The following is a 144179-nucleotide window of genomic DNA, read 5'->3' on the forward strand; positions in this document are numbered from 1 at the left end:
TGCTTTGTCTATTTCTATATGGTAGGTAACTGTAGTCAGCAGTTTTACACAAAGCCCTGGTCCCTGAAGTTTATACACCCTAAACCACTCTCTCTGCATGCTTAAGAAATTCCTTAAGGCCCGTCTCTTAGATCAGGGTATTTTTTTTTGTCACTTGTCCTGGTATCTCCTTGTTTTAGCTCAGTGTTGATTTCTGTTTGGTAGCACTCCAATGAAAAACCTAGGGATGTTCTATTAAATTGCAGGTGCTATACAAGTTGCTGTGTTAGTCTTTCACTTGAACATCCAAAGGAATGGAGGCAAAGTAAGAGAAAAAAAAATCCACAATTAGCTAGCTTTTGGAATGCACTACCTGAAAGAGTTTTGAAAATGGGTCAATAATAAGTTTCAAAAAGGAATTGTATGAATACATACAAGACAAAAAAAGAAAGTATATGGGAAAGGAATAAAAGCATGAAAAAGATTGTTAAAAATCACACAACACCAGGTATAGTCCAACAGGTTGAATTGGAAGCACACTTGCTTTCGGAGCGACGCTCCTTCATCAGGTAATTGTGTCCTGATGAAGGAGTGTCGCTCCGAAAGCTAGTGTGCTTCCAATTAAACCTGTTGGACTATAACCTGGTGTTGTGTGATTTTTAACTTTGTACACCCCAGTCCAACACCGGCATCTCCAAACCATGAAAAAGATTAGATTGTTCCTTAAAAGGGCTCGACAGTCTACTTGGTCGAAATGACTTTGTTCTGGGCTGTACTATTCTATGACAGCAATGAGATGAAATAGTAGTTAAGGTATTTTTTTGTTAGCACCATTGATCAAACAATCAGCACTATCCAGTGAACTTGCATTTCTTCTTAGAATAGTGGAGAAAGTGAGGTCTGCAGATGCTGGAGATCAGAGCTGAAAATGTGTTGCTGGAAAAGCGCAGCAGGTCAGGCAGCATCCAAGGAACAGGAGAATCGACGTTTCGGGCATAAGCCCTTCTTCAGGAATGAGGAAAGTGTGTCCAGCAGGCTAAGATAAAAGGTAGGGAGGAGGGACTTGGAGGGGCGTCGGAAATGCGATAGGTGGGAAGAGGTCAAGGTGAGGGTGATAGGTCAGACTGGGGTGGGGGCGGAGAGGTCAGGAAGAAGATTGCAGGTTAGGAAGGCAGTGCTGAGTTCGATGGATTTGACTGAGACAAGGTGGGGGGAGGGGATTTCCTAGTCTGACCTATCACCCTCACCTTGACCTCTTTCCACCTATCGCATTTCCGACATCCCTCCCCCAAGTCCCTCCTCCCTACATTTTATCTTAGCCTGCTGGACACACTTTCCTCATTCTTGAAGAAGGGCTTATGCCCGAAACGTCGATTCTCCTGTTCCCTGGATGCTGCCTGACCTGCTGCGCTTTTCCAGCAACACGTTTTCAGCTTCTTAGAATAGTGCTCTATCTACTTAAGTATCAGAAAAATCAGATGGGATGTGGTTTAACATTTCAGCAGAAGAATGACATTTCTAATAATGTATTCCTTCAGAATTGCGTTGAAGGTTCAGTATAAGTTATAATTAAGACCAGAAGATATAAGAATTGTATAGCACAGTGGTTAGCACTGCTGCCTCACAGCGCCAGAGACCCGGGTTCAATTCCCGACTCAGGCGACTGACTGTGTGGAGTTTGCACGTTCTCCCCGTGTCTGCGTGGGTTTCCTCCGGGTGCTCCGGTTTCCTCCCACAGTCCAAAGATGTGCAGGGTCAGGTGAATTGGCCACGCTAAATTGCCCATAGTGTTAGGTTAAAGGGGTAAATGTCGGGGTAGGGGTAGGGGTATGGGTGGGTTGCGCTTCGGCGGGTCAGTGTGGACTTGTTGGGCCGAAGGGCCTGTTTCCACACTGTAAGTAATCTAATCAAGTAATCTAATCTAATCTAATCAAGTAATCTAATCTAATCAAGAACAGAATCTGGCCATTCAGCCCACCAAGTCTGCTCTGCCATTCAATGATGGCCGATATGTTTCTCAATCCCATTCTCCTGTCGTCTTCCCATCTTGTTCCTCTCACTAATCAAGAAAATATCTATCACTGTCTTAAATTCTGGGAGACATCTTGAACCAACAACCATATGATTACAACAGACACAAATTGGTGAAGTCCAATCTACCCTGTATATTTTGCCTTCACGTGCAGTTTGAATGCTTTTTTGCAGTCATTATTTTTACAATCATTACTTTCATCTGATCTAATTGTTTCATGTTATTTCCTACTGAAGTGTAACACGAGGGGAATAATGTAGCATAATGATTCAGATATGTTGCTAATCAATTACAATCTAGGATATAATGTAATATGGAATCTAAATTAGAAATCAAAGCACCTTATTTCATACTCTATTTTGCTTCCAAATTTTATTTGCTTAATTTACCAGTCCAGTGGTCAAAATGAGTTTTGTCAGGATTTAGGGAAGGGGGAACAATGTTAGGGGAATCATTTTTACTGATGTATAAATCTTGGTGCATATTATTTTATAGTACTTTATTGAACCAAAAAAGTACAGTAAAAATGTTTACTTGAAAATTAAGTTTAATTTACTCTATGTTGTATCAAATACTCAGAACATTTGTATTAAATAGAACAGTCCACTTTTGAATTTTCTCCTAAATTTTCGCAAAGTACACCCAGTAGACATGTAATTTTATCTACTAGGTACAGTAGATCCACCCCCCCCCCCCCCGTACCTACCTGTGGGGGATATGTTTGAAGATCTATCATGGAAGCCTGAAACCGCAGATAGGAGGGAACCCATTCATTTAAATGGGAAATTTACCTTCCTTGCAGCTCCCTGGTTCCTGTTTCTGGAAGGTTCCCTATAATATGTTCAAGTCGTGCTAAACCGCATGTAATTGAAACCATGAAAAACGATTCCACAGATATGGGGTCGCCCTGTACTTGATGCACAACAGTTCAAGTGAAAATTAAAACTTTGCAAAAGTCTATTTCCTAACTTCGCACAAATTTCTCCCGTTTAAAGCTGACATGAAATATTTGAGAAAATTGTTATTTGCTCCATGTTTCTGAGTAGGTGTAAGAAAACCTGGAAACCTTGGGCTCGAGACTGTCAACTATCCAGTGAAATGTTGGTATTATCAGCTTTTTGTTGAACCTTATTTGATCAAGCAAAAGTGCATAAAGAAGCTGCAATCAACAGTTGCAGAAAAGCAATTTTGAATTGTGCTTTCAGTAGAATTTTGATGTCTGTGGATCCTTCCACATTTCAGTCAGCTCATCAGGAATTCAAAACTGAAACATAGTGCTTGCTGATGCTGTCTTTTACTACACATCTGCATGTGTCAAGTGCAACAGGAGTTCTAGCTAGAGAATGTTCCCAATTGTTTCTTTGTGGCCTTCCTAGAATACAAGATTTCACTGATTGTATTCATTATCATTCATTCACATGTGGGTAGCACTATCCATTTTCTTAATAGTAAGGGTTAGTGTTCCTTGAACATGCAGATCATATGCATTTATTGACAAAATTGATTTAAGTATATGTACATTTTTCATGCAGGATAAAAATTTCACCAATAATTTGATGGAGAAAATAGATATCATAATTGATTTTGACTTTTTGCCTAAAATGTGACACATGATACTCCTCTAGAAGCTCATGCCAAGCAGGATATTTTTGTGGCAGAATTGTATTGGAGCAGATCTACATTGCAATGGTTTCATTACTATAGGAATTCTGGCCATGGCACAGTATTATCATATTGGCTGACATTATTACAGACATAAGTATACCTGCTGAAGATCCTCCACAGTGAGCTAGAGAAAAGACCTGGTCTATTTACCCCGAGTGGGCCTATTCTTTCCCTAGCTACTCTCCTGATGCTAATGTATGTATAAAATGTGTTGCGATTCTCCTTAACCCTGCTGGCAAAGGACATTTCATAGTCCTGTTTTAGCCCTCCTGACACTCCATTTGAGCTTCTTCCTACTTTCACAATATTCTTCAAGAACTTCATCTGTTTTTAGTTGCCTAGACCTGAGGCATGCTTCCTCTTCTTTTGAATAAGCTGATAATTTCCCCTGTCATTCAAGGTTCCCGAATCCTGCCGTTCCTGTCCTTCATTTTCATAGGAATATACTTGTCCTGCACTCTAATCAATTGGTCTTTTAAAGACTTCCACATGTCAGATGTGGATTTATCCCCGAACAGCTGCTCCCAATCCACTTTCTTGCCTAATTCAGTTAAAGTTGGCTTTCCCCTAATTTAACATCTTTATCCAAGGTCCACTCGTGTCCTTATCCATAAGTGTCTGAAAACTTACCGAACTATGATCACAATTCCCAAAAATGCTCCCCCACTAAAAGTTTGATCACCTGGCCGTCCTCATTTCCGAATACTAGGACCAGTATGGCCCCCTCCTTCATTGGACTATCCACATACTTTTTCAAAAACTCTCCTGGACATACCTACCAGATTGCTGTCCATCCAAACCCCCAGCACTGAGGGAGTCCCAGTCACTCGATTGAATATGAGGTAAGTTCAAATCACCCACCACAACAACTCTGTTATTTTGACATCTTTTCACAATATGGCTACATATCTCTTCCTCTATATCCAACTGGAAGCTGGGAGGTCTGTAGTAAGATCCCAGCATTGTGATTGCACCCTTCCTAGTCCTTAGTTTTACCCATAATGTCATGCTGCAAGATCCCTCCAGGGTGTCTTCCCTCAACACAGCTTAAGATGTGCTCCCTAAATCAGTAATGCAACTCACACATCTCTTTTGCTTTCTTCTCTGTGTCCTCAAAAATATCTCTATTCCGGAAAATTAAGCTGCCAATTTCTGTCCACTTTCAACCATGTCTCTGAAATAGCAATATATAATTGCTTGCATTAATCCAGGCTCTAAGTTCATCCATCTCATCTGTTGTACTTCTTGCATTGAAGCAAATACAGTGATAGCCTGCAGTTCCACAGAGCTCAGCAACGTCTCCCTGATTACTCTTTCTCTTAACTGTATTTGCCTTCGTTTCAAACTCTTCCCTAATCTCTATACTTTCTGACTTGCTGCTTCATTTGCATCCCCCTCCCCACCCCCAACACACTAGTGTAAGCCCTCCCAAGTGGCATTTTTTGAATCTCCCTGCCAGGGTATTGGTGCCCCTCCAGTTGAGGTGCAACCCATCCTTCTTGTACAGGTTTCAGCTTTTCTGGAAGATATGCTAATAATCTATATATCTGAAACCCTTCCGGGACACCGGTTCATTGGTCACATGTCCAGTTGCAGTCTGCCTCTGTTCCTAGCCCCAGTAGCACATGGCACAGGGAGGCATCCCTGAGATTACTACCCTAGACTTCCTGCTTTTTAGTTTACCATCTAACTCACTGAATTGTCATTGCAGGACCTTGTCACTCTTCCTACCTGTGTCATTTGTGCCAATATGGACAATGATTTCTGTCTGTTTATCCTCCTGTTTCAGAATATCCTGTGTCCACTCAGAAACATGTATGATCCTGGCACCAAGGAGGCAACATACCCTCCTGGAGCCTCTCTCTCATGGCCACAGACATGCCTATCTCTGTCCGTAAGTATCTAATCTCCAATTGCTATTGCTCTGCTATGTTTTGCCCGTCCTGTCTGTATAGCAAGGCCAGCTGTGGTGCCACTGTTGTGACTGTTGTTGCTGTGGTCACCTGATTGGCCATCTCCCTCATCATTATCCAAATTGGAATACTTCTTTGACAGAGGAACAGCTGTAGGGGAGTCCTGCAGTCACCCATCTATCCTCCTGTATCTTGGGTGAGACCACATCTCTATAACTTCGATATTTGATGCTCGCCACCATTTGTGTGCTCCCTAGTGTTTCCAACTGCTGCTCAAGCCAATTCATTCATTCAGTGAACAGCTGAAGCTGGATACACTTTCTGCAGATGTAATTATCACGGATGTTCTCATCATCCATGATTGACCATGTATGTGTACCTTACTGCAGTAGTGTCATTAGTGGGAGTATCCTTGAGTTGCAAAAGCATTTTCCATGCACCGGTGTTCCTCGTGTATATATTACCTATACTATTGATGGAGCTTTATGATGCTTAATCATAGTTGACAGAACAGAAATTTATTTTGTCATACTACTGGTAGAATTTGAAATCCCAGTCATATTGAGAAAAAGTTTTTTGTTGATCCCTGTTCATTAACTATCTTTCACATCATCACAATTATTTCAGAATAACCAAGCAATTCAGCAGGACCCATGACTATATGGGAAATATATTTAGTAATGGCCACCATCACATCCCTGCCTTCTTAAACTTAACACTTTCTGGGGTTCTTTCTGGGAAATGTTGCCTCCAGTGATATTAATAGCACAAGAGCTGTGATAAACTGATTGGAGCAATTCTTGCAGACTTTGCTGTGAATATGAGAAAAAAAAATTGTCAGAGGATGAGCTATGTGCATTGTTGTGTACTTCGCTGTTTTGTGAAAGAATACGAATACTGCTTTTAAACTGTTTGTTACAAAAGGATACTTCCAGCATTATTCAGGGCATGTATAGTGTCCAACTCCATGATCTGTACTCTAACTTTGCCATAGAAGATTTGTTTGAAATATTCATACTCTTGGCCCATTATGCAGATCATGCGCTTTGGATTTACATTTCAGTAAATTGAGTAATTCATCATTTATTTGTGCAAATACGTTGTATACTGCAGGAATAGCCTTTTGGAATTTCAGCACAAAGCTAATATCTCAAAACTGACTAACATAATAAACAACAGCACCTCACAATTGTATGATCCACTCTGCCAACTACTTTAGTTAGTTGTGTGTTATCTGACTGATGACATGAAATTATATAAGGGAATTATTTATGTCAAATGATAATTACTATGTATCTAAAACAGCATACTTTGTAATAGTATAACTGGGGTTTCACTCGAACATTAGTTAATATGTAATACATTAAACTGCAGTTGTCCCTTCACATGATATAGAAATTATATTCATTTACAAAGTAAGCTGTAAGCAACTTCTCCACCATCAGTAGTTTCTGTTAGCAATGTAACTTTCCAAAAGAATTGTTATGCAGTCTATTACATTTACAATGAAGAGAGTGAGCAAGAGTTTGAAGTCAACTGATGCGTTTTTGAATACTGTAAGTATTCACCAGTATAGATGGAAACCTCTTTTTATTCATTCAAGGGATGTGGGCATCTTTGGCTAGGGCAACATTTGTTGCCTTTCTTTAAATGCCCCAGGGCATTTAAGAGTCATGAATGAGAGGTTACATATAGGTCAGACCAGGTAAGTAAGATAGATTTTGCTCCCTAAAGGACATTAGTAACTTAGATGGATCTGTAATAACAGTAGTTACGTGGTCACCATAAAGATAGCTTTTCAGTCCAGATTTTTTATGCTGTGTGCTTGGTAGCAAGATATAATTGCAAGATTGCAGAGGATACCACAGATGATCACACATTGTTTGATTATTGCAAAGTTTTCCAAAGCAGTCCAGGGTAAAAAGTTAAAAAATAATGGTAAGCTTGTTAAAAAAAGATACCATAGTCATGGTGGGAGATTTTAATCTTTATGTAGATTGAACCAACTAAATTTCAAAACTAGCCTGAAGCATGAATTCTGAGAGTATATTTGGGATTGTTTCTTAGAACAATATATTCTAGAAACAAGCAGGGAACACACGATCGTCGACCTGGTAATGTGTAAAGAAACAAGATTAATTAATGACCTCATAGTAAAGAATAATACATAAGAGTGATGATGACATGGTAGAATTTATTGTAAGTGATGTGGTGCATAGGTTTCAGTGCTGGTGTGATGCCAGGTATGTAAGATTTCTAATGGACTGATGGGCAATATCAAACAACACATCCCTTTGACTATGTAGCAGGTAGCATGCAGACCATCCTCAACCAGCTTATATTTATAAAACTCAGAACATAATCTTTAACACTACTTATGATTATGTGGTTGAAAAGCATTTATTAAATATTCCTGACTATGCTTAGAATTACACTGAGAAACCACATTAAGATTATTGGTTGGGTCTGCAATGTGATTCATTTTCCTGTGCCAGACGTGACATTCTTTTTGCCCTGTACAGAGGAACAAAGCACTATTTCGTTCGGATAATTGATTATTCGGTTAATTGATTCAATGCCTCCCCTCTCGAGCTCAGATTTTTCATGAAGTTTCCTTTTTTTCCGCTCTGCCTGCCTTGCTCCCTCTCTCTGTCTCAGGATTTGTTTCTGAGCAGACACACACTTGTGTGTAATTACCATCTGCACCCCTGCCCCTCCATCTGATCATCTGATGTGGCTGCCTTGCTCCCGTCAACCCCACATCTGCCTCCGCCCCCCTGTTTGACTCCCACCCCCCTCTCTGGGGCAGCCGGATTGGACACCAACAGTAAGACTGCTGCTGCCTTTGGGGGGGGGGGTGAGTCTGAAAATAGCGTGCGTGCACACGTGCACACACACAACTTTTTACTGCAAATTTTTGATAGGTTCATCCTTTGCCTGTACGGGACAATGTTGGAGAGATTATCAGGGGAAGAGGGGTTTAGGGTACACTCCTGTGTAGAATTCCAGGGGAAGTGTGGGGAGAGAGAGAGTGCAGGCGGTTAGTCATTTGGAGATGGTGCCTGGGCTCTCATCAATGTCCAGGACTGTTCTCTGCAGCATTTCAGTAAGCCAGGTTCATTTTTAATCATTGTAAACAAAAGATGCGATCGGTGTTGAAACAACTCTTTGATGTAATGTTTCCGTCGGAACCTTGAGATCTTCTTTGGATAATCCAAAATTCGGATGATTGATATTCGGATAGTCGAGGTTCCTCTGTGTATGAATAAATATCTCCACATTTTGTAATCTTTTAATTGAATAAAGAATTGTGGAGTAAGCCAATTCCTGCTGCATTCCGATAACAATACTCTGAACAATGAGAATTAATCTGCCTTGTCTGAATTTAATCAGTTAATTCAAACAGCATTTACAGACTAGGCCGTTTAATGTAGAATCGTTGATTCTCCTGCTCCTCGGATGCTGCCTGACCTGCTGTGCTTTTTCAGTGCCACACTTTTTGACACTGATTCTCCAGCCTCTGCAATCCTCACTTTCTCCTATTTTAATTTCAGTGGCAGGGAAACTTCTAGAGAATTAGTAGTCACATGGGTAGAGGTAGGTTGATTTGGAAGAGTCACCGTGGATTTCTAAAAGGAAAATTGTATTGGACTAATTTGCAGACTTTTTTGAAGAGGTAAAGGTTCAGTGAGAATAACGCTGTTGATGTGGGGTTGTTGTACCCAGACTTTCCAAAAGTGTTTCATACAGTGTCACACACAGACTTGTGAGGAAAGACTTAGGTCACGGGATAAAGGGTCAATATCAACATGCGTACAAAATTTGCTCAGTAATTGGAAACAGGCTTTTTCAGGCTCAAAGAAGGTTTTTAATAGAGTTAAGCAGGAGTGAATACTGGGACCCTTGCTCTTCCTGAGAAATGTTAATGATCTAATAATATATTAATATCTAGATCTTGGAGTGTAGGGGATAATTTCAAAGTTTGCAGATGACATTAAACTACTATAAACTGTGAGGAAAGTAGGGTAAAAGTCCACAAGGAAATAGACTGTTGTCGGAGTGTGAGTTAAGTGCCAGATGAGTTTCAATGCCGAGAAGTGTGATGCATTTTGGTAGGAAGAACATTGGAAGACAACACAAAATAAGGGGTACAAGCCTAAATGAGGGTGTAGCAGCAGAGGAACCAAGGTGTACATGTGCAATGATCATTAAAGGTGATAGGGCAGATGGGAGAGGAGTCAGTAATGCATACAGTATCCTCTGCTTTATTAATAAAGGGATAGAGTACAAGAGCTAACTCTTAGAAGACACTCATTAGATCTCACCTGGAGTATTGTGTTAAGGTCTGGGCATCACATTATTGGAAGGATGTGAATTTACTAGAGAGAATGTAGAAGCAGTTTACAGGAATGTATCCAGGATTGAAGTACTTCAGTCATGAAGGTCGATTGCAGATGTTGAAACTGTTCTCATTGGAGAGAAGGCGACTAAGGGGAGATTTGATAGAGGTTTTCAAAATCATGAATGAGCTGGATAGAATAGATGTGTTTTTACTTGTACAAGGAAAAGATTGAGAGAATATAGATTTAAAGTGATTAAACTTTTAGATTGGGAAGGTGGTGCCACAGTGGCAATGTTGCTGGACTAGTATTCCAGAAAACCAAGCTATGCTCTGGGGACATGAGTTCAAATCGCACCATTGGAGATGGTAAATTGTGAATTCAGTAAAAGTCTGGGGTTTAAAAAATAGCTAGCCTATTGGTGATAATAACTATTGTCAATTGTCATAAAACCCATTCTGGTTCCTTAATGTCCTTCAGGGCAGGAAATCTTCAATCATAACGTGTCTGGCCAAATATGACTCCAGATCCACAGCAATGTGTTTGAGTTGTAACTGCCCTCTGGGTAACTAGATATGGGCAATAACTGCTAGCCTAACCAGTAGTGCCCACATCCATGAACAAGTATAAAGAACTTTGCAAAAACAGCTAATATGTTATGAGAAGTAGTTTCTTCATTCAGTGAGTAGTTAGGGCATGGTGGACGGAAGTTCAGTTCAGACATTTAAGAGGACCTTGAATGATTATTTAGATAGAAATAATGTGCAAGTATATGGGGAAAGCTAGGAGATTAGCACCAGGTCGTGATGCTCATTTAATGAGCTGGTCCAGGCACGATGGGCTATATGGTCTCTTAACACTCATATCAGTCACAATATAAGAATATGGGGTAGGCCATTTAGAACTGAGATGAGGAAAAGTTTTCTTCACCCAGACAGTGATGGGCTTGTGGGACTTTTTGTCACAGAAATGGTTGAAGCCAAAATATTGAATATTTTCAGGAAAATGATGGATTTAGTTCTTAGGGCTAAAGCATATGGGGAAAATGTGGGAACAGTATTCTGAGTTGGATGATCAGCCATGATCATGTTGAATAACAGTGCAGACTCAAAGGGCTGAATGGCCTACTCCTATTTTCTGTGTTGCTATGTAAGATGTCTGTGACCTCTCTGAATTTAACAATCAGTTTGAGGATGAAAACTTGGGTCTGAAATCAAGTGTTAAAGGCATCAGAAGGCTAAAAAGGTTAATTTGTCTCAAATGAAATAGGAAAATAGATTGGAAGGGAAGACTGAAGAGACATTTAACATATTTCATAATTCTCAACGAAGATATATTTGTTGAGAAGGATGAAATTAGAAGTGTGCAATATCCATAGCTAACCCAAAAAGTTAAAAATGGTATTAAATTGAAAGAAAAGGTGTATAATGCTGCAAAAGACGAATGGTAGCCCAGACAACTTGGAGCATTTTAGAAACTAGCAGAAAATTATTCAAAGAAAAGAGAGATTTTAAAGAATGAAGGAAAATCAGTACCAAATACCAAAAAAAACAGTGATAGCTTCTGAGCATATAGAAAGGGAGTAAAGTAAATTTTGGTCCCTCAGAGGGTGAGTCCGAGGAATTAACAATGAACAGATGTGGCTGCAGGGATAGTGAATGCATGGTTGTAATCATCCAAAATTCCCTAGATTCTGCAGTAGGTCTCAGTGGATTTTGTGAAAAGAAAATCATATTTAATACATTTGTTGTATATTTTTAAGATGTAACAGTAAAAAAGAAGCAAAAGATATATAATGTATTTTTGTTGTTCCAAAGGTATTCATGAAGGTTCCCCACACGTTTCTGATCCAATCCCCACCAGTTCCAATGAGTCACTATAGTAAAACTCCAGGTTGCCATTTCCAAAATGATTATTTCATTTTTTCACTGACCCAACACCCAATTTCAAGAAGAGAACTCTTTTAACAGTTATTGCTTTAATAATTAATTGGACAATATGTTTCATTTTAGCATAATTGTGTTCTGGGTTGAGTTATCAATTGGACATGCCCATATCTATAAGTACATCTTGACAGATAGAATGCCATGAATTATTTTGTACTCTGTTGCTCTGTCAAGACTGCTGAGTAAACCTATTCTTTTCTCTTTCCAATCCATTGCATATCAAACTTTGCTTTCTGTTGTTGAAATGTTTTCATTGTGTACCAAGTTAACTTGAATATGAATGTATCTGCTCTCAGTACTCAAAATTAAATCAACAACAAAATGAAATATTTATTCAGGCCACGAATTCTATTTCTTTAGAATTTTTACTTTTGTCTTTTTCTTTATTTGCAATTGCTAGGTTCGTCATTTTATATATATTTCCCCTTTTATGTCATATTATTATTTAACCAAGAGGGAAGGCACCTTTTTATGTCTTGGTCACATTGTCAACTGACTCATCCAATCTAGTGCTGCCAGTCAAGCATTTCTTAAAACCTCAATCACTTGGTGATTTACCTGACCTCCGTTCTTATCATAATCTGTTATTTTCTTGGTTTGTTATGGTTTTGTGTTGCTTAACAATATGTAAACTGTTTAAATTGTAATCTCAAAAAGTCACATATCATTCTTGAACATTATTAGTCATTAACTCTAATATCTAGAAATAATCTTAAAATAAACATTGAGATGCCAGGCATTCTCCAAAAGCTTTGCAATTCAATTATGCCATGCCGATACAAAAGCCCATAGACGATCAGATAAGATTAACCAGTTATTCAAATATATTGCTTTCTGATTAATAATCTAAAAATTGCATATCTCATTGAGTCAGCCTCAAGAGTCAGAAGTTCATAGGTTCAAGTCCCACCACAGAGACATGAGTACAAAGTCTAGGCTAACACTCCAGTGCAGTTCTGAGGGAGTACTTCACCATGACAGGTCTTTCAAATACTCTCTCAGGTAAATGTCATTGGCACTATTTTAAGGAGAAGGGAGTTCTACCTGATGATTACACTTCACTGTCAAGCACTTTGAGAATTTGAAATGTTGTGAAAGATACTTAACTCTTATTTGCAATTCTCAACTGAAACACACTCCAACTACATTATAAAAAGAATTGCGACCACTTGAGTTTTTTGCCTTTTGTTTACTTTCTGCAGACAATTTCACCTAAACATTTTGAGCTAAATGCTTGTCAAGTTTTCAGCAGTGCAGGGTTAAAGTTAAATTTGAGCAGAGGCAGGCAGCATTGTGCGTAGAGATAGAGGAAGTCTTTTGATGGATAAGAGACGTGAATGCTGTCATTTGTCTTACGAGGAAGGTTTGGGCAGGTCAGACTATATTGGAAATTTTAAAAATGTGAGCAACAGAAATATATTTCTTATTGAAACATAAGATTCTGAAAGGTCTGACAGGGTTGCTCTGTGACTCTGTACAGGCACCTGAATAGGACATAAGATTCTGTTGGGTAAGATAGAATAGAAACTGCTCTATGACTCTACAGGTACGCGAATAGGACTAGTTTAGAGGGATATGGGCCAAATGCAGGCATAGGGGTCTAGTTTATTTTGGGAAATTTGGTTGACATGCACAAGTTGGACCAAAGGGTCTGTTTCCATGCTGAATGACTCTATGCAAGAATGTTTCCTCTATTGGAGGGAACCCAGAACTATGCAGCACAGTTTAAAAATGGGAATATCCCATCAAAGACAGACATAAGGAAGAATTTAATCTCTCAGGATCATTAGTCTTTCGAATTCTCTTTCATGGAGAGCAGTGAAGATGGGTAATTAAATTTATTTACAATTCAGCTAGAAAGAGTTTTGGTTGATGAGGGACTGAACTGTAATGGAGATCCGGTAGAAACGTGGAATTAAGGCCACAGCTGCCAATTTCTTATTGAATAGTGGAGTAGGCTTAATGGGTTAAATTACCTGCTCCTCCTATTCTTTAACTTTAACTTGGCAGGGAGAATTTCACAAATCCTGCTCTTTCTGCAGCCTCAATTATTCTTCTGACACAGAAACACTGCAATTGTAAATTCCATACCTACTGAAGGCTCTGTCTGGACAGTTTACTAGAACCCCTACCCTTCATTTAAAGATTGAGTAAAATTTCCCACCAAATCCAAGATCACTCAATAATGCCTCCAACAATATTCCATAGTACTTTGCAATTGCAGAAATTCATGAAATTAAGTTTGCATGCCTGGCCCTTTAAATAACAAACACTTCTTTCAGCTGAATGGTTAATCTTTGAGACAATAGTCTCCACGGTCCAAATTTGGCCATTGTCTGCCAGTAGTGCTGTATCAGTTTCCAGCAGTTCTAGCACTCCCAGGAGATAAGGCATCTTTTTAAGATTCGCACAGCTAGCTGCGTTAGGAGTAGCTGCTGATGCAACACAAAACCCAGTAAGAGAACCAACTTGTGCAATGCTGCTCCAAATTCATGGCACTCATCGAGGTTGGGTGAAACTGAGCTACATAACTAGATATTGTAGTCACCCCCCACCCTCTCAAGTGCAGTTAGGGATGGCAATAAATGCTGGCTGAGCCAGTCATCCACACTAATGATTTTTTAAAAATGAATATCTAAGTATGGGAATGAAATTGATCACCAGCTGATGCTGAAACGGATTGATTCTCAGCTTTGCAAAAAGGCCTGTGCAAGTTTTGGATTGGACTTCTCCATGCTCCTTGACAGTAGCCGTCGGGTTCTGTTAGACTTGTAAATGGATTAACCATTTCTACCTGCATACCCATCATGCCCTTTTTCTGTACTCAAGCATCCTGTTGTACCTCTGAAACAGAAGTCACTTGCAGTCTTGTCCTTTGGTGAGTTGACACCCGTATTGTTCCTTCACGCTTGCGTGGCTGCAAACCACTCTGCCTTGGAACTTCACTGTGCAAATTCCACCTCTAAATTGGTCTTCAATGCTTAGGCTTATATGATTTCCTGCCAGTTGGTTTGAAGGTATGGGAGCAGGGGCGGTGCAATGCAAATTCCAGCAGACTGCTAGTATACCAACTACCTGCTGGCCCCACTGCAGTTTTACCACTGTAAACTATTTGAGACCTTTAAGTGGGAAATTAATTAATACTGCCTACAGGACCCTTTTCTGCCAACACTGGTTGGAAATTTTCTTGGCAAGTACCAATCCTGGCAGGTTTCCTGTGTCGACTGATTATGGAGAATAGAAAGTCCCTCCTTAACCAGCCGCCTGGTTATTGGATGTTAACTAAATGGTCCCCCTTGTCCTATGACTTCACTAGCCTCAGACCCACCATCTTTGTAGGGGCTTAGTAGTTTGGCCTTGCAAGGGCGATCCCTGACTCCTTGATGAGCTGGATCCAGCAGAGCTTGCCATGTCAAAATCTGACCGATTTATCAGCATTGGATGCTGCCCCTTATGGTGCTACCAGTAATGGATTGCTGCCAATCTCTGCTTGGCCCAGTGGTTGTCTGAGGAGGGACACCCTGATGGGTAGAAATTTTGTCCTCAGCCTCTTAGCTACCAATAAATGGCTGTGGAGCAGCCAGTGTTCCCTGTAGTGGGCTCTGCTACTCCCTGTGCCCCTAATCTTTTAGCCTGGAGACGGAGACTCTGGCACCTCATACAGTTCTGTCATCAATGTCATCAGAGCTGATAGCTAAGAACATGAGAGTGACTGATGATGTTTTCTTCATCATCAGTTCCTACTACTTCCACATCCTGCTTTGACACTAGTACCCAGCCAGGTGGCAATTCTCAGGTAGCTGCCAGGTGAATGTTTTAAGATGGCATTATGGAGAGGTTAAAATGGGAAGAGAAACCAGGAGACTCAATTTAAGACCTGCAATTTGTTTATGAGAAGAGATCCTACAATGATGGTCAGCACTGATAGCTCCATAGGGCAAAGACATGCGGTAATGCTTGTTCCCTGCTAGTTTGATGTGGCTGTTCTCAATTGTGCATCACCTTGTCCAACAAGATAGCTGCAAATTTGTCAGAGAGCATTGTGCACTCTGTGGTTGAGAAACTGAATTATAGAGTGTAGATCTGAAGCTTGCAGCATGACAGTGTGAGATGAAGATATGAATATAAAGTATGAGTCATGGCTGAAGGGAAACTTGACTGGTAAGTGAGGGAGTACATTAAGCAATGTGTGAGGCTAACGATTCAGTTGTAAGGATGCGTCAACTGAACATGCCATCAGAACTAGATTAACTGGCATTGACTGCAATGACTACATGCCCTTACTGTCTCCTCAATGTCTGTTTGGAGGGACTCCTAACCACTTCCTACACCTATACAATGTCAGCAAACCTTGGACCCCATTTTCTGCCTTATTATTGTAATCCCATCTCTCTGCCAGAATAAACTCACTACCGTATTCAAAAGATGCAGACTAGTTTGAAATTGTGATAATCTTGCAGTTTTGAACAATCTGCACAGGGGATTCAGCCATTCAACATTGTGTTTGGTGTTAATTTCATGCTGCAATCATGTAAATGAGCAGGAAGCACTAAGTTTATGGCTGCCCCATTAATTTCCCATCACAATACCTGCTTATTTTCAAACATTCTGGAATTTCACTGCTCATAGTACAAGAGGGGAAATAGCTTTTTAATGAATGCAAACATTTGAATAGCCATATCCGCAAACTGGTGTTTTGTGAAATAGCTTTCTTCAAATACAATTTAACAGTGCTGGTGCAGATGATATATGTGTCACTGAATTTTAAGTATCATAATTAGGCAATGGCATGTTGAAAAGTTCCTGCTTAATTGGTAATGCGTTAAGATTTAAATCAAACTTAGAGACATTATGTAAAATAAATTTTAGCAAAGTTTATTATTGAATACCAATTATGCATCAAAATACAACATGGGTATATAAATAGAAGGGGCTTAAAAGGAATATGGGACAAGTGCTGGCAAATGACACCAGATTAATTTAGGATATCTGGTCGGCATGGACATGTCGGTTCGAAGGGTCTGTAGCCGTGCTGTACATCTCTAATACTCTATACAGGACATCAGATAAATAAAGAGCAACAAAATGAGAAATTAACGTTCAAATGAAAACAAAATAATGCAAATACTGGAAATCTGAAAGAAAGACAGAAAATGGTGGAGAAACTTAGTAGATGTGGCATCATCTATGGAGAGAAAACTGTTAACACTTCAAATCTGACATGACTCTTCTTCAGGCAAAATACTTCACATGGTAGAAATTTGGGGAAAAGTTAGCAATTGCTGGAAAGATTTAGCAGGACAGGAAGCATTTAGACAGATAACCTGTTAACATTTTCAAATGTTAGCTGTATGTTGTTTTTACAGATGCTGACTGATTTGCCAAGTGTTTTCAGCATTTTCTATTTTAACTAATTTTATTTTTCTACTGTGCACATCTGGCATCAGAATCAAATATATTCAACTCACCACCACCTTCTCAAGAGCAGTTAACGATGGACAATCAATGCTGACCTAGCCAAAGACACTGAAATCCTGTGACCAAATTTAAAAATTATTCTTAATATCCTTTAAAACTTCATACGTAGAAACTCTGGTGTTCCTATTCTGTTATGAAGCTGTGGGTGTACTGTACCTTTAAGAAAGTTAAAAGCTAGCAGAACTATCTGACAGCACCAAGTGTTCTGAACAAGGTATGATGTAACCTTATGGTCCAGCAGCTCATGCAGCTGGTTGCCTGGAGACAAAAACAAATTTGAAATAGGCCAATCAGTTTCAATTATATCCCCCAAAAAAATCAAGCTCCAATCAAGTTTGAATTTAGTATATTGGAAATATTAAAAGCCAATGACACAATCTGATACTTTGGGGGTATAAGACCGGGAAAAATCGAACAGTTGGGAAAGAACTGCCAGAAGACCAACAGATGTAGGCTGCTCGTCAAAAACTGTGAGAGGTACCTGTCTAGAGAAGGAGTTCGCACAGAGAAAACATCAACACCGACCTGGAGAGCAAATCTATAGAGGAAGATATAAAGAGAAGATTTGACAGCTGGCTGGGGGTTTTAACATTTGAATTTTTTAGTAAATCTTAATTGGGGGCCTTTATCGGACTAGTGTTATAGAAGGGAAAGTAAAAGATAGGTTAGAGGAATGAATTGTAAATAGTTGTTAGTTAATTATTCTCTGTTATATTTTTAAGAAATAAAGTTGTTAATTTTTACTTTAAATAGTTCTTAGTCTCTCGAATTTTCACAGATTACTGCATGGGATAAATCTTTTCTGTGTTGCTGGTTCAAATTCAGCAGGAGAGATTACCTATGTTGTAACAATTCTGCCTCAATAAGTGTGCCACAGTTGATCCTGTCCTAAAACACAGAAACAAACCATTTTCTTAGTACTCACTGCTATTCATCTCTGCAGCACTGCTGGAGAAAAAAAAATCCTGCAAATGTTCAAAAATACTGGGATGAAAACCTTTCTGTGGAAGGAAGGCCATCACAAATCAATTAAGCAAAAGATAATATGGTTGACATTTGTATAAATTAGTTACACCTCAATTTAATTTCCTTGTACAACATTCATCAGCTGGAATTTCACACAGGAAGAAGTGATATTTGTGAACTCATTGACCCAGCACAACATAATCCAATCTCAGAAGTTCACTTGCCAACGACAGTGTATATATGCTCCATAGAACTCTTGTGTGGCAGCAATGATGTTTCTATCCCTGAGCCAGAAGACCAAGGTTCACGTCCCACCTGCTCCAAACATGTATAATAACCTCTCTGAACATGTTAACTAGACAATATCTATGTGTCCCACTGCAGAGTATACTTACATCTGAGATAGATCAGTTTTGATCTCTCAGAGAATCAAAGGATGTTGACAGCAGGCAGGAAAATGGAAATAAAACCAAAGATCATCCATGATCATGTTGAATGGTGGAAAAGGCTTGAGGGGCTATATGGTCTACTCTTGCTGTTATTTCTTATATTCTTATGAAGTATTAGTTGACCTAATTCTGAAGTGGAGCAAGTAAGTGATGGATAGATCAGGGATTACCTTGGGAAACAGTGAGCACAATATAATTAGTTTTAGTTTAATAATAGACAAAGCAAAAGTTCTGGATAAAAATATTTAACTGGATCAAGGCATCCTATAGTGAGTTTAAAAAAAAACTAACTCAGATCAAATGAAAGGAAAAGATGACCAACAATGAAAAATATTTAACCTATAAATTAAAAAAAAATTAAATATATCCTAATAATGGTACAAAGGCATTTTAATAGTTCTTTCAATATATATGAAAAATTCTAAAGCAATTCATGGAGGTGTAAAGAATTTTTTTAAAAATCAAATCAAAAATAATATTAAGCAAGTTGCTGAAAACTTTCTCACAGAAGTTTAGTTCAATGAACATCTTAAAGGAGAGGATGCAGACGCTGGCCAAGGAGTTTCTGGAGAGAATTTCAAAATGTGGGCATAGATGTGAAAGCATGACCATCAAAGGTGCAGTAAAGAAAGAAAGAATGCAGAAAAGGCTAGAACCAATGAAACACAGCTTTCAGGAGAGATTATGAAAATAGAGAGCAGTTAATCATCAAGATCCTTACACTCCAGAATCAGAAATTTAAGTTTGAGGCGTTGAGGGATCAGGAGCCAGAATAGTTCAGTCTGAACAATGGTGATGAGTGGATAAAACTTGGTGCAGGGTAAGTTCTGCATGATGAAATTGTAGATGAATGTATGCTTATGGATGTTCAAGAACATTAGACCATTCAAGAAATTATAGAGTTGATAGGCGACATGGTTTTGTGCGGGGGAGATCGTGCCTTACCTACTTAATAGAGTTCTTTGAGGAAGTGACCAAGTTGATAGATGAAGGAAGGGCTGTTGATGTCATATACATGGACTTTAGTAAGGTGTTTGATAAGGTTCCCCATGGTAGACTAATGGAGAAAGTGAAGTCACATGGTGTGCAGGGTGTTCTAGCTAGGTGGATAAATAACTGGTTGAGCAATAGGAGACAGAGCGTAGTAGTTGAAGGGAGTTTCTCGAAATGGAGAAGTGGTATTTCTCGGGGTCAGTGTTGGGGGCCACTGTTGTCTGTAATATGGATAAATGATCTGGAAGAAGGCACTGTTGGTATGATCAGCAAGTTTGCAGATGACACGAAGATTGGTGGAGTAGCAGAAAGCACAAGGGGCTGTCAAAGAATACAGGAGGATATAGATAGACTGGAGAGTTGGGGGGAAAAGTGGCAGATGGATTTCAATCCAGACAAATGTGAGATGATGCATTTAGGCAAGACTAATTCTAGAGCGAGTTATACAATGAACGGAAGAGCCTTGGGAAAAGTTGATGGGCAGAGAGATCTGGGAGTTCAGGTCCATTGTATCCTGAAGGTTGCTGCACAGGTGGATAGAGTGGTCAAGAAGGCATATAGTATGCTTGCCTTCTTTGGACGGGGTATTGAGTATAAGAGCTGGCAAGTCATGTTAAAATTGTGCAGGATGTTGGTTCGGCTGCATTTGGAATACTGTGTACAGTTCTGGTCACCACATTACCAAAAGGATGTGGACGCTTTGGAGAGGGTTCAGAGAAGGTTTGCGAGGATGATGCCTGGTATGGAAGGTGCTAGCTATGAAGAAAGGTTGAGTAGTTTAGGTTTATTTTAATTAGAAAAAAGGAGATTGAGGGGGGAACTGATTGAGGTTTACATATCATGAAGGATATAGATAGGGTGGATAGAGACAAGCTTTTTCCCAGGGTGAAGGATTCCATTAACAAGAGGTCATGCTTTCAAGGTGAGAGGTGGAAAGTTTAAGGGGGATACACCGGCAAGTACTTCACAGAGAGGGTGATGGTCGTTTGTAATGCGTTGCCAGCAGAGGTGGTAGAGGCAGGCACAGTAGATGCATTTAAAATGCGTCTGGACAAATGCATGAGTAGGTGGGGAGAAGAGGGATACAGAGCTTAGGAATTGACCAACAGGTTTAGATAGTACATTTGGATCGGCTCAGGCTTGGAGGGCCGAAGGGCCTGTTCCTGGGCTGTAAACTTTCTTTGTTCTTTGTTCCAGTTAATCATGTCTGGAGGTGATCAAACCATGGACAAGGGTTTCATCACCTGATGGCTTAAGGTGTGGTTGAAGTCACACAGAAGTGAAACTTTGCAGCCTTTGTGGAGTTACATGGAATCAGAAACCTTCGGATTGAAGAGGACTCTGGATGTAAATTATCTGCTTCAGCTCTTGATGACATACAGGAAAGGGTATAGAGTTGATAGTAAGGGCAAGGAGTTTATTGCAGGACCTTTAGTCTTCCCAAAAATGACCCAGAAAAGTTTATAATTCATTCAATACTGAATGTCAGGCAAATAATTTGACAGCACAGTGGCCATGGGTTTAAATAAATTTGAAATTAATGAACCATTTTGTGCTGTTCTACAAACAAAAAATGCTAGAAATTTGTGACTGATCAGGTAGTGGTTGTGGAGAGGAACACACAGAGTTAATGTTTTAGGTTGATGAACTTGCACCAAGCATTTATATGTGTAGGAGGGCAAACAATAAAAGTAAAAGAACATTAAGATAGAAAGCTAGATCAATGATAATTAGAAAAGTTAAGGTAAGAAATAAAATAAAATTAGCACAAACATAGAAATCAGTGGAAAAGTTTTCTAAATGCTTCTTAATCATAATTTCATTAAGAATAGTAAATAAGTACTTTGTTATAGTTGTCAATGAAGAGTTGTATAACTGGTGAAGCATCAAAGATAAATGTACAACTTGAATTGTTTTTCAAGAAGAGTTGATACAGAAGACATTAATCAAACCTTAAGGTAAACAGCCTAATGTGTCATGGTGTTCTATTTCTAAGGATTCTGTGGGAATCTCTCAAGGTAATTTTAAAAATGTGGACATAAGAGATGTTTTTAAAGAGATGCTAGAGAACATGTGAGCGAAAAGGAAAAGGAATTAGAAACTAACTGATGCTAATCTTCATTTAAGTGAAGAGCAATGGCAGTTACTGCACATAATTCTACTTAAGAATAACTGTTTCAGAGGACTGAAGAACCTTAACTCTTTTAATAAAAAGCAGAAAACTAACAAAGTCCTATCGAATTAGTCTCACTTACATTGATGGCAGATTATGAAGGCAAGATGATTCACTAGGTTAGATAATTTGCACTGTTAGTTTTTTACCTGTCTGACGTCTCTCTGACTGACCCTGATGTATTTTCTGAGGTCACCCTCATTAGCTTAATGTTAGATGCTGAGAGGGTTGGTGTAAGATAAACGGGGGACAAGAAAATGGCTGTCGCAAAACCCGAAGATCTGGAGCAGTATAATGCTGAAAACTTACTAACATGAGCTTACTTTGCAGTCAGTTGAACTCTATTTGAGGCCTTTTGGATTTTAATTTCCTTCTCATCTGCGAAAGTAATCTGGATACCAAGAACATGTAGGTGTTGTTAAATTTCAAGACTGTTGTGTAGTATCACCAGAGATTGCAATGTTTAAAACAATTCCGCCATGATTGTGTAAATCTAAGAATGGATATGTTGGCCCAAATATGGGCAAATTTAGTGGGAGTTGTTATCATTAGAGTACAATCCTGGGAAAGACAGTAGTGGTAGATTAATGATGAGTTAGACCAATGTTCAATTTTCTTCCTTATCTGCAGTTGATCTGCCAGAAGTTTAACAATACCAGTATAAAATCTTGCCTATAGAAAATCATCTAGCCATGGGATGAAATTGTAAGGTACTTGGAGAATCTACATTAATCAGTGTTATTCAGAATGGATTTAGAAGCAGAAAACACTAATACAGGGATGTAATGTCAGACTTCTACAAGATCTTAGGTCTGCTGGGTTAATGTGCACACCCATGGGAACTCCATTATAGAAAGATATAAAAACAATGGAAAGCACACACTCATTCAGCTGTTACCAAAGCTAAAGAGTTACACTCACAAATAATGACATGAGAAGTGAGGACTTTGTTTTCACTGGAACTAAAAAGGTTTAGCAAGTTATAAAGGAGTACAGCTGTTGAAAATCTGAAACAAAAACAGGAAATGCTGGAAACACTCTGTAGGTCAGGCAACATCTGTGGAGAGAACACTACACAAATTGACATTTCATGAGAACTGCATCAGCACATTAAAGGGTGACCTGATAGGGGTTTTCAGATAAAGAATGCTTCTCAGAAAGTAACTAGCAATTGATTGTTTCCACTGTTTAGCAAGATGGTAACAGAAAGGCACAAATTTAAGCTGGAAGCATCTAGAAAAGAATCTTTATATAGTTAGGAATTAAAATTTACAATAAACTGTTGTTGAACAAGAATCCATAAATGTTTTGTATCAATTAAATGGATCTTTGTTTTAGAAAGATGATTATCAAAGACTTTGAAGAACAAATTGAAAAGAGGGATTAACTAAGTGGTGGTAGAGAAAAGCATTGGCACTGACTCGATGGACCAGATGTGTCCCTGTGTTGTAACATATCAAGCAAATATGTGGCATTTCTCATTTCTTCAAAAGCTTTACTGTGCTGCCTGAGTGAGATTGTCAACTGTGCCAATTTTGGTTCAATGCCCACTAGAAACTGGTCTGTGCTTGCCCAACCTCTTCTATAGAAGAACATATGCAGCCAGCTAATGGACCTTTGTTGAAAATTTCAGACAACTTGTCATCACAATGATGATGTAAATTTGCATTTCTGCTTTCGTTTGAGTTCATTTGAATTTTTCTGAACAAAACCAGCTGTAATATACCATTGAACAACTGTTAGCTGACTAATTAATATCCTGTGGCATGGCTTATGGACAGAATTTTTCTTTTAAAATGTCCAAAGTTTTATCTCCTACTCTCCCCTCTTTTCCGTTTTCTCACTGTTGGATCTGATTTGTGGAAGGACATATATTCACCAACATTTTGGTAAATGGTACTATCTCCATGTAAGTATGGATTTTTAATAAATTTCTTGGATAAATGTTAGCAGTTGACAGCATGTCCTGAACAGAGTCATGTTAAGTTTGCCAGTTGTCAGACGTATGTTTCTGTGGCAGTAGTCAGCATTCACTGCTCTTAAATAAGAATACTTCATTGTTTGTACAGAATTTCAACTCCTGATGTCTTATGTGTTACAAGCCAGATTATTATCTATTTTGGCATGGAACAAACTCCAAACATTAACACATTTTGCTTTTTTTTATTGTTACCTTACTCCTGCTGAAGATGTATAGTATTTACAAAAATAAGACAATTAATTCAAAAGTTACCCCAGAGTTGCAGTTTTCCATTCCCTGTTAAATCTATATCCTAGTTGCCAATGTTTTTCTACTGAATGTTAACAAAGCATAAACACAGATTAGGCAGGCATAGCTCTGTAAATTTGAAACCCCCACCCCCCCCTTCAGAAAAGAAAAATGCTTAATTTATTTGCGCCTCATTGTTAAACTTCAGCCATCCTTCCTGCTAACCTACATCCTGTCTTTTACAGCCTTACTTCCTTTTTAAGTCCAGGGTGTATATGAAAACAGTAAACTTGTCATGTGTATTTCAACTGCATTTTTGGTTATTAGTAAGTGTAATGTTTTGTTTCTTGGTTATTTGTAATTTAACTACATGGGATAATTAATGGAATGTGAAAATTCATCTCTTTAGGAGCAAGCATCTTTATAAATTCATATCATTAAGACTCTGTAAAACTACGTTATGATCTTCACACTATTTCTTTGTTTTTCTGACAGCACACCTGCTAACGTGGCAATGGCATTGCACCAAAAATATTTTAAGGCCACTTAACAAGAAAGAAAAAAGAGATCTTCCATCCATTTCAAACTATTAAAAGAAAAATTAACCCATAATGTCCCTTCTTTCCAGCACAGTAATAATTGCCCTGAATTTCTGGAGAAGTATTAACAGTACCTGCCATTATTGGATTGCAAATATTGTATTAATCTATGGTGAGGAAAAACTATATAATGAATTGCAATTCTGTACAAATTGCTGGATGGTTTGCATAGTGAGCTTTGACAAGATAGGGATCTATCTTGCATAAGCATCCTCATTCAAATAAATTCCACATCGTGAAATTGCTGGATTGGTGCCATAAGTGTAAATTAATTTTGTTGCTGCCTTTTGGGAATGGTAATTTATGTTGTCAGGACGCTGTCAATGAGTTGATTTATAGTTCTGACATTAACCTTAGTTTGCAGGACCAGAACAGGAACCATGAGTCTCATTCCAATAGGCAACAAACCAATAGGAACCAAGAAGGTTCGCAAATTGTTTGGAAATTTACATTGGCAGTGTTTGTGTGCTAGTCTTGCCATCCACATTGCCATCAGTTCAGCAAGACAATAACTTTCAGGGTGTGTACCTGTTTTGCTACTTAAAAGTATGTAAATTTGTTTAATTTACATAAAATAATTTTAGCATACAGCATATGATTACAAATAGGCAAAAGTGAGGACTGCAAATGCTGGAGATCAGAGTCTAGATTAGACTGGTGCTGAAAAGACCTTCCTGATGAAGGGCTTCTGCCTGAACATTGATTTTCTTGCTCCTCTGATGCTGCCTGACTTGCTGTGCTTTTCCAACACCAGTCTAATCTAGACATACGATTACAAATGGATATATTCATCTGCCCTGTCAGGAATTACTGCCATAAAAAATCTGATGTGGAGGTGCCAGAATTGGACTATGGTGGACAAAGTTAAAAATCACACAACACCAAGTTATAGTCCAACAGATTTATTTGGAAGCACTAGCTTTCACAGCGCTGATCCTTACTTTGAACCTCTTAAGGCACTAGTGCTTAAACAGGTCAGGAGAGTTTATCCTTTATATATAGGCACTGTGTTGATGTTCTTGCCTCCTTAGAGCTGTATCACTATGCCCACCCTCCCTGCCCAATGGGGTAGAAGGGTTCTGATAATGCCACAGCCTTTGGTGTAGCTGCTCCTCTTGTTCCACCTCACAGATGCCATGTGGAGTTGCATAAGTTGCTGCTATGTGATGATGCAGCCTGGCAATAGGAAAGTGCAGATGAAGATGAGTGGTGTGCAAAATGAATGAACTGATGTCCAAAAAGTTGGCAATTACCTGTCAATCATTGGAAACAATTCAGAAGTGCTGTGGATCACAAGCTTTCACCTGTCCATGGCTTTGGCTCATTAGATTTATTGATCTATGGCTTCCCTGCCTATCCTTTCAATTAAGAAGCATTCCATGCTATACACATGTTTTGATGTCTCTGGCAAGTTGCTGGCAATTTAGGAGATAGATAGGCCTACTTACTGATAAAGCCAAAATAGTTGATTAGAGAGTATTTGATGACCTTTTTGAATTACTTAATCAACAACTGCAAAGAGATTCCCCACTAGGCTGCAATGCATTCAGATGACATCTAGAGGTGGCTATAAAGAAGTTGAGTTTACAAATTGCCATCATGTTTAGGAGATCGAACTTCACATTGGCACCAAAATCAAATACATTGTACACTGTAATTACATGGGGATAGATTTAAGGCTGTGAATCTGGTATCAAACCTCACTTAAAAGGAGTTCAACAAAAAAAGTCTGCAACTGCTGCTTTGCATAGCAATCCTTCACACTGTGAGTGAAGATTTGCAACTTTGCCCTCAGTATTTCAAGCCACCCATGCATTAGCTATCTCACTATTCCCTTGTACCTTTGGACCTGATAGCCTGCAATCTAGGGTTATAAAAGAAGTGGCTGCAGAGATATGGATGCGCTAGTTGCAAATATCCAAATTCCATAGATTCTGCAAAGGTCTCATGGATTGAAAATGTGTAAATGTATCAACACTTTTAAAAGAAAGAGGGGGAACTGAAACCAAACAATGAGTCAGTTAGTTGAAACTCTTGGGGAAGTACTGAAATCTGTTCTTGAGGTAGTAACAGGACATTTTGAAAATTAAGATACAATCATGCAGGGTCAACTTGGTTTTGTGAAAGGAAATTCACGTTTGATAAATTTATTAGTGTTCTATGAGGAAGCAATAAACAATAGATAAAAGGAAACCAGGTGTTTCATATTTGTATTGTCAAAAGGCACCCAAAGTAAGGTGCCACACAAATGGTTACCACACAAAATAAGAACTCATGGTGTTGGGGATGATATATTAACATGGAAAGATGATAAATTAACTAACAGGAAATGAGAGTCGCAGTAATGGGTCATTTTCAGATTAGCAACTGAAATTAGTGGTATATTGCAGGAATCAGTGCTAGGGCTGAAACTATACATATTAATGACTTGGATGATGGAATAGATTGTACTGTAACCAAATTTGTTGACAATACAAAGATAGTTAGGAAAGCAAGTTATAATGCGGATACAAAGAGTCTACAAAGGGGCAAATAAATAATGTTAAGTGACTAGTCAAAAAAATTGAAGACACGGTATATTATAGGAAAATGTGAGTGTGTCCACTTTGGCAGGAAGAATAGAAAAGCTAATTATTATTTAAATGGAAAATGAACTGCAGTACAGAGAATCTGGGTGTCCTCAAAAAGCTTAGCATCCAGATACCAGATAACTAGGAAAGTAATTGGCATGTTGAACTAATACTGAAAGGGGCATGAAGTCTTACTACAACTGTGAGACTACAAATGACATATTGTATGCAGTATTGGTTTCCTTGCATTTCACGAGGCTCACTTAAGTGTCGAAGGGATTGCCTTATGAAAGAAGGTTCTGCAGGTTAGATCTGTATCTTTAGGTGTGTTGATTTTATAGAATTATGATTCTGAGGAGGCTTGTTGTGGTTCATGCTGGAAGGGTGTTTTCAAACATGGGGAAGCCTAGAGCTTGGTGGACACAGTTTAAAATCAATAATCAGCTGGGAGGAATTACATCTCCGAGGGTCATCACACTTTGGAATTCTCTTCGCAAAAAGCAATGAAGACTGAATTAGAGAGATTTTTGATCAGTGAGGACCTTGAGGATGATGGTGATTGGAGAATATTTCAAAGACATTCTGAAGCTTTCCTTGAAGCGCCGCAATATTGGTCATAAAAACATGTAAGACCTGTGTCAGGCTTGGATTCATAATGTCTTGATGATGAGAAAAAGCAGGAGCAGGAGAGGAAAGGCAGTAAATTCTCCACTTTCAGATCCCATCTTATCTCGTGTTCATTGTTCACATGAAGGCAAACATTGCAGAAATTTGTGACCTTGATTGGATGTTTTTCTCATATCAAGGGAGTGTGCGAATGGAAAATTTTGTTATATTAAAGCTCTTCTTCTGAAGTTGAAGTTAAATTGCATTGACATTGTAACATTCTGGCATGACGTTGCCCAATATTGGCACAATGTCATTTGTGGAAAATAATTTTTCACATTTCTATTAACAATAAACAATGATAACTGCAGCTGATTTTTATTCAGCAAATTTCTAGTTTGGGTCTAGATTTTCTGAGGAGTGGCAATCTCTGACAAATCATCACTCATTTTTTACATCACAAAAGAACTCTACATTTCTGACAGGAGATTGGAATACACTGATTCTGACAGATCCCCCCTCATAGTGCAGAATTGTTGAGGAAAATGAAATTGCACCCCTTCTTTAAAGCAGCCAGCTGACATATTCTGTAATCTAAAGATCAAGTAACTTGAAAGCTACTATCAAAAGGTAAGTGGTGGGTGTCAGGTGGGTAGAGGGTAAGGTTTTAGGTGAGTATGGTGTCAGTTGGGTCTGCAGTATGGTGAGTTTGGATCAGGGGAGGCATTAGTTAATCTGGTGAGTGTGGCAGATTAGGCAGCCATGTGAAAAAAAGTGGGTCACGGTCAGGGCGGTCAAGTTTGGACCACAGCGGGCCAGCCTGGTCTGGAGTATGGGACAGGGAGACAGATGAGCCTGAGACAGGGGAAGGGGAGGGATGGATCCAGACTTGGGAAAGCTGTAGAGTCAGACTTGGAGTGGGGAAAGAGGGAGTGGGTGGGTGTCAGGCCAGTTTCTTAGAGAGGGATTGTCAGGTCACAAGATGACAGGAGGTGTAAGATCAGGGGATACAGCAGTGTAAGGGATATGGTGATATTTTTGGGTATGTGTGAGGTAAATTGAGGAGTCAGTTTACTAGTCACAGGGGAGTTAAACTAAGGCTAACTTTTCCTGAGTAGTTATTATTTAACTTCAACAAAACCCTCTGAATTTTCCAATTTTACAAGTGTTGAGGAATTGCCCAGTGGAATCTTAATTTCCCAGGTATTTCTTCGGAGTGTGCTATGATAGGGATCTTGCATGGTGCCACGTACAACTCTCATCTGTGCTTCTGAAACAATTGCTTGGCCTCTGAAAAACTGGATTTAGCTTTCATCAATATAAATGTTGTCTGCTAAGAAAGCCAAAACCTTCCAACTAAAAGCACATAAATTACGAAATGGATTGAATTTGAAATGTACTTGTTGTATATTGTTTCTTTATTAAGATATAAGAGAGATGTTACAAAGTATAATGTGAAAAGTGCAGTTGAACAGAATTTAAGCAGGCAAAACTCAAGTGAAAACATCTCCAAACAAAGCAAATCATTAACAGTTAAAAGTTTGGATTCTGAATAAGTAAACTGGTTATCATTGATTTAGTAGTTTACTAAAGAAATGCTGTTACAGACTAATTGTTAAGCCTTAATTTCAGAGGGGCTGGTTGAATATCTATGAATTATTATAATCAGTGATCAACACTGTAGTCAGTAAGTGTATATGCATGGTTACTATTAAAAAATGCTTTGTATATAATCTTTTGCCATTTTCATATAATAAAATGTAAACATGTCCATCATTACATATAATACTGCTATTGGACAGTATTTATTAAATAATCTGGACCAGCACTAAAATTATACTGGAATTCAATTTATTTTATCAGACAAGTTGCCATGTGATGAATTTGGATGTGATAGAAGCTACATATGTTAGCAAGGCTCTGTTTTATGTCAGCAAAAGGGACCTGTCCATATGTTGCATTTTTATTATTGGAGACAAAAAGAGTTAGGGAGACCGCCAATTTCTGCTGCACTCACATGGCAACATCTTGACCATTCAGGGTCTACCCACCTGGTCTGAGAATGAAGATCGACAATTAACTATTCCTGTTGTGTTTTCACGCTGACAGAGCCTAAACAACAACACCTTTTTTTTAACGCTGTTATAAATTGAGTTGGCTGTTTTGTTGTCTGTTTCTGATGTCATAAATTTGAGTGTAAGATGAACATCTATAATTTGTTTCTTTTTAGTAATGCTTAAAATGATAGTTTACACAAAGTTTTATGAGCATAATGCAATTATATATAATGTATTGCTTTCCAGGGCCCTTAGGTGATTAGAGTCTTAGTAAAATGGATATATTCCTTGTATTTTGCTCAAAACATGAATGATAAGCATCTTCAAAGTTTGTGACATAGCTCTGGTAAACTCTAAAATAATTCTTAAAAAAGCTCAGCATGCTCATGGTTTCTACACCACACAAATGAAACCATAAGAAAATACGCACAAAGTTATAGGTCTTCAGAGAGAAAAAAACTTGCAGATAATGCATGTGTTTTTAAAGTGTTTTGTGTGACTTAAATATTTATGTGAGCATGTTTAAATGGATACAAAAATTACTACATTTGTCAGTGATTATTTGAGTGCTGAGTCTTATGAAATATTGAGTTAAACAGCTCTTTAAACTTTTAGCTTTTGAAATAACAATCTGTACAGCTCTCTCTGTCAGATACCATTTTTCCAGGTGTATTGACTTTCCCATTATCAATTTGTCTGACCATAATATTTTGCAACAATCATTAGGGGACTCATTCAATGGAACTAAAGGTATTGGAAAAAAACATTGGATTCTGCAGTGACAACTGAGGCAAATTATTATTTGCCTATCCAAATGATTGTTGCATGCAGATGATAAAAATGACAATAGTGTAGAGAGCAAAACCAAATCAAACAATTAAATAACAGATAATGTATTTGATAAATTTTGTTCATATAAAAAGCTTACATACACTGTGGTTTATATCTGATTCCATGCAACAATTTCTATTCTACCCTCTTTAGATTTGATCCTGAAAAGAGAACCTTTTATGGTAAAATTCTTATCGGCAATAACAGTTTCGGTGATTACAGCAAATCCAGGATGATTAACTTGTTGAGTGGCTACACTGGATAGGAGCAAAAATAACACCATACTCTACTCTTCCCTCTGATCCAATTTAACACCCTTTGGAGGAAGTAGGAACCAATCTGTGTGTGACGTTATATTTAAAATGATGCAATTTAGATGAAATATTGTGGATTATTGATAGACAATCAATTGTTATTTTTTCACTTTAATTAAACAATGCACAATAGAAGCACATCTATTCTCTACATTAACATCTACATAGCACTTTGTTCAGCTATTTAATGGTTGTCTAGTTTCCTGTTCCACAGAGTTTAAGCAAAGTATTCTTGTAATCTCCAGAAGTTTCATCCTAAAACAAGAAACAAATAGGCAATAAATTATCATTTAAGTAAACAATTAAAGGCACACCTAAAATAATCAAAGAATGTTCACCAGAACATATTATTGATCAAATACAAAACTAATATACTCCCCTCAAACTTTTCCTTTTCTACTTTTGTTGTGTAAGAAGGAATTCCCTTCTTTCTAAATCTCGATTCCATTTATTTTGTTCAGAGTTAACACTAAGTCACGAGCACCAGTTCAGGCTGGATTAGAAAATGTAGATGACAACAGCAAGGTTATGAGGGATGAATGGAACTGGAGGTGAACATTTGGAATGTGTGATAAAAGGTAAGAAGAAAGAGCTAGAAAGTAAGGCGAGCACCAAAGTAGTGGCTTGTGTGGGACTGATGTGAAGTACACTGAAATTTTCCTGAAGTAAAGTTACAGCTTGTGAAACTCAAGGCATCTCTCCATGAACATGTTAGAAGTGGAACTGCAGATTTGTATAGATAATTTTACTATAGTTTTATTCCTTACAGCAAATGACAACACTCATCACAAACTAGAACATTTAACTATCATTAAAACGTCTCCTGTCAATATAAACTAGAATGACAACTGTGTCTCAAGTAAAGTTTATTAATCTGCACAAAATCTGGTTTCAAAATGTCTGGACAGTAACTAGGGAGAAACTTGAAATGAGTTGGAAAGTCAACACTGGTTCATAACTCAATAGGTTCAAGCCAATATCTAGCTTCAATGATATCCATATTGAGGATTTATTAATAAATAATTATTTATTGTTATTTTGAAACAATTTATAGCTGATTAGCAGCAAATTAATGATAAGTAATGGTAATATGTAAATAAATATATTAAAAATGCTCTTTCCTGATTAATGTGCCCAGTTTTATGTCAAATTATTTAATATCATCCTATGCTTGAATTTCTTACATTTCTGTGATAATAAATAGATAAATTACATGTTTCTCAATAGACAGCTGGGTGAAAGTTAATATCAGTAACAGTAAGAGAGAAGGTGGTGTCGCAGTAATGTCACTGGATCAGTAATAAAGAGATCAAGCCTAAAGTTTCTGGGGTATGTGTTCAAATCCAAATAATCAATCTGAAATTTAAAGCTAGTCTTGGTAATGGTGAAACTATTACTGATCATTGTAAAGATTTGGTTTGCTAATGCTTTTTTTGGAAAGAAATCTCTCCCTGCCTGGTCTGGTTTACAATGTGGTTACTTTTGAAGTGCCTTGTAAAATGGTTCAGCAAGCTATTTATTTGAAGGATAACAAGGGATGGGCAACAAATGTCAGTGACTCCCATGAGAGAATAGAGAAAATGAAAGCTCTTATATACTGCTTTTTGTGTAACAAATCAATAATCCTTAGAATTGCTCTGTTAAAGTAAGCAGTAGCATGTACTCTCAATACTTGTTTTTCCCTAATGAAGTGGGAAGATTCTAAGATAAAAAGTACTTCCTAGTGAAAACTATGCATATTTTCCTATCTACTCCTCTTAACAATTCTATCGTTATCTCCGGTCTCCGTGGCTTTTGACACCAACACGGGCTCTTAAATGAGCAGTTCTCTAGGATCATGGGATTTTCATGGAATTAATCATTTTTCAGCTCCAAATGCTATTTTTAACTGCAAAAATTTTCTATAAAGGTGTGAAAATGGAAACAGCAGGTCTCTAAGAACTGGAAAGAGACGTTGGAAATTGTAATTACTTAGTAGATTTTCTTTGCTACGATGTTTAATTGAGGGAAGACGTTTATACTAAAAGTAATTCCCCACACACAACAAACAATTTTTTTGAATCTTCCAAGATCATGGGAAAACCAAGAGACTTGGAAGAACAACATATGAGAATAAAGAAAGGAGAAAAACAGGGAATAGGTATAATAAAGCTGAAAGCCAGGCTAAAAGCAATTAAGGAAAGAATGATTTTAAAAAACCTATCTGAAGGACATTAATGCTTGAAGTACATTTTTTTAAACTCTGCCTAATGCTCTCTTACATTCCTAATTGAACCAAATTTAATCACCCAACTTGATGATAATGAAATTGAACCAAAGTTGATCCCCCAGCTTGATGGCAATGACGTAGTGATGGACATCCAGGAAGTGTGGTACAAAGTGTAATTGAATACATTTCTCTTCCTGCTAGTAACCCATAATGCTTTGCAGATGCCCAGCTTTGAGTTGTTAGATCTATTTGAATGCTATTGCACAGTGATAATGCCACACAACATGATAGAAAGTATCCTCAATCAGAAGACAGGACTTTGACTCCACAATGATTGTGCAGTGGTCATTCCTATCAATATTGTCCTCGACAGATGCATCTATGATAGGAAGATTGGTGAAGACAAGGCCAATTATATTCTTTTTTCCCTCATGTCGGTTCTCTTGTCATCTGGTTGTGGGAAAAGTCTAGCAGCTATGTCTTTAGGACACAGCCAACTCAGTCTTTAGTGTACTACTAAGCCACTTTTGGTAATGGACATTGAAATCACACAACCAGAGTACATCCTATGTCCTGGATCTTCAGTGTTTGTTCCAACTGATGTTCAGCATGGAGGAGTACTAACCAAAAAAACTGAGGGGGAGAGGGGTAAGTAGTTTCAGCAGAAAGTTTCCTGATCCACATTTGACCTGATGCCATAAGACTCATGGGATGGTCCACAGTCAATGTGACTCAATTCCCATCCATCTGTACACCACCAGACAGTCACTTCTGGCCATATTTCACCACTGGTTCGATAGGAATATAATGGTGGGTGGTAGTGTCTGTGAGAAACAATTCTACGAGTACAGATAGTTCTACTATAATGCAGTGGTTGCAGGATCAACAGGACTGGGTTTGTGCCAAGATCATTGCCGTGTGATCAGTGTAGTCCATTCCTTTATTTTAACTTTGTAGCATATTGGTGTAATTGAGAGCATCTTAGACCTCTTCAAAGGGCAGTTAACCATGAAGCACAACACTGTTTGTCTGCAGTCACATCAATGCTATTTTGCTTCCCTAAAGACTATTTTTATGACAATTGACAAAATACACAGTCACCATTAAAGGAACAAGCAACAAATTCCAGATTTTCTTTATTAATTGATTTTCAATCCTAGCAGCAGGATTTGAACTCATGTCCCTGGTGCATTTGTTCTAGAAATTCTTTTGATTAACAATTACTAATATACCACCACACCCCTGTTCAGATAGCTACAGTACTGGCAACAACCTGCTCAATGAAGTTCAGTTTGGATTCCTGCAGGTTCACTCATCTCCTGATTTAAAATCAGCCTCAGTCCAAACACAGACTAAAGATTAAAGAATGGCAGGTAGAGACAAAGAGGAAAAACCTAAGACTACACCAACAGTTAGGTCCAGATGTTAGGAAGATAACAAAAGGACAAAACTAATGGCTCTGTATCAGAATGGGTATGGCATTAATAACAAATAAATTGATAGTACATTTTAATGTACATAAACATGATCTGAGAGCCATTACATAGACATGTCTGAAGATGACAAGGATTGGGTCCTGAATATTGATGAATGTATAACCCTCAAGAGAACAGGAAGTTGGATAATGGTGGAGGGCTAGTACTATTAAGGTGGCAAAGATAATATCTTTTACAGTAGTTGGAGTTGACCTTATATCAGGATGTAGAATAGATTTGAGTGATAAGGAATAATAAGGGGAAAAAAGTCAATATTGGGAGTGGCCTACAGGCCCTCTTAACAGTAACCACAATGTAGAATGAGTTTAACAAGAAACAATATTAGGTGCTTGTGGTAAGGGGATAGCAGTAATCATGTGTCAATTTAATTTTCACATATATTGGAAAAATAAGATTGGCAGTGGTAGCTTGGATGAGGAGTTTGTAGGGTGCTTTCAGAATAGTTCCTTAGAACAACTTGCTCCGGAACCAGAAAGCAGGTTATAATAAATTTGGCACTGTGTAATGTTACAGGATTAATTAATTAACTCAGAGAAAAGTCATCTTTAAGAAGGATGGCGGCGGGGTGGCACAGTGGTTAGCACTGCTGCCTCACAGCGCCTGAGACCCGGGTTCAATTCCCGCCTCAGGCGACTGACTGTGTGGAGTTTGCACGTTCTCCCCGTGTCTGCGTGGGTTTCCTCCGGGTGCTCCGGTTTCCTCCCACTGTCCAAAGATGTGCAGGTCAGGTGAATTGGCCATGCTAAATTGCCCGTAGTGTTAGGTGAAGGGGTAAATGTAGGGGCATGAGGGGGTTGCGCTTCGGCGAGTCGGTGTGGACTTGTTGGGCCGAAGGGCCTGGTTCCACACTGTAATGTAATCAAAAGGAGAAACCATAATATGATTGAATTTTGCATTCAGTTTGAGAGAGGAATGATGCGTTTAAAGCTAGTACAATATTTTAAAAGTAAGGGCACATAAGCTGTGCTAGCTGAAGTGAATTGCAACACTAGGTTGGGTGATATTATTAATAGAGAAGTAGTGGCAACCATTTAAGGATATATTTTAAAATGTTCAGAATAAAGAAAATTACAAGAGGAGGTCTCAAAATCCTAGGTTAACCGAAGAAGATAAGGAAGGCGTTAAACTTAAAGCAAAACACACAATTACACAATGATGAATGGCAGATCAGATGATTGGGCAGAATATAAAGAACAGTACGAAATGACCAAAAAGTTAATCAGGATGAATATATGAAAATATGAGAGGAAGTTAGTTAGAAATATAAAAAGAGGTGGGAAGAGTTTCCAGAGGCATCTGTAAAGGAATAGAGCAAATAAATTAAGTACTGGTCTTCTAGAGAGTGAGAATAGGAAGTTAATATTACATATAAGGAAATGGTGGATGAGGTTAACAATTACTTTGCTTCTGTCTTCACAACGAAGGATTCCAAATAATATACCTGTAATAAATAAATTAGGAGACAGAAGAAAGAGAGTAATACTTACAATCACCAGGAAAGGGGTACTGAATAAACAATTGAAATTGCAGATTGACAGGTCCCAGATTTCATCCTGGGATATTAAGTAAGGTGGCTAATGAGGTAGTAGATGTGTTAGTGCTGATTTTTAATAATTTATTAGATTCTGGAAATTGGGCTAATGTACTCAGATGTACTAATTTGAGTTTAAGTATTAGTGTTCTGTGCAGGTGAAACAACTATCCACAAGTCACCTCTGTGTTGCAGGTATAAGAGACTCTCTCACTCTGAATGCTGGCAAAAAGAAATAGGACAACACAGAACTGCGTGTAATCATGGTTAGAATCATAGAACTCTTACATGCAGAAATAAGTCATTTGGCCCATCACGTCTACACTGACGGTTCTGTAAACCATCCCACCCATACCCGGCTTGACCCACATTTACAATGACTAATCCACCTAGACTGCATATATCCCAAGACTCAATGGGGCAATTTAGCACTGTCAGTCCATCTAACCTGCATATCTTTGGATTGTGGGAGGAAAATGGAGCACCCAGTAGAAAACCATGCTGACATGGGGAGAACATGAAAACTCTAAGACTAGAATTGAACCCAGGTCCCCGGCACTGTAAGGCAGCTGTGCTAACCACTGAGCCAATGTGCTGCCCTCTGGTTGAAAAAAATCAGAACAGAATCTCAAACAACCTGTCAAAGCAGGAATCTTGAAATCGACTTTACAGTTTCCAGGGTCAAAGCTAATAGTAACCTCTTCTGCAATAGTAACAACGTTCAACTCTCCACTCTTCATGAACAATTTAGAAACTGATCCATATATTCTCTTCTAAAACGTACACCAGTTTGGACTCAATTCTTCTTTCTACTCTGTGCTATGTATTTTTGTGTCAAGTAATAGATAAACTCACTCTGTAATTTTAAGAAAGTCTGGTTAAATGGGTTCCTTTTAAGTTAATTTGAGTCTGGGAGAAAAATATTTCCAAGGGAAGGGATCCATTGTAAAATTAATTTTATTGTGACCAACAAAGTGGCTGGGTGAATAAAGGCAAATCACTTCATCACTTCTCCCCCAGGAGTTAATGATTATGAATGGCATTATGGGAATCGGTTGGATAAAAGGCAATGAATTGTTCAATCAGTCATGATTGTACTGAATGGAGAAGCTGATTCGACAAGTTTAATGGCCTGTAACTGTTCCTTTGTTGCCATCAGGAATTATAACAAATTGGGGAAATTCATCTGGGTCTGGGAATAACAGCTAATGAAATTAGATTAGATGAGCTTAGATTACTTACAGTGTGGAAACAGGCCCTTCGGCCCAACAAGTCCACACCGACCCGCCGAAGCGCAACCCACCCATTCCCCTACATTTACTCCTTTACCTAACACTTCGGGCAATTTAGCATGGCCAATTCACCTGACCTGCACATCTTAGTGTTAGGTAAAGGAGTAAATGCTATCCTTTTATTAAAATAAGAATTTAACAGAAAAGTGAGGCTGTTATTAGTAGCATTGGTGTGACCACATCTCAAATACTGTGTGCAGTTTTGGTTTCCTTATTTAAAGAAGAAAGTAAATGTGTTGGAGGAAATTCAGAGGAGATGTGTTGTATTTATGCCTGGAGTGAGTGGGTTGTCTTCTAATGATAGGTTTGAATTCTGGGCTTGTTACTACTGGAGTTGAGAGAGTGAAGAATTGACTTGATTCAAGTATTTAAGATATTGAATGGTCTAGATAAGGTACACATGAAAATTATGTTTCCTTTTGTGAATAAGTCCAGACCTAGATGTACAGTTTTAAAATTAGGGGTCGCCCTTTTTGGCAGAAATCAGGAGCAATGATGTCCCTCAGAGACTTGTGTAGCTTTGGAGTTCTCTGTCTCTGAAGGGGAGGAAGCATGGTTATTGAATATTTTTGAGACCGAGATGAATAGACTTTTGTCAGGCAAAGGAATGAAAGGTTATAAAGGGTAGATGGGAATGTGGACTTCAGAGCACAAACAGATTAGCCATGATCCTGTTAGATGTCTGAGCAGGCCTGAGAGGCCAAACCACCATTTCTGCTCCTAAAGCATATGTTTACATGTTCCTAAGAAATGTGCTGAGAGTGACTGTCTATGACATTTAAGGAACTTTTAACTTGGACTTTAGAAGACAGAGTTCCATTTTCAGTTAGGTCAGGGCTTTAAAAAAGGACTTTTATACAAATTTTGTGCAATGCTGCTAAATAGATCAAAGAAGAAACTGAGGCTCAGAAGCAGACAGGGATCTTTAATATCGGGTCTAATATCGGGCTCTCAATTAAGTAGCTGTGTGTTCATTGTCCAAGTGCGTTGTTCACATGCATCCACTAAAGAGGACTAATAAAATAACCCATACCATTTTCCTACATCAGCTCTTTTTTTATTTCCCCAATACTATGAGGTACTTGAGTACTTATTTGAATAGATTTTCTTCTTCACCCAATAACTTAATTTCAATTCTAATAGTGTAATCTGCATCCCAATTATAAAACCAACCTGAGTTTCACCTGAAAAGTGCAAATTTACTCAATTGTATCTTCCTCAGTACTTCCCCTTTTTGAAAATCTACAATACTTACCTAAGCTAGTGCTTCAACCGAAGTAATTTCCTTGTGGAAGAAGTTTTTTTAAACTGTACTTTTGAGTGATGGACACATGTAATTGTAAGAAAGGTAAACCTAACTTTGTAATAATTCCTTGATTTGCACCTTACAAACAGTAGTCTCAAAAGTTTCTGAATTGCTGTAGTTCCTTTTGTTGTCATTCTGAACTGCTATTAGCTAATGTGCAGCACAGCATTAATTGTGAATAGCAACCCTTTGATTTCTACAAGCTTACCAAATATGAAATACATACACTCAATGCATCTTCTTATTCAACCACATTAAATCTGCAATATGCCTTCAATACATTGCAAACCCTTACAAGGTTTTTCTATGTCATCTCTAACCCAGCTTCTGTTTTGTATACAAAGTGCCTTATATCCTACTGGCATGATGTGAGGATCGTATAGTCAGTTTCTATGTGAATGTACCAATCATTGAAAACTTTTTAAAACTTACTCAAAATCATGATAGGAAGTGTAATTCTCAGTAAACTAAGAAACAGCCTTGACTCTGAAGTAAGTTAGTCTGGCATACACTTTTATCAGTTTAGACTATCTCTAAATCATTCATTGTGAACTTAGAGTCAATGCTCACTTACAATTTAAACAGAAAGAACCAACATTGTAACATATTTACTTTCTGGTCCCAGAATTATTGTGAACAATAATGAATTTATTCGGATGTTTAATCTGTTTCATTTGTTGCTGATCTTAGAGAATTCTGAAGCGCCATTGTATGAGCTGAAGTATATTGAAATGAGTCAAGAGGATTCAGTGACAGCTTGAGAAAGAAAACAGTTGAGAGAAGCACTGTTTACCAACAAGATTGCAGACCTACCTTGATAGTAGCGTACAAGGATCTGCCATACAGCTTCAAATACTCATCTTGTATATCCAGGAGATCAATTTCTGACCTGCTGACCATGATTCTTGAAAGAGTGTTCTCATCAGTACCGAGGCCCTGCAAAAGAATCCCATACGCTTACTTTATCAGCGCCACGGACTATTATGTTATAAATGTCAGTTGGTTAACTGTTATCTGCAAGATATCTTCATGAATTGCTTTTATACATTGGCACATTCATTATCTTATGTTTATTATGACTTATCTGGTCTGATTAGTGTAATTTGCAATTCTACATTCATCATAAAGAAATCTTTTTATTTTCATATCCTTGTATTGTGTATTAAGTCAGATAAATTCCTTGGGGAAGATCTTGAGTCATTCTATATAGTATGAATGATGATGTGATGTTAGAAAATGATTAGGGATTGACTTATTGCTCCATTTCCACTGACTACTTAGGCATCCATTACTTCTCTAGATTCCACCCAAGATGGCCAGAGCACCTTAGGTACAGGTAGCTCCCCTATAACGTGCAGCTGCTTTCCAGCGAAACCTCACTTTGAAGAATATTGATTAATAGAGATAATGGGGCCTATGGGAAAAGTGAGGTTAGGGGCAGACCAGCAACAAATACCACTTACAATCGCTTAAAAATCAGCCAAACGTCTAACACAAAGTAAAGCACAGTCTGAGTGAAGGTTGAAATCATATTTATTAATGAAGCAAAAGTAAATTTAACACAATACGTTTAAAAAATGTAAGAAAAACTCTACTCTCAGGTCAGTACCTCTCAGAAAACTGCTCTGTCAGCAGCTGATATTGGTGCATGTGCAAAATGGCACGAAGACTGACACCAGCGCCACGCATGGGCTGAATGGCACAGACACTGATACAAGTGCAGGATGGCACAGACATCGGCACATGTGCAGTACAAAATATACAAAACAATGCCTGCTAGAATCGCATTATTCAAACAGAGGTAAGCATTCTCAAAAATACCGTTCTCTAATTCTTCAGTGACATTATAGCCAAATCGTGCTGCTGAAACATGCATTATCCCAGAACTACCTATATGTAAATATTCAAACTGATATGTTACAAGGGTAATAAGGCTGCTAATACTAGCTTAGGTCAGTATTGATGTACTGCTCAGTATCAAACGCAGTCCAGCTGAGAGAGAGCTTAGTAGATGTTAAAATGTACTTGTTTTCTGATGCTGGAAGAGCAGGAATACTCCTCCAGGCTACATAAAGCAATTGTACCACAAGATCTGTCCTTTCATAAGGATGTAGTCCACTCCCACCTCCTTTCCTACTGACCCAAATCAGCCTGCAGACCACTTGATTGTTGCACATAATGCACTAGTTGAATGGCAATGAGGCCTGCCCTCAAAATGGACAATGCCTTCTACTAGGAATAGTATCAGTCTCTGTTCCTGTATTACTGGAAAAGACTTTTTATCTTGCAGTGGCACAAGATAAACTGTAGAATTGTAGTTGGATTTGCATTAGTTAGACATTTTGTGGAAGAAGTGAACTTGATCAGATCTCAAGTTATATATATTATGAAGCCAATTTTTAAAAAAAAACTTTAATACTGAAACATCTTTAGTCTTCGGCATGTGTAAATACCTGCTTTCAAATTTTACTCTTCTCTTCTTCAGAGTTGAAATTAGTCTTGAGCTTTAATGTGAAATGAATGCTGGTAAATCAGACTTTACACTCTGCTGAGATTTGTTCCTTTCTTATATGGAAGGATGCTAGTTTGCCTACATCCATTCTGTACAATTTTCAGGGACAAATTGTATTTCCTTATTTTTAGAATTTTTGAATATGTAGTAATAATTACAACATATCCATATAAAAGAAAACAAAAATTGAAATAAATTAAACTAAATTATGAAAAGATTAAGAGGACACTATATTAATGGCAACAAGTACTGTACATTTGGGTGCACACACACTGCACTATATTCAAATGGTTACATAATGAAAATTGATGTTAACATGTTTCTGCCTGGACATTTATTGGGCTGCTGTCAAATTCCTTTCTCCTTAACTAAATGGAGGTAATAATCCATTTTAAACAAACCGATTAATATCTTTGTTCAATTGTGGAAAGATGAATTTTATATGTTCATGTTAACATTCATGAGATAACATTGCCAACTGCAATTTCCCAGCTCATATATTTAGCAAAGTAGTTGTAATGTAAGAGTAATAAATTGTGTGTGCTTGCCATTCAAATGTTTGAAGTTTGATTAAAGACAAAAATAACTGCAGATACTGGAATCCAAAGTAGACAAGCAGGAGGCTGGAAGTACACAGCAAGCCAGGCAGCATCAGGAGGTGGAGAAGTCAATGTTTCAGGTATAATCCTTCAGGACTAGGGGTGGGTATGAAGAGAGCTGCAAATAAAGGGAGGCGGTGGAGCGTTTTAGGTGGGGAGAGGGGCAGAATGGTGAGGTTGGGCTAGATGGACACAGGTAGAGAGTATGACCTGGTTGGTCAAAGGGAGGAATGAATCCAGCTGGTGGCTGGAAGGAAGGTTCAGTAAGTGAAATGTAAGGGCATTGGGGGCTGGAAAGGGAGTCTGGGAATGGGAAGGAAGTTTTATTTGAAATTGGAGAACTCAATGTTGTGTCCTCCAGGCTGTAGGCTGCCCAGGCGGAAGGAGGTGCTGTTCCTCCAATTTGTGGTCTGACTCACTGTGACCATGAACCAGGCTGAGGATGGTAATGTTGCAGAGGGGATGGGAAGAGGAATTAAAATGGATGGTGACTGGGAGGTCAGGTCAGCCCTTGCTGTATCCAGTGCTCCTTAGGTGGTTTTCTCTACGTCAGTGAGACTAAATGTAAACTCAGGGCACATTTCGTCAAACATCTCAGCCTGCTCTGCAGGGGCCAACTTGACCTCATCTTCTGCCTGGACAGCCTACAGCCTGAAGGATCCAACAGTGAGTTCTCAGATTTCAAATAATCTCCCTTCCCATCCCCCAACTCCCTTTCCAGCCTTTCTCCCTCCCTTCCATTCCTCTCATCGACCCTTCCTTCCAGTCACCAATTGGATACATTACTCCCATCGACCAACCGGGCTGTATCCTCCATCCATGTTCACCTATCCCGACCTCAGTGTTCTGCCCCTCACCCCACCCAAAACCCTCCCCCACTCCTCCTTTATCTGCAGCTCCCCTCACCTCTACCCCCCGACCTGAAGAAGGGTTACACCTGAAACGTCGACTTCTCCACTGGCTGATGCTGCCTAGTTTGCTGTGTTCTTCCAGCCTCCTGCCTGTCTACTGAAGTTTGATTAAGCCAATCAATACAAACATTAAAAATCATTTAAGCTAAGCAGAAGGCATTGATTTGAGATTCTGAACAAGGTCAAGAGTTTTAAAAGTTCTAATATGGATTTGTTTTCCAAGAGTAAGGCAAAACATCAAGTCTTTCAATTTACACAAGGAAAAGATAATTTCAAAAAAAACATAAACCAACATTTTGGGATGGACAATGAATACTGGACAAGCAGGGAGCAAGGGAAAGGGGTCAAGTGTACATAATTGAGAGACTGGCTCAAATATTAGAATGTGTAAATATTCAGTATAAGTTGGACTAATCAAATGGCACAAATAGACATAAGTTGTTTAGATTTAACCACCAGTCAGAGAGGTGGTGACATGGTGATCAAGGTGAGAAAATAAATATTGCAGGATTTCAGAAAGACAGAGTAAGAAATAAGAATAATCCTAATAGTAAAAGATGACAAAGACTATATTAAGGAGGTCCCTTGGCTCCAAGAAGCATGAAATAGAATTGTTTTGAATGAAGATTAAGAACAAAGATCAGATCACTAGGTCATAGGTCCCCGGAAGTTGGTGAGAACAATGAGCAAGAAATAATTGTTGCTTGTAAGAGGGAAATGAAATAATTTGAGCAATTTTAATATCCTTGCAGAATCTTTTAAAAGTCAGCAAATGTCGTCCTGAAAACGAATTTATTCAAACCTTTTGTCACATTTTGCTGGAAAAAAACCTTGTGGACCCAACCAGCAATGTAAACTTATTCTATTAAAATACAAAATCTCATCAAGAAGTATCTATCTGTCCTTGGATTAATAGGTAAATTAAGTATTGCATTATATTAATGCAAGAGGCAAGAATGGTTGGAATGTTTAGGAACCAGCAATAGGTTCTAATAAGTTGATAAAAAGAGAGGAAATACAATAAAGAAGTAAATTTCAGCTTAAGTAAATATGGGTCCCTTTGAGGCAGAAGATAGAAGAAATTATTGGAGAGAAAGGGATGATGACAAAGGTATTTTACAAGAATTGAATACTTGTTTTATGCCTAATCGGAGATGAATATGTGTGAAGAACTTAAGGCAATTAATATCAGCAGAGAAAAGATATTAGACAAATGTAAAGGATTTAAAAGCAATATAAAGGAATTGATGGGCAATGACCTTAGGTTCTAAGTTAGGTTGCTGCAGAGATGATAGATGATTCTTCAAGATTCCTTAGATTCTAGAATTGTTCCATTAGATTTGACATTAGCAATGTAGTATCACTGTAATATAGAAAGATAAAAAGAAAATAGGAAGTAAGAGGCCCTAAAGCATAACATCAGTCATTAGTCTCATGCTGGAATCTATCATTAAACATGTCCTAGGAAATCGTAGTGACATCACTTGAAATGAGCATAGAAATTATGTCTGGAAAATTGTGCCAATGTGCCTTTGAGAATAGAAACATATATTAGATGGTCCCTTGGGTTTCTGTAGGATCTGATTAATGATAAAGCACCTGGCTTACAGCAAGTTATATGACCAGGTTACTTGGGAGTTAAAAAATTAAGAGAAAAGTCAATATATGTTATTAAGAACTGGTCTGGGTTCAAGCCATTTAGTTGTTAGGCTTTGGAAGAAGAGAAAATATCTCTGAGACAAAGTTAATTTAAATGTTGCGTGTTAGATTTAAGTATTTAAACATTTTATTCATTAAAGGGCTGCCAATGCAAGATGGTGAGTTGTCTTATAAACAAAAAGCAACAGCAAGATGCAAAGATCCAGAGCTAAACACCATTAGAACTGGGAGAGTTCAGATCCGAGGGGACCACACTAATTTGCTCAAATTGCCTCTGTTAAATGTGGAGTTTCTTACTATAAGCCATTGAAGGAGCTTGAAGGAACAAACCTTTTGAAAGTAAGCAGCAGGCCCCAAAAAATCTCCATTGTTATACAAATCTTCAAAGACCAATCAGTTAGTTTTCCAATTTTTAGCAAGTATCTGAATTGAGTTTATTGGGGGTGTGGAAGAAAAGTGGATTTAAGAAATTCAATTTAAATTACAAGTAACGCAGCCAGTAGATGTAATACTTCTACATGCTATTCAATAAGGTGTTACATAAAAACTGAATATGCAAGAAAAGAGTTAATAGGATTTGGCAATAATATATTAACATGGGTGGACAATTGATAAATTACAGGAAGCAGAGATTGAGAAGTAAATGAGCCATTTTCAAATTGGTAGACTCTAATATGTGGAGTGCCACAAGGATCAGTGTTGGGGTCTCAGATATTTACAATGTATATTCATGACTTAAGAAAAGACAAAGGATTATCCATCAGGCTTGTTGATGATACAATGTTCATTGAGAATCTAAGCTGTGAGAGAAGAAACTGCAAGGAGATACAGGCAAGTTTAGTGAATGGGTAATAATATGGCGGGGAAATATTTGTGTGGAAGTATGAGGTATTCATTTTGGTAGGAGGAATAGAAAAGGAGAATATTTTTTCAAAGGCATAAAACTTTTAAATGCCCAAGAATATTTTGCTGTACTCATAGAAAAAACACACAGTTAGCACACTATTGCAGCAACCAATTAGGAAGGTAAATGTCATGTTGACCTTTATTGCAAGGTAGTTGAACTACAATATAAAGCTTAGCTACAATTGTATAAGGTTTTTGTGAGACCGCATCTGCAGCAGTCTTGCTCTACATATTTGAGCAAGGATATATTTGCATTGCAATAAAGTGAAGGCTTACTAAATTGGTTCCTGGGATGACAGGACTATCCAATTGATAGGCTGAGTAAATTAGGTCTTTATTCTCTGGGGTGTGGAAGAATGAGAGTTCATCATATTCAAAAAAAATATACTAAATAATGCAGAGGCTTGACAGGGTAGCCACTAAGCCATTATATATTCCATCTGGAGAATTAAAAATGGACGACACAGCCTCAGGATAAGAGGTCAATGATTATAACTGATATGAAATGTTTCTTTGTTCGGGAAGTTAAATTTTCTGTCCAGAAGAACAGTGGAGCAAAACATCAGAGGAACAGTCCATTTGCCTCAATATTACATTAGGGGACAGCTCCAAGTGGTAATTATCTTGGCCATTTCTGCAAGGGTGTCACGTTGCTTCTTAACTTTAATTAGTAGTGAATGTGATTTTAAAAGACTATATAGTTACTTACTTATTCATATTGGAGATTGATAATTTAACCCATTATCCAAACATGCCTTATGAGGCAACTTAATCTTTAGTTTACAATTCTGAAAACATTTTTCTCTTCTATGTCCTCTCAAATGTTTTCATTATTGTGAGGCAGATGTTAAATGACTTGAAGAAAATTCAGTGCAAAATTTAGGTTAGCAGGCAAAGGGATGATGGGTAAACTTGCTGCAAGTTTGAATCCAGGCAACAGGGTTCTGTAGAATCTAAAAATTATGCAGGGTCTAATAACACAACATACCTTTACACTTTTGTGGATCCTTTCAGCAAAATAGACAGATGTGGACTTTGAACAATTAACTAAAACAAAGCATACAAAAATAATCATTTAAGAGAATACCAAAATTCTATTTGTTTACCTCCTCCTCCCGCCATACTTTGGTTCATTTATCAACTCAGCAAAAATCTAATAAACTATTGCATATTCGGCTCTTCTCGTGAATAAATATAACCTAGAGTTCCACCTCTTGGAGAAGAGTTTGATAATTAAAGATTTAAACCTTGACCTACATCCTTGGCACAGAATTATTATTGTAGTCAAAGCAGGTTGCTTGTACCTGTAAGAAGACACAAAAGATGACCACATAACAGCAGTATAGAAAATGCACTTCATAATGTCATGCCACTTATAAAAGAAAGGAAAATTACATTAAAGGGCTTTAACAAAATTAAAGTGATTGTAACCTATCAGGAAAAGGTTAAGGCTTTTATCCTCTATAAGAAACTAAGGCCGAGGTGTGCCCTAAAATAAGTATTTAAAATTATGAATGGTTTGGATAGGTTAGGTGTAGCAAAAAGGTTTCCTGCCAGGGATCAATCTCGAACTAAGGGTCATAAAACAAAGTTAGTCATGAATAAATTGAATAGAGAATTCAAGAAATCTCATTTTCCTAAGGGAGTTGTTAGAATTTGGAACTCAGTATCAGAAGAAGGAGTTGAAGCGAACAGCAAAAATGCATTTAAGAGAAAGCTCATTTGCATGAGGAAAAAAGAAGAGAAAAGGTATGATGATCAAATTGGATGAACTGAAAACATAGAAAATAGAAGCACAGAATAGGAGTAAGATGTTCAGCCCTTTAAGCCTGATTGGAATTCAATAAGATTATGGCTGATCATCCAACCTAATAGCCTGTTCCTGCTTTCACTCATATCCTTTGATTCCTTTAACCTTAAGAACTATATCTATGTCCATCTTGAAAATATTCAGTGTTTCAGTTGATTTCTGTGGTAGAGAATTCCTCAGACTTATAACTTTCTGGGTGAAGAAATCTTTCCTCATCTCAGTCCTAAGTGGTCTACCCTGTATCCTTAGTCTGTGACCCCTGGTTACTGGTACTGAATTATAGATTTCTATAAAGGTCCTGCCTCATTCTTCTAAACTCCAGTTAATAATAATATGAACTAATCCGGCCTGTCTTCATACATCAGTCCTACCATCCCATGAATAAGTCTGGTAGAACTTTATTTTGTTCCCTCCAAAGCCAGAACATCCTTCCTCAGATAAGGGGACTAAAACTGCACACAGTATTCCAGGTGTGGTCTCACTAAAGTCTTGAAATTGCAGCAAGACATCCCTGCTTCTGTGCTGAAATCCTCTCACTGTGAAGTTTCGGATATCATTTCTCTTTTTCTCTGCCTGCTGTACCTGCATGCTTACTTTCAGTGACTGGCATACAAAGACACCCCTTTCTCAATCTAATGTAATTCAGATAACAGCCTGCTTTCCTGTTTTTGCTAGTAAAGAGGATAACCTCAATTTATTCATGTTATACTTCATCTAAATCACACTGAAGCATATCTGCATCCTCTTCATAGATCTCACCCACCCACCTTTGCATTATCTGAAAGCGTGGAAATATTACATTTAATTGCCTCAGCCAAATCATTCATAAATATTATGAATAGCTAGGATCCAAGCATTCAAAATGATGACAAGCAGGTTCAGTACCAACTTACAAATCTTTCCAAAACATACCCATGACAGACAGTTATACCAGAGGAGATTCCTGGTCAGAATGTCAGAGCCTCTATCATCGCTATCCAAGTTCCAGACAACAATATACATATAAAAAGTGCATCCTGTTACAGCAACCTGAACCTCTGGAGTGGACTGTAACATACCATTAACTAACATTCAAATTTTTGTACGTCTCATTTGACTTACCCATTGTCAACATCAAATCCTTCAGATCTCCAGACATTTCGCTCTTAATGCTGTCTTCTATGGTCTTGTTGGTAATTGCTTTGTACTCATCAAATGCTAAAAAAAAATTTTAAAAAACATTTTTTTTTGTTCCATTTTGGAGGGAAATATAAACCATTTCAGATAATTGTCTTACTTGTTAGTAGTTGTGCAGGGCTCCTTAAGCACAAGACTTCGATAAATTTAGCTTCATCTGTCCCCAGTCTCTTCTCACCGGCCTTATAAAGAGCCTATAGGATACCATAGGACAATTACATGAACAACTCAGTTCAGTAGCAACTGTGTTGGTTACGAGTCAAACCCCTGTGCAAATTTTATATTTTGGAAGGAGGTGTCAAGGGAACAACAAAGTTACCTTTTTGGATTGCACACGAAGGATAAATTAGACTTCTGATGAAAAATGATATTATAGAATTTATTTATACAATTGATTTGTTAATTGATGTATAGGAAGATATGGGGTTTGAAGCATATAATTTCAGAGAGGAAAATTGCCTTCAGTTATTAATTAGAGAGAAACACACACCTAGTATCTATGTACATTAGTATATCTTACCTACTACATAATTTGTCAGCAAAATATAAAGTCAAATACATTGAAGTGGTTGCAAAGATGTGAATTGATCTGTACAGCAGGACTGAAGCAGAATTTGTACATTTTAGATTTTGTGTGATTGCTTTTACAATATTGCTGTCACCCATACTAACTCAGTTTGCGCACTCTGCTGAAATACTGTTTTACTTGCTTGGGAATCAGATGGAAAAGAAATGGTTCATGTTCGCTTTGATAAACTCAGGATGATTAACTCAGGATTTTGAATAATAGTCAGTGAAGCTAATTGACATGAGGATTCCCTGCAGTTGCCGTCATTATATCATAAGAGTGCAAAACACATTCACCCTCTGTTTCTTAATTCCATACTACATTAAACTTTTGAACTGAAGCAATTTATGCATTCTTGGAGTTTGGTAAATATAACATCCAATATCTTCATATTTCATGGAACTCAGCATTTAATGTAATGTTAGAGGAAGATAATCAAAGGATGATTTGAAATCAGTGTCAGGAGTAATACAAGCTGGTCTACTATACAAAAAACTGATCCCAGATATATGTTTTGGTCTTAGGTAATTACTGTATTACCAAAACTGGTACCAAGTTTATTGCTATTTCTATGGCCAATGATTTATGATCCCATTTATAAATAAATCACAAATCAGGTTTTAAGGAAAGCTAAATTAAAATCCTAAGTCCAGTAAATGACTTGTTATAATTGCAATGATTCACAGTTCCAATCTTAGTTTAAATGAACACCATTAACTTCGGTACAATTTTTCCACAAATAGTTTTTCTGATTTCGTCTTTACATGATTATGTACAGTCATTAAATCTGGAAAAAGTCTAATTTGTGTATAGTAGAAATATAGCATGTGTAACCACATTTCAGAACAGAACAGACTGCTGGGAAACTTGGTGTGTCTATGTATTAGTTTTGAAGAATGTAACAATTCACCTTGTGTTGTTATGGCTCCAGGGAACATTCTGGCAACATTTGTAATTATAATTGCCCATTACCAAATCAAACTTCTTAATTTAAAAATACCATACCTGAGCATCACTCTTAAAAAGTCTTTCATCCACAATCTGGCAATTTTCATCCCTCCTAGCCTGGTAGTAAACAAAATTAAAATGTCATAGAATATGTGCATAAAGCTGAAGGCTAAACATTACAGTTCGCATTGCTTGTACCAAATTCCTTTCATAGCTATCTTAAATGCATGGTTTAACTCTCTTATTCTATACTTAAGTCCTATAAAATGTTTTGAATATCCTCTGATTCTTACCAGGGTGCTAATCCAAAAATAAAACCTACCTTTTTTCAGAACTGATGGACAGGCCTCCAGTCTGAAAAGCAACCCTCCACCACCACCCTCTGTCTTCTACCTTTGAGCCAATTCTGTATCCAAATGGCTAGTTCTCCCTGTATTCCATGAGATCTAACCTTGCTAACCAGTCTCCCATGGGGAACCTTGTTGAACGCCTTACTGAAGTCCATATAGATTACGTCTACTGCTCTGTCCTCATCAATCCTCTTTGTTACTTCTTCAAAAACCTCAATCATGTTTGAGACATGATTTCCCACGCACAAAGCCATGTTGACTATCCCTAATCGGTCCTTGTCTTTCCAGATACATGTACATCCTATCCCTCAGGATTCCCTCCAACAACTTGCAAATCTTAGCAGGACTTATACGCTTAATGGTAAGGTCCTAGGGAGTGTTGCTGAACAAAGAGACCTTGGCGTGCAGGTTTATAGCTCCTTGAGAATGGAGTCACAGATGGATAGGATAGTGAAGAAGGCGTTTGGTATACTTTCCTTTATTGGTCAGAGTATTGAGTACAGGAGTTGGGAGGTCATGTTACGGCTGGACAGGACATTGGTTAGGCCACTGTTGGAATATTGTGTGCAATTCTGGTCTCCATTCTATCGGAAAGATGTTGTGAAACTTGAAAGGGTTCAGAAAATATTTACAAGGATGTTGCCAGGGTTGGAGGATTTGAGCTATAGGGAGAGGCTGAACAGGCTGGGGCTGTTTTTTCTGGAGCATCGGCTGAGGGGTGAACTTATAGACGTTTACAAAATTATGAGGGGCATGGATAGGATAAATAGACATTTTCCTGGGTTCAGGGTGTCCAGAACTAGAGGGAATAGGATTAGGGTGTGAGGGGAAAGATATAAAAGAGACGTAAGGGGCAACTTTTTCACACAGAGGGGGATACGTGTATGGAATGAGCTGCTAGAAGAAGTGGTGGAGGCTGGTACAACTGCAACATTTAAAAAGCATTTGGATGGGTATATGAATAGGAAGGGTTCGGAGGGATATGGGCCAAGTGCTGACAGGTGAGACTAGATTGGGTTGGGATATCTGGTCGGCATGGACGGGTTGGACCGAAGGGTCTGTTTCCATGCTGTACATCTCTATGACAGTGTATTTTTCTAAGATTATTTCAGTTTTTACTTTAGGAGTTAATGATCTAGAAAAGGTTATTTAATCTAAAGTACCTGAAGAAAGTTTAGGTTTTGACATCAGATTTCCTCATCCACGCCATAAAAATTGGACGAGCAAGTTCTGCTCTTTCAAGTAGTAAAATGTGACTGTGCGATATCCTCAGGAGAGCACAACACTTCAAAGTTATCCAAAATTGTGAACTACTTTGAACATCCGAAGGACATACTGAAATGCTAGACAAATGCATTTATTTGTTCCAATTTGTTCCAATTTCACAGAATCATGGCATTGTTATATTGGAAGAAGAGGCTATAAATTGGCACATGTTCTCCAATGAGCATTATGATTTAGTATCATTCATCAGTCGTTTACCTATACTTTTGAACATTACATCTGCTTACATCCAATGTCCTCTGGAATGTCTCAACTGACTCCAACACACACTTTGAGGCAGTACATTCTAGACCAGAACCACTTTTTGTGTTAAAAAGGTTATTTTGTTTTCACCTCGCACTTTGCTTCTTTTGTAAATCATTTTAAATCTGTGGCCTCTCTTCACTGATCCTTTCTTCAATGGGAATGGTTTCTCCTTATCTATTCTATTCAGATCTTTCAGGATTCAGAAAGTTCACACCTTCTCTCAGCCTTCCCAACTACAAGTACAGCAGGCCCAATCTCCAATTTATTTTCATAATAGACATTTTCTTTCCCTGGAACCAATGTTGTAGATCTCTTCTGCACTGTTTCAAATGTGTTCAATCCTTTCTGAAGTGTGGCGCCCAGAACTGTACATAATACCAAAGGTGAAGTCTAATAAGCATCTTATATAAATTCAGCATAACTTTCCTGCTCTTATAATTTATGCCCCTATTGAAAAGGTCAGGGTTGCAAATGTTTTATTTACAGTTCCTACCACCTTCAGTGACCTATGCACATATACGCCAGCTTCTTCTGCTTGTGCACCTCCTTAATTATTGTATCCCCTATTTTGCTCTTTTTGTTAGTCACTTTAAATTGTCTCCTTATGTTCTTCCAACCAAATTACCTCACCTCACACTTTTCTGCATTAAATTTCATCTGCCACCTATCTGCCGACTTCACCAATTTGTCAAACTATTTTTGGAGTGCTGCCCTATCGTCCTAATAATTCTGCACTATCCTCCTCATACTTCAGAATACTTCTAAATTTTGTATCACCTGCAATCTTTGAAATTATCCCCTGCACACCAATACCTAGATAATTAATATATATCAGGAAAAGCAAGGGCTCATTACTGATCCTGGGGAACTTCACTACAAATCTCCCTCCAGCCTGAAAAATGTTAATTAGCTATTAATCTCCATTTCATATTACTTAGGCAAATTTGAAACCACATTACCAATAACCCTTTTATTCTGTCAGCTATACTTTTCTCAAAAGTTTGTCATGTGACACTACATAATGCCCTTTCAAAAACCATGTATACCACTTAAATAGCATTATCCTCATTGACCATTTCTGTTAAGTCTTCACGAAGTTCCAGCAAGTTAGACAAACATGATTTCCCTTTTAAAAACCTATGCTGGCTTTCCGAAACAACCCATCTTTCCCATTTGAATACTAAGTCTATCCCAAATAATTGTTTCTAGAAACTTCCCTAAATCTGAAGTTAAACTGACTAGTCTAAAATTGCTGGGTTTATTCTTAGAACCATTTTTTGAACAACAGTATTATGTATGCAATTCTCAGTTTCTCCAAGATTGAAAGATTATGGTCAGTGCCCTGGCAATTTCCATTCTAATTTCCTTCAGATGCATCTCATCTGGTCTTGGTGCCCTTGTCAACTTTAAGTTTCAATAGAATATCAAACAATTCCTCCTTATCAATTTAGGGCAGGCTTCCTTCTCCACTACCTTGAGCTGGGTAGCATCTACCTCCTGAGTAATGTCAGATGCAATGTATTCATTTAACACCTCAATTGTGATTCTTGCCTTGCAAATCCCCCTTTTGGTCTCTAATATCCCCTCTTCCTCCTTTTACTGCCCTTTTACTATTGATGTGCCGACAGAAGAATTCAGGATTCCCCCTTTTTGGTGACTAGTCTTTTCTTATAATCCCTTTTTGCTTCTATAATATGCTTACTCACTTCCCCCAAGCCTTCTGTATTCTCTGGGTTTTCCATTTTCTCTTCTACCGGACACTGGCGATAATCATACTTTCTCTTCCATATTTTAATTTCTATCACCTTTGTCATCCAGGGAGCTTTAGATTTGTTTGCCCTGTTTGTCCCTTTTGATGTATATGCCTTGATTATATCCAAATCACATCCTCTTTGAAGGTGGTCAATTGTTCAGCTACAGATTTTTCCTTCAACCTTCAGTTTCAGTCTATCTAGTCCAGCTCTGTTCTTGCCCCAGTGAAATTGGCTCTGCCCAGCTACTTCTTCTTACACCAGACTGCCTATTGTGTTGGTCTATAATAATCTGAATAATCTATAATACGATGATCACCGTCTCCTAAATATTTCTGTACTAACTTCTGATCTGTTTGGCCCATCTCATTTCCAAGAATTAGAGTGAACAGGGCATGATTTCTAATTTGACTGGATACGTTCTGCTGGTTTGAAATATATTGTCAGATTGTCTGTTAGAATAAACTGAATATGATATATTCGAAAAGATAAACCCATTGCTACCCCTAGGAAAATAAGACATGAAAAATTTAAATGTATAAAGAATTTTTAAATAGATACCTCTAGCAAGATGAGCAAACCTCTTCTAAAATCCCCAGATGTTTCTGCAGCAATATCCTTTGCTAATTCCCTTTTATATTCTAGAAACAGATTATTTGTGAAGAAACATGTAAATATTTTGCTCCTAACAATCACAAGAATTATAAAACAAATGTATTTTAAATCAAACTTTAGTAATAATGATATGAGCAAGAAACTATAAGATTACTAAATCATCATACAAGAAAATTATTTAAAAATAAAGACTCTGATTCAGTTAAATCATACAATCCTTATTGTGCGGAAAGAGACCATTTGGCCCATCAAGTCTGCACCAACCCTCTAAAGAGCATCCTATGCAGATCTGGGTCCCCCGCCTTATCCCCATAACCCAACATTTGCCATGACTAATTCACCTAGTCTACACATCCCTGAACACTATGGACAATTTACCCCCTAACCTATGCATTTTTGGACTGCAGGAGGACACTAGACCACCTGGAGGTAACCCACACAGACATCAGGAGAACATGCAAACTTTACACAGTCAGTGACCCAAGGCTGGATTCAAACCCAAATCCCTGGTGCTGTGGGGCAGCAGTACTAAGCACTGAGCCATTGTGCCAGCCTAAAAGTATTAAAATTATATACCTCACAGATATTGAATTGATTACATTTGAATATTAATAGACCATAAAAGCAATTTCCACATCTTTAAAGAAACTAATATAATATCACAATGTGATTTCTTTTCCTTGTCATGTAGTTGTTTTTGCCAAGTGTAACATCATTAAGGTGGATAAAAAGGAAGACAAAGGAAATGAGAAAACAGTTACAGTAGAGACAAGCTTAAGAGCTAAAAACTTGAAGATTACAGGATGGAGAGATTGAGAAAAACAGCATGTGCCACAGATCAGAGATCTTCATAAAAATTGAGTTAGTGTGGAAACTCCTGAGTTTACTGCAATGAGAATGAAGGGGAAAAGAGAAAGTAGGACAGCATGTTTTCAGTTTAGGAGAAATAAAGAAAAAGGCAGTTTAAAGAAATTTCAGTTTAAACAGACGGAATTTGAGACTGGCAGTAAGCAACATTGACATATTACAATGGGCACTTGATGAGCATGTTCACTGAGATTTGTGTCTCAAATTCACTCACCTCCCACTACATCCCTGATTACCTTTACCTAACAAAAATCTATTGATTTCTATCTGCAAACTTTTATTTCATTTACCCCAATATCTCCAGCCTCTTGGGAAAGAGTTCCAGCTTTCTCCCATCCTTTGGGTAGGGGAAAATAGATTATCAGAAATCATCCTATCTATTGGTGTAAAATGTGCCTGTTCAGGAATGGGAAAACAATATATGTGCTAACACTTACAACTTCTTGATGGATTTGGCTGTTAAAATGTTGCTGAAAGAAATTAAGCACTAAGGACTGAAAAAAAAATGAAATTCTTATAGGCGAAGAAGGTTTATTTCAGATCAGAGGAAATAGGGAAGTAAAGACTGTAAATAGAGGAAGGATGTAGCAAACTGTTATTGGGTTATTTTTGCCTCACAGATCTGGCTTGGTAGCAATGTAAAAGTAACAATATAATGTAAAGTCAGATCCCAATCTAATCAATATATCACCTCATGGAGTAAAGTATAGCCTGAAGATATTTTAAAAGTATATTTTAAAAGATGGACATTCTTGCCTGTCCTTTCAGCTGACTTAAAATGTACAAATTGGTACTGGGGCTCTGCATATTTTTATAAGCATTTCTTGAAGTTCTCTAAGGGCAGCAGGGAAGTGAAACTGCAGTCAAATGTGCACTAAATTAGTGCATATAACTGTAGTCTATTTGAAGTTAAATAGGTGGTGGTTGTAACTGTTGGCTGGGCTGGTTACAGATGTTAAAATTGTAGATTTCCAGAGTCAAGATTTCCAATGTGGAAGCTTACTCGATCCTAGCACATATGAAGCAAGCATGGTCCTAACTGCCCCAATTTGAAACACTACCAAATCTTTGGTCATTAATTTTAATTACTGGAAAATCAGAAGTGTGGTGAACCAGATACAATAACTTCTGTACTCAATTGTTAAATCAATGTTACTGCCAGGAGAGGCTCCATAATGGAAACCTCTCATAAAAAGTAACCTTGTGGCTTTAAGCAATTGAAAGAAATTAGATAATAAAGAATCAATATGTAATGATTCAACTACTGAACTATAAGAGAAATGGATGTTGTATTTTCTGAGAATCTACGTTCTGAAACCACTTAATGATTGTAAGATGGGGTTGTTAGCACCAAAGTGAATAGGGTTGGATGACCACTTAAGCTTTGATTCTGTCTGCTCGCAAAGTGAGCGCTGATGTGGCGGCACAACCTGTGGACCCATGAATATGTGATGTAAAACCAGGTTAAAAAGAAATGCCAAGGTTTAATACCCTCACAGAGTGCATGAAGTGTTACCTTACACTTTATTCTCATTTGCCAGTTACCCCAAATGCCTAGAGTAGCACTGCATTCGTGGAGACCTCTCAGATTGAGGAATGCTGGTCTAATTTTGAGTGAGGAACTTGAGGTGGAACAGAGGACGGAAAATGAAAAGATGATATTTAAGTAGATGAAAAAAAGAGTGAATTTCTACATTGTAACTGCTTATTTCCGGAAGTATCATGTAGCATTGACAACATCTGTTAAGATTTTTTCCAGGTTCTTTCACACCTGAGGCCTAAAAAGGATTTCGACCCAAGACAAATAGTGTTATCAACAAAGTATAAATGTTTAAACATCAGTGCTCACAATCTGTATAAGTATTTAAGTTTCGTTAAATATTGTAGTAATTGTGATGTGTTTCTGAGAAAGAAATTTTTGTAACCTGTGTTCAATTAGATTTATTTTCCATTTCAAGGAATTCTGGAGCTATGTTTTTCCTTTTTTTAAACTTATTTAATACATTTTCCAGTGTTTAGAGTATAAATAATGATGAATCATCTAACATCTCACTTGTCCGCAATATGAATAATTTTGATTAATATTTTATATTTGGCAGAAAATGTCAAAATGATCAAGAACTCTGCATTGTCACTAATCTCATTGTAAGTTCCTATTATGAATGATATGGCAGATTTCTGTGAGGCAGATGGATTGATGTTAGCATCAATCCTTATATTTAGAAAAAAATCTTTTAAATCATTTTCCAAACATGGTGTGCAGTTATTGGACAATAAGGTAATATTTTGGCATTAGCAAATTCATGAATTGTGGCTTTCTCCATTGTGGGAATTCAGAAAATAATTTTATAGCTATGTAACTTCAACAGAACTATATCTTACAGTGTTTCTATTGTCATGGGTTCAAGTGATAGACATTTTTATGACTAACTGAGGTCAGTCTCTTGAATGAGAGCAGAGATGTCTTGGGAAATATGTTGTGTTACATTTCTCAGATTTAATTGATTAAGCACCATCATGTTAAGTTTTTGGTGGTGATTGTTGTCGCTAAAAATAGCACCCTCAGTCCCACTCAAAGCCGTTACAAAGCGCTGAGAATTGCTGCAGGAATTTTTTTAAATGACAGTCATAGCTTTGGAGGAATCGTGTTAACTTGCTTTGCTGATATTGATTTACCCTGATTACATTTACACAAAAGTGGAACCATCAGATCTAGCAACACGTCATAACACCCATGAAAGTGGGTCATTTCTGTAATTGGAACAAGTCAGGCAATCTTTATTTCCAAGTGTAAGAAACGAAGAGAAAACAGTACATTTGCTGTTGACAGCTGTTTTTACATGTGAAGCCCCATTTGCAACACTGATGTTCAATATACTATTGCAAGTTAATTCTCCTAATAGCTTTTGTGCAGATGTTTAATTGTTTCTAGAATAGATGCCAATTGTCACAAATACCTTTTAACATAACTTTTTTTCCAATTTTACTGTTTTTTTTAGTACAAATTAAATGAAATGATCTCAAAAACAATTGCATAAATGCATGCTTCAATTCAAACCATGTAGGAATATGTACATTTTCTAAGCATTCAAAATGTGTCTATTGACTCAATGGTTTGTAAGGGCTGCTTCATTCACAACTATTAGTAGGTTTATCACTATTAAATTGTTTCATAGTTAAGTGCAGGAGTGGAAAAAAGTTAGAGTGGGGATTAGGATTATGAATAATAAATGCTTATACTATGATGATTTATTTACATATTATGCGAGTCCCTCAAAAAAATCAATATTGTCAATGAAAATAATACATTGACAGACAAATTAAGCAATCACTTTACATCAATACTTTCACTAATGGAAGATAATGGTGGAAGTACCAAGGAAACATGGGATCAGGATGGGGACTCACCAAAACTACTGTAAGCAAATAACTAAAGTGAAACAAATAGTGGCTCTAAAACAGAACAAGTTCTCAGAATCCAGAAGGTTTTTTTATCCCAGGAGATAACGAAGAACCTTGTAAATCCCTAACAATAATTATCCAAAGCTACTGAATAGAGAAACAGTAGGAAACATAAGCATATCATCTATAAATTTTTCAGTGCAAGTCTAGATGGAGTAGAAAAGCAAACTGACTGATTACTAAAGGTTCAGCCACATGCTATCACTAAAACACACACACGGTTTTAATTAACTCTACAGGAAAGGAATTGAAAAAATAAGGATATTAAGTTAGTCAATTTGCAGATGACACCAAAATTGGAGGTGTAGTGGACAGCGAAGAAGGTTACCTCAGATTACAACAGGATCTTGACCAGATGGGCCAATGGGCTGAGAAGAGGCAGATGGAGTTTAATTCAGATAAATGTGAGGTGCTGCATTTTGGGAAAGCAAATCTTAGCAGGACTTATACACTTAATGGTAAGGTCCTAGCGAGTGTTGCTGAACAAAGAGACCTTGGAGTGCAGGTTCATAGCTCCTTGAAAGTGGAGTCGCAGGTAGATAGGATAATGAAGAAGGCGTTTGGTATGCTTTCTTTTGTTGGTCAGAGTATTAAGTACAGGAGTTGGGAGGTCATGTTTAGATTAGATTACATTACAGATTAGATTACATTACAGTGTGGAAACAGGCCCTTCGGCCCAACAAGTCCACACCGACCCGCCGAAGCGAAACCCACCCATACCCCTACATTTACCCCTTACCTAACACTACGGGCAATTTAGTATGGCCAATTCACCTGGCCCTGCACATCTTTGTGACTGTGGGAGGAAACCGGAGCACCCAGAGGAAACCCACGCAGACACGGGGAGAACGTGCAAACTCCACACAGTCAGTCGCCTGAGGCGGGAATTGAACCGGCTCTCTGGCGCTGTGAGGCAGCAGTGCTAACCACTGTACCACCGTGCCGCCCACCGTTGCGGCTGTACAGGACATTGGTTAGGCCATTGTTGGAATATTGCACGCAATTCTGGTCTCCTTCTATTCGAAAGATGTTGTGAAACTTAAAAGGGTTCAGAAAAGATTTACAAGGGTGTTGCCAGGGTTGGAGGAATTGAGCTATAGGGAGAGGCTGAACAGGCTGGGGTTGTTTTCCCTGGAGTGTCGGAGGTTGAGGGGTGATCTTGTAGAGGTTTACAAAATCATGAGGGGCATGGATAGGATAAATAGACAAAGTCTTTTCCCTGGCATCAGGGAGTCCAGAACCAGAGGGCTTGGATTTAGGGTAAGAGGGGAAAGATATAAAAGAGACGTAAGGGGCAACTTTTTCACGCAGAGGATGGTACATGTATGGAATGAGCTGCAAGAGGCTGGTACAACTGCAACATTTAAGAGGCATTTGGATAGGTATATGAATATGAAGGGTTTGGAGGGATAAGGGCCGGGTGCTGGCAGGTGGAACTAGATTGGGTTGGGATATCTGGTCGGCATGGACAGGTTGAACCGAAGGGTTTGTTTCCATGCTGTACATCTCTATGACTCTCTGACTCTATGTTAAACTCTATTGAACTTTGGTTCAGAGTATTGTGTGAAGTTCTATTTACCATAGATTAAAAAATATTGTAGAAGTTCTAGGGAGGGTGCAGATAAGATTTACAAGGATAATTCCAGAAATACAAGTTCCCCTCCAACCCACACACCATCCTGATTTAAAGCTATATCATCTTTCCCTCACTGTTGAGGTTCAAAATCCTGGAGTCCCTCCTTAACTCAGCAAAGATTACTCTCAAGACTACTTTCTCAAAGGCAATTAGGGGTGTGCAATAAGTGCACGATGCATAAAAAATACACACATCCCATAAAGAAATCAATTTTTTAACCTAAGGATGGAGTTAGGGATGTCACAAGCTAAGACTTTGAGCCAGGCTTTTCAGGATAGATGGGAAACACTCATAAAAAGAGGGGATTTCTCAAGTGAAATACCTAGCAGTGAAAAGTATTAAGGTAACTATGTGTTTTGTGGAAGTGTCTTTATCTCTGATCCAAAAGGGCTGGGTTTAAGTCCCATCTGCTCCATAGGTGTGTCATAACCCAACTAAACAGGTTGATGAAAGACATCCAGAATTTAAAGAGTCCTTGTGGTACAGTGGTCTTTGTGGTGCACTGGTATATCTGAACCAGAAAGCCCAGACTCAAGACTCACCTGTTCCAAAGGTCTGTCATAATATCCCTGAACAGGTTGATTAGAAAATATCTACTCTGATGTAGAAGGAGGATGTTTGTGGTATAGTGATAGTGCCCATGCCTTTCTGCCAAGAAGTCCAGGTTCAAATCTCACCTGCTGCAGGTTTGTGTTATAATACAGGATGGTTAAAAATACTTACACTTGTAAAGTTAGTTTGGACTCTTATCTCACAGTGGTAGAGGCATAGGTTCAAATTCCACCTGTTCCAGAGGTGTGTAATAACATGTCTGCACATGTTGATTAAAATAACCTCTTAGATATGTAGGTTTTCAGTTTTTGCAAAGGCATGCTTAGACGTGCATGTAAAGTAGAGCACTCAGAACTAGGACAACAGTTTACACTGGATACTAAAGTTTTGTGGCAAGCAACAAATGTTCATCAAAGCATTCTAGTTGCAATGTACTCTTCAAAAAAGGCTTGGAAGTCCTCGTAACAATAAGGGGCACAGGCAACTATGTAGTTATGCTACATATTAACCATGATCCCTTTGAATGCATTCCAAAATGGAGAAAAGAGCTGAACAGCTTATCTTTATTCCTATCTTAGTTTAGAGGGCAAAGTTTGTTGTTAATGATCCTGAAGTTCTGCAAATCATCCATTTTGCCTGCTGATCTATAAAGTGCACCTTCTGAAGCTCCTGAAGTAAACAAAAACCTTGTAATACTGTTTTTAGATTGAATAGTCTATTCTCAGGCTAATTTTTAAACAAACTGATGACTTTGAAGATGTTAGCAAATAACCTTAAATAAACCAGATCCACCCATGTTATTCCAGCACATTTTCCAACAAGCAAGTTAAGCAAAAAAAAACTACCAGCCCTGAATCCATTTTTTAAAGAAATGAATTTGGCAAGCGTGTCAGAAAGCAGTTTTCTTGTAGTCTCTGGACATAATGAAATACGCGCAATAAAAATTACATGTACCTGAACGGTAAGCTTCCTTTATTTCTTTTATTTGCTGGTTGCTTCTTGTAGCAAGAATTTCGATCAGCACACTTTCATTTGTACCAGGTCCCTAAAGAAATCAAATTAAAGAAAATTTCGGAACAAAAGCAAAGCTAAATTAAAAATAATGTTTATTACTGAATGCTCTTTCCCCATTGACGCTATTCTCTGAATGTTCTCAAGCTGAATTTTCTACTTCTAAATAATCTACTGCTGGAAAACAGAGCAGAGCAGTAATCCTACACTATTGTTATTTCACTCTTCTCTTCAGCAACATCATTCCCTTTTTATTTTTACAACAACTGAAATTCAAGTGCACTAAATAACTAAACTAAATTTAAAGAGCATTGGAGGCTCTTTTGCCGTAGTGGTGGGGTTCCTACCCAGAACCAGAAGGCCCGGGTTTCAGTCCTACCTTTCCCCGATGTCGGTCTAAGCAGGTTCGTTAAAATAATTAAAGATCATTGGAGCAGGAATGACTAATGAGTTTAAACATGCTCGCGCATTGTGCCTTCACTTCTGATATATCCTTAATGTATTTGATGTGTTAAGATAATATTGGACAACGCTACACATTTGCTACAAAACAAAAAAGAAATATGCAGCAAACACATTTGAGCTGGAGTCCAGGCTGGCGAATGCAGATAATATGAAGACGGATATAGTATTAGCAGAGAGGGTACGGAGACACATTTACTTGCTCTTATTCCTCTGCATTTTGCACTGTCTCAATCAAGCGAATAAGAGAAAATGTGAACAGAGTTGCATGCTCCATATACTTCAGTCTGTCAGTTTGACACTCCAAGCCACGAAGATTGGATTTAGTTCTGCTGGTGTTGATGGTTCAAGGCTGTTCAGTTTAATGACTGATCACTTTTAAACAGCTATAATCTATCAATCATAATCTAATTGTTCTAATTTAGCATGCTGGTACTGCCAGAGATCTTAGTGGAGAGTGTTTTCAGCTTAAATATTTGTCTCAGGCACCACAAAGACCACAAAGTGGTTGTTGCTACCAGTATTGTCATGGACAGATGCATCTCTGGCAGATAGACTAGGGAGGACAAATTGAAGTTGGTTTTTATTTCCTAACGTTATTTCTTTCTTGCTGCAGGCCTAATCTAGCGGATTCTTCAGTCATCAGGAATCCCAGGTTAATGGTCTAGGGACATGGGTTCAAACCTCACCATGGCAGATGGTGAAAGCTGATTTCAATAAAAGGGAATGAAAGGCTAGCTTTTGCCAACAATCTGATCACCTATCTGGTTCACTAATGCTGAGTACGAAAAGAAATCTGACTCCAGACCCAAAGCAATATGCTGATGCTTAACTACCCTCACGATAGTTAGAGGTGGTCAATAAGTGCTGCTGAAGCCAGTGACGGGCTCATCCCATGAATGAAAGAAAGATTGTGAGCTACTCAGCCACTCTTGGTGCTGTACGTTAATGTCCAGCCAGCTACTGTGCATTCAGTGCCTTGGCAACCCAAAGTGCATCTTCCAAGTGATATTCAATCAGCTGAAGGTATGCAATATATTTGACCTGATACCATGAAACTTCATGGGTATGTACTCAATGTAGAAAGAATTCCCATAGCCACTCCATTATCACTGTATGTGACTGTACTGCCAATTCTCTTGTACCTGCCACAAATGTAGGACAGAACATGAATAGAGATTATGATGGGTAAGTCCAGAATGTTGTCTGGACAGAATGATTTGGTACATATGACTATGACAAGTTGTTGCTTGACTCGTCTATGGAACAGCTTATTTTGGCATATGTCTCTAGATATTAATAAGGAGGACAGGATGATTTTTATGCCAGCTGGTCCTTCTGGTTTTATTCCATTTGTAGGTCTTAAGTCGCAGTTTGATACATCCAACTGACTTGTAAGGACGTTTTGGAGTGCAGTTAAGAGTCAACGACATTTTGTCTGGAGTTACATAAAAGCCTGACCGCACACTACTTTCTTATTTAAAAAACATTAATAAACCAACTCACCAAGGTGAAATTTGAATTCAACTTCCAGTTTACAAATCCAGCACCATAATCACTAGGCTATGATACACCATGGGTTATTCTTTGTCAACATTTGCTCTGTGTGATGTGCTTATGTGTTCCAGTTTATCCAGGAATAGGAAAATCTGCCATATTTTCTTTAATTCTAGATTCCAATATGTTGATGCATTTAAATAATATGCAAAAATCCTGATCAACTTTCTTTGATGTATACACACTTCCATACATATCTCACAACAATTCTGTTCCTGTTTGCTTCCATTTTAAACATGAATTGCTCTCTTTAAAAACAATAGTCTTCCTTGAAGAAATGTTCCCATTTGCTTAGTCACAGTATGTCTGTTATTATGTCTTTGATAATGGTAAAGCACTTCCTTTCACAGTACATTGACTCATTCACTACCTAGGTCAATTTAAGAACAATGATGTGTCAAATTTTACAGTAACAGGGCATCTAACAGGATTTTACGTGAGTTAGACTTACCCCTACACTTTCAGCTCAAGAATTTTTCTTGATTTGCTGGAAATGTGAACTGTTGACACCTCCTATTGTTCACTTCAATTGTTCATAGAAATGTGGGCAGGTTATTCAACCTCTAAAATTCAATTGAACAATGGTGGAGCTGTACCATACCTCAACATCTTTTCCCTACCTTGAACCATTTCCCTTACCCAACAGAACATTATCAAAGTAATTTACTGCTGCCCCCTCCTGTCAAGTAGACACACATACTCAGTGAAGTTCAAGATTACAATAGCTCTGGATTTCTTTTTCGCCTCTCGCACTTTCCAGTGATCTGCTTGTTATTGTGCAGGACTTCACAATTTGCTGAGCACATGTGTGTCTTCCAAGTGGCTAACATTGTTTGGGAGCACTAATACTTATCTGTACTTTGTTACTATTGAGGCCACTCTGAATAAGAAGGTCCAAGGATTTGTTCCCCTTGCTGGATTTCCATAGATCATGCAGCCATTGACTGCACACATTTACCAACACAATCACCCTTATATCAACCAGCAAGATATATCAGTCAAAGGGATTCCACTCTATTAAGTTTCAGCATTAAGAATGAAACCAGCCAAAAACAAAATCATGCACATCTGTGAGAGATAAACAGGAAATCCCCATGATGCCTTCATGCTGAATCAATAATTCTCCAACAAATGTTTGCACAGCCTAGCAGACTCAGCAGAAGGGACATTGAAGACAAGGGCTAAATTCTAAGGGTATGAATGAAGCCCTACCAATGACATTTAAGGTAGATACAACTGAAGCCAGGTGAGCTCAGGAATGATCATTCAAAATGTCAAGAATGCATTAGAGAACTAAGATGCAACTTGTGCCAGTAGAGTACAGCCACCAATTCTCTTTCATTTGACTAGGTCTAAATGTCTGATTGGTTTACAGTAGTAGAGGATTAGCCACTGTTGAGTCTTAACAAGAAGAGGCTCTTGTCTTAATAAAATGAATGTTATTGCATGATACCAGAGAAGCAAATTATATTCGTTTGTTAGACATTGTTAGTCTAGTAGTGCAATTGTCATGTCCCTAGCTCTGGGCCAGATTCAAATCCCACCTGCCCCAAAGGCATGTCATAACATGTCCAAAGAGATTGATTAAAAGTTTTTTTTAGAAGACCATGAGAAGACCCATGGTTACAGGTCTATTCTCTAAATGATCATAAGATGTTCTGCCTTATCTCTACCCTAGCCAGAGTGACCTCATCTAATTGGATGAAGCTTTATGCAGTCGCTAACATTAACCCATTATCTGTATACAACACAACCTTCTGTTGTTGACCTTCCATCCATAAAATGTCTGGCTCTATCTGCTTCTTTTCTCAGCATTACAGGGGTTAATATATCGTGCAGCATTAACTGTATCAGTGGGTTATCACTACACTTTCCTCTACAACTGGTTGAGAAACTCAGAAGTCAGACACAAATGCCATGGCTGAATTAGAAAACTTGCTGACAACCCTGATATTTGAATTTCTCTGTTTCCAAAACACTACTGGTCAACCCTGCTGTGAAAGAGTGGCAAGTTTAAAATTCAGCCCAAACTGACTGATGGAAGATGAGTCTACCCACTTCACTCCTTACACAAAAGACTTGATAAGAGGGATGTGCAGCACTGAATTGAAATTCTGGAATGCTGTTGCTAATATTATCCGACTGAACTGAGACTGCAGAAGTGCATATACTTCATTAAAGGACTGAAAATTGTGCACATTTTAATTGACTTCCCCATGGTTTCGTTTTTAATTCATTTGGGAACCAGCTCCTCAGGTTAAAAAATATGCAAACAGATTTCCAGGTGTCCAGAATTTAAGTCCCTGATCTATAATATCCTGTGCTATTGCAAGTCACTTATTTTGCTGCTTTTTGATTGGTTTCATTCATTTTTTTAATCCCTACTATTCAGCCAATATTCAGTATGTTGGTCTCTGATTGGAAACAGTTTTCAATGCAAAGCTTTCCTCTGGGAATTCCTCTTGAATATAGGAGTTTCAAAGATAAGTAATGATTACTACGGTGTACCATCAGATCACAGCACAGCAGACCTTTCTTGTACCCAAGGCCATTCATAGAGTTCTAGTTATCGGCCATATTCAAGAAGCTTCGTCATCATTACTCACACTTTAGCAAGGAGGCATTTCCCAACTTTGCGGTCTCCTGGAATCAGGCCTCCAAGTTACACTGACCATGATTAGAAGCCTCTCATTCATTCAATTATCACACTGAGGTACTGGTTCATGACTATAGCTTATTTTATGTTGGGGTACAAAACATTTAGTAAAGGAGCAATATGCTGTTACATGCTGTTAATTCACCTATAATCTGAACAAATGTAAGTGTTGAAACTGAACAGGATCAAATTGGACATCTGCAATACTTAGAAATTATTGCATTTCACTCTTTCCAAAGCCTACAATATGAAGTACAGACAAGACGTGATGTATAGAATTTACGTAAAAAGAAGTTGCGCAATTGTTGATAAGCAAATAATCTATTTCCCAATTTATAGAAATGGACAAGCCGGAAAGTGACAGAAAATCAAGCTCACCTGCATTGCTCTTTCTAGCTCCTGTGCATCAAATAGTGCTGGTGGCAGCACCAGAGCAGTGATCACATGCTTAAAGTCACCAGAAAGGTCACCTTTTAGATCATCTATTAGCTCCTGAAATACAAAAACAGACCAGCCAAATAAAATGTTATAACAATATATAACAAAGGCATTTAGGTTTTTTTCCTGAAATTGTTTAGCAATTACTTATTCGGGTACCCTGCACCATAATCTCTGAAGTGCCCTGCTGTTCAATCTGATATTTATGTAGTATCAATTACATCCTCAATACATCTAAATCCTAAAGCACTGTACATTTATTCAGTTTTAAGTATAGTTGTTCTTGAATTGCAGGGAAGTGACAGCACACAATCTGTCTCACTGACAGCAATAAAATAGGAACTAGTTAATCAACTCAAGTGGTATAGTTTGAGGAATGAAGGTTGGTTAGAACAACAGAAAAAAATCCCTATTTTTCAAAGGTCTTTTACATTTACATGATCATAAAATTTGAAAGACAAATTACTGGAAATTAAAATCAGGCACTTACTTTGGCAGCTTGTCAATTCACAACGCAGGTTTTATGCTGAGGTAACAATACAAGACTCAATGAAAATGTATTTAAAAATCTGTCTCCTGGCTCTGGTTGTCGATGGGATTTGAAAATGTAACCTTCTGACGCTAAGGCACAGGTGGCATCACTGACCATGCTGACATTTTAATTAAGTTAGCTTTTCTTTAGTCCCTGACAGAAGAACCTCCTCTTATCTGCTCTTCAATTATAAAGTGTTAACACACTCAAGGGTTTAATTAATGGGTCTGTCAATTAATTACATTACATTATACTTGGTCTCTTCATAAACAAAATCCTCCAGTAATTTATTTAAGATGGTGTCTTGCTGATATGATAAGAATAGAAAAAAAAACTTGTTTTAATTTACTCTTTATTACTACTTAATCTGTTCAAACTAATGTAAAAGTGTAATGGCCACCATTACAGACTTGTTCCTGTCCCACTCCACTACTGGTTTATACCAGTCATAATGGTTTTGTTCAGTTGCATAACAAGAGGGGAAGTTATAAATTACGATCATAGTATCTGATGCTTTTGACACTAATCAGAACATAAACCACCCAATCAAGAGTTTAATGTATGCACTCTTTTAACAACATTCTACTTGTTAACACAAGATTTATTTAATAGCAATTTCCAATAACGTTCCTACTATTAGATTCCTATTGTTAAATATTTCAAAAATAAGAGTAGAACATATCGTTGTCTGTGAGTCCTTTGGGAACAGGATTGCATTTGTTTTAATTCCCCGTTAGTTAGTGATAATTACCACATTTAAGTTTTTCAGGATTCCCCGGAAGGAGATTTTGGGCAGAAAATCTTTACTCAGACACAACAACAGAAATTCCTGGAAAAATTCAGCAGGTCTGGCAACATCTGTGGAAAGAAAGCAGAATTAACGTTTCAGGCCCAGTGACCCTTCTGGACCCAAAACTGTAACTTTGCTTTCTCTCCAAAGAAGCTACCAGACCTGCTACGTTTTCCCTGAAATTTCCGTTGTTTCTAATTTCCAGCATCAGCAGTTGTTTGTTTTTGTGCTTTACCCAGACAACTGAATTCTGAATTGTTTGAAGTAAGCACGTCAGTGTTTAAATAAGTAAGTATTTTCTTTATCAATATATCTGTAGTGAGAAAAAAAGAACAAATCCACAAATAGTTTGTATCTTTCAGTCAATGTGAAGGTACAGTATTTTACAATTAACATGGAATATTGACTCATATTTGTAATCCACTATTAGTGCTGAGCACCTAATCTTACACAATTATAAATATATCCCAAGAGAAAATCTGATAATTATCAATAATAATTGAGATAAAGACAGCAAAATAGGACAACCAATATATTGCCATTGTGGATATCCTACTACTCAGTAGTATAGTAGAATTGAAATGATAGAGATGTAGGTGGTGGAAAGGGTTATGTAAAGAAAGGGAGAAAAAAAACCCTTTTGGAAAGCTTTATCTATTGTGACTCATCATAATTTGAGCAATAAGGAAAGCAAGAAATCTAACTGTATGCATTATAGTCAAATCAAAACATCAATGTCACAGAGTCAAAACTAATAGCCCTTGATTGACTATCTTAACAGTCTGGTACGTACACGTCCACAGGTTCCCTTGTATTCTTTGCAAATTTGTTGACGTTGCCAGTTGCTTCTGTGTGTCAGAATTTCAATAATTGCTTGTTCATTGGTTCCTAAAATTAGATTTAAAATGAAAATCAGCTTCTCATTAAGGTGTCTAGGTAGGAGTTAGGAACATATGATGCATGAACATCCCAAAATATTTATGTGTATATTGCTATGAAAATTAGTGACAAAGCAAGACAAAATCCCCTGCCAAGCAACAACTAAGTCAGTAACTTCCAATGGAAAAACACTATTTTTGCTGGGAAATTATACAAGTACAAAAAGTACCCAATTTCCCCTTCCTGGACATGAGGAACATGTTACAGTAAGACTCTTGGATTATGACAGTGGGATATCTTGCTGTTAAATATAAATACGGTAACATAAACACTATGGGTTTTATATGTATGATTTTTCTTGTTCGTTTTTGAATGCTTAGATTTATGGTTTTGAGTTTGTAACTGGCAGGTTTTCTTTGGGTGTCTGAAGTTAAGAATTCAGATGTAAGTATTTCTGTAACCATGGGGATTTCTTTTAATAGAACTGTTTTTGAAACCTTGCTGTCGAGTGAATGAATTTTGTGCACTGATGGACCTGTGTTTGTTTTAGGTAAAACGAGGACTGCAGATGCTGGAAACATCTGGAGTAGAGTGGGTCTGGAGTAGAGTGGTGCTGGAAAAGCACAGCAGGTCAGGCAGCATCCAAGGAGCAGGAAAATCGACGTTTTGGGCAAAAGCCCTTCATCAGGAATAGAGGCAGGGAACCTGCAGGGTGGAGAGATAAATGAGAGGGAGGTGTGGGTGGGAAGAAAGTAGCACAGAGTACAATAGATGAATGGGGATGGGGATGAAGGTGATAGGTCAGAGAGGAGGGTGGAATGGATAGGTGAAAAGGAAGATAGGCAGGTAGGACAGGACATGGGGACGATGCTGAGCTGGAAGGCTGGAACTGGGGTAAGGTGGGGGGGAGGGGAAAAGAGGAAACTGATGAAGTTTCCCTGTGTTTGTTTTAGATTGTTTGTGGCCAGCATGGTAAATACAGGGGCCTCAAAGGTTTAGTGGGGAATTCTAGAAATTTTTTTCTTTTAAGTTGAATAGAAATGCCCGAAGCTGAGGGAAAGAGAATGTTAGTTTTATTTTTAATTTTGAATAATGGGAAGACCTTGGTACAGGATGGCTGTACGCAGCAGTACTCCTGAAAATGATAGATTTAATAAATTAGATTAATATGGGGTGAAATGTTAGTGTTAGTGCCAGATGAGAGGTTTTGGGATAAAACCTGAAGGTGTTACAAAGCTGAATATATTGAAGAAAATGTATGATAACTCCAGGAAAAAGCCTTATACAGTTTCACTTTAAAGATTGAAATTACAAGTGATCTAAACCTGCAAAGGCGTTACACAAGCAGTGTTTTGAGTACTGTATCAAGAGGGGTCTTTTGGGTATTGTACAAAAACTTCCTTTTCTTCTCAATTTATAAAGGAATATTTTGGGATTAATGGGATTACACTTCTGTTAAAATGCAATGTTTAAAACCCATGAGTTTGTATTATAGATAAATAGATTAATTATTGTATTTTGTCTTTGTTCACTTCATAGTAGCTTCTGTTTTGTTGTTAAAGCAAAATTCTGCAACACTGTGTGCCTATGTTTCAGTGAAAGACCATTTCATTAAAACCTAAACAAAAGAAGAGATGACCTATCAAACCAGGATATTGACTTGGATCTACATGTCTAGTAATAACATCTGGTAACATCATAGTAATTTTGCTAAAGCAAGTTGTAGGTAAAAGCAGAACTAACAGTATTTTAGATAATTAAGAATAAAAACTTGTAATTGCTTGCTAAATCTTAACTGCAAAATTTGTTCAGAATTCTGGTTGAAGCTTGGGCATAGCTTTTAGACATATGCATCTTTGACACTGAAAGCTACTGACTTTGTCTTTATTTCTGTAATTGTTAAAACTTTTCAAATTCACAGTAGTTCCAAACTGCTCTGGAATTTTAGAAACCCTCAAATGACATCCACAGCTGCCGACACGTCAGGTATCTTATTTACACAGCTCTTGTGATGCCTCCAGGAAAAACTCAGCATTCATTTTCTGGCTTAATAGATTGTTCAATTTTAATTGTCTCATCTGAAACAGATCAGCTCAAGTCATAAATGAAATCTTAAGCAGTTGCAATCTTCCCGCTTGATTTTAATTTTGATCTTTCAAATCTGGCTAAAGCTCTGGAAACAATTCAAGATTCTTATTGGTATTTCCTATTGATTATAAACTAATTTTTAAAAATTTGATTACAGTAAAGCAGATAGTAATAACGGTAGTGCAAATCAAAATCCTTCAGATAGTCAGTTCTGATGGTGACCAACATGTAGGTTGATCCATCACAAACTTGAGTTGTCAGTGTGTTTATTAACTCTGACTGCCAATACGGGGGTGCAACCATTCTCAAAGGGAGTCCCAATAGATTCCAGTCAGAAAGCTCATGCTGCACAAAAGCAGAGCCAATGGTCTTAGAAATGTATTTTGCTCTACTTCACTGTTAATGTGGGATTTCCATACTGGTGCTGTTTGGAACTTTCTTTGCATTGCGATTTTTGTGAAGATTTGTAACTCAGGTTGTGTCAAGGTTGTAAGTTTGCTCGCTAAGCTGGAAGATGTGTTTTCAGATGTTTTGTCACCATGCTAGGTAACAGCATCAGTGAGCCTCCATTGAAGCGCTGGTGTACTATCCCGCTTTTAATTTATGTTCTTGGTCTGTTGTGTGGGTGATATTACTTCTGGTTCTGTTTCTGAGGAGTTGGTAAATGGGGTCCAAATCAATGTGTTTGTTAATGGAGTTCCGGTTTGAATGCCAGGTCTCTAGGAATTCCATGCGTTCCTTTGTTTTGCCTGTCCCAGGATGGATATATTGTCCCAGTCGAACTGGTGACCCTGATTGTCTGTGTGTAAGGATACTAATAATAGTTGGTCATGTCTTTTGGTGGCTAGTTGGTGCTCGTGTATCCTGGTGGCTAGTTTCTTACCAGTTTGTCCAATGTAATGCTTGTTGCAGCCCTTCCAGGGTATTTTGTATATGACATTTGTTCTGCTGGTTGTTGGTAAAGGTCCTTTAGATTCATCAAGAGTTGTTTAAGTGTGTTGGTAGATTCGTGGGCTATCATGATGCCAAGGGGCTGGAGTAGTCTAGTCGTCATCTCTAAGATGTATTTAATGTATGGCAAGGTGGATAGAGTCTCTGGGCATGTTGTGTCTTCTTGTTTAGGTTTGTTGTGTAAGAATTGGCGGACTGTGCTGATCAGGCAGCTGTTTTTCTTCGGCATCTCATAGTTCTTGGCTGCTGCACTGTGCTGTGGCTCATTTAAATAAATGTCCTGATGCAGCTCCATTTGGGCATGTTGGGATGATTACTCCTGTAGTTGAGTATCTGGTCTGTGTATGTTACTTTCCTGTAGACATTGGTCTGCAATTCTCCACTGGCTTTTCGTTCTACTGTGATATCTAGGAAGGAGAGTCTGTTGTTGTTCTCTTCCTCTTTGGTCAACTTTATACCAGTTAAGGATGTTGTTTATGTGTTTGTGGGACTCTTCTAATTTGTTCCATTTCATGATGACAAAGGTGTCATCCATATAGTGGATCTAAAGCTTGGGCTGGACCATGGGGAGGGCTGTTCCAACCTCTGCATAACTGCTTCTGCCTGAAATTGGTGATTCCATGGGTGTTCCATTGATTTGTTTGTAGGTCTTGCCGTTGAAGGTAAAGTGGGTAGTGAGGCACAGATCTACTAGTTTGAGGATGCTGGTGTTGAGTGGTGTTTGTGTCCTTGGTTCATCTAGTAGTGAGGCCAATGTTTCTTCGGTCAGGGTGATGTTTACTGATGTGAATAGGGCCGTCACATCGAAGGAAACCATGACCTTGTTGTCCTCTACCTTGGTGTCTTTGATGATGTTCAGGAATTCCCGGGTGGAGTGAATGGAGTGATGTGAGTTTTCTACTGGGTATTTCAGTTTACGGTGAAGATCCTTTGCTAGTCTGTATGTTGGAGTGCCGGGAAGTGAGACTATGGGTCTGAAGGGGGTCTTTGGTTTGTGTACCTTTGGTAATCCGTAGAAACGGAGTGGGTTGGATCCTTCAGGTTTCATTCTTTGGAAGTCTGTTTTGTTCATTTCACCTGTCTTGTGGATTTTCCTGAGTGTTACTTTAATAGGATTGTAGTTGTAGAGTCAGATCCATCGCTACCTGTTGGAAGGTGTCGGTATCTGTGAGTAGTGTGTTTGCTTTTTCAATGTATTATTTTCTGTTCAAGATGACGGTCATGCGCCCTTTGTCTGTCAGTAGGATTACAATATTTCTGTCCTTTCTAAGTACTTCCAGGGCTTTCCTGTGTGTTGAGGGTGTTCCCTTCTATCTTTCGGCTTAGTGTTGGTATGACTGTCTGATGGCCTGCTGGATTTCTTCAGTAAGTCTGTTGCCTTTCATGGTTGATTCCAGTGCTGCTAGGAAGTTCTTTTTGTCTGCGTCCCTGTGGTTGAAGTTCATCCCTCGTACTAGGACGACCTTTTCCGTATCTGAGAGTGGTTGGTTCGATAGGTTCTTTATCCAAGCTTCTGTATTGTCTGTGATATTGCTGTGTGAGCTTGCCGAGTTTTTCTTATTGGGCTAGTCTTTTCAATGTCTTGGCCCACTGTTATTTAGTGTTGATGGTAGGTTCTAGCACACTTGTCCATTCCTGGTCAGTCACGTTGGTGTACAGAATTGTTTGGCGCAAAATTACCCAATCGTATTTGTGGAATCAGTTGTGAGCATCATTTGTCATTTCTCATAACATTCTGCAGCCATTCTGTTCTGCTGTTCTTCTGGCTTGTGGGGTGTTGAGAGGTGGTTTGTATTTGACACATCATGGTAATGCCAGTTTTCTGAGGCATTCATGTAGATCTATCTTATCCTTAATCTTTCACCTTAACCACTTCATGTGTCAGAACATTACACTTTTCCATCTTTTACAAGAGATTAAAGATTTAACATTACTTTCATGAAGATTTACCTAGACAGATATGGTTTCATAATATTCAGTTTGTGGACTTAATGTATAACTTCACTTATTCATATTGAACAAGAACTAACTGTATCAAGTAAAAAGTATTAATAAGCACGCTAAATATTGTCTCTGCCAAAATAACTGTGACAAATAATTACAATTAGAAGTTTGATACAGAAATGATTCAGCTATACTTTAAAGCGCAAATTCAGAGTTAACATATGCCTACCTAGTCCTACTATCGCCTTGCGAAGGTTATCAACGTCCCTGCCGACATTGAAGCATGTGCAATCTTTCACGGTTCCACGGCTCCCAACCTATTTAGATTAAATGAATATAAAAGTATATTTTAAATAACGTTTGCGTATCATATTCAGTTATCTTCTGGCATTCATGACAAGTGGTGGTGATCACCAACAGCCTGCCCTAGTCCAGCCTCATTGATGTGATGGTCAAGAATACACAACAATAACTCTACTGCCTCAGGAGGCTAAGAAAATTTGGCATGTCCCTTTTATAGATGCACCATAGGCTGCACCCTATCTGGATGCATTATAGTGTGGTGTGGCAACTGCTCTTCCCAAGATCTCAAAAACACTACAGAGAGTTGAACACAGGTCGCAAACCAGCCTTCCATCCACTGATTCCATCTATACTTCCCACTGCCTCGGGAAAGCGACCAACATAATCAAAGACCCTTCCCATCCCAGTTATACTCTCTTTCAACGGGCAGAAGATATAAAAGTTTGACTACACATACGAACAGATTCAAGAGCAGCTTCTTCCCCACTGTTATTAGACTTTGTAAAGACCTCTCAAATGTTAATGTTCATCTCTCTCTCTCTCTCTGTATTTTGTCTACGGCTGTAACACTGTATTCTGCATTCTGTTCTGCTACCTGATGTACTTTTTATGATACAATCTGCCCGTAAAGCACCCAAAACATTACTTTTCACTGTACCTTGGTACATGTGACAACAATAAATCAAATCAAATCAGGTTTGGTTATGTTCAAAGTAGAGAGAGTGAGAGTACAAGTCATCTACTGAATGGACCTTCTTCCGCTTTTATCTTTTACCCAAATTACAAATGAATGTAAGTGTGGCCATGAGTTTTCCACTAAGTTGTGCTGTTTTACTCAGCGGAATGTAATCAAAATTGGCCAATCCAAAGCAAAGTATTCCAGAAATTCAAGCCCAAATATATCCAAATCAGGTTTCTGCTGCCCTTTTTGGCTGTTTTAAAAACACCATGTGAGAAACTGGTGTTGCCCACAACACTGGCCTTACCTCTAGGTCAAACTAATCACCATTATGAGTTTCTACTAATTGTAGTTGTTAGGAGGTCTTCAAGTTGAATGTTACATTTAACTTTTTTGTGAGGGTCAAGCTTTAGATACTTTAAACAATCTCACGGAAGGAAAAACTAGTAAAACTGGAAGATGAGACTCACTAATCTGACGAGTCTTTTATACTTAGAATTGAGTACCAGCATGTCTATTTCCAAGTATACTTTTCTTTCCTGCTGACTGCTATAGCCACCTGTAAGTAGAGAAAAGGACCTAGATAGTTTTTATTAAATGTCATTTTCCAATGCTTGCAATACTCAAGGTTGTGGATGACACTGATTAAGAACAAAGATCAAAGAAAATTACAGCACAGGAACAGGCCCTTTGGCCCTCCAAGCCTGTACCAATCCAGGTCCTCTATCTAAACCTGTCACCTGTATCCTAAGGATCTGTATCCCTCTGATTAAAATTGCTTTCATTTTGTGATAAATTGTTTTCAGATCAAACTGCACCAGGTTAGTTCTCTTCAAGAAAAGCAATTAGAAGGATTTTTAAAATAATATATTTTCTAAATCAAACTTTCAAAACATTGCCCAATTGTGTTGGGTCATGGTAGATCTTACATTTGGTGATGGGCAAATGAGTTGGTGCAAAATACAGGAGCAAGGGTAGAATTCTCCACTCCCTGAAAAATGTTTCTCCCTCCCTATCCCTACATACGGCATTGGTTCCTGGTGATATCTTTGTCTAGCAGTGGCTGTGGCAGAGATCTGTAACATACAGAGAGGGCCAATGCTGAAGAATAGCCAGTGAGTAGGAGCTTGTGTGCTGTACATTTCATAGACATGTGACCTCCCAAGCACTGATGATGTCGCCTAGCCAGGGGACGAAACGTTTGCAACAAAAACTTCCAGCTCGGTGAACAGAACCACAACAACGAGCACCCGAGCTACAAATCTTCGCACAAACTTTGAATAGGTGAGTGTAGGTGAAGGTAAGCACGTTTATAGTGGGATTTGGGGAAACCTGTGGGGTTAATGGGATGGACTACCAGGAAGGGGATGTGGATATTTGGGGGATCACTAACATGGTTAGGCTAAGTCTGGAAGCAGCTTGAAGAGGAGTATTTGGTGTTTCCTTCCCTCATCATAGAATCTGCACAATGGGGAAGAAAATGGCTGCGAGCAAACTTGAAGTGGGAAGGGTGGTAAATGAGGAACCTGTGAGCAAGGAAGATGCAGCAAACACCATTCCAAGGGACTTTTAAAGGTCACAGCTTCGTTTGTGTGTGTTGGGGTGGTTACTTTCATAGTTTCACTGCCAGGGACACCATCATACAAACTGGCCAAAGAACTGAAACACCTGGTCAGCGGATCCAAACACTCTATACAATCAACACAGGAATTCTTGGACATCATCAGAAATATACACATAGACAAAGAAGAAACCATGATATCATTCGACATGACGGCACTGTTCACTTCGATTGACAAAACCCTAGCCAGAGAAACAATAGCCCAGGAGGCTCCCAAGAACTGATGATGTCGCCTACCCAGGGGACGAAACGTTTGCAACAAAAACTTCCAGCTCGGCGAACAGAACCACAGCAACGAGCACCCGAGCTACAAATCTTCGCACAAACTTTGAATAGGTGAGTGTAGGTGAAGGTAAGCACGTTTATAGTGGGATTTGGGGAAACCTGTGGGGTTAATGGGATGGACTACCAGGAAGGGGATGTGGATATTTGGGGGATCACTAACATGGTTAGGCTAAGTCTGGAAGCAGCTTGAAGAGGAGTATTTGGTGTTTCCTTCCCTCATCATAGAATCTGCACAATGGGGAAGAAAATGGCTGCGAGCAGACAGACCACTATAAACACCGGAGGAAACATCAAAGAAGCGCTTCGCAGGAGGCTCCCAAGCACTGATGATGTCGCCTAGCCAGGGGACGAAACGTTTGCAACAAAAACTTCCAGCTCGGCGAACAGAACCACAACAACTCACCTATTCTTGTTTGCAAATCCACCTGATCCTTCACAATTATACTGTGCCATTACCCGGAGCCTCCTGCCCTTTGTCCCAAAGATGAGGCAAATGTCCATGGCAAAGGCTGCACTTGCCCACCCCAGCTCCAACTCCTTGATTTTCTCTGAACAGACTCATAGCCCACCAGACAAGATGTGCTGAGACCACTGATTCATGACTATACATCTCACCATCCTACTGCCCTCGACTTGGTGCTATGGAGTTAATGGACTAACTTTGTCCTACTTCCTGCTCTGCAGAGGCATAGGACCTTAACTGAGAACCCACTGATTGGATTCCTGACTGTGGCCAATCCTTAGGACCAAAATGGGAGGCTGCTCTTGACTTTGTGTACCTAACTGATGGGTGCATCCATGGGCTTCAGTGTGGATTACTCCCCTAAGTCTTTGAAAGATAATTACTTTTTGCGGCAAAACTGATGTGTTTACCACATAATCTGCTGGTACATGAAGTAGGTGTAAAATTGACATAGCACAGCAGGTTGTACAACCCTTTAACTGAGCACTATTGAACAGCAAGACAAGCTGCCTGTTTGTGTAATTGGCAGAACAACACAAAGCAAGGCAAGGGATGCTGTGAGCATGCAGGTAGGTGCTAAGTGAGCAAGTGCTAAGAGAGCAAGCGACTATCCTTAATGTGCAGCCTGGTTCAGTCCCTAAGCTCGATCCCAAATTGTCCTTGGGCACAAAATGTCTCCGCTTTAGCCTTTCAAAGCAAGTTGCTGGTGTGCCATATAATACAGGTCTGTGCTTACAAGGCGTACTGTCAGAACAAAGCAGAAATGCCAGGATAGTCAGTATTGATTGTCAGATGCCAATACTGTGGAGGAGGGGTGTGTTTGGTAAATGCCTGTTGATCTTGCCTGGTCTGCAGTTTGATTGCACACAACATGGAGGCAGTTTGGAGAAAGGAACAAGCTGATTCTGCTTGGTACACTCACTGGCTTTCCTGTCGAGTTTTCTTGACATCCAGCTTCTTTGGCAAATTTGGTAAGATGGGTAGGTGAACATTAATGAACTAAGTTGTGGCATTCACATAACATTGAACAAACAATAATGAGCATCACCTGCATCTTGCTGCTGCCTAGTGAGAATCTTGGCATGCCACTTGTGAAAAACACTAAAAATGGGGCAAAATGATCTTGATGCTGAGATGGGCCTCTCTGTAATTGTCGTCTGAACCTGCTACACATTTTATCATAGCCCGTTTGGCTCAGATCACTATGATTCTGCTCAATGTCTTTCCTACCTTAAAAAAAAATCTTGATGATGTGATTAAAGTTTGAATAAATATAGTGCAGTTTTCAAATGATGTGTACTAAAGAAAGTCCCTAACTTAAAAATGTTCCTAAATTTGCCTAAAGTAGTTTCACTGGTGTAGAAATTCAATATTGCAAAAATATCTATACACATTCCTTTCTTAGAGCAATGTTGGGGATAATTTGATGCAACAGGAAATGTTGTCAAACTTTATGAATTTCGACACAAGATACACTGGATAAGTTTTGCTACGCAAATTATTACCATCACGTTAATAGGATCGAAGTTGTTTTAACAATTTTCTACATGCCAAATTTTAAAACAGCTGCCAATGAAGCACAAAACAGAAACCAGACACTTCCCCATGGTGGAAGGAGATCAGCCCCAGGCCATTTGTACACGTCTCTTCACAACTAGTTTTTTAAGTGCATTGAACTGTCCATTACCATCCAAAGGACTCACAAATGTTGTAAGGAGACCAAGAATGGGAAAAGGGAGCAAGAAACAAATATCCTTAAAAAGAATTTCACCCCATAAGCTGAAGTACATGTAACCTGTCAAATGTTGCTGTATATCATTCTGTACAGGACATGGCATGAACCAAGGCTCTTGTTAGTAATTGGCTAGTGCTCTGTTGATAAGCTATTTATATGTTTATATGATTCCTGAAGAAGGGCTTATGCCCGAAACGTCGATTCTCCTGTTCCGTGGATGCTGCCTGACCTGCTGCGCTTTTCCAGCAACACATTTTCAACTATTTATATGTTTAGAAATTCTCAGTTACATTAGAATGTACTTCAAATACTGTGCAAGTCTCAAATCTATTTTAAACCATTTCACTTAAGTAAAAATTTGATTAGCCATGAGCTTAGAGATTTTTTCCCTTGTGAAAGGTCTATTACAAGCTCACCTGTAAAATAAAAATACATACCAAATTTGATCATTTTCCTTTAAATTATTTAAATCTGATTACAATACCCAATTTACAGTCTACCCTTAATTCAAAGCAATATAATGTTTCAAATTATGTACAAATTAAGGAGTGAAATTGGTCATCATCTCGAGCATAGTGAGCTTATAACAAATCTAAAAGCCAATTTTATCCAACACGTTTTTCATTGACTGAATTTTTCACACTAAATTCCCACTTTGCAGTTTTACTTACATTACCTAATTTCAATTATTAGACAACTCAACATTTTAATGCATAAACTTCAAAATATTAAAAGGTTCTGAAGAAGAATAGTAATATTCTAATAATAAATTAATAACATACATGTAAAAGTCAAATGCAAAGCAACATTAAACAAAGTCCAGTAACAACAGAGGTGAGGGCTATGCTGTAAATTTTGATAAGGAGCAAAGTGAGGAAACCCATGATAGGTTTGAACTCAATGTTGGAAGACATATGAGAGGCATGGATAGGATTATTAGACAAAGTCTTTTCCCTGCGGTCGAGGAGTCCAGACCTAGAGGGCATAAAGTTTAGGGTGACGGGGAAAGATATAAAAGAGACCTAAGGGGCAACTTTTTCACACAGAGAGAGTGGTACATGTATGGAATGAGCTGCCAGAGAAAGTGGTGGAGGTTGGTACAATTGCAACATTTAAGAGACATTTGGATGGGTATATGAATAGGAAGGGTTTGGAGGGATATGGGACGGTTGCTGGCAGGTGGGACTAGATTGGGTTGGGATATCTGGTCGGCATGGACGGGTTGGACCGAAGGGTCTGTTTCCATGCTGTACATCTCTATGACTCTATGACATGCAGGATAAGGCATTTGTTCCTGGTCAACAACGTCAATGGGCTCCCAAGGCAAACAAACTCAACAAAAATGTGCACGGGGAGAATGTGCAAACTGTGTGGAGTTTGCACATTCTCCCCGTGTCTGCGTGGGTTTCCTCCGGGTGCTCCGGTTTCCTCCCACAGTCCAAAGATGTGCAGGTCAGGTGAATTGGCCATGCTAAATTGCCAGTAGTGTTAGGTAAGGGGTAAATGTCGGGGTATGGGTGGGTTTCGCTTCGGCGGGTCGGTGTGGACTTGTTGGGCCGAAGGGCCTGTTTCCACACTGTAAGTAATCTAATCTAATCTAATTTAAAAATCTGTTCAAGAGTTTTCAAATCAATCCAACGCCTCATCCCATCCTATCTCTATAATCACTTCCAATCCCACAAGCCTTCAGGTTTTCTGTCCTCTTTTAATTCAGACTGTTAGTGCATTAGCAACTATATTTGCTTAACAACTGGGGACATGCTTTCAGTTGTCCAGACTCGAGATTGTGGAATTCTCTCCTTTTGTCTCTCCATCAGGCTTTGCGACGTTAACACAATCCTTAAAATCTAGCTCTTTGACCAAGATTTTGGTCACCAAAATCTGTAGCTTGGTATCATACTTTATTTTATAATGCTCCTGTTCGATACTTTAGGACATATCTCTATGCTATAAAAACGGAAATTGCTATTCTTTCATGACCCGTGAGAAACCTTCCACACATGCCATGATCATGTCTGTAACTCTACAAAAAGGTGGCATTCATGGAGAGAGAAACAAACAGTTATTTTAGGTGTTATTCATCAGTTCCTTATTATTCAAGTATGGAATGGCATTCATAATTTTTCTTTGTTAATTAGCATATTGTTATGAAATATCTTTTCTTGAAACATTAATTTTTTTTTCTTTCTTATGCTGGTGAACATATTGTGCAATTTTGGCATCTAAAATTATATGAGCAAGAAAGATTGAAACAGACTTACAAAAGCACCATTGGGAGCTGGAGTCAGATCACTTCCTGGGGCAAGTTGCTCACCAATGCCACCACAGCCCACGGGAGCATACCCACCATTCGGCCACCAGGACTCACATGCTCCACCAGTAGACTGTCAGCAAGAAGAAGTATGATAAATAAGGTGCAAATTAAATACTTTTTAAAGCCAATATACATTCTATAAAGGATTCGACTCCCTCTTTTATGCCCTCAATCAATAGCCATCCTTCCCAACCCTCAAAAGTTTACCAAATAGTGCGGCATTCTTGAATGGCTGCAGTCCATTGGCACAAGTACACCCATAACATTGTTAGGGAGAAAGTACCAAGATACCGCAACATTGGTTCAGAGGGGAACTTTCAGTATTCACATGCAACTGTAGCCTTCGTCCTTATAGATGGGAGAGGTCAGAGGTTTTTAAAGTGCTGTCAGAAAGGACTTTTTGAATTATTGAAATAATTCTAGTGAAGTGTGCTCCTTATAAATGGAGGACAAATCTTCTGAACTACAGCCAGAATGTCTGGCCCTATAGCCTTCGCTGTATTAAATACAGTAAAATGAAACATCTGAAAACTGACATGTGATGCTGGGGACCTCAGGAGGAGGTGAAGATGAATCAACTACTCAGCACTTCTGGCTGGCGATGGTAGCAAATGTTTCAGCCTTAATTTTTGCAGTAACCTGCTGAGTTCCCCTATCACATTGAGGATGGAGATGATTGAGGAGTCACCTTCTCCTGTTAGTTGTTTAATTGTCCACTATCATTCACAATTGGATGTGGTAGGGTGGCAAGCTTTGACTTGCTCAGTTGGTAAATAGGATTACTTAGGTCCAAACATTGTTGCTTCCATTGTTTGTGTTCTAACTTCATCTGGTTGGCGTCTAACTTTTAGGTATGCCTGGTGTTGCTCTAGGCATGTTTTTCTGCACTGTTCAATGAACCAGGGCTGATCCCTGGCTGGTTAGTAATAGTAGAGTAGAGGAAATTTCAGGCTTTGAGATAGTGAGCACTGCAGATGCTGGAAAGTCAGAGTCAATAAAATGTGGAGGTGAAAAAAGCACAGCAGGTCAAGCAGCATTTGAAGAGCAGGAGAATCGCCGTTTCGGAGTTGGGGGGGGGGGAGCCTTCATCAGGATTGGGGACAGGGAAGAGGGCTGAGAAAAAAATAACGGGAAGATGGTGGGACTGGGGGAAAGGTACGTGGGACGGTGATAGGTGGATGTAGGTAGGAGGTGATCGGGATTGGTCAGTGGGAGGGGTGGAGCCGATAGGTGGGGAGGAAGATGGACAGGTTAGATCAGGTCAAGGGAGTAGGTAGAGAGGGAGGGCTGAATCTGAGATGAGGTGGGGGTGGGCAGATTTGGAAGCTGGTGAATTCTATGTTGAGGCCATAAGGTAGTAAGCTCCCATGACGAAAGATGAGGTGTTCTTCCTCCAGTTTGAGTGTGGCGTTATTTTGACCCATGGATATGTCGTTGGGTGATTGGGAGGGGGAGTTGAAATGGCTGGCCACCGGGAGGTGGAGTTGATTGGAGCATGCAGACCATAGATGTCCCCTGAACCAATCCCTGAATTTGCACTCTATCTCCCCGATGTAGGGAGCATCGGGACACATTGGAGCAATGGATGCAGTTAATCAGGTTAGAGGAAATGCAGGTCATGAGATTACAGATTGTGATTTAACGCAATTCTATTGCTGATGATGACCCATGACATGAACTCCTGTTTTGAGTTGTTAGATCTGTTCAAAATATACCCCATTTAGCATGGTGGTCGTGCCATGCAGCACAGTGGTGACTTCAATATGATGGCACAACTTCATCTTGACAAGTGGTGGTGGTTACTTTCACCAATACCATCATGGCCAGATGCATCTGCAATAGGTTGAATGACCAGAATGAGGTCAGGTAGATTTTTTTTTCTCTCTTGTTGATTCTCTCAGGACCCGATGAGGTCCACTCTCACAGGTAAGGGGTTCAGCACTTCACTAGCTTGGTAACTACCGATTTCTACTGAGTTAACCTGGGGAATGGATTTTAAAGTCTCCCACCTACAGAACATTTCCTTGTGTCAATGTCACTCTCTGTGCTTCTTCCAATTTGCATTAAACACGAAGATGTACTGATTCATCAGCATAGAAGTATTAATCAGCAGGAGGTATTGTTGTCCCATGTTTAACCTGATGCCGCAAGACATCATGGGGTCCGAGTCAATATTGAGGATTGCCAGTGTACACCACTGTGTTACTACCTCTGTGGAGATTTGTACCAGCAGTGAGATAGCACATAGTCAGAGGTAGTGACTGGAATATTGGCTGAAAGGTATGATTAGAAAAATTACTATATCAGTATGTTAGCTTGACTAGCCTTTTCAACAACTCTCCCAAATTTGGTACAATTCCCAGGAATTTCTGAGGAGGACTTTGCAGGGTTTATTCTTTTTTGCATTTTTAGTAGTGGTTTGGGACAGTGGAGTTTAAGAGTTGACAGTGAACCACATTGCTGTGGGTCTTTGAATCATACATACACCAGACAAGGTAATTCAGCAGATTTTCCTGGCTAAAGGGCAGTTCACACCAATCTCGTTGTTCCAGGTTACCAGCTGATCTGGAAGGATTTGAGTTTGTGTCTCCAGACTGTTAGTCAACTCTTCTGAATGACTACTTCTATAACAATACCACTGCACCTGGCAGTGGTACAGACTATTTCTAACAATTCAACAATTTTACAGTGTTGCCCCCTGCAGCCCTGACTTTGCTAGCAACACTGCAGTGTGTTTGTACCAGTGTTGCAATTATAATGCTGAACAGTATAAAGCACCAGATATAAACTCTCATACATATGTTGAAGCTTGTGAAATTATTTGTATAGACAAAGCAAGAATAAAACCCTTCTAAACTAGAAAAAAGAAAGATTTGAACTAGGAACGTGCAACATGAAAAATGTTAAAAAGCGTGCAAAGAATAACTGTAGAGCAGTTAGTCCGACGTTAGTGGTTGTCAAGTTGTTGGAACCCTTTCTGAGAGTCAGAATATCCTGTCACTGAGAAAGGCACATATTAATCAGAGTCAGTCAGTTTTCTAAGGGGAAGCTCGTGTCTTACTAATATAATCAAATTTGTGGAGGAAGGAGCAAGGAGGGTTGATGAGGGTAGTGCAGTGGATGTTGTCTGAACAGATTTTAGTAAAATACTTAACAAGATCAGACATGACAAACCTGTCGCTAAAGTGAAATCCCATGGGATACCAGCAAATATGGCAAGTTGGATCCAATGTTTGGCAGGGTGATAGACAACAAAGTGTAGAGTTGCAAGGTCAAAGTGGTTTCTAATGGCATTTGACAGATCTCGTTGATGGTGCTCATATTGCTTACTCTATATGTTAATAACTTGGACTTAAATTATTGAGAAATTACACAAATATTGCCCGAAACCTGATAGTTGGCAACTCCAGAATCATAACAATGGTTTGATTAAGTGAGCAGAAAAGTTGCAAATGGAATTCAATCCAGAAAAGTGCAAAGTAATGAATTTGGGGAAGACAAACAAATGTAGTGAATATACAGTAAATTGGAGGATATTGAGAGGACTAGACAAATTGAAAAACCTAACAGTGCATGTCTATAGATTCCTGAAGGTGGCGGGATGGGTGGATAAAGTGGTGAAGAAATCATATGGAATGCTTTCCTTTATTGGATGTAGTATAGAATACAAGAGCAGAGATGTAATGACGCAAGTGTATAAAACATTGGTTAGACCACAACTGGAACCTTTCTACAATTCTAGTCACCACATTACAGATAGGACATAATTTCTATGAAGTGAGTACAGTGAAAAGAATGTTGCCAGGGCTTGACAATTGCAGTTATTAGGAAAGATTGGATAGAAATGAGAGTTGTTTTTCTAAAACAGAGAAGTTTGAGGGATGAATTAATTTTAATTTATGAGGTACCTATCTGAGAGGTCAATTATCAGAGAGCGTTAAGGTGATTGTAAGAAGGATTAGAGAAGACATGAGTATTAGTGTGACAATGCACATCCTTTTAACAGCAAAGCAGAACAGCTCTAGAGTTGATTGATAGTGGGTGATGCTCATTGGACTTTGTTTTTGAGATTTGCGTTCTTGTAGAAAACCTGAGTTCAAATCCCCTCAGCTCCAGAGATACAGTATGCCATAACATGTCTGAACAGGTTGAATAAAAACATTGAACTGAATTATTTCTCTGGTGGGCAGTATTTAGTGTTTGATTGGGTGATTAGATCATTTCGTAGTGGATTAATAAGATTTTTTAAAAAACGTGGTTCTTGACCTCGTTGGGGTCAACTCCTGAGCCTAGCTAAAGTAGCCATCATTAGGTCTGGACAGTGAGCTGTGGAAGGGCTTGCAATTCCTGACTGCCTGCTTCTCTTCCGTGGCCACATCCTCGCATGGGTGTCTCTGCTTTTTCAGAGATAGGTGGCACCCTGAGAGCGGAGTACATTCTCTCCTCCGATAACAATGTATTGATTTAGTTCTGGTTGTAAGTTTGCTTGCTGAGCTGGTAGGTTTGTTCTCAGACGTTTTGTCTCCATGCTAGGTAACATCATCAGTGAGCCTCCGTTGAAGTGCTGGTGTTCTGTCCCCACTTTCTATTTATGTGTCTTGGTCTGATAAGGTGGGTGTTATCATTTCCAGTTCTTTTTCTCAGAGGTTGGTAAATGGGGACCAAATCAATGTGTTTATTGATGGAGTTCCGGTTTGAATGCCAGGACTTTAGGAATTCCCATGTTTAGCCTGTCCCAGGATGGTTGTGTTGTCCCAGTCAAAGTGGTGTCCTTCTTTGTCGGTGTGTAAGGATACTAGTGATAGTTGGTCATGTCTTTTGGTGGCTAGTTAGTGCTCGTGTATCCTGGTGGCTAGTTTTCTGCCTGTCTGTCCAATATATGTTTGTTGCAGTCCTTGCACAGTATTTTATACATGACATTCGATTTGTTGGTTGTTGGTACAGGGCCTTTTAGGTTCATCAGTTACTGTTTCAGTGTGTTGGTAGTTTTGTGGGCTACCATGAAGCCAAGAGGTCAGAGTAGACTGGTAGTCATCGCCGAGACATCTTTGGTATTATAGTAGTATGGCTAGAGTCTCCGGGCATGTTGTGTCTTCTTGTTTGAGTTTGTTGCTTAAGATTCGGCAGACTGTGTTTATCAGGTATCAGTTGTTCTTGAATATACTGTAAAGGTATTTTTCTTCTGCTGCTCATAGTTCCTCCTGCTGCAGTGTGTTGTGACTCCTGATGCAGCTCCTTTTGTGGGTGTTGAGGTGATTGGTCCCAGAACGTGGGATAGAACACCAGTGTTTCAATGGAGGCTCACTGATGATGTTACCCAGCACGGTGATGAAATGTCTGAGAACCAAGTGTACCAGCTCAGCGAGCAAACTTACAACCTGAACCTTACCCTAAGCTACAAATCTTCTCAAAAGTGGCAAATATTGATTTAGTCTCTCTCTTGTTTCAAGCACCACTCCTGCCATTTTTTGTTTTTCTTATTGCTTCACTGCCTTGGATGTGCAGTGTTTCTTAATTGGATATTTTATTAATTTAGTGGAGGGTTTATTTTACAGAAAAAAGAAGTGTTCTTATATGTCAGTGGTAGGCTGTATCTTTAACCAGTTTAAATTAAGAAGCAATAACCCATAGTTTCCATTAGTGATATTCTTTCATCTTTCAATGTTAGAAGTGGATAATTCTGAAAAAAAGTGATTCCATATTTGCTCAGAAAAATATAGTCCTTAAAAGCAAAGCCATACTATTACATACTTAGATGTATCTGATCTGAGGGCAGTGCCCTCTCCCACATTAAGTATGATGAAGAACTCAAATACCACATAATAACCCACTTTGTTGAAATGCCTCTATACTCCTGTAATTTCTGAATCTCATAAACCTCTCCTAAATATAGCTAAACCAATATCTAAATACAAATGCATATTATTTATTTATGATTAAACAGAATGACAATACTTTTCAGCACAGAAAGAGGTCATTCTCTCAAACAGCCATGTGCCAGCTCTTCTGAAAACAGCGGATATAGTTAATCCAATCCTCTGTACTTTTCTCATACTTCTCCTTTCAAGTATTTATCCATTTTCCTTTTCAAGCTTTTATACTGTCTCTATCATTGTCTTTTGCCCTAACTGTACACTTTTAACAAGTCTTCTTCTAAGTCCTCATTTTAATATGTTTGTGATATTTTAAATTCAGATCATTAAAATAGATTTTATTCCGGTCATTGAACTTATAATTTTGTAAACATCAGTTACATTTTGTTCCTTAACCTCTCTTCTCGTGGGGAAAAAAAAGTCCCAGTTTCCTTACACTCTCCTTGTAATTAAAGCCTTTCATTTCTGGCATCAATCTTTCAACCTTCTCCATGGTTTTGACATTTTTGCTGGGCACAATATCCTAACCAATATTTGTATAAGTTTAGCATTACCTCAGATTTTGTAAATTGAAAAGTTGTCTCCACAAATTTTCTAAACAAATCCCGCTCTTTGACTTCCATCTCTAATGAATACACAAGGTTAATCCTGCCAGGAATAATAAATTGATATGAAGCAGCATCAACGACAAATTTGAAAGTGTTATCAACTACTCAAGCTGCTTCAGTTCCTGGAAAAGTCAACAACAGGCAGATGAACAATTCACTGTTATTGGAATCAGTATGGGCTAACAGGAAAATCAGCATAACAAGAAATTTACTGTTGTTTGCAGTGAGGACTTCAGCAATGTAGCTTATGTAAAGAAGGCATGCTGATTTTTTTTAACTATTTCAAAATAATTGTGGACATGGAGGCTACATCATATAAATGGTTTGTTTCTTCAGTGAATGACATTTTTGTTGCATATATCTACAAATGTTACTGAAAAAGTATGCAATGCTTTCAATGCAAAGGTAATCCTTTGATTCAAATCCCTGTAATTCAAAGATCTCTGTTTAGGTTACTAGCCTCCCATATCTTGGGAGAATGGTTCTTTCAATGCTAATCAAAATTGGTAGATATTCTTCCTTGGATAAATTTCAAGTTGAATGGTACTTATAATTTACCCATGTGGATGCCATTTTCCTCTTCACTCAAGAATGTTGTTAAGGATGAGAACTCTATAAAACAAACAAAAATGCACAAGTTACAATTTGTCACAAAGGATCTAAATTAATTTTAATATATGCATGCAATAAATATAGGCACAAAATTCCACAGGTTATGATCCTGGCATTTTCACTGAGATCACTCCCACTAATAGTGACCCTGGGGCAGTATGCAGGAATAGGGCACCTGACTGATATAGGACCGGCAGTTACCATGCTACCGAGGTTACCTCTTGGGTACATCACAACTTCTCCACTTTGGCTAGGAGAGTCAGTATCCAGACAGCTATTAGGATCTTGTCCCAGCAACATGTAAAATTAGTTCCAAATAGTCTCCTACATAAAATAATCTGGTAAGCATAAGAAAATTGACTTCTGAAAACCACCAGGAGCAGAGGACAATTTTCTGGGCTGGTCTTGCACCACTGAAAAAAATTTGTCCGTTTTTGAATTCACTCCTGGGATATGCTAGGTCAGCATTTATTTCACATTCCTAAGTGCCCAGAAAGCGGTTAACAGTTAATGATGTAGCTGTGGATCAGGCGTCACATGTTGGCCAGACCAGGTAAGGATCAAGATTTCCTACCTAAAGGGCATAATTAAACAACATTTATTTTATGACAATCAACAAAGGTCATCATTAGGTTAATTTTGTTTATTCCATTTTAATTTTAAATTGAATTCAAATTTTACCATCCACCTCTCATGCCATCCGACATCTCTGTATGCTCTGGATTTCTATTTAAATGATGTTACCTTGTTCCTGGGAGTTCAAAGACAGGGGATCTCCCAACATTACGTGTCCTTGCCTTTCTATTCTTAGAATGATCAATGGAGAATTTGCACCTCACCTCATCATCTCGCAGATAATAGTAATGCAGTATTATAAGTGATTTTCTGCCAGTTTCCAACCCCTTCATTGCACTCTACCAGAATTGTGGTGGGAATGTACTGGAAGGGTGTTGGTTTTTGGGCCTTATGTAATTTTCCAACTGGGAAAAAAATATATAATTGTTACTTTTGTTTCCTGCAGTCCTAAAGTCTTAAGTTTCCACTTGTGTTTTGTGTTTCACTTTTACCTGAGTATTCCCCAGCTGTTGAGAGCTCCAAAGAACACTTATGCTCTTCACAGATTAGAGAAACACATTGTATTTGAATGGTCACAGGCCTGCATACAATAGTTAACACCTCATTTTGGGTTTCTCCAATTGGACAAAGTGTTCATAAGTTGGGGTAGAAAGAGACAGAAAGCAGCAGCAACTCTCACCAGTTCTTATCTGCTCTGGCCTCAAAATCATGGATCCAATTTGGATCATGGAATATAACATACAGAAGATCTTTCAACCAATAGCATATGTGCCATCTCTTCAGAGGAAAGATCCAACAACCTGATTCCCTTCCTCATCTCTCAAAGCCTTGTATTTTTTCTTCTTCAAGTTTATATCCAAATCCAATTGTTGCAATTCTACCTTCAACATGACTTAGTAGAGACCAAGGATTGTCCTTTGCACATTTTTTCTCTCAGAACTAGATAATAGATAATTATTCCCAGTGCACCAGAGGGCATAGATTTCAATAACATTTAAATGCAGGCTTGCTTTTGCACGAGGGTTACACATAGAATATTCCAGAAGGCCAATCTATACCACAGTGTATCTTACCAAAGCTTGAATGAAAATACAAATTTCTTCAGCTAATTGTTAGATATGATTCTTTTTCTTTAGTCAAAAGATTATGCCTTGGTTACTACTGAGACATGTTATGCCATGGTCAGGACATGCTTTCAACCAAGTAGCACTGAAAAGACTGACATGATAACATCCTGTACTTGGTATAATTATAACAGAGTGCATAATGCAGTCAATCACAGACAAGCAACTAATAAGAGGCAACCCTGACAGTATAATCAAATGTAGCCCAAACACAACATTATCTAAATTCAAGATAAAATTACTCAGTCTCTCATTTTCAAAGGAAGAACACATAAGAGGAAACATTAATTGTAAACACATTAAAAATGAACAAATTACTGTGAGAGGTGACTGGATTTTTATGGCATTTCCATACTTCAAAGCATTCATCTAGCAAGAACATCATGTAATGGCACATAAAAATCTTAGCTGCTTTAAGTATTGTTACAAAATAAGTGAAAGTACTCAAATAAAGCGCTTCACATTTCTGACCTTGCATCGATCTTATAGTTCTGTACAGTGCATTATTGTCTGTCAACAAACATGACTCATTCATTGGATGAACAACATATGAAGAAAGGTTGAACAGTTGAAACTTTACACACTGGCGTATAGAAGAATTAGTAGTGATAGTTTAAATATGTAAAATCCTGAGGACACTAGGCAGAATATATTTTGAGAGAATTACCCCTTTTTATGAGAAACAAGTACAAAGGGACACAGTTTAAAAATAACAGGCCTCACATTTAAGAAGGAGATGAGGATTTATTTTTAGGGAAGTGTTGTTAGTCTGTGAAATTCTCTTCTCAGAAAACAGGGGAGGCGAGTTCATTGGAATTACTCCCATCTGCATTAGAGTTTTGATAGACAAAATAATTAAAGATGAAAAAGAAAGTGGATTTGACACTTACTAAATTTACGTTCTGGCTCCACCTAACATACATGCACCCTTTTTTTTATTTCTCATTAATTAGGCAACTTTCTAACCAAGTTACCTTAAAATTGCCATTCTAAAATTTCATATAAAACTACATGTACTGTGTTCTTCCTATTTATGCTGTGCTGAAATGATGAAAGGTACAATACACATTTAAATCTTTCCTTTAAAGTTTCAGGTTCATTTTAATCTATTGACAGAAATCTTTTTGGATACATCTGTATCCGTGTTTCCACTGAATTTATCTTCTTTTTATCTCAAAGTTGAAAACCCTACTGCTAATCTGTCATCTTGGCAACATTTCTGTACAATCAACTTGAGCAAGATCCCTTTTTATCTTTGAACTTTTACCTTTTTCCAGTCAAGCATGCTAATCCTTGACATCGTTGTGTATGTTTATTCTCACAATTAACATGTTGTATACACTTTGTTGTTCAACTCTCATATCTATGGCTTGCTTCACTCAGTACCGAGAACAAAAATTATGCAATGCTTTTCTTATAGTTACAGTGGTATACTGATTTCGGAAGCAAAAACAAATGCAATCAACAAAACATGATCACTTGCATACTGTAATTCTAATCTATTTTGCAAAACTTGAAATCACCCAATATTATTTCTACACATCTCTTCAAACTGAAACTTTCATCACAATTTGTTTACTGAACTCTAAAGATGCAGAAAATTGAACCTTGAACTTTCCCATTTCTAGCTACCATATGCATCCTGACAGATCATAGCACCCAAGGTTGTCTTTCTTTACTGGGGAAGGATGGAATCCTTAACCAACACTGTGAACCTACACTTCCCCCAAGGACTGATTTCCTGCATGAAGCAGTGCACGAAGTAAAACATATCTGTACAATCCCTAAATGTGGACACAGGGCATTCAGCCCAACATGTCCACACCAACTCGCCAAAGAGCATCCCACCCAGGCTCTCCACCCCCCACACCCCTTCCCTGTGACCCTGTATTTCCCATGGCTAATCCATCTAATTTACACATCCCTGGAGACTATGGGCAATTTAGCACAGCCAATCCACGTAACCTGCACGATTTTGGATTGTGGAAGGAAACCAGAGTACCTGAAGGAAACCCACACAGTTAAGCGGAGAATGTGCAAACTCCGCACAGCCACCCAAGGATAGAATCGAACTCGGGTCTCTGGCGCTATGAGGTAGCAGTGCTAACCATTAGGCCACATTTAAAAGCTATTGCTTTTACTTTGCTGTATGCAAATTTTATTTTTTTTCTAATGTCTCATTGATAATATTTAATTAAAAAAATTAAACATAAAGCAAAATGTCAACCAATTTTCTTGCTAACACGCATCTGTCTACCTCAGCCAATCTGTTTCATCGTAAGGGATACTGTTCATTAGGGGCGAGACTTTGCAGTCAGTGCTTAAAATAAATGGAGCAAGTAGTTTTCTTTGTTTCCAATAAAGATCTAGAGCTGCCTTCAGCTGAAATTTTCTTATCCCTGACAAAAGTTCGACTCAGCCCACAAAATAAGAAAATCATCACGTGCCCAGCAGCAGAGAGATCAGCAAGCACGGAAAACATCGCTGAATAATTCACAGGCAACAAGCGCGAAAATATAAAACACTGACATCCTTCACTTTTAACGGAAGAGCATGATTTGGAGTACACATAGGATCAAGTTAAAGCTAAATACAGCAAATAAACATTTTTAAAAATGAGATTATTTTGTATCACAATGAAAAAAAACGATATTTACCAAAAAAATCAAATTATTTTTCGAGAGCCAGTGAGGCTGGTTAGCAGTAACTATGGAATTGCTAGGCCATAAGAAGTCTGGCTATTCATTCAGCAAGGTGCAACTTTCTCAATTGTTTCGTCCGTAAAATTAGTGGTGAAAGAGTAAAGTTATCATCGATTCAATGCCATTTCTAATTCGTGAAGGAACTTCAACATCGTCTTTTAGAGAAGTCTAGATTCGTGTACATCAATTTATGCATTTCTGTCGTACTTACTCAGCGGATATGGGAACGCAGAACTTGCTGTTAGATAACAAGGAGGAATGCGACCAAGAATTATTTCAGGTGTCGGTGATTTGATCATATTTAACTTTTCAATATTCATTTTGCATTTGTCAACAAAGGAATACATTAAAAGCGTATCTTTTTAAATAAATATTATAGATATACGTCTCAAACGCAGTGCAACAATTTTGATTTTATTTACCTTAACCTGTGTGTGACCCTTCCCTCTGTGTCGCAACATAAGGCAGAAGTGCAGTGCAACTCAAGTTTCATGAGCCCGTTTTATATCTATAATAACGGAGAGGAAGTGATGCAGTTTGGACATTGCAATACATTTTTGTGGTTTGCACAAAGAACTACTGAATTGCCTGTTTTCATATTCAATTGCAGGTTCATTTTATAACCACACCAAAGATGCTCGCCAGAGCTGCAGTTTCCACAGACTGCACAAAATCAATTTTTTTAAAGCTGTGATTCAGGCCACTAACTGAAGTGGGAACCCTTTGATAAAATTCCGCCAAATGCAATAAAACTAAAAATAGAATAAAGCCTCGCCCAGAATGCATCTTATCTATAATTGTCATGCGTTTGCTCAAAGTGTTTTCTATAATGTATCACTCTTGTACCTGACACATTGCTTCAAGATTATGATCAGATTCCCACTAAACATTTCACCCTTTTAACTTTAAGATGTTCACATTGCAAGTACCAATGTGTCGAATATAGAAAACATCCTCTCAATAAATTGTACGTTTACTAAAATACTTTTAAAAATGCAGAATTTGGAGTATATTTTGCTTTATGGATGAAATTTTAATGTAAAAGATGTACAGTTTTCCTCCTTTAGTATTAACTCTACCATTCTTTATAGCCACACAAGGGGTAATATAGTCGTTTTTAAGTAAAGCCTGAAAAGGATTTAGCTCAAGAAAGATGTATAATTTGTTTTTTGAGGTACGTCAAAGAAAATAGTTATTTGCACCCATTTAGTGTGGAGGAAAGCACTGAGAATGTTTTAAAGGAGTGAAATCCTTCAGCAAAAGGTTGAAGGCACGGTGGCACAGTGGTTAGCACTGCTGCCTCACAGCACCAGAGACCCAGGTTCAATTCCCGCTTCAGGTGACTCTCTGTGTAGAGTTTGCACATTCTCCCCGTGTCTGCTCCGATTTCCTCCCACAGTCCAAAAATGTGCAGGTTAGATGAATTGGCCATAGTGTTAGGTGAAGGGATAAATGTAAGGGAAAAGGTCTGGGTGGGTTGCGCTTCGACGGGTCGGTGTGCGCTTGTTGGGCCGAAGGGCCTGTTTCCACACTGTAAGTAATTTAATCTAATCAAAGCTTTGGGGACACGTGGATTATGCATCTGCAAGTTATATGTTGCTTTGGTTCTGTTCTCTGTACAATGGTGCAGCTCATCTGTGAGAAGTGGTCAGCTCAAGATTGGTCAAAGATGTAGAGTAGCCATTAGTAAATCAAAGGACCATTGGCAGTGGATGTGCTGCATCAGAGTTAGTTGCTTGGACATGATGAAAAAAAAATCTGTGTGATTGCTCAGCATCAGCAAGATGCCTGTCAGTAACTGAGGTGGGATAATTTATCCATGAAGATTTGCAGACACAGACACCACTGGCAGTGCTCCCCCTCAATAATCGTATCACAGGACAGGAAGCCAGAGAACTATAAACCGGTGAACCTGACATTGGTGGTGGGCAAGTTGTTGGAGGGAATCCTGAGTGACAAGATTTACACGTAGTTGGATAGGTAAGGACTGATTAGGGACAGTCAACGTGGCTTTGTGCATGGCAAATAATGTCTTACAAGCTTGAGCTTTTTGAAAAAGTGACATAGAGGATTAATGAGGGTAGAGCACTGGATGTGATCTATATGGACTGAAGTCCACATAGATCACATCCACTGCACTACCCTCATTAAGACATTCAACATGGTAGATTGGTTAGGAAAGTTAGGCCACATGAAATTCAGGGAAAATTAGCCTTTTGGATAAAGAACTGGTTCGAAGGTAGGAGACAGAAGGTGGTTGTGGAGGGTTGCTTTTCAGACAGGAAGTCTGTGACTAGTGGTGTGCTGCAAGGATTGGTGCTGGGTCCACTACTTTTCATCATTTATATAAATGATTTGGATGTGAACAAAGGAGGTATAGTTAGTAAGTTGCAGATGACATCAAAATTGGAGGTGTAGTGGCCAGTGAAGAAGATTACCTCAGAGTACAATAGGATCTTGATCAGATGGGCTGAGGAGTGGCAGATGGAGTTTAATTTAGATAAATGTGAGGTGCCAGCATTTGGAAAGGCAAATCATAGCAGGATTTATACACTTATTGGTAAGGGCCTGGGGAGTGTTGCTGACTAAAGAGACCTTGAAAGTGGAGTCTCAGGTAGATAGGATAGTGAAGAAGATATTTGGTATATTTTCCTTTATTGATCAAAGCATCAAATATAGGAGTCGGCTCATCATGTTGCAGTTGTACAGGACATTGGTTAGGCCACTTTTGCAATATTATGTGCCTGGTCTCCCTCATATTGGAAGGATGTTGTGAAACTTGAAAGAGTTCAGAACAGATTTACAAGGATGTTGCCAGGGTTGGGAGGTTTGATCTATAAGGAGCGGCTGAATAGGCTGGGGCTGTTTTCCTTGGAGCATTAGAGGCTGAGGGGTGACCTTATAGAGATTTATAAAATCATGCAGGGCATGGATATGATAAATTGACAAGGTCTTTTCCATGGAGTGGGTGAGTCCTGAACTAGACGACATAGGTTTCAGGTCAGAGGGGAGAGATTTAAAAGGGCCTACGGGTCAACCTTTTCATGGAAAAGGTGTTACGTGTATGGAAGAGCTGCCAGAGGAAGTGGTAGAGGTAGGTACAGTTACAACATTTAAAAGGCATCTGGATAGGTATATGAATAGGAAGGATTTAGAGAGATGTAGGCCAAGTGCTGGCAAATGGGACTAGATTAATTTAGGATAGTTGGTCGGCATGGACAAGTTTGACTGAAGGGTCTGTTTCCATGCTGTACATCTTTATGACCCTATGACAGCTTTTGGGGACATTGCTTAGTCTGTTGATCTGTCAGCCTGTGCTTGATTATAGGGCTTACTGTTGCCCCCTTTTATAAATTCAAAACAACTGCAAGTATCTTTGCAGTTATACTGATGTCAGTCACTTAATTGAGCAGTGGATCGGATTGGGTCAGATTTCCACATCTGAAGCACGTGTACACCCTTTTAGACTCTCTCAAGATAAACTGATTTGACACAGGCATTGTGAAGATTGCTTTGAAACATAAACAAGTTTACTTCAGTTGATAAATCACACAGAGCAATGAGGTTAATGAATCATTGTATTCATTTGATATAACTTCTGAACACAGTAAGACACAAAGGGGTTTTGCAAATATGCATTGTTTTGCCTCTGAGAGGAACAATCTCTCATCTTAACATTGAAATCACTATTCATCTACTTAACAAGAAGCAAACAAAAATGGTAATGAAAAAATATTTTAAAAAGAGATCTTGAACAATGAACCCCTCTTCCATAATGCAATCATTTAAATGCAATTCAGCAAGGATGAATAGTGGATCAAGATATGTAGCAAGAGACAAAGTGTATGACAGTTGCATTGTGTAGTCTTCCCAGTGCCAGCATGTTCTGAACTTGAGGACTATTGCTTTCTGTTTAAGAACTGAAGTACGTTGCAGCAGAAGTAAGTATTCAGAGGAGGAATCCCTCTGCATGCTGTACATAACAATGTTGTAAAGTTGTTTATAAAAATCACATTATGATTTAATTTCAGAAGAAAGAAACATTCCACTTTATTATTTGAATGATAAAAGAATTGCAACATATATTCAGTGTAATTGAATGTTACTGTCTTTTATATTTGACGTGAAAAATACATTATGACTGTGACATCAAAATTCATTTGCTGTTGCATAAGTGTGATGATTTATAACATGTTTCCCATTTCTGGCATGTATTTTCCATGGATCCAAATTTAATCTAATTTTAAAATCTATGCAAGCAGAAATACTGCACATCTGCTGAGGCAACACGGTAGCTGCATGGGAGTCAAAGAGATGTACAGCACCCAAACAGACCCTTCGGTCCAACTCATCCATGCCGACCAGATAGCCTAACCTAACCTAGTCTCATTTGCCAGCACATGGCCCATATTCCTCTAAACACTTTCTATTCATATACCCATGCAGATGGTGTAATTTTGAATGTTGTAATTGTACCAGCCTCCACTACTTCATCTAGCAGCTCATTCCGTACACGCACCACCCTCTGCGTGAAACAGTTGCCCCTTAGGTCCCTTTTATATCTTTCTGCTCTCACCCTAAACTTATGCCCTCTAGTTATGGACACCCCCCAACTTAGGGAAAAGACCTTGTCTATTTATCCTATCCATGCCACCCCTAATTGTCACTCCTGCTCAAGTATCTGCTGGAGGACATTTGATGAACTTGCTGTAAGTTCAATTGTTCTGAGGTTCTGTACCTGAATTATTTGTGAATGGCTGCATCCTGGAACTAGCAATACCACTAAGAGCTAAATGTTTGCTCTTGTACTCCTGCATCATGTAAAACTGTTCACATGAGACCCACATAGCCTGTTAGCAGTTGCAAACTGTCTTAATCCTGCCCTCATTGCTGCTGCTGTATGTTCTTCGCACAAACTGAATTCAGTCATGTTTACTGTAAAATCTTCTCCTGGTTAGGGTGTCAATTGGATGGAAGCAATTTATAATGTCTGAGAAAGCCTGCACCCTGTGATTATTAATAGCATCAAGCAACCCACAAGGCGTGTGGTTTGCAGACACTCATGTATAATCGTTTTGTACTATTCTCTCATTTAATCACCAACATCCATTTATGTTTGACTCTGTGTTTGACCAGTCACATCAAAAAAACATGCATTTAGTTAGTGCCTTTAAACTCAAACATCACCTTCTAAATATTGCATGGTGCTTCTATCTGAGCAATGCACAGTGCTGATGTTTATATCTGCATTTGCTGTAACACTGCTTGGTTGCTGACATTGCAGAGAAGCAGGATGAACTTTAATTTATATTTCACAATCAGTAAGAACTGAGTTCATAGACGTAAATTAGTTGCCCTGATAACATTGTGTCTTTATCTTTTTTGCATGTTCGGAAATGTTTTACCGACTTGCTGCCTTTTCTTCGTTGTTTATGACCCCGACTTCAATTGCTGTTGGATGGTTTCCCAGATTTTATCAATGACTGACAATATTACTTGCATACAACTCCAAAGCTTGTACCTTCATTGCATCTAAAGGTAATCATATATCTAACATGGTCCATGAATCTTGCTTTGTAATTTTGTTTTTGTAATTGGAATGTTTTACTAGAACATGTGAAATTCAGCTTTGTGTATCTTTACAACTCAACAAACAACTTGGATAAAAGATGTTGGCCTTCGTATGATTAACTGACAATTAACACCATTGAGAAATGTTAAAACAAGTGAAGAACAAGTGAAAGAGTTGGACTTGTTGGAAATTGGAAACATAATTAGAAACCACTTTAAACATTGGGTATGTGTGTAGAAAACAGGTGAACTCAGTTGTGCTAATTAGTGTTTTAAATTCAGGGATCTCGCAAGAGGAATTAGACCAGTATGTAGTGTTTGCAAGTTTTAATGTGTGTGGGTCCTTTCCTTTCTTCCTTCCTTTCAGGTTTAACTAGCTAATACTGCTCCTGGTATGTACCACACAGTATTATTGAAGGTAAGATAAACATTTAGAGACCTTTGGGATCTGTGATTTCTATCTTGTTAGTGAGCCCCGTTAAGGTAACTTTGTAATCATGGTTTGTGTTAAGGAGAAGACATAGGGCTGAATTTTTTTTTTGATCAGGTTGCATTGTCAAGTTTTTTTGGAGTTATTTTTGAAGCTGTGAGCCTCAGTGAGTTTTCTTGCTGTATCCTACCAAACTCTCCTCACTAATTATCTGCCTTGACCTTATGACATCTCTTGTGCCCCATCGTACCATGCAGTGTTCCTGCATGTCACTTAGTGGAATTCACTTGAAACACCAGCATTTCTTCCCTCCATTGCCATTTTTGAATGGCTGCCATGCATCTGGATGAATATGCTAACTTGGCATTGCCCCTCATCAACAGTGAAAAGGCACAGCAGAGGCAAAACCACACTGTCTGTAGTGCATGGCTGACATTCTGTCACAATTGTGTTCTCATTTTCTCAGCCAAGTTGTTGTTTAACCACCACATATTTTAACACATTTTATCTGTCCTTAGCTATATCAGATCTGAACACCCCCTCTCTAAATCAACAATACCCTGCCCCCAATACCCACTGCCCACTCTCATCTTGTCAGTGTCCAGTAGGGGAACATTACCACCTCCTTCATTGGCAGAGGTACAGAATACAGAAGTAGGGATATGATGATGAAACTGTACAGACACTGGTGAGGCTACAACTGGAATATTGTCTGCAGTTCTGGTCACCACATTACAGGAAAGATGTAATTGCTCTAGAGAGAGTGTAGACAAGACTTACGAATATGGTTGCCAGGGTAGAGAACTGTAGCTACAAGCAGAGATTGGAGAGGTTGGGGTTGTACTCTTTGGAAGAGAGAAGGCTGATGGGTGAACATTATTGAGATATATAAAATTGTGAGAGGTAGCAATAGAGTAGAAAGGAGGAACCTGTTTCCTGCTATACAGTGTGGCAAGGCAAAACATGGATGGTGTGCACATGCAAGTAGCATAAAATGAATGAAAGCTAAGAGAGCAAGCAAGCAGCCCTGAGATGCAGCCTGGTCTATATCATGAGCTGCGTGACTGTCTGTGCGTGCAGCGTATCTCAGTTGCAGCCATCTCAGTGCCGGTTACCACTGCACCAGGGAGTTCTGTGTCCCGAGATCAGCTTGCCATGTATCAGAGAGGTGCCACGATCATGATGGGTTGGCAACCAGTACCTGCCAATGTCTGCAGGTAACATATGTGTGGTTGGTATCCATGGATAATGCCCTGAGATGTTGTTGCCCTAAATCCAAATGGATTTCATTTGGAGCAAGCTGCTAGTTGACTCTGCCACATACATACTTTGATTTCTTTGTTGAGTTTTCCTGATGTTGTGCTGTTTGGTGAGTTTTTGTGTAGCTTGAGAGATATTATGACACATCTCTGGAACAGGTAGGAGTTGAACGGGGACTTGAATTACTATATTATTTATCCAGAAATTCAACTAATATTCTGGGGATCCAGGTTCAAATCCTGCCATGGGGGCATTTGAAATCTTCTTTTTTTAAAAAAAGGTCTGAAATTAAGAATCCACTATTGACCAGGAACCCATTGTTGATAGTCAGGAAAAACCTATCTGGTTCACTAAAGTCCTTCAGGGAAGGAAATCTACCATCTTTACCTGGTCTCGCCTGCATGTGACTCCAGACCCACCGCAATGTGGTTGACTCTCAACTGCCCTCTGAAATGGCCTGGCAAGCCACTCAGTTGTATCAATCACTACGAAATCTGAAAGAAATGAAACCTAACGGACCACATGGCATTGTCTTTCCCAGTGCCTAGGTCAATGATAGAAACAGCCCAGTCAACCCTGCAAAGAGCTCCTTTGTAATATCTGGGGGCTTAATGCCAAAATTTGGAGAGCTGTCACACAGAGTAGTCAAGCAACAGCATGACCTAGTCATACTGATGGAATTGTACCTTGCAGACAATGACCCAGACACCAGCATCACCATCACTGTCCCTGCATATGTTTTGTTCCATCAGCAGGACAGACCCAGCAGAGATAGTATACAGTTGGCAGGGAGTTGCCCTAGAAGTCCTCAACATTGACTCTGGACCCCATGAAGTCTTATAGGCAAAGAAACCTGCTGCTGATTACCACATACCATCTTCCATTGGCTGGTTAATTGATACTCCTCCAAGTTGAAAAGCGCTTACAGAAAGCACTACGGGTGGCAAGCATACAAAATGTAGACTGGCTGGGGGATCTCAGTGTCCACCACCAAGAGTGGCTTGACAGCAGTACTACTGATTGAGTTAGTCTGGCCTTAAAGGACATAGCTGCTAGACTGGGTCTGCAGCAAATGATGAGGGCACCAGCAAGAGGGAAAAACATACTTAATCTCAACCTTACCAATCTGCTCGCTGCAGATGTGTCTGTCCACGACAGTATCGGTAAGAGTGACCACCACACAGTCCTAGTGGAGACAAAGTCCTGCCTTCACAATGAGAATGCCCTCCAACATGTGCAGCACTAGAATTGGCTGTAAGTATATGTTACTGATTTAAATGGGTTGTCAGTATTTTGATGTTCTTAAAAACATATAGACATTGATTTTCGACCTCAAATGCTCTAAAGCTATGAGTTGTCTAAGCAACTGAGGGTTGTTTAATTACCTTAACTAGGCCTTGTTATTTTCCTCTTGTATCTTAGTGACATTCAAACTAAAAGCTGATTAGTTTTATTTTTCTGCTGTGACAAGATATGCCTTTAGAGGGTTTTGTTCTATCTGTTCCTCTGGTAGAGAGGTGTTGTAAACCAGGTGACAAGGCATCTGCATGGAAAATAGATTAGATTCATTTACTTAGTGTGGAAACAGGCCCTTCGGCCCAACAAGTCCACACCGACTGGCCAAACGCAACCCACCCATACCCCTACATTTACCCCTTACCTAACACTACGGGCAATTCAGCATGGACAATTCACCTGACCTGCACATCTTTGGACTGTGGGAGGAACCCGGAGCACCTGGAGGAAACCCACGCAGACACGGGGAGAACGTGCAAACTCCACACAGTCAGTCGCCAGAGGTGGGAATTGAACCCGGGTTTCTGGCGCTGTGAGGCAGCAGTGCTAACCACTGTGCCACCGTGCCACCCACAAAGAGCTCACCCATAGAGTAAATAGCTTTGAGCTTTTAATTTAAAAAAGAGACAAAAGAAGCCATGAGTGGGTGGAGTAAGCCTTACAAAGACCCAGGGTTTTAGTTTAGCTTTCAGTTGTTGAAGTTGAGGTTTCCGGAGTTGAAGCTTCCAAAAAATGTGTTGTTTAAAATGATGCAGACAGATGCACAAATGTAGTGCTGCCTATTGCTTTCTATGAATCTGCAATGCTGTACAGCAGTGAGTGAGGAGCTGCTGCATGCATTCACAGCTTAGCATGGAAAGCCAGCCTGCACCTCTTAAAGGCATTGTGCATTCTGATTACAGCTTGGGCCGAAACAGTTTGAACCATATTTGAAGACCTTCAGGAACATACAAAATTGATGCAAGTCACAAGAGAGTGCTCACATATATTTAGATGCTGTGCTTGAGTTGTAGCTTGGGAGAGAGATTCCCTTCCCCCAGATGTTCAGAAGCCTTCCAGAAAGCAGACCATCAGGTGCGCAAGGACTTTTTCAGAGCAGCCAAGGCAAATTGAATTGTTTCAGCACACTATATTAATTTGGTCAAATGGAGCACAGATCTCAGGAATGCTGATATTTGGTGGAGATGCTGCAAGGAGTCATCAGACTGGTATAGAGTGGCCTTGGAGTGACATTCTCACTGTGCAGTCACCCTCTGGTTGATGTGAGAGCTGAAAGATGGAGCAGTGAATTAGCACTGGATGAACAAAACATAACTGCTACAGGATTGTGAAATTCTGGATGGTTATGCAATAACTGCACTTTGAGTGAATGGTAGCCTTTTGAAGTTGTTCTCGCTGCCTTTGAGAAGGTGCTGATGAGCTGTGTTGTTGAACTGCTGCAGTCCATGTGCTGTAGGTAGACCCACAATGCCATTAGGGAGGGAGTTTAAGATTTTGCTGTCTGGCAAAGCCATGTACATGCTGCATGTAGAAAGAAGATTAATTATGACCTCTCTTCATATGCAGTTATGGGTGACGAATTGCAACATGTTTACTTTGTCATCTATTCCAGTCGAGAAGGATCTAGTAGCAAAAATGTTCAGGGCAGTGACTACCTTGACTGCCGTTGGCAGTGCCATCGTCACCCTGGTTAGCAGCAGGGGCACTTTTTTGTGATCACTTTCTTGGTGAATCACATTTGTTGAACACACAGGCCTCTGGCTTAAACATACAAAGGAGAAGTGTTAATGAAGGCCCCTTGCTGAGACACCCGCATCCCTGTCCTCTGTGATCTTGCTGCCTCTGTTCCATCTCCTTGGGGGCTGTAGCCTAAAGGAGAACTGCAGCTATTTCCCCTTTTGACTTGAAGCAGAGAGTATACTTGGTCTCCGTGCAGCAAGAGACAATATCTTCTCAACTTTCAGCACTTTAGACTTAACAATTTTTCAGATCTCTTTTACCAATCACTACTTCTACAGACTGGGTAAGAACCAATCGGTAGTAATAAGGAACTGCAGGTAGAAGTTGACCCCTTTTAATTTGTGGATCCCTGTACCACTGAATGCACTTGTGTATTAAAGTGAGGAGGTTAACTAGGAGACTGGGGGTTGAAATAGAAGATGAGACAAATTAGCCTTTAGTTAGAGGGTACTGTTATGATCTGCCTACTTAGGCATATCCATAGAATATCCACACTATCAATGTGTTATTAACACAGGCTGTTCTAAAAGTTATTATGAGTGCAGTGACCCCTCTTCACCTTAGTCTGCTAAGGTACCACCAAAATGACCAGCATTATAGTGCTGGACTTTGTGGTGTAAATTTTAAGGATGCTTTTAAAGGAGAAATAAGATAAAGAGCTGGATACCTTTAGCATATAAGAAATTGGAGCAAGAATAAGCCAATAAAACCCCTTAAGCCTGCTTTGTCATTCAACATAACCATGGCTGATCTAGAAAATCTATCGGACTCCTCTTTAAATATTTTCAGTAATCTAGTCTATAAAGGTCTCTCGGGTGAAGAAATTCCCTTCCCTCAATTTAAATGTGTCCCTTTATTCTCTCAATTTTCTTAATGAATTTTAAATTTTAATGTTACACCCATGTGCATAATTACATCAGGTACACAAGGATTTGTCAGCAAATGAAGACTGCCACTGATGGAATACTAGTGTAAAATTTGACAACCGCAGTCATTAACCGGTTTTATATACTGACGGACAGGAAATTTGCAAGTATGAAGGCAAAGCAGACAAAATAACATCATTATAAATGATCAAGACAAAAAGGTCTCTTTATTTAAGCCTTCACTCAGTAATAAAACATATAAAGCTGAAAAAGGAAAATATTACACTTTGAAAGTAACTTGTTCAGGGTCACACTCCAGTCTGTCAGTAATCAAATGATCCAATTGAGATCAGTAGAAAGCGACTGAGTCTTTAAAACAAATGCATTAGAAAATAGTGCCCAATATTGAATATATCTAGCCTTAATGAATTGGATTAAAGAACATTATTATGTTCTTCATTTATTTGTAAAATTAGTTTATAGACTTCTGTCTTTATGTATTTAAATTGTTCTAGTAATCTAGAACACTCAGCCTATTGTGCCCTGTTCCAATACCAGAGGTTAAACAAGTGCAGTCAACTGAACTCATTAAGATATAAAATTATGTCCTTGAGAGAATAATCAGTAATTCAAAATTTAAAAAAAACTAATTAGTCATTTTGTTATTTGAATGGAGTCTCTCCTCCCAAAACTACTGTAGGATTGAGATTGCCTTACACATGAATACTGTTCAGAGTTGGAGTGTTTTCCAGTATGCTATTATCAGTTTTAGGATCATTTACAGCTTTTTGATATAAATGAATATAAAACCAATTAATTAAAACACATCCACATTTTTAAACGCTTAACTACATTTCACATTTCATGTACACCTATAAACAGCAGCATAAAGAAATGAAAATAATAAAATACATATAAAATGAATACATAATCGTTGATAACACCATTACTTATGTTTTTCATTATTTCATAAGGTTTTAGCATCGCTGGAAAGGCTAGCATTTGTTTCTCATCACTAACTACCCTTGAAGTTTCTGGTGAATCATTCTCTCACTCAACATGAATTTCAGTATTGAAGTTCACCACAGTGCTGTCAGAGGAGGATTTTGATCCAGCAAGTATGAAGAAATAGTACAAGTCAAGATAGTATGCGGCTTGAGGATAAACTTCAAGACAAGTGATATTCCAATTACTCCAGCAGCTCTTGCCCTTCTAGGTGAATAAGGACTTGGATTTGAAAGTTGCTCTTGAATCAGCCAGGGTAAGTTGTTGCAGAGTTTGTAGAGGAGACATACTGCTGCCACAATACACCAGTGATGGAGGGACTCAATTTGTGGATGGTGTGTCAATCAAACAGGCCATTTTCCTGAATGGATTCAAGCTTCTGAGTGTTAAAACTGCACCCATTCAGTCAAGTGGGAATTATTCCATCGTACTCATTAGTTGCAGTTTGGAGGTGATTGATGGGCTTTTGGGAGTAAGGAGTTAGGTTACTCATCATGAAGTACCCACCCTGTTCTTGTAATCTCTGCACTCATGTAAAATTTCAGTTAAGTGTTTAATCATTGGGGACCCTAAGATGTTGATGGTCAGCTTTGATGAGAAAGATGTCAAAGATGATCAGTGCTTGCATTCATGCAGTGTGAATGTTACTTACTGCTTATCAATCCAACCCTGTTATATTGCCAAGATCTTGCTGATGTGGGCACAGACCTTTACCAACTGGGGATTCGCAAATGGAACTGAACATTACCCAATCATCAGCATTTGATTTTATAGTGGAGGGAATGTCATTAATGAAGAAAATAAAGCTAGCTGGGTCAATAAATGTTTCCTGAGAAACACATGTAGCAAAGTTCTAGTGGCAAAGTCTTGCAGAATGGTTACAGCACATTTTGGTCTGTCAAACCTGTGATGGGTCTTTTGCCCGAAATGTCGATTTTGCTGCTCGTCGGATGCTGCCTGAATTGCTGTGCTTTTCCAGCACCACTGATCCAGAATCTGGTTTCCAGCATCTGCAGTCATTGTTTTTACCTCTATCTTCTGTTAGTGCCAGCCCTTCCATTTCTCCATAGCACAATAGTTATTTTCCCCCCATGTGTTTATCAGATTCTTTTTTGATAGCCATGGTTGATTTCCCCCTCAGGCTGTGGATTCCAGATCCTAACCACTTGTGCATCAAGAAGTTTTCCTTCATGCTCCCTTTTGATTCTTTTCTCAATCACATTAAATGTATGTCCTCTTGGTCTTGACTCTTCTGCCAGTGTGAACAGTCTACCACAGGCCCTTGATGATTTTTAACCCTTCCATTGAATCTCCTCTCAACGTTCTCTTTTCGAAAGAGAACATCACCAACTTCTCCCAACTGTTGATGTAACTGATATCCCTCATCTGTGGCACTATTCCTATAAAATTTTCTGCACCTTCTCTACAGCTTTCACATTTTTTCAGATATGCCAGAATTAGACACACTAACCTAGCTGAGGTCAAAACAGCATTTTTATAAGGGTTCACTAACTTCCTAACTTATAACATCATTTATAATGTCCAGAATCCTGTAAATCTCTTTTTCAAAAATTACTTTCTCAGTCTCTCCAAAACTTTCAATGATGCACACACATACCCTGAGGTCTCCGTTCCTACATAATGTTTAAAAATGTTGCCTTTCATAATTCTTTCTATCAAAATGAATTACTTCACTGCATTGTTTCATCTTTCCATTCCACCATACGCTCATGTCCACTTGAATTTATCACTTTCCTTCTCAAATTTCACAAGTCATCTATAAATTTTGAAATTGTGATCTGTACACACAAATCTAGAGTCATTGATATACATCAAGAAAAGGAGTGGTCCAAGTACCAGCCCTAGAGAACCACACTACTCTCCAGTCTGAAAAGCAATTATTCACCAGTACACTTAACTTCCTCTTCCTCAATTAACTTTGTATCCATTCTGCCACTATTTCTGTGTCCCTTTTGTTCATCAGATATTGACTTTGTTGGTAAGGCATTCTATTACTTCATGAAAAACTCAAGAAAATTAACACAATTTCCCCTGAACAAATCTGTTTTCCTTTTCCTCAATTATTCATATTTGTGCAAGTGATGGATGTTGGCATCTAAGAACTGTCTAATAATCATCATATATGCTAGGTGTGATCAGGGAAGAAATTTTCCTCTTCTCCCCATCCCCGACATTATCCTGATTGATGGGTAAATGTCTACATTACATTAGGCCCCATGGCTAATGTCATGGCTTGTTCTGGGGCACAGGTCTTCATCACTGTGGCCAGAGTGTTGTCACAGCCACAATATTTGCTACATCCAGTGTACTCAATTGTTTCTTGATATGAATTAAATTGGCTGAAGACTGGCATCTCTCATGATGGGTACCTTCTGATAACGTAGAGATGGATCATTCATTTGCAGTTCTGGGGGATGGGTGCAAATGTTGTCACACTTGTTTTTCTTGGGTTGGCTTCTTCATTAAGATTTGTCGTTTAATTGTCTGCTCCCATTCATGACTGGATGTAGCAGAACTGCAGTGCTCTGGCCTGATCTATTTTGGTGTGATGGCTGAGTTTGTGTCAAATTTATTTACAATATAACTATCATTTGTATAAAAGTGTAGCATGCATTACATCTAAAATTGTTTTACCAATTTAAATCAATAATTACAATGCCAATGTAAATAGGTGTTTCTGTAATCTGAAGGAATAATTGTGCATTGATCACCGGTCTTTAATTGGTAGACTACTTTAATTGGGAACTTGTGCATGGGATTTTGCACCTTAATTGACAAAATGAGTCCCTTGCTGATTGAGCTGAGAAACATTCATTGATTTCCACAATTGCATAATATATTCAGATTCATGCCTTGTGGGTAAATGGAACTGTTGTTATATTTTAATGTCGTATTGCTAAGTATTTTTAAAATCCAACTTTAAAAACGTTTTGAAGAAAATTTGTTTCAGTTAAGGAGTTCTTGCAATTCCTGTGAAAAGTGGAATGCTATACTTTTAACCACCACAAATATAAAGACAAATTAATTCAGACTTAAGTATTTTTCTTTTATAATGTATATTTGAACAGGTTGTTAATTCTTCTTTTATAATATATTGCATCTAAGATAAAGTAATCAGACACAAACCACAAAGGAACATAAGCATGCCTGGCACTTAGAGTCCATAACCTGGGGACACTATTGTGTAAGCTAGACATGAACATCCCCAGCCAGTAGTGGCATTGAACTTGTTCTATTGATGTCATTCTGCACCACATTTTAGTTAGCTAGCATTTGAACAAATTAATCCACACTGCCTATATGTTTTGTACTCAATTTTACTTATGCATGCAGTCCACATTCACTATTTTTCCAGCCTACCTTTAATATTAAACTTCTTCTATCATTTGACTTGATGGACAAATAGAATCTCTCTCTCTCTCTCACTCTCTAATTGCCATTGTAGAAATGGGGAGGGGTTGGTAAAGCAGACCTAGAATCATAATGATATCCCGACACCAAATCCCCAGCTGTTTTGATCAGTAGTTACTGTGTTCACAGTTGTGGTCAGTTTGCTCATCTTCCCTGCTGTCTTTGCTCATCTACAGCCTACAAGAATCTTGAACCTGTTGGACAAGTATATGCTGGGATCTTGCAGGCCTACCTACCTCATTTGTAATCAAACCTTCTTACCTCACAGGAAGGATGGGACCAATCGGGGATGAAAAAGAAAATCTATACATGGAAGAAAGAATATGATTGAGGTACTACATGAGTGCTTTGAACCTGTCTTTACCAAGTAAGACGTTGCTGAAGTTATCATAGCGGAAGAGGTGAGAGCTGAAACTCTGGATGGGCTAAAGATTGAGAAGGAAGAGGATTTGAAAGGTTGGCTGTACTTTTAGTTTGAAAGTCACCAGGTATGGATGGAATGCACCATCAGCTATTATGGAAAAGAAGGAATTTGGGAAGCCCCTGGCAAGGATTGGAGAATTACAAACACCCTTCATCAAACTACAGGTTAGTTAGTTTAATCTCAGTGCTGGATATAGTTTTAGAAATAATAGACCAGAATAAATTAAGTCACTTAGATGCATGTGGATTGATTGCAGAAAGCCAACATTGATTTGTCAAAGGTATATCTTTTGAGGAGAAATTCAATTTGAAGAATGTTAACTGGCTGGATGTAAAACTCCGTGCCTCAATAAGAAGCAAGTCCACCATTAAAGTTAGCAGCTGAGTGGAGGACAATGTGCCTTTATTAACAGTAGTGGGGCCTTGGTTAACACTTCCACTACTAGTACTCGCCAAAATCAAAACACTAGAAAAACAATTGGAACTAGAGTAGGCCCCTTCAGCCTGCTCTGCATTCAGTAGGAATCATGGCTGATCTTGCTACGACATGGGGTCAACCCTCCTGCTTAATTTAAAACCAGCAACAAAGATTTATCTCGTGCAGTAATCTGTAAATAATATTCAAGTGGCCAAGAACTATTTTTAAGGTAAAAATTAACAAATTTATTTCTTAAAGTAGAACAGAGAATAATTAACTAACACCTAATTTACAAATCCTTACTCTAAGCTATCTTTTGCCTTCCCTTCTATGATACTAGTCTGATAACACACCCGATTATGATTTACAGAACAAAAGGTCTTATCTCAAAACCAGGCAGCTTTCATTCTTCTCGGTATTTTGGTCGTCTTTTCTCCTTCTTGGGGATCCTGCTTCACAGGTTACTGATTGATAAAGGTACCTTTTTTAAGAGAGCAATTTTCTGTGCAGATGTTATTGGCTTGGTAGTTCTCTTATTTTTTTGGGGGGTATAATTTAAACTCCTTGGCCTAATTCGAATGTGTTTTGTCGTTTCCAGGCAACCAGTTAATCAAATTCTTTCACCTAAAAGAGAACTCCTTATCCCCACTTGCTGTTTCCCACCTATTATACATCCATGCAAATATATAACCTCTGATATCATGACTTCACTGGAGATGCAATAAGGGAATAGGAAAATTCTAGAACGGTTTTATGGGACACTTTGTATAAAGGGTACAATTTAGAGCAGAAGAAACTGAAAGCATGTATGCACAGATCATTTGAAGGTTGCAGGGTAGGTTGGTAGAATTCAATATAAAAAATATGATCCTGCACTCCATAAACTACAAGTGCAAGGACACGGTGTTAAGCCTGCATACAAAAACATTGACTCAGTCTCAACTGCCACAATGTTCATTTTTGGGCATGACACTTTCAAAAGGATGTGAAGATATTAAAGAAGTTGCATAAAAGGAGATTTGATACCTCAATTTAAAACAAGGGACAGCATTTGACTAGGGAATACTGTTCCTATGGTGGAAGGACTGAAAATGAAGGTGATAAACAACAACATGGGAAAAATCTTTCATGCAGTGTATGTTTCAAGTCTGGAAAGTAATGCATCCATTGGTAGCAACTATTGTTATACATCACATTGTAAGGGAGGCAGATTGAGTTGCAATAGATTTGAAATAGAGAGCTGGGCCATTATCAAGGCGGGGCAGAGGGTGGAATGGAATTAGGGTAAATTGCTCGTCAAGAGTTAGCATAGACACAATGGACTGAATAGTTTCTAATGTAAAGTCGCCATACTCCCAGAGGACCATAGAACTGCTTTGTCATCAGAGAGACATGACTGGTGGTGGTTCAACCTGAGGGTCACTATGCCTCAGGCAAGGGACAAGCTTAAGATGATGGGATCCTCATAGTGACCTCAGTCAGAATGGGAACTGAACTTGTGCTGTTAGCTTCTTCGCTCACCAGACATCTGGTCAACTTAACTGGCCCTCCACCCAAAGTAACAATTCTGTGATGATTTGGGGTGGCACGGTGGCTCAGTGGTCAGTACTGCTGCCTCATAGCACCAGGGACCCAGGTTCGATTCCAGTGGCAGGTGACTGTCTGTCTGTGTTTGCACATCCTCTGTGTGGGTCCCCCCCACCCCGTGCTCCGGTTTCCTCCCACAATCCAAAGATGTGCAAGTCAGGTGAATTGACCAAAATGTTCAGGGATGTGTAGGTTAGGTGCATTAGTCAGGGGAAATGTAGGGGAATGGGTCTGGGTGGGTTACCCTTTGGAGGAATAGTGTGGACTTGTTGGGCCAAATGGCCTGTATCCACACTGTAGGGAGTCTGTGATTCTATATTTGCTTCCTCCATCCTCTCTCATTCTTGATCTTCTTATAGTAATGGTCAGAGAGCAACTTGATGTAAGATCCATTTAATAAACTAGCTGCAAGGAGGAATAAACAGATGGTTTGGAACAACTTCCCCTTTGGGGAAGTGCCTGCTTCTGTTTCATACCTCGCATGACAGTTTGTGGAAGGCTGCCAATATACTGGATGGCACAATAGTTCAAATATCAAAATGTTGTCGAGGCTTTGGTAGATTTTGTTTCCAAAATCCCTCAAAGTTGGGTAACATTTCCTATTACATGAAATTAAGGGACATATTTTTGCAATGTTCAATTTCTACACCCAGTAAAACCACACTGAACAAATGGAGGAACCTGTCATCATTTAGGGTCTTTTATCCAAGTTACCTTTTTATTAAACTTCCATAAAATCTTTAAAATATTTTCCAGTGTGATAGGCAAGGTTTCCATTTGAAGACTACTCTCCTGCTCGGCTTTAAGGAAAAATTTTTAAGTCCCAGTCTTAAGGGCCTGACATAGCCCACTCTATCAAGTAACCACTTCAATTTCTAGAAAATATAGGACTCTCTCTTAGAAATGAACAGAATTTGATAAGCACCATAAATGAAGCTTTTTAAAATAATATTGTGGATGATATTTTTTCCAATATTTGCATTAACACAAACAGAAACTCTTTAATAAATTTACCCCATTCCATTGGCTCTCTGATCTGACAATGGCTCCCTCCTGGGACAATGTTCGTGTTGCTTCCCTATGAATAAATATTATGTTCTTTGAGAATGACTGCCTATTGTATGGGATTTGTGGATTTACATTTCCATTTTGACATTTTAATGGCACAGAGTAGAAAATTTTACCAATAATTAATTCAGATTGACAGTTGTTATCATTGCAGCACTGTCTGCAAAGACATGCTGAAAATATAACATCTGTGAATCTTTCATGTAGCGATTTAAGGAATATTCTATAGCATCGCTACCTATTATGACATTCATCTTTAATGCAACTTTCTGAACAAATGTGGTTATATTTTGAAATCATTTGTATTTTGGTTAACTTTAACTTTCACCAACAGATGCAAGATCCATGTTTCCACGTCACCCATTTTAAACTAATACAAAAGCTATTTATGTGGGGTGCAGAACAACAGCTGATCCTCAACATTCAGATTAGTGCCTGATGGCAAAAGTAAAACTCTATTTTTGTTTTCACCATTGCAGTGATTTTGTCTTTTTTAAAATTAGCCTGTCTGTCATGCAAAGAAAAGAAACCTGCATTCACGTAGCCCCTTTCAAGCCCTTCAGCATCAAGATGATATTTTAAATTTGTTCTCTACTGATTTATATATATTTTAGTTAAAATGCTTTGATTAAAATATAAAAAGGGGGAAGAACTATAAACAATAAAGACAGGATTCAGTGACATTAAATAGAATGTTCTTTATTGGTTGAAACATTGTGATGTGTCATGTAGTAGTCAGTTTTCTCATCACCAATGCAATGATAAACCTTGAACACTACAACTCGATCACTCAGTTAACAACGTGGATAAGTGCTCACTGAGTGGGCTGATCCTTACTAAAAAAAGAAATGGGACAGCATTTTTGTTACTCACAGGTATATAATAGTTTAATTGAAGATAGTGATGTGCTAATGGCTTCCACCAGCAGCATTGCTGGGATCCTCATGTGAATACAGTACAGTAATAATGCAATTCAAATATGGTTTGTCTCACAGTTCCATTAAGCAGTTAAACATAAACCCTGAAGTTTGACTGCACTACTCCATACAGAGGATACAAAACCCAACAATAGATAATACAGTACATAAAATAGTATTTGTTCAAAATAAAACACAAACTTTGATTACACTGGGGCTGCTGATGTCCAAATATTTAACAATACCTTTCAGTCTGTTCAATTTACCACAAGTATAAAAAATGAAAATGAAAATCATGTGTACTTCTGAATGATTGGTTATTGGGTGAACTTTGCCTCTAAACTGGAATTGCACTTAAAGGATATTTACACACCACATCCAGTTAAAAACAAACTTTTACATGAACATAAATGCATGGCTGGAAACAAAGCAGTATAACAAGAGTGAAATTTTCAGTGGTTTGATCATTTGCAGGTATTTTTAGACAACTCAGATTATCATCTAGCCCAGCTATGAAGAAAGAAACTTTCAATATTTAAAAGCATGCACAATCCTTGAGCTACCATCAGAAAAGTATTGAGATTATGAGCAGACAAAAAAAGAATTTCCCAAAGGCATCTAATTTTCAAAAGAGTTCAAGAACAGATATACACCAGGTTTAATGAGTACTGTGTTAATGTGGTACATGTGTATATAAGAATGAGGTAGCTCAATTGCAAAAGAATCACACACACAATCATGACCACTCAGACCATATTCCCTTTGTTTACAATTTTTTTTTCAAGTTTGTTCTCTTTCTTCCCCCACGTCTCACCACAAAAGAATGACATATTTTGTAATAAAATGTCAATCATCAAACCTCTGTACCATCTTGCAAATTATTCTGAAGCTTAACATTGAGGTTTACCTGTTTAACCTTGACACCCTTTACCCGAATGATATCATTTTTATTTAATATGTTGATATTCTTCTCTGTGTAGTGCTTGCCATTTAAGTTCTTTTCCAATCTATTCAGTGCTTTGTTGCAAATTTCAACTTTTGTGTTCAGTGGATATTCCTCTGGAATCTCCTTAGGTAATTTCTTATGTTTACACTTTCTTGCTAAAAAACAAGCAGTAATGAGAAACAGAAGTAGCAGCATGATGGCAGCGACAGCACCTCCGATTGATGCTTCTTTGTGTGAGGTCAATGCCACAGCCTCAGACTCCAGCCTCAAGTTCTTCATGTTTGTGCCATTCTTGACCTGATCATTCTCATTGTCATAAATCAAAGAGTTATCAAGTGTTAACTTGCCATTCTTGTCCACCAGGTCTCGCCTTCGGCGTGAGAATCGATAATTAAGTGAACGTTGAACCCGTGGTCCAGAAAGGGATTCTGGACCAATAATGTAAATGACTTGCAAATACCATTGATGGCCAGCTTCAACCTAAAAGAAGTAACAAAGTCATATAGTAATAGAAAACATATAATCAAGACGTAACTAAGACCTGGCAATGTCAATCTTTATCAAGTGAGATGCTAACCATATCCATTAGATATTCAATGACACTGCCATTGCTGATTCCCATTCCATCAACACTCTGAGACTTACCCGTACCCCTGTACAAATACAGTGCTACAACAGCAGGAATACTGCAGGAAGTATCTCACTTCATTACTTCCCAAAGCATATGCATTATCTCGAGGGCACAAATCAGAGTAAACCCCACTTGTCTGTCTGAGTGCAACAATACTCAAAGCAGCTTGACACAATTCAGAATAAAACAGTTTTGTTTTACAAACATCGGAATTAGGAGCAGGAATAACATTTGACATAAGCTTGCTTTGCCACCAGGTAATGTCATAGTTGATCTGATTGTGGCCTCTAATTAGTGTCTACTTCGAAACCCATCGATTTGTTTGCCATTTAAGAATTTATTTAACTCAACATTAAACATATTCAATAACTTTGTCTCCTCTGCTTCCTAGCGAAGTCTATTCCAGAAACTAATGACCATTCGAGTAAAATAGAATCACATCTCCATCTTACATAGGAGACTCATTATTTTCAAACAGTGTCCCCTAGTTCTAGTTCCTACCACAGGAAAAGCATCCACCCTGTGAATCGCCCCAACTAGGATTACATCTATTTCAGTAGGATCATCTCTCATTCTCTTTTCTCCCTTTTGTTCCTTTATGGGATGTTGGTGTCAATGGCAACACACCCTATAGCTCTTGAATGGATTGGTTTGCTAGGGCATTTCATAAGGCTGTTAGAAGTCAACCTTATTCCTATTGGTCTAGAGTCATATGGAAATCAAAGCAAGGTAGGATGGCTGATTTCATTTGCTAAAGGGCATTACAGTATTCAATGATGGTTTTATTGGACCGAAGGGTCTGTACAACTCAATGACTCTATCACTGAGACTAGCTTTCAATGCCACATAATTTAATTAAATTTAAACTGCACCCACTGTCATGGTGGTATTTGGAACTGTGAGATTAATACTACGGTACTGTTTGGATCTATGGCTACATCTTCAGGAGCAGAGCCGAGCGGAGAGCAGTCTGGGAAAGTAAGTGGTATATAAACTTACCGCGTGGACTTGGGGTCTTTACTTTGGGAGAGGGGCTGAGTAGAGAGCATTCTGGGAAGGTGGGTGATTCTGTTGCTGAATCTGAATGGGAAACTGAAAGGTGATGTCACAGGAGGGCTGTGATTATTGGCTAATAAGGGCCTGCTAAATTGGAATCTGTGCTAAATTGAATCTTGCTAATTTATTGATTACAACTTGCATAAGCAGAGATACAAAAACAGTTAAAATAAACACAAATTCAAAACTAATTAAATAAAATAAGAATGGAGGGTCAGATAATGTGTTATTTCTGTGTGATGTGGGAGCTGTGGACGTCACTGTGGTTCCCAGTGATCATGTCTGCAATAAATGTTTGTTGCTGGAAGAACTGTGGCTCAGAGTTGAGGAGTTGCAGTCTGAGCTTCAAACATTGCGACACATCAGGGATGGGGAGAGTTACCTGGATGCTGTGTTTGAGGAGACAATCACAACCATTAGAATAGCTTACAAATTTGGCAAGTGGTCATGAACAACAGATTGTGGCTGTGAGTGAAACGGTCAAGGAGTCCAATGGTGGAGTTGCAGGAGGTTCAGCCCTTATCCTTGTCCAACTGGTTCAAGAGTATTGCTCCTTATGTGGATGGAGATGGAGGTTGCAGGGAGGATGAGCCGACTGACCATAGCACCATGGTATAGGGAGCCGTTCATGTGGGGAGAGATTGTTGTAATTGGGTCAGTAGAGTTAGGGGCATTGACACTGTTCGCTGTGACCAGGCTCAAGAGTCTTGAAGGTTGTGCTGCCTGCCTGGTGCTTGGGTTTGGGATATCTCTTCTGGGCTGCAGAGGAACTTAGAGTGGGAGGATAAACATGCAGTGGTTGTGGTCTACATAGGTACCAAAGACATAGATAAAACTAGGGCAGAATTTCTGCTAAGGAAGTATAAACAGCTAGGAGCTAAATTAAAAAGCAGAACAAAAAAGGTAATAATCGTTGGATTACTACCTGAGCCATGAGCTAATTGGCACAGGATCAATAAAATTAAGTAGGTAAATGTGTGGCTCAAAGATTGGTGTGGGAGAAATGGATTCAAATCCATGGGACACTGGCACCAGTACTGGAGAAGAAGGGATCTGTTCCAATGGGATGCTCCTCATGTGAATTGTGCTGGGATCTGAGTCCTAGAGAATTGCATAACTAGGGCTGGAGACAGGGCTTTAAACTAAATGGGGCGGGGGTTCAGTTATAGGGGAATTTAGAAAACTCGAATTAAAAGGTAAGAGTGCAGAACTTGGGAGAGGTCATTAAAATCTCCAGCACAGACACAAATAGGACAGAGTATCTGGAAAGCTTTAGCAATCAAACTTCAAGCTCACTGGACAAATGAATGATATTGAGAAGAGGGACAATCAATACAAGACTCAAGGTGTTATGTCTTAATGCATATAAGGAATAGGATAAATCAGCTTGGTATGACGAGGTGGGCAGCATGGAGACGTGGCTGCAAGAGGATCTGGATTGGAAATATTCAAGGATATAGATCCTATCAAAAGGATAGGCAGGTGGGCAGAGGGGGTGGGGTTGCTCTATTAGCAAGAAATAAATTTAAATCAGATGGTGTAGAATCTGTGAGTTGAACTAAGGAACCACAAAGGTAATAAAAGCATAATTGGAGTTATGTATATGCCTCCAAACAGTAGTCAGGAGCTGGGGCGCAAGTTACACCAGGAGATAGAAAAGATGTGTAGGAAAGACAAAGTTACAGTGATCATGGAGGATTTCAATATGCAGGTGAACTGGGAAAATCAGGTTGGTAGTGATTTGTGGAATGTCTACAAGATGGCTTTTTGCAGCAGCTTGTGATGGAGGCCACTAGGGAACTGGCAATTCTGGATTTAGTGTTGTGCAACTTGATAAGGGAGCTTATGGTGAAGGAACTCTTACGATGCAGTGATCATAACATGATCAAATTTACTTTGCAGTTTGAGAGAGAGAAGACAGAACCAGAGGTAACAATATTTCAGCTGAATAAAGGCAACTACAGAGGCATGAGGGAGGAGCTGGGTAGAATTGACTGGGCGAAGAGCCGAGCAGGAAAGACAGTGGAACGCCAATGGCAGGGCTTTCTGGGAGTAATTCAATAGACAATAGGTGCAGGAGTAGGCCATTCAGCCCTTCGAACTTGCACCGCCATTCAAAATGATCATGGCTGATCATTCCTAATCAGTATCCTGTTCCAGCCTTATCTCCATAACCCTTGATTCCACTATCTTTGAGAGCTCTATCCAACTCTTTCTTAAATGAATCCAGAGACTGGGCCTCCACTGCCCTCTGGGGCAGAGCATTCCACACAGCCACCACTCTCTGGGTGAAGAAGTTTCTCCTCATCTCTGTCCTAAATGGTCTACCCCGTATTTGATAGAGGGGAGTCAGTGGATGTAATAAATTTAGATTTTCAAGAGGCTTTTGATAAAGGCTCCCAGCAAAAGAGACTAGTTCAAAAATTAAAGCATCTGGGAGATGGGAGGTAATGTCCTGGCACAGATTAATGATTGGCTGACAGAAACAGAGTAGGAATGAATGGGTCATTGTCATGATGGCTGACTTTGACTTATGGGGTACCACAAGGCTCAGTGCTTGGTCCCCAGCTGTTCACAATAAATACAGAAAGGAGATAGAGGGCTTGGTGACATGGGGGTGCATTGAGAACACCCTCTCAATCAATGTCAGCAAAACTAAAGAACTGACCTTTGACTTCAGGAAGAAAGGAGGAGTACACGTCTCCATCCACATCAACAGAGCTGAGGTTGAGAGGGTGGAGAGCGACAAGTTCCCAGGAGTGACGAAAACCAGCAACCTGTCCTGAACTTCCCACGTAGATGTGATTGTCAAGAAGGCACAACGCCTCTTCTTCCTCAGCTGGCTCAGGAAATTCGACATGTCCATTAAGACCCTCGCCAACTTCTCCAGATGCACCATTGAAAGCATACAGACCAGATGCATAACGGCCTGGTACGGCAACTGCTCTACCCAGGACCATAAGAAACTGCAGAGGGTTGTGGGCACAGCCCAGACCATCACAGAAGCCAACCTTCCACCCATGGAAGCTACCATCTTCATAGTTACATCCTCAAAAAATTCAAGAAGATTAGTCAAGCATGATTTCCCCTTCATAAATCCATGCTGACTCTGTCCTATCCTGTTACTACTATCCAGATGTGCCGTAATTTCATCCTTTATAATAGACTCCAGCATCTTTCCCACCATTGAGGTCAGACTAACTGGTCTATAATTTCCTGCTTTCTCTCTCCCACCTTTCTTAAAAAGCGGTATAACATTAGCCACCCTCCAATCCTCAGAATTCCTCAGGAGACACAGCAGAGATTCACCCTGAGGAAAACATAGCATGGTATAGGGAGGATGAGGCTGACTAGGCAAGTCAATAATTGTATAAAAGCAAAAGAGAAGGCATATAAAGTAGTGAACCAGAGAATTGGGAAGCTTACAAAGACCAACTGAGAGCAACAAAAATGAAATAAGGAGGAAGAAGATTAAATAGGAGGCTAAGCTAGTAAAGGAAGACTATAAGAGTTTCTTTAGATATATAATGGGTAAAAGAGAGGCAACAGTGGACATTGGGCCACTGGAAAATGATGCAGGAGAGATAGTAGCAGAGAACAAAGAAATGGCCGAGGAACTGAATAATTACTTCACCTCAGTCTTCACAGTGGAAGACACAAGTAATTTCCCAAAAAAAAATCAAGAGAGTGAGGGGGCAGAGCTCAGTTTTGTGGCCACCACCAAGGAGAAGGTGCGAGAAAAACTGAATGGCTGAAGATGGATAAATCACCTGGACTAGATGGAATACACCCCAAAATTCTAAGGGAGAGAGCTGAACAGATAGTGGAGACGTTAGTGGTAATCTTTCAGGAGTCATTAGAATCAGGGAGGGTCCCAGAGCACTGGAAAATCACTAACGTGACACCTCTGTTTAAAAAGGGCGTAAGACAGAAGATGGGCTTTACAGACCAATTAGCCTAACCTCAGTCATGAGTAAGATCCTGGACTCCATCTTGAAAGATGAGATTTCTGTATAGTTGGAAGTGTATGGTAAAATAGGGCATAGTCAGCATGGTTTCATCATGGTCATGCCTGACAAATCTGCTAGAATTCTTTGAGGAAGTGGCAGATGGAGTACAATGTGGGAAAGTGTGAGGTCATGCACTTTGGTCGGAAGAATACAGACTTTTTTAAATGGGGAGAAAATTCAGAAGTCTGAAATGCGAAGAGACTTGGGAGTTCTAGTTCAGAATTCTCTCAAGGAAACTTGCAGGTTGAGTCAGTAGTTAGGAAGACAAACGTAATGATGGCATTTATTTTGACAACTTGAATACAAAAGCAGGGATGTACTTCTGAGGGTGTAGAAGGCTCTGGTCAGGAGAAGGAATTGCCGATGCTGGAGATCAGAGTTGAAACGTGGTGTTGGAAAAGCACGGCCGGTCAGGCAGCATCCAATGAGCAGGAGAGTCAACGTTTCGAGCATAAGGAATCATTCATCAGGAATGAAAAACTTATGCTCAAAACGTCAACTCTCATGCTCCTCGGATGCTGCCTGACCAGCTGTGTTTTTCCAGCACCACACTTTTCGACAAGGCTCCAGTCAGGCCACATTTGGACTTGTGTGTGCAGTTTTGCGTCACATATCTCAGGAAGGGTGTACTGGCCTTGGACCGTGTTCAGAGCAGATTCACAAGAATGGTCCCATGATGAACAACTTAATCTATGAGGACCATTTGAGGACTCTGGGTCTATACTCAATGGAGTTTAGAAGGATGGGGGCACTGGGGGGGGAATCTAATTGAAACTTGCAGAATACTGAAGACCTAGACAGAGTGGATGTGGGGAAGCTGTTTCCATTGCTAAGAGAGACTAAGACTCAAGGGCACAGCCTCAGAGTAAAGGGAAGACCTTTTAAAAAGAGATAAGGAGAAATGTCTTCAGCCAGAGAGTAGTGAATCCATGAATTCACTGCCACAGAAGGCTGTGAAGATCAGGTCACTGAGTATATTTAAGACAGAGATAGATAAGTTATTGACTGTCAAGGGGATCCAGGGATACAGGGAGAAAACAGAAGAATGGGATTGAGAAACTTATCAGCCATGGTTGAATGGTGGAGTAGACTCGATGGGCTGAATGGCCTAATTTTTGCTCCTATATCTTATGGTCTAAACCATACTCCTAACAGATGGAAGCTTGATCAACACTCCCCCACAAATGTACAATGACAGCAGGTTTTGTAATCTTCAAAAAATACTATAACAACTTGCCAGGAGTTCTTTGGCTGCAATTTTTACAAATGTGAACTCTCTAAAGTTTAGAGCAAGAAAAGAAGATTTATTTTAAGCATTTAAGATGCTTAGACATTGATAAAGTAGATGCAGGATGGATGTTTTCTCATGTAGGGCAATCCAGAGCAAATGGTCATAGTTTTTGGAAAAGGAGTAACAGATTTATAACAGAGATCAATAGAAATCATTTATCTCACTGGGCAATTCACTTCCAGAGTGCAGTGGATGCTGGGATATTGAGTAAACTTAGGGAGGAGATTTTTGATTAGTTGGATTGATGGGTTGAAAGGTTATGGAGAGTGGGCAGAAAAGTGGAGTTGAGGCCAAGCTGAGATCAGCTGTTGTTGTATTAAACAGCAGAACAGGCTCAAGGGTCTGAATTGCCTATCCTGCTCCTAGCTCTTATGTCCTGTTCTCACAAGGTCCAAGGTTCCAGCAATATAGAATAAATTAACTAGAGCCATGACAAGGACAACATAATCTTGGTTAAGAGATGATTAAGTATTTCACCTAAAAAACAATGAATTATATCAAGGTGAATTCAACATTTTCTCTCAATTTTACAAACTGTATTTCTCACCAAGGTAAAATGGTTGAGTAAATTTGGCAGAATGAGTTAGGAAGTTAAGCGATTAATCTGAGAAGTAATATGTAAACATCAGGCTTGGCACAATAGCTTAGTGGTTAGTACTGCTGCCTCATGGCGCCAGTGACCAGGGTTTGATTCCAACTTCAGGCGACTGTGTTTGCACACACTCCCTGTATCTGAGTGGTTTCTTCCGGATGCTCTGATCTCGTTTCACAGTCTGCAGTGTGGCACGGTGGCTCAGTGTTTAGCACTGCTGCCTCTCAGCGCCAGAGACCTGGGTTCGATTCCCACCTCAGGTGACTGGCTATGGAGTTTGCACATTCTCCCCATGTCTACGCGAGTTTCCTCTGGGTGCTCCGGTTTCATCCCACAGTCCAAAGATGTGCAGGTCAGGTGAATTGGCCATGGTAAATTCCCCATAGTGTTAGGTGTATATTAGTCAGGGGTAAATATAGCATAGGGGAAATGGATCTGTGTGTGTTACTCTTTGGAAGGTCAGTGTGGACCTGGTGGGCTGAAGGGCCTATTTCCATACTGTAGGGAATCTAATCTAATCTAATCTAAAGTCCAAAGATGTACAGGAATGTGGATTGGCCAGGCTAAATTGCCCATTGTGACCCAGGATTTGCAAGGTGGGTGGATTAGCCATGGGAAATGTGGGTTACGGGGATGCTCTTCGAAGGGTCGGTGTGGATTTGATGGGCCAAATGGCCTTCCACACTGTAGAGATTCTGGGATCAGGCTCTTGGTGCTTTCCTTTCTATGTGAATTCACAATGTCAGATTGACTATAAATGTTCCAATGCTCCATTGGTTTTAAGCCTTATCAATGCATGTATTGCAGATGCTCCCTAACTTGATGTCAACTGCAGTTCTCCAACATAAAAATGTCCAGTTAACTGACAAATAATCTGATATGGAGAACAGTGGCTGAGGGAGTGGTCCCCAATAGTCATTTATCATCAATCATGGGCGAGCTGGGTGTGGTTGCTACTTCTGAACTAAAAAGACTGAGAGAATATTTCCCCTCAGTTAAGAAACTAGATCTAGGGAACACTATTTAGAAAACAAAAGACCTCCCATTTAGGGTGAAGATGAGGAGAAATTTTTCTCTGAGAGTCATGAATCTGTGAAACTCTATTCACCAGAGCACGGGGCTGGTAGGGTGCACACTTCGGTTGTGGTCGACAGGTTCTTGACTAACAAAAGAATTGAATAGTGTTGGAGGGTGGAAGTGGGAGTAGACAGGAAAAAAAGAGTTCAGGCCACTATCAGATCAATTGGAATATTTTCAAATGGCAGAACAGACACCAGCGGTCAATGGGTTTTTCTCCTGCTCCGATTGGGTATTTGTCAAAATTCAAACAATAAATTTCATATGGCCTCTTTAAGCCATAATCCTTAATATTTAATGGTTGAGTTCTGTACTGAACTGGTCTTTGTCTGTCTTTCATTTATGCCAGAAATTTAACAGAATCTTGGCACAATTTGTGCCTCATAATGTTCTCAGTACACTGCAATCAGTGAAGAGTAGACGAGACAGGACATTCTCTGCTGCAGCCACTTAAATATTAACAGAAGCAGAGAATATGTATGTTACTTAGTGTAGTGTGACATTTTAAACTCTACTATGGGCAGAATCTTGTCTCCTTTCAGGACAACCACAAGATAAGACAATTTCCATCAAACCTGCTCTCCAGTGAAAAGGCTTACTCTAGGACTGCTAATTAAAGATGGCAGCTTCAGGTCCTTTTAGCCAGCCTATTACCATGACACGATGGCAGCCCTAACAGCTGAAGTGAATGTAGGGACTGTCAGAAGGAAACAAAATGATGCCTCCATCTCGTGGTGCCCTCTGAGGTCCTCTCAACCTTTTTTCAGAAGCTGTACCCACAGCTGCCAAGCCTCTCTAGTGGAGAGGAAATCAGTCCATAGAGCAGCCTGCAGCCACAACTGTAACCCACTGGTTCCTGCTGTGCTTGTTGGGAGTAAGTATAGGAGGCCTTAGAGACACCCTGGGCAGCTGCCTGCTGCTGCCGCTGGTTTCTGAGAATAGGGAGCGGGGTGGGAACACTAGCCATTGCTGGTGATGATCAGACTCTGGCAAGATCACTCGGAGAGGGGGATGTGTCAGGCCACAGACCCAACAACTTATTTCTCCCACCTTACCTTGGAGCTCTGCTGTGCAGGATCAGGAAGTTTTCATCCTGATTGCACACATCACTGCTGTGTATTGTTAAAGGTTTTAATGCTGATGTGCATCTTGGCGCAAATTGTAAAATGTACTTCTAAATTAAAAATAAATGTCCAATCCAAGTCATTGCTTGCTTTCATTTGAATTGTTCTCAGGCTAAATACTGCAAAAAGGGACAATCTCAGGGACGTTCCATATGAAACAAATTGGACAGCCATGTTTATGCAACAGGAAAGAGCCAATGTAATGCCCCTAATAATGTAAATTAAACAAGCAGACAAACCTTGTATAAAGCATCAACCTTCATAGTGAAACCATCCACTCCAGGCACATCCCTCATTGTGAGAAACTCTGGTGCATCAGATGCAAACTGAGCATCGAAGGGTACATCATGAAAATACTGGTCAGTTACTTCTGGTTGGTTGCGATCCTTTAAAAAGAGCAAAAAAAAGTTAATATTCAACCAAGTCTAACATTTCCGAAGCACTCTATATTAGGCAAGCACTGCCTGTACCAAATCATTAGTAATCAGGATGAATCTTATAACAGAATTGCACAAGTTAGAGTTCAAAACTGGGTTGGACATCAAAGCTATTTAAGAGCCAGTTTATAATACACAGATAGCATTGGAAATACAAAACAAACTGGCAGACAGAATAGAAGGCTAGAATAGGATTAGAGTCTTATTACAAACTTACTGGGAAGATAGTCCTCTTTGCCTGTGGAACCAATATTCCGGGTCTGTAGAGAACTTAATAAAGAACTATAGATGCTGTGAATCAGAAACAAAAGCAGAAATGGCTGGAAAAACTCAGCAGGTCTGGCAGCATCTGTGGAGAGGAATCAGACTTAACTTTTCGGGTCAAATGACCCTTTCTCAGAACTTAAACAGACCTCAGAGACAGTTGAAAGTTTATGTAATTTCCATTTCACACAGGGTGACTGAAATGCTTTTAGTGTTTTGAAGTCCAAGATGAGGTGGTCTTCGATTTCCACCTGCATGTCTATCATGAGACCAGTGGAGTATCCAGGTGAGATTCCCATATTCAAAGGCACCTTAGAGGGCAAGCCGAATTAACTTGTTTACTGTCTTCAATACTATAGATGGTAAAACATCCAGCTGATCATTTGTATGTACATTTTGGTTGGCTAACTTCATGATATAAAGGTTGTTATATATTAAAGTTTAAAAATGGGAGAGGTTGTCTCCACAATTTTGAAAAGCTATGTTGTAAACATACCAAAAGGAGGAATCTATGTTTCAAGTGTTTGTTGGGTTGAATGCAGCCATATTGTGGACCCTCGTTATAAATAGTTCCAGTTGGATCAAAGAAAGGGACATAACCATCTTTTCCAGTGCAGAGATACACCTTCTCTAGCTGTAGCCTGTAGGCAGAGTTGAGGTTTTGTTCAGGATTCCAAAGCACACGTCCATAGAGTTTCTGACCTATTAAAATGAGAACATAAGTGAATCATTGTTTTCTGGGCAACATTCCATCATGTGTATACAACACAGGTCTACAGTAATTGACCATGTCTTGTGATATATAAACACACTCTGAGATTACTATATGTTCTCTTCAGGATAGAAATAATTTGATAATACATACTGCTCCCTGGAAAATAATTACTTATTCTAATTATCCTTCTGCTTGTTTTACTTGTCAGATGCAAAGTTAAAGAGAACAATCTGAAAGTGGGCTAAACAGGAATTGTTTATTTTTTAACCATAGTGCCAAGACAGACTAAAGCAAAGAGCTTTAATTATGGGTACTGCTGTGGTAATCTTATACAGAACTTTTAAATAATATGGTACAGAGCAGTTCCTTAAATTCTGCCATGTTAAGAGTCAGAAAAAGAAAAAATAATGAAAGACTGCAGTGAATTGAATGATGTTTAAAAATAAAACATGTTCATTTGTTTATTTGTAGTTGAGGAAGTATCTCAAAGTCTTCCAGCTTTCCTTTGGAGTCTTAAGAAAAGCTATGGAGTGTTACAAACAGCTCACAGTTGAACAGCTAAGGCAAAAAAAAAAATTAACAGGCAGGACTGCCAGTTCCTTTAAGTTATGGGAAGCTTGTGAACTCTCTGCTGGTCCACTGGATGGAAATTCATACAAGGTATTACTTCCAAAGAAAGAAGAGTTGCTGACTGATCAGAACTAAATCATACAACTTGCTGTTGGGCAGTGGTGGCAGCTGTGAATTAGCCAATAGTTCTGATAATCCAGTTGCCCCAGGGAAGAGAGAAAAATATGGAACCGAGAACCTCAAATTGGACAAATTTTGGAAAAGCAGGGAAAAAATTTCAATTGCTGCTTCATAACTTTTATTTTAGAACTTATTTAGAAAAATGAAAACTGCTGTGAATGGCAATATGTAAATGCATCTCACTCCATATTACCATGCAAGTGAGACACTAATTTAAAATCTGTAAAATTTACTATTAGGTCTATAAAAACAGACAAAACCCTTTTGCTCTGGTACAAGATTCCAGACCTACCACAAAGCTCTCCAAGAATGACATGTGCCTTGACTGGGTAACATAACTAGGTAATATGCAATAATCAGTAAACTCCCTTAGTACTGCATCATATGGTCAATGTAATCTTCTTTGATTTTGGAAGCATACTGATTAGAACATTCCATACTGATTTTGTTAAGTATATTTTTGCATTCTTAACCAAAGAGGGAAGGAGTAAGTGAACAGTAGCTGCAGCATATTTATAGATTTCCAGTAGTTAGAGGAATAACAATTCTTTCTCGGGAGACAGGAAGCAACAGTCACCGCTGTGATGCTGATCTTCAGTGCAACTGAACTTCGAACAAATGGTCCTGAACACTAACATTCTGTGGAGGTTCACCGAAATCCACTAGTTGGTTTGGTCCATTCCTCTTTCGTTAATACCTTTTGGTGATGTGTTAAGAAATGAAGGAGGCTTTAAGCCCTCTTACCTGGCATTTTCAGGGCAATAGGACCATGATATAGGTACCATTTCCTACTTTGTTCTGCAAAACGTGGATAGTGGCATATAACAAAGGATTGACCATTGTTCGGCCCCTCATTATAGAGTGTGTTTTTTCCAAATTTTCAAGGACTTTTGATGCAAGTCGGACTTCAATTACCAGGTTAAAAGAATACCGTGCAGAACAGATTGCATGCACAATTAGTACAATTTCAGCGGTTTTCCAGTCACAAAAAGATCTAGGAACTTTGGCTTTAATTTAGTTTTATAGATCAGAGGGGATGAGTGCCCCTCCAAATGTCACAACCCGAGCCTTTGTAGCACTGATACCTCCCTTCTCCCGTAAAGAGATCACCTATGTCCCAGCACTGCCTCATATGGTTTGAGGCCTGAATGCTGACCAGGTCAAATTATTGTGGTGGCTTAGAACCAGTGGGCATGTTTGCTGCTGGCGGTCCAATTGTCCCTGAGTTATGGAGACGTAGCTTTGATAACAGAAGGGTAGAATTAAATGTTTGTGAAGTGGCAATGCATCTCGCATGGAGAAGGGCCGCTTAGAATCATAGAGATGTACAGCATGGACACAGACCCTCGGTCTAACTTGTCCATGCTGACCAGATATCCTAACCTAATCTAGTCCCATTTGCTAGCATTTGGCTCATATCCCTCCAAACCCTTCCTATTCATGTACCCATTCAGGTGCTTTATAAATGTTGTAATTTTACTAGCCTCCATCACTTCCTTTGGCAGCTCATTCCATATATTTACTACCCTCTGTGTGAAAAAGTTGCCCCTTAGGACCTTTTTAAATTTTTCCCCTCTCACCCTAAACTTATGCCGTCTAGTTCTGGACTCCCCCACTCCAAGGAAATGACCTTGTCTATTTACCCTATCCATGCCCCTCATGATTTTATAAACCTCTATAAGGTCACCCCTCAGCCTCCGACGCTCCAGGGAAAACAGCCTCAGCCTATTCAGCCTCTCCCTGCAGCTCAAATCCTCCAATCCTGGCAACATCCTTGTAAATCTTTTCTGAACCCTTTCAAGTTTCACAACATCCTTCCTAAAGGGGGGAGACCAGAAGTGCACACAATATTCCAAAAGTGGCCTAACCAATGTCCTGTACATCAACTGTCCATCAGGCACTTTAGTGGCCATCATTGGGTCTTCCCAGGATTAAGGATCCTGAGGGGTGCAATCCCAGAAGCAGTGGTCGCTGTCAGTAACATACCCACTAGAGGTCCAGAATCAATGAGGAGCTCAAGATAAAAGGGGAATGTGAGATTTATAGGGATTGTGGAATGGGTTGGGGAGAGGAGTGAATCAGGAAATGGGACAGCTTTCAGCACTGTATCCCCTTTGCCATTTTCTAATGTAGAGTGCCTCTGAATGTGGGATCCCATTTTAGGAGCCCAGTTTCAGATTACATGCGTTATGACTCTCTCACCCACTTAAGACCCTCAACTGGATTTCAGGTGGAAAGGCCCAAGAGTCTTTCCAATCCAGAATTAATTTGCTGGAAGTGTGGAAGCTGGCAGGGTCTTCTCCCTGCACCATTTTGCTGCCCTGACTCCAAACTTGCCTTTTTTTTTCCAGTTTTTCAGGATGGTTAGCTTGGCTATAATTCTGTCCGACAGCTCATTGAGGCAATTTGGCCGGAGGCAGGTACAAAATTTCCTTTACTATCAGTAAAATATTTTGAAATCTTCAAAGCTCAAATGCAACACAGAATCTAATTAATATTTAAAGATACTCCACCACATTTAAAAAAATATTTGAACTGAATTGAGTTGACGCCTCATTTGTTTATTGCAGTTTGATCTGGGTCCTTAAAGCTGGGCCTTTTACTGTGGGTGAACGTGAATTTATTTTTATTTTAATTTGCTTTATTAGATGATTTTTATCCTCCATGTTGTCTCTCGGGATGGGGTTCAGAGGTAGATAGCATCCAGATTCGGTGTCATCCCTCATTTAGCGGATTGTGTCATTGATTTGAGCAGGTACTTGAAATTCAGCAGGGGTGATCAATGTGTGCCAACAGGAAATAGTGCAAACAGCCTGCACTTCCTAAAGTTTCCCACAATAGTAAAGAATACTGATTCACAACAGGCTGCTGTTAAATGCCATTGCTGCAATTTTGAAGAAGGAAAATGGAATACCATTTTCAAAGAGAGTGCTCCCTAGTTTGAACGTGGCACTGAGGCCTCAGTCATGGAAGTGAGGCCATAATTCCCCAGCAGAGGAATGACAATTTTGTGAACGTGACCAAAACTGGCAGCACTGCCATAAGAAGTCTAATGAACTTATATAGCTGGTCAACATCAATGAAGTTAAACGTCACACAACACCAGGTTATAGTCCAACAGGTTTATTTGGAAGGACTAGCTTTCGGAGCGTCACTCCTTCATCAGGTGGTTCTGGAGTACTCCACAACCTACTCTGCCATTCTACTCGATCTTCTACCTCAATTCGAGTTCTCTGGTCTATCCCCACATCCCTTAACCTTTTGTAATAAAGGAAATTAATTGACCTATCTTGAAATTCAAACCAGATACACTCAGTAGTCCTGGTAATAAGCATTTGAACTGAATATCCAGATATTTCACCTCCCCCCTCTCAGATTCTCATGATGCTTTGTTCGATTCTGCACCTTACCCTCTCACATTTTCCAGTGCTTACTTCTTCTTGCTGCTTCCATATATCTCGAACCATCATCTAAAAGGTGACTCATCACACAAACACAACCATTCACATTTTGTTCTTTCACCTGCATGTCAAGGTGACAGAATTGAAAGGTGAGGCAAACTGGTGACTGACAAATGCATTTCCTGAGCTCTATGGAGGAAATGGCTGTCTGTATCATGGGTCATAACCTGCAAGATCTGGCATTGCTGAGAACACCGAGGATGACAGTACATTGCTACTTTGTATCTTCACCACCTTGCAGCTAATCCTTGTCCTGCTGTCTGGCATCATGAACGAGCTGCAGATATGTAACCACAGACTTTTTGCTTCGTATTCACCTTCCTTGAACCAAAACTTGTCTTTTCAATTCCTGCTTTCAGACATCAAAGAACTGCTTGCACAGTAATAGAAGAGCAGAGAGTGTGACAGAATAGCACCTCATCATTTAGTCAAACCATGGAGCCACCTGCTCAGTCACAGGCACTGCCTGCAGTTTGTAGTAAAACACCAGATATGAGGAGCTGCAGACAGGCCAAAGGTAAGAAGTACAGTGGGCCCACTTTGCAGGGCCTTTGATTTCCATTCTATTATCTCAACTGAGGCTTTGGATGCAAGTTTTGTGGCCACATGCAGGGAAGAATAATTTACATCACAGCATTTAGGGAATCTGGAATGCCAAAAAAGACTTCAAGTGAATTCTAGTCCAGCATGAGGAGGTTGGGGTGAGGCTGTGGTGAATTGGAGGTTCAGTGGATATGTTTAACATTTACTAACTTTGAATCCAAGCAACTCACATTCGTGAGGGCATACTGTTTTTCTTCGGGAAGGAAAGGCTTGTTTAGAAGCTAAGTTATCAGTAAGCTTGTGTGTTTCTAAAGTAAATTATAGTTTCTTTAGTAATATTTCAATTTTTGGAATCCATAACGGGCTGAGTGAATATAACAGCAATGGTGTGTCTTATTGGTATATAACTACAAATTTCTTTTCTTCTACATCTACAGCAAAACAAATTTCTGCAGGCATTATTAGTGTCAGCTATAGCTCAGGGTGCAGACTTCACATGCAAATAAATGCAAAATACTGGAACTACTGGATGTTGGAAATCTGAATTAAAGAGATAAGTTGCTGGAGAAATTCAGCAGGTCTGGCAGCATTTGCGAAAAGAGAAACAGAGTTAATGTTTCAAGTCTGATATGACTTCAATTCTTCAGGTTAGAAACTAAATTTGCAAAATCAAACTTATGTAAGTTTGTGAGAATAGTGCAATGAAAATAGTACATTATTTGATCAACTGATTGACAGACATAGCAGGTCATGTCCATTTAAAATAAAGCTTTAAACGGCATGTTATGAAAAAGGCAACACACGTTGAGCTTGCCGTATAGAGAGTTAGGATGGGCATGTCTGACCATATCCAAAACAGGTGGTCGCCAAACAAGGTGTGGAAAGAAATGGAAATAGATCAGGAGAAATGTAAAACAGGTAACTGATTTACTTTTGCAAATTTTACACCATCATAGAAAATGATGCTTTGTTCGATTCTGCACCTTACCCTCTCACAAAATCTCACATCTACCCTTGCTGAAAAGTCTTGAGTGAATAATACGGCATGGTGGTTCAGTGGTTAGCTCTACTGGCTCACAGCACCCAGGTTTGATTCCAGCCATGGGGCAACTGTCTGTGTGGAGTTTGCACATTCTCCCAGAGTCTGCGTGGGTTTCCTCCTGTTTCCTCCCACAGTCCAAAGATGTGCAGGGTAGGTGAACTGGCCATGCTAAATTGCCCATAGTGTTCAGTGATGTGTGAGTTAGGTGCATTAATCAGGGGTAAATGTAGAGTAATAGGGTAGGAGACTGGGTGACTCTTTGAAGGTCAGTGTGGACTTGTTGGGCCGAAGGCTCTGTTTCAACACTGTAGGGATTCTATGAAATATGAAGGGCATTCTTGTCATTTCTGGAACAAGGAGAAAATGCTTCAACTAGGGTCACATAAACTGTTGGAAAGGAGAGATTTGTAATAGTCAAACCTATTACAAAATGAGTTTAGAAAACCACATACCCATAGAGAAGGCTCCCTTATAATCCATTTCAGCCAAGGACATCTCTGTTTTAGATGGATCCATCATAAAGACCTTCTCGTTATTGCAAAGATGAAACTCTGTGTTGAGAGAGTAAACAACTGGAACTGGGCGATTTGTCTGCTGAAATGCAATAGGGACAAGGAACCTTGATGGAAAGAAAATAACAAATTCAATGTACTGACATTAGCTTAGAAGATATTTATCTTAACAGTTGTATATTCTCTGGCATAGATCTAACCAGCAACTACAGCTAGAAAGCCAAATTTCATCAGAACTGGAAATCTTATGACAATTGGTGCAGTTGATAAATCTGCTGTCTCTCAGTACTCTTTATCATAGACATTAGCAATAGACATATTAATATGTCAATGTTAATCTTGCATCAATACCAAGGGATAATCACTTCAGAAAAATAAAGGGTCAATTTTCATTCCAGGGATGCAGTGCCAATTAAAGGTGATCTGTTTAGTTTCCCAACTCTGATTCTGTTCAAGGCCAGTGAGCATGATGTCAGCTCTGCTCTTGACATAGCACTAACAAAACAGAGAAAATGCCAATATTTGATGGAAACTACAAACTTAACTGAGCAGAAACATAGTGGAAACAGGAGCCATCCCAGAACTCGCCCATAAAATTACTTATGCACAGCTGTAACACTCCCATCTCCCCAGTAAAGCCCAGTACATTCAGGATCAATAGATATAGAGCAGCAAAAGCAGCCCAGTACTTCATTTTTTACAAGTCATGACAGAATTACAAATTGGTTACTCTTTTCGATAAAACAATACTTTTTGCGCATGAGTTGACTTTGCGAAACTCAAATCCAGGTCTTTAAACTAAGACAGACCCTACTTGTACAGGGAAAGTAACTGCTAATATTGCTGGACCCCACTATGTGCGTACTGAGAACATTTATTCAGATAATGAAGATAAACAGGGTTGTTTTGTTTTCTCTCCTGTCCAACATGTGACAACATAATTTTCAGCTATGGTAATAACAATCACTCAGTTTGAAATCCTGGCAATACACCTCTTTTCATTTTTATTGGCATACTTAGAAATATGATCAGTGATTATGAGGTACAATGCGAAGGAAGCTGTAATTTTAACTCCAGCTTAGACACTGCAACTGACTGGGCAATCTGAATCCCCAAGATAGGACAGAGCTTACACATCTAAATCTATGCATGTTCAATGATAAAACAGCAAGATGTAATTTTCCAGGACAGAAAAAAAAAGGAGAAAAATCCATTTGGAAAATATTTGTGCATTTTGTGCAGAAGTTCAAAAAGTATTTATATAGTGGAATCATAATATGCCCATACTTTTCAGGAGCATGTGCAGTACAAGCCAACGGCTTATCTCCAGGGTCGATCCAAGGTTGTGTGGGTTGTACAGTGCAGGGGATCAGAAAGATTGTGTACTCTCCAGAATAATCTTTTCTGTGGGTATGAAAAACACAAGGAAAAAAAGTCATGCAAATTCTTTAAGTTGCTGCCAGCTATAGTTATTCTGTTATGAGTTGATTCAAGTCTACAGATACACTGTATCCCATTTAACCTAAATTATTAACAAAATCGCACTAAATTTAACACCAGCTTGAGGATACCTTTATTCTAACAGTTGCAATTCTTTCCCTGTATGTAATAATTTGTTAAAAATAGAATATCAAATGATAGTTTGCTGAGAAATATACTTACTCAGTTTCAAATTCTGACAGGCTAAAAAATTATACAGAAATAGTCAGTAATGACAAAAAACCACGTCAATTAAAGATAAAAGAGCTTTTCGCAATTCTGTACAAGGCAGGGCAAAGAAATCCAGCAGACTTGTTTCTCTTTCACAGAACTAAATTCCACGTTGCTAGATTCCGAAATGTATTCTATAGAATTCAATGTTATACCATTGTCGAGTTAACCCCAAAACAAAGTTTTGGGATATTAATTTTGGACTTGTGCAGCCTGAAAGAGCCAAATATTCTTACAAGTTCTAGAATTATGAAGATGGTTGTCTTGCTGAATGTTGTGACATACCTTACATGAATTGTTGGATTCTTTTAAATTACAGGTCGTTCTGCTATGACGTGTTTAGTTTATGCGAATTCGCTGTAACACAATTGACAAATTGGGGATGTTGTTCTAAAGCACAAACTTTTAAAATGTGCATCAGCTATAATGTAATTACATCACCAACACTTTAGTGCTGTTTCCAAAGTGGAGAAAGTGAGGTCTGCAGATGCTGGAGATCAGAGCTGAAAATGTGTTGCTGGAACAGCACAGGTCAGGCAGCATCCAGGGAACAGGAGAATCGACGTTTCGGGCAAAAGCCCTTCTTCAGGAATCTGTTTCCAAAGTGCAATTTTTCAATAACACAGTGTTGCACAAGAACACAACCATCACGTTATAGAAGAACTGCCTGTACTCTATTTTCCAACTGCTTACTGAACTGTATTTAGATCATCCCAGTCATTGCATTCTAAAGTTAATCATTCTGTGGATCACTTTTGAGATCTAACATTGACTTTTACTGATTTTATCTGAAGAGTGTTCCATTTATATAATTTTGCTTGTTCCTTATATTGAGAAAAGGAACATCAGTACATCAGACATTGGTCAACTGATACATCTGACAAAATATTCTCGGCTTCTGTTTTTGTCTCACCAATCTCACATTGCCTGACTTGAAATGGTCTGAATTCTTTCAAAATTTGCATTAATTTACTGAAATATTTTCTAAGCCAAGTCGGCTGATTTTGTCTGATTTCAGCCCCATCTTACCATGCTCTGTTCTGGGACAACTTGCCAATGAATAGACATTCTGGAATTCACTGGCATCCCTTGCATCCATGCAATCTTTAAAATGCTGTTGTGCACTTGGTCAAAACAACATCAATCCCTCCACAGTTGCTCACATTTGCCCTGGACATGGTAGATGGGAAAATTGTAGCTATGCTTTGTTGGCAGGAATCTGGAGGTCCTATTGAATGGGCTGGTGCAGAGGCAGGACTTGCTTTTTCCCCCAGTGGAGGCACCAGACCACATCAGCCTGGTCTAAGGTTGCCAACAGGTTGAACCAGTCTCAAACGTTTGGAGAAATGAATAGCGCTATAAGGAAGAAGATCAATGACATTTGCCACTCCAACAGGATAGATGCCACCATCCTCTCCCCAATTGAAGTGAATAAGTTCTGTAACAGCAAGCAAAAAGCCTGGAGATGCAGCCTGGTCAAGTCCATGAGCTGTTGGTATATGTATCTGAGCATACACCACCCTTCTGGTAACAGTACAACATAGTCGCCAGTGCAGAAGCATCCTCTAAATGGATCGAACATTTGCCAGGAGGCTTATTAAACACTGGCACATATTAGATGCTACTGCACATGGCCAGTGCCCATGGAGTGTGCTAAGATGCCAGTACCTGGTGTCCAACATACAGATCTTTTGGAACAAGTACTTGCTTTGGTTTGATTGTTGAGATTTCTCATTGTTCACTTGTTCAGTGCATTTGCATAAGGTAAGAAGCTGAATATTAATGAAATGTGTTGAACCATTAACAAGATGTTTAATGAGAAATCATACCCAGCAATTGGCAACTCACTACTGCATAGCAAGAAACGCACCAAGCTGTTTGTCAAAAACATAAAAGACAGAGCAAGATGCTCTAAATGTAGAGACCACCCTCGTTGGGCTTCTCATCTGATTCTGCCACAAATCTCAGCATAGCATCGCTCAGACCTCCATACGATTCTGTCTATTGTCACATTTTATACTTGTCCACTTTGTGTTGGGACCCTACCATTTAGCTGAAGAGCATCATGACATATGAATACTGTCTGGAACTGGTTTCAAAACAGAACTGTTGTGCTTTTTGTTGTCCCGAGAACTAATTTATTTTTAAAGTAAATAGATAAATCTTAGGTACACAACAATCAAGAAGGATTTTTTGCATATAAAATAGAATTTAAAATTATTTATTGAACATTCTAATCTGCATGCTGCTGTACAGTGGAATATTACAGTTTTTAATTAATGCACTCTTACAGCATAAGTGGGGTGACAATGGGGCTCGGTTCTCTGGATCATCCATTATACTTTGAGGAAGAATCTGTGGAAACCTTGGTGAAACGTTGTAAATTGCGTTGTTGCTTTTTCTCCAGCTTTCCACAGATATTCTTCTGAAGTTATGATGAATGCTTGAGAGCCCGCACTGGAAATTAATAAAGGCTGTCTCCCCTCAAAGGGGTAGACTGCTTTTTTTTGTGGCTGTGCAATCAGAGAATTTAGACTAATCAGCCAAACAGATATTATATGAATCAAAGTTCAATGAAAAATGTTACCTATTGCTTTAAAATCTTGCATCACAGTTATTGAAATGGATGTAGGTAAAAGCAAAATAATTCATAACTATCCTTTCCACAACAAACAATATGAACAGGGCAATGCATCTCATTCCCACAATGAAATTGTTAGGTCTGCATTTGTTTTTTCTAAAGTATTGCAGAACACAGTTGAGAACAAAACAGCACCCTGTTTTCATATATAAAATACTAGCATGTTTAAAATTTACTTTCAAGGTGTAGCATCCTTGAAAAGCACTAGTCCAGCAAAAAGATAGCTTTATACTTTACCTGTTATAGGAACTGGTTGCTCGCCAGAGCTGGTATGGGGAATCAAACGTCTGAGCACTCCACAGCAATTGCAAGTCAAATTCAATGCCTCCTAAATGATCAGGAGCTACAATTTGAGACTTGTGCCCTGGCAGTGTGTGGTGATCCATTACAAAGTGACCTGGAGAGGGACATGCACACAAGGTGAGGCTTCTTTCTTAGTTCAGAACAACAGTTTTGTGCCCAAACAGCTATACCTTATTTTGTCCTGTACTGTTACTTGTGTCCATACATACATTTTACTAACGTATCATGATAATGATGAGGAATCATTTGATATTTGCAGAGTCGAAGCAGTGCGCAGTATTTCTTTCAACTTATACCTCTGCTTTACTACTTTATCACTTCAAGTCCCATTGTCCCTATTGTAATCATTCCTAATCTCTGCAAGTGCCTTTCTTCTCATGGCTGGCTACTTTCCACCTTGGAAGTGGGGGGAACTTATATTTTTAAAAAGAAATTTCATTGATTGAAAACCAGCCTTTGGACCAGTTTTGAAGTCTCAATGAAAATCTTAAATTGAGAACAAATCTGATTTAATTTCAATGGCTGCTGCATCCACATTATCAAGTTCTATGGGCGTTATGCTCAAAGTAACTAAACACGCTTTAAATGTAAATCGTAACACAGAAAAAATAGATACTAAAATAATGGTGAGGATATTTTCCTGTAAAAATTATTCAGTGAAATTAGTTCATGGCAGGTTACTGCTGGAACTGGTTGAAACAAGGCATCTATCGGCTGGTCTGAACCTGCTGTAACTCAGTTCTACTGTTCTGCATTTGAATCAATGGAGTATATAATGGCAGCTTTCCAATGATAACTTCGTTCTTCAGCAGCAGTGCAGTTGAGTGGTTGGGGGGAGGGTTGGGGATGGTGAGCAGGCAAGCAGTCAGCACTGTCCCTTAACAATGGAGACAAGTGAATGAGTGTTCTTGGAAAGTTTTTGTTAAGTGGTATGGTGAGACGCAGCAATAATCCACAGGCAATACAGCAAACTGAGGGAAGAAAGGAATGGACAGTAATATCTTTCATATCATTGGAAAGGTATGGAGGCAGAATAACATTTAAGGAAAAAAAACACAACAGAGCAGTCCGCATGCTGAGCTACCATCATTCATGCGGTTAGCTAGGCAAGCAAAAGATAGATGGACATGTTATACCTGAAAATGAGCAAATTAAAATTGTGGCTATTTTTATGGGCAGGGAAAACAGGAAAATTAACTACCCAATGACTTCCTGAACCTGTTCTTCTGCATAGAACTCCAGGGGAAGGGCCTAAAATGTATTTTTTGATGCATTTGCAACATTAATCTATTAGTGTTATTGTATAACTATAGTAACACAGCAATACCCATGGTTGACGTTTATAGTGCAATTGGAGCAAACTAAATCAATAACTAAATAAAACCAGCAAGGATTTCCAGGCAAGAATCTGATGTCAATGTTGAAATTTAAAGAAAAACAAATCTATTTGGTGTTTTATGGTGGAACAGATGTTTCATACAGTAATTTTTGTGCTGTAATTCTATGTCATGGAGATAGAGAGACAAGTGCAGATTTTGGGCATCAATGTTCTATTAGGACCCTTTATTCCTCAATTGCTGTATTCAAAGCTAATGTTACACATTGGGATTCACTGGCCACAGACTGTAAAAACAAACTGTTGAATATGAATTCTTATTGTTCTAGAAGTGATTTATGGAACGTATAATTGTCTCTTGTAAAATATGAAATATAACCAACATTTAATTATTCCATAAATCCATTGCTTTGCCCTTTCTTAACATGCTTCAATTCACAAGGAAATTACCTCTAAATTTTGCATGGGTCTTGAATTCAACGACAAGCCGACCATCGTCCCTTATGTAAATCCGTATGATCTGAAGTCGTGCTGACAATACACTGTCAGTTTGTATACCTGCAGTAAGTAACACAGTAAAAATGAAAATGTTCACATTAAATAAAAAACAAATTTAAAATATAATTTCTTTAATATCATTTTTTTAACCTGTTCTCCAGAGAACTGTGTCATAAAAGAATGAGAATTCCATCTCAGTGTGATGCTCGAGTGATGCCCAGCCTCTTGGTGCTGTCACATAAATGTAAGAGACGTACAGTGGCACTGATACTGTCAGGAATGACTGAGCAGAATCTCGTACCTGCCAATAATCAGAACACAAAGAAATGTGACACAGGAAAATACATTTTAAGCCCTTTAAACCCTGTGCTGCCCAGTCTATGAACACTATCTGCTACACTATGAACTCATCACAATTCAAAACCCTTCAAAAAATAATTCTGCAAAGTCTCCTGCTGCTCTCAGCTCTTGTTATGCATATACTGTCAGAGTCTCTTCTAATATTATCACAGGACTAGTCATAACCCAGAATGATATCTGGCTTGATTGATAATATTTTGCTTTTTGGTGTTTTTCTTCCCACTGAAACATAATAATGCAATGCTACAGATTTAGTTTAACAATCAAACAGAAGTTTATTACACAAAAGAATGAAGATAAAATAGAATACATCAAACCGTTTACCTATAATACAACAACACTTCTTTGCAATACACACACCAGAGAGATAATTCCTTTCTCTTCCACTTCAATAAGGCTTAACTGTAGCTTCAACTCCATGTCTTGAGAATCTAATTGAGTTTAGACCTTTCCAGCTTCAAATAACTCTCAGTTTTAACCAAAAACCTCTGTTCTGCAACTTTAAAGTAAAACTCCATTCACTTGGGTAATCCATTTCTGAACCATTCTGAACAATTTCCCTTCCTTAGGAGCAGCTGTATGAGACATCCAATTTTAGCAAAGACTGCCAAACTGAAACTTCAAGCTATGGATGTTTCCCCTAAATCAAAAACAATTCCAGAATCTTCCAAAATAACTAACACATACTCTGATTGCTTATAAAACTCACTGAATGTAAACAAAATTCTACTAGCCTCCAAGAATTCTATTCTCATATTATTTTTAAAATCCAGAAACTGTTAAATCATTAAAACTTTTCAGATACACAGAAATCCCACATGCCACGCATTCAAAAATCTAATAACCGAAAAGGATATAAATGATATTAAAATATGTAGAAAGCACACTGTATTGTAGACTCATGACAATGGATACATTATTTTGCACAAGCTAAGGTTTAATCGGAAAGGGTATGAATAAACTATGTAGTTAATCGAATGAACAATGGTGAAAAATAGTCCAAACAAAGCAAGTAATCATTCAACTTTATTTAAAACAGCTTTTTCTGACACAGACTTTAACTGTGTATGCTTAGCTCATTTGTTCGCATTCTAACTCAGAATTAGAAGATATGGCATTGATGATGACCTCAGATGATAGTGTAAAATAAGAAAAATCAGCTTAGCCACAATTGAAGTCAATGGAAACATATTATAAAAGGTGTATCATGGTAATTGAGCTGATATTGCACATTGCAATTTAAAGCCAAAACTTATCCCTGTCAGTTCAATTATTAATTTAAGTCTTGAGCACATGACTTAGATTCATATGTCTATGCAGTACCAAGGCCATGCTGCATTGTAGAGCCACCTTTCAGATAAAATATTGAAGTAAGGTTCTGTCCATCAGTTTATGTAAATGCAATAGATCTAATGATACTATTCAAAATAGAGTCATAATTCTTCTGATATTCTAACCAGTAGTCTTACCTCAAAAGTTCTGCACCAAAAGCTTTCAGACCACTCATTTAATTTGTTGTTTTTGAGCCTTCCATATTGACCTTTGTAGCAACAGGTCAAACGTAATTAATTTACCTCAAAGAGCTTTGAGAATGTGACTGGATGTTATTCAAATCTCCCTTATGTACAGTGCTTTAAATAAAAATATTCTGAATATTATTACATCCTTCTTTAGATAGATTAATGGAAAATGACAAAACAAATTTACCCTTTTCTTACTGTGATTTGATTTAATTGTCAAAGGTAGAATGTGAAGTTACTTATAATTTGGAGCATTGGCAAGAAAATGATTTTGAACCATAAGGATGAGTATCTCATCAGCTCTTCAACTCTTCTGGAAATAATCACCTGGAAGTCAGCTGTCACTGAACCACCGCAGACATCAATCAGTTCTGTCATGTCATAGTAGGCATCGAAAGTCCAAATACAACTCTTTAGATTGAGATGCTTATACAGCTGAAGGGTCTTGGGTTCTCTTACATTCGGGTCAAACTGGAATGGCCGATCATATCCAGGGCCAAGAGTGATGCTATCATAGTTGACATCATCGAGAAATCCAGAATCTGCAAATACAACTTTACTGAATATTTTGGCTATTATAAACTACTAAGCTGATAACAGATAGATTCCAATTCTCTACTAAAAGCAAGGATATTTATTTTAAATGAATGAACAGAAAGCATAGAAAATAAATGCAGTGTTGCTTTTTAAGTCTTTGAATTCTGAGGGGTATTAGTTTTAGAATTAGAATTATTTTATGGTGAAGATTAACATTGCAAATTATGGCTAGAATTCAAAAGGATGCGAAGTCAAAGGGGTCATCAACATGGATAAAGGTAAAATGTTTTAATATTTTTCTAAAATTGTACTTCTCCCATTTCATAGAATTTCTGCATTTGATATAAAAACATATACATGAATGCATGCAGGATTTATAAAAAAAGGTCAGAATGAACATAGCAGAAATATTGATCAGTTTATCAAGGATCATCTATTATAAAGTTTCAGGTTTGACAACATTTCTATTAATAGTGCCAGATACTCATATTCTATACAGACAGTATGTATGTAATTGGAGCATGGTTTTAAAACTGGAGCATTACAACTGTGAGAGAAACAGCCATTGTGAAAGGAACGAGCTGTCACCAAATTAGAACTATTCTGTTCATGGAACTTGCATTGAAGTAGCACCTTTGGGTCAATAATGTGGTGAAGGCTCACCTGCTTACTGTGACAAAATAACTATGTGGTTTTTTTTCCTTTCGGTTTAACATTCAATTTCTTCAGCAGATTATCAGAACTTCATTTCCAGAACACAAAACTCCGTACTTGTTTTTAAGTTTATTTTTAAAGGATAGGTTGAAGAAAGAAAGTAAACAGAGAGAAACTGTTGTATATATCATCTAATCATGATCTGTGATCAATGATTCTAGTGAAGAAAATTGGCATAGGTATTTCTGTTATGGATTCATGCTGACTTGCCTGCTAAAATTATCAAGAGGAAGAATTTTACCCTGAAGAATTATTGGGTAGTATGTAAATGCTTGCTTACTTTGCAGTTGCCTACTGAAACAACCATAACTTCAAGTTTTAAATATATCAAAATTTACGTATTGCAGTTTTTGTCTTTAAGTTATGAAGTTTCCAGAAACTTGGCTGGTGAGAGGATGTGGATCTTCTGACTTCGCTCAGGATTCTACCTGTTATACTCCTGAGGTCCTTGATTGTCACCAGGTTGGAGCAGATGTGTTGGTGCCTGTAGATGGATTCTGACAAGAGAAAATGCAGGTTGTGTAGTGGCATGGTGGACACGAGAGGTAACATTCCATCCTGGTGAGGAATCTGCACAGAAATGTGGATTCTGACCAAAAAGAAAAGCAGCCATTAAAAACCTTGAATTCTACTGCTTATAATCTAAATTACTAAAACAACATTTCAAAATACTGAGAAGTATTTTAATCAATGAAGACAAATGGGTCTTTTTACATTGTCACTGCCAATCTTAGCTTTATAACCACTTGCTTGTTTGCTCTTCTTTTCTCCAGGTCTTCAGACCTTAGCACTTCACCCAGGCTAAAACCTTTCAGTCAGGACATCTTCTATGATATTGGCCATGCAAAGTCAAGACAAAGCGAATTTCCATTAGCAATGTTGTACATTACCACATAGGTGTAAATGTTTGGCCATAGCAACATAGAAACCAAGAACACGAGTAGGTCATTAGGCCCTCCAAGCCTGCTCCACCATTCAGATCGATTTGATTGTCCATCTCATTGCTATATTCCAACTTTCTCTTTATACCCCTTGATGCCTTTAAAATTAAAAAAAAATCTTTTTTGAACATATTTAGTGAATTGGCCTCCACTGTGTTCTGTAGTAGAGAATTCCACAGGTTCACTACCCTTTGGAGGAAAGATTTCATCATCTCAGTCCTAAATGTCAGTATCCTAACATTCTTTCCCATTTTTAGACATCCCAACCAGGAAAAACCTCCTCCTTGCCTATATCCTGCCAAGAACTTTATATATTTCAATGATATTGCCTCTCATCCTTGTAATCTCCAGTAAATACTGGCCAGTTTGAACTAATCCTTTGTCATATGATATTGCTGCCATCCCCAGGATCAGATTAATGGACCTCTTCTGCACTCGCTCCATTGCAATTCTTGAGGGAGACCAAAATTACTTGCAATACTGTGGATGGAGTCTCACCAAGGTCCTCTATAACTTCATTAAGACATTCCTACTTTGGAATTAAAATTCTCTTGCAATGAAGGCCAATAAACTATCTTCCTTACTGCATCTGCTTGTCCACTTTCATAGACTTGGTGCACAAGGGCACCCAGATCCTTTCATACGTCTGTGTTCCCAATATATCACCATTTAAATAATATTCTTCCTTTCTGTTTCCACACTGAATGCTGGGCCCTCTATTTTTTGTCATTTACATAAATGATTTGGATGCGAGCATAAGAGGTACAGTTAGTAAGTTTGCAGATGACACCAAAATTGGAGGTGTAGTGGACAGCGAAAAGGATTACCTCAGATTACAACAGGATCTGGACCAGATAGGCCAATGGGCTGAGAAGCGGCAAATGGAGTTTAATTCAGATAAATGTGAGGTGCTGCATTTTGGGAGAGCAAATCTTAGCAGGACTTATACACTAAAAGGTAAGGTCCTAGGGAGTGTTGCTGAACAAAGAGACCTTGGAGTGCAGGTTAATAGCTCCTTGAAAGTGGAGTCGCAGGTAGATAGGATAGAAGGCGGCGTTTGGTATGCTTTCCTTTATTGGTCAGAGTATTGAGTACAGGAGTTGGGAGGTCATGTTGCTGCTGTAAAAGACATTGGTTAGGCCACTATTGGAATATTGCATGCAATTCTGGTCTCCTTCCTATCGGTTTAGGGTGAGAGGGGAAAGATATAAAAGAGACCTAAGGGGCAACGTTTTCACAGAGAGGGTGGTACATGTATGGAATGAGCTGCCAGAGGATGTGGTAGAGGCTGGTACAATTGCAACATTTAAGAGGCATTTGGACGGCTATATGAATAGGAAGGGTTTGGAGGGATATGGGCCGGGTGCTGGCAGGTGGGACTAGATTGGGTTGGGATATCTGGTCGGCATGGATGGGTTGGACCGAAGGGTCTGTTTCCATGCTGTACATCTCTATGACTCTATTGAGCCATGTTATTCTGCATTTGGCATGTGTTTGCCCACTCATTGAACCTGGAGAAAGTGAGGACTGCAGATGCTGAAGATAAGAGTTGAAGAGTGTAGCGCTGGAAAAGCAGAGCAGGTCTGACATCATCCGAGGAGCAGGAGAGTCAACGTATTGAGCATAAGATCTTCATCAGGGACAGTAGAGTGGCCCAAGGGAGCTAAGAGTTAAATGAGAGGGGTGGGTAGCTGATAGATAGAGGTGGGGGGTGAGGTGATAGGTCAGAAAGCAGAGTGTTGTGACATTGAACATTTCTTCCATTGCCTCTGCCTCCGGGCTTACTTTTTCCATCAGGACTCCTGCCCACTCTCTGAGAACCGATTCACCTACCTCCAACACATCCATCTACCTGGACACCCTGTGCTGCTCTGTTACCCTCCCTCAATCTCTTCATCTTGAACTGCCACCGTGACATTTACTGCGTCAACGTGCCCACCCCCTCACCCACCCCAACCTCTCACACTTGAAAGATGCAGTCCTCCGCTCCAATCCCAACGTCATCGTCAAACCTGCATACAAGGGGGGGTGTGGGGGCACAGTAGTAGTTTAGCGCACCAACCTCTACACCGTTGAAGCCAGATTCCAACTCACAGACAGCCCCTCCTACTGACCTCTCGACCACGACCTCACCACCAAACTATCA

The 144179-nt window shown here is 38.9% G+C and overlaps 2 protein-coding genes and 1 long non-coding RNA gene across 6 annotated transcripts in view; 1 reads left to right on the plus strand and 2 right to left on the minus strand.

The window, feature by feature from the left end:
• Positions 1-30434: 30434 nt before the first annotated feature.
• On the minus strand, positions 30435-93517 carry anxa3a (annexin A3a). Of its 2 annotated transcripts, XM_043696322.1 has the most exons (15): positions 93432-93469; positions 88554-88607; positions 87942-88035; positions 81462-81584; positions 74344-74431; positions 69046-69140; positions 66871-66984; positions 61761-61851; positions 54236-54315; positions 50101-50160; positions 48628-48721; positions 48453-48548; positions 46530-46588; positions 39768-39890; positions 30435-31375 (listed from the first exon to the last, which is right to left on the minus strand). In XM_043696322.1, exons 3-15 carry the CDS (start codon positions 88008-88010, stop codon positions 31316-31318), a joined length of 1152 nt encoding a protein of 383 aa, XP_043552257.1. In that variant the 5' UTR covers positions 88011-88035; positions 88554-88607; positions 93432-93469; the 3' UTR covers positions 30435-31315. The 2 variants fall into 2 exon arrangements, with proteins under 2 accessions (XP_043552257.1, XP_043552267.1); XM_043696332.1 differs by lacking the exon at positions 87942-88035 and having other exon boundaries at positions 93432-93517.
• A 5344-nt stretch (positions 93518-98861) lies between these two features.
• Positions 98862-112740, plus strand: LOC122553030. Of its 2 annotated transcripts, none has more exons than XR_006312597.1 (5): positions 98862-98998; positions 105147-105433; positions 108878-109197; positions 109821-109927; positions 112440-112740. It is a non-coding gene; the product is annotated as an uncharacterized LOC122553030 (long non-coding RNA). The 2 variants fall into 2 exon arrangements; XR_006312598.1 differs by lacking the exon at positions 98862-98998 and adding an exon at positions 101464-101524.
• Positions 112741-112964: 224 nt separating this feature from the next.
• Positions 112965-144179, minus strand: part of fras1 (Fraser extracellular matrix complex subunit 1) — a 441368-nt gene continuing 410153 nt past the window's right edge. Inside the window, exons 65-75 of one of the 2 annotated variants that reach the window (XM_043696280.1) lie at positions 141521-141681; positions 140169-140383; positions 138112-138262; positions 137914-138021; positions 136062-136221; positions 133136-133156; positions 132761-132877; positions 131414-131580; positions 124947-125152; positions 123989-124135; positions 112965-114448 (exon numbers count right to left, since the gene is read on the minus strand). In XM_043696280.1, the coding sequence (XP_043552215.1) occupies positions 113876-114448; positions 123989-124135; positions 124947-125152; positions 131414-131580; positions 132761-132877; positions 133136-133156; positions 136062-136221; positions 137914-138021; positions 138112-138262; positions 140169-140383; positions 141521-141681 (2026 nt within the window). In that variant the 3' untranslated portion in view covers positions 112965-113875. The remainder of the gene's footprint in view (positions 114449-123988; positions 124136-124946; positions 125153-131413; positions 131581-132760; positions 132878-133135; positions 133157-136061; positions 136222-137913; positions 138022-138111; positions 138263-140168; positions 140384-141520; positions 141682-144179) is intronic. The other variant, XM_043696287.1, reaches the window with a different exon arrangement.

Source organism: Chiloscyllium plagiosum, chromosome 1 (assembly GCF_004010195.1).
Source record: "Chiloscyllium plagiosum isolate BGI_BamShark_2017 chromosome 1, ASM401019v2, whole genome shotgun sequence".
In the NCBI taxonomy this organism is placed as follows: domain Eukaryota; kingdom Metazoa; phylum Chordata; class Chondrichthyes; order Orectolobiformes; family Hemiscylliidae; genus Chiloscyllium; species Chiloscyllium plagiosum.

Coding starts and splice junctions, on each gene's coding strand:
- anxa3a (XM_043696322.1), bottom strand. CDS start 88,010: ATGGAAGTCAAAGAGCGGGATTTGTTTAGAAAATTTGTGGAGACAACT. Junction 69,141..74,343: donor CAAGGCGATAGTAGGACTAG/GTAGGCATATGT, acceptor ATCTAATTTTAG/GAACCAATGAACAAGCAATT. Junction 31,376..39,767: donor CCTTGTACGCTACTATCAAG/GTAGGTCTGCAA, acceptor TTCTTGTTTTAG/GATGAAACTTCTGGAGATTA.